We start from the raw sequence: 135372 nt of genomic DNA on the forward strand, positions 1-135372 counted from the left end.
ATCTGGGGAGGAACGTGATAGAAGAGGGTTACCATGACTACTGGTCCAAACATATCTCACGACACTGCAATCCACTCAAGCTGGGTACAAGTGTAGGTCTTCATTAATATTCTGGGCATGCATCTTTGAGTTGTGTCTTTGCCGGCAGCAAGTTAATCACTCCCCTCCTTGTGGTGTCATGTCCCCTATGGATGATGACTGCAGATGATGCTGTGGTATTTCTGGCTCTAGTCCACTGGAGGATTTCTCTTTCTTTTGTTTTACAATTTTGCTCATGTTGATTTACAAGATTCAGAGAACATTTATTTATCTATTTATTTATTGACTAATTAATCAATTCATTTATTCAATCACTAATGCATGCATCCATCCATGCATCCATCCATCCATCCATCTAGTCAATCAATCAATCAATCAATCAATCAATCAATCAATCAATCAATCAATCATCACTCACTCATTCATTCATTCATTCATTCACTCATTCATTCATTCATTCATTCATTCATTCATTCATTCATTCATTCATTCATTCATTCATTCATTCATTCATTCATTCATTCATTCATTCATTCTTTGGTGTGTGTCTTCTTTGAGTCCCATTTACTCAAAGTCAGATTGACTCACTCGACTTGTATCTTATCACTAATCTGAATCAATGACTGGTTAAATGAGCATCTTTCCAAAGTTGTCTCGTTGAATTATGCATTAATTCTGAAGTACATTAGGCTTAATAATATCCAATACAGGCCTCTGCTCATGGCTAGCAGGTACATATAATTTTGTGGTAGCTATAACAGTACAGTTTCACTGTTGCTACGGAATCTTCCCTTTCATCTTCTGTCACGTTTCGTAATCACCATGTATGGACAATAATACAAAGAAAGCATACAGAGAATTCAACATGATTTCATATTTTTAGCATGATGAAAAAAACTTGACTCACCGCTTTCAAAAAACAGGGGGAATGATATGACCCTAACATATGTCAGTAGCATGAGGGAACGCTTACTTTCCATTCAAAACTGAAATTTGTGCGATTCTCTTTATATTCTCTTTGTGTCGTTTTTCATGCTTGACGTTATGACCTGTTGTAGTCTTCTCAGCCAGCCACGATGGCATCAAAACTTTACAAAAGCATATCTTTTGAACAGATTGTCCGACTTTCCTCAAACTTCAGACATGCTCTACCATAATACTACTGCATTCTCTCAATCCACAAAATAAGTTTGGGTTTCATTCTCCTGTAAACGGTTGTCTCACCTTTGGTCAGGTCTGAATCTAGAGTCTGTGGGAGGTAGCGAGTCCTGTGTGTATGGGTCAAGCTCGTTGAGCTCAATGGCGAATCGTGAGAAGCCATAGTACAGCTGGTGGTTGGCTGGCATGGATGCTGTCAGGATGGGCAAAGGGAGAGAGAAAAAAAAATACACACACTGTATGGCTGCACTAGAAAGGTCTTGCTATAAAATAATATAATATAAACAAGAACAGAAAGCTAATTACATGCATGTACACACACACACACACACACATACACACACACACACTACAAGTATATGGCTGCTCCGGAAAGGGCTTGCTATGAATAATGCAAACAGGGACAGTAACAATTTACATATACACCCACACGCACGCAAACACACACGCAAAGAACTGTGGGCCGCACTCTATGGTCGGTGTTTAAGAAGGAACTCTATGTTTACATCTTGTTCATGGATCCTGCATGTTTCAATTGAACAAATGCACATGACACATCCCCTATGGCATTGGACGTCCAACAATGAACGCACATTGACACGCGCATGGGCAAGGTACACTGTACGTCCATTTCTCACTTGCTTTAGTCCATGGATGGTTTGCACCTAAGCCATGGGCTGGACCTAAAGTACCATTTGAGAATTGAGGTACACTTATAAAGCAATTTAGTTTTTTTTTTTTTAATAATAAATAACACTTCAAACATCCAACAATCTTTGCATGCTATTTACTTTCACGGAAGTTCTGTTGAGCAAAAAATTGTAAAAGATTATCACTTCACAAAAAACATTCCTCATGTATACTGAAACATTAAAGTACGCCATCATTTACTAAGTACCTGCCCTCCAGACGCACTTGGCCGACGCCGATCTGCCACAGTAGAGGCCCTCGTTCCACTTGCCAAAGAGCTCGTGCACGACCCTCCCCTCCTGGTTGAACACAAGGCCAGTCACTTCATGTAGCCGGCTACTCCAGAAACTGGCCTGGATGATGAGGTAGTAGAACTATGTATGACTTTCTTGCACTTTGTTTCCTAATCTTTAATGGCTATTAAAGCCAGATTGTATGTCATGTTACAGGCAGATCTGCTCCAATATGAACTTGACCAAATTCATTTATTCAATCATACAAGCACATTTACTTTGATCTATCGATCCATTCACTATCAGTCAATTAATCAATGGACTGTGAAAGACTCACGGTAATAAAATTTTTGTGAACTGAAGCTGAAGGCCTTTTTTGCACCATAACACCTTGGCAAATTGAATACCGACCATGACAGTGTACAGCAGCTCAACTGGCATTCAATGCATTGTGTAGACAAAATCTTTCAGGCGCACTTCACTTCCGCAAATCTTGGCTGCTTGCAAAATTTTGCAAAAGTTTCATGACATGCAAATGTATAGTGTTAGAGTAGATGCATACATAATCCTCCAGCCTACCTTTGTGAAAGTAAGTTTGCATGAGATGTCCCCGCTTCGTATGGTGGTCTCCCCATAGTGGTCAACCCATCTCTCCCCACTCAGGATGTTGTGCACACAGCTTGTCACCTTGCTTAGCGTGTAGTGGTCGTCATACCTAGTGTAAACACATGCCAAGCAATACAGACAGAGTTTAGGGCAGGGTAAGGTGTTGAGGCACCTGGTGTTAAACACTGAATGTGACACAAGTGAAATGTTGATGCCACTGCATCTGGTGTTGAAAGACAAGTGCTACATGTCTTGCAAAAGCGCAATGGGGGATACACCTAGTGTAAGAAACTGATTGTGATACTGGCAAGGTTAGAGGCCCTACAAAGTGAAGTGGTCATTACATCTTGTGTATCAAAATCAAGTGCAGTACCTGGGCCCTGTTTCATAAAAGATGTTAGGATATCAACTCTTGCTGGAATGACAACTTCCCATAGCAACAGCCAATCAGGAAGCTGCATTCTTGTCGTTACCACGACATTTGCCATTCCAGCAAGAGTTGTTATCATATCAACTTTTTAAGAAATGGGGCCCTGGTGTTCAACACCAAGTGGTATACAGGAAGAGTTAAAGCTTCAGCATGGTGTAACAACAGAATGCAAATCAAACTCGAAAAAGAGCCTGTTACAATGATGGGTTTGAAAATAATGGGACCTTTGCTTTAAGGGTACATCAGGAAATTAAATTCATAATGCAACTTTTGTTTATTGTTTCACCTTCATGCAACAGATTATGCTTATTTTACACATAATTGCTGCATAGATGGACAAATTTTGACACTGATTTCCGCACAGAAATGACACTGCTACCGTCAGACTCACTTTGGTATGTGTATATGGATTGTGCCGGCCGGAATAACCTCCATGGACTTGCCCCAGAACTTGGTCTTGATGCGAACATCCTGAGTGTACACGAAGTTCTTGCTCTCACAGTGGCAGGCGATGATGGGCGGATGATGGGACACCTGTTGTCATAGCGATGCAGAGACATAACAACAATATGCAGCAAATGTTAAGGGTACTTTTCAACAATAAAAGTCATTAACTCTTTCTGTGTCAGGGACTTTAGACAGTAAATACCACACTACAGTTTTTTTTGTGTCAATTAATACTCAAAGCACCCAATGTATTATGACAGCAGTTCAGGAACGACCAAATATATGAGAGCAATTTGACTGGTGCTGTGGTCACTGAAATGTTGACAACTTTAGAATCAATGCAGATTTCTTTCTGAAAGAGGGCGGGAAACAACACAAGCTCAATCTTTACACAGGGGGTAATGATAATAATAATGATGATATAGAGTATTTGTAATGCCCCTTACCACTCTGTCTGAGTGATCAAAGGGGAGAAACAGATGACTATGAAATTTGTTTTTATATTGAGTTTCTCCTTTGTAGATCAAGGAAACTGTGTTTGGCCAAATATCATCAAAGTGACCATCAGGCATTACACCTCTCACACTGCAATGGGTACTGGATGAACTTGTTTTGGGGGGGTTTTGGTTTTTGGTTGTTGTTGTTGTTGTTGTTTTTTTTTTTGGGGGGGGGGTTTCTTTTAAAACAGGGGCAAGTGTGTAAACAAGTAACAAAAATACATGTAGACATGAAATGGATGTAGAATTTAAAATGTATGAAGACTAGAAACAGTCACTACATGATCAAGCACACTGTAGTATTGACTAATGAGTGGTTGCACCTGTGATTGTACTACAAAATTGATATGGCCACAACAGGAAAAAGGCTTTCAAATTGTTGGAAATTGTTTAATATTCTTTTCGACAAATTTTTCAAATAGGCCTAGAATATCTGACAGCATTCTGTAATCTACATGTATGCACCAGAAACTAAAACTTTTCATCATTCATACAGAATTATCATCAAAACACTATCACTCACGAGATGAAATAAGTGCCCCCTACTCCTGCCCCCCCCCCCCCAAAAAAAAAGAAGACGAGCTCTTGGCAACCCACCTTTTCTGCAATGAAGCGGAAACCCTTGTCATCCCGCACACACTCGTAGGTCTCCCCTAGCAGTGGGTTGAAGGGCTTCGTCCCTGCCCTGGTGAAGGTGGAGCTGTAGCTGGACACGGCAAAGGCTGCGATGAAGACTATCCTCTTAAAGGGGTCATCGACCTCAGCAGCCTTGTCCAAGAGTTCACTGTACTCTAGCTCCTCACACAGCACCTGCAAAGATACAAACACACACACATGCATCACATTTATAAGCTTAAATTTTCGCAGTGTGGAAATTTTCATGCGTTTTGCACAACCAGAAGCTAGCATGAAAATAAAAGCACATGAATATTTTTGCATGCCATATGTTCCAGTGGGAAATGTCCCAATTCCGCGGAATTAAAAACATGTGAAATTCATCTTACCCGGAGTGTGAAAAATTACTTACATGAAAATATTCACTTTTACAGTAATGATGATGACCATAATAATGATAATAATAATGATGATGATGATGATGATGATGATGATGATGATGATAATCATAATAACAATAACCATCATCATCATCATCATCATAATTAGTACATGTATAACAATAATAACAATTTTTTATACAGTGCATTTCAGACATACACACACATACACAGAGGCAGGAGGAGAGAGAGAAAAAAAAAACAGGGAGAAATGAGAGAAGGGGAGAGAGAAAGAAGAGAGAGAGAGAGGTATAAGGATATAACCCTCTTCAGAGAAATATACCTCAACTCCAGATATTACAGTAAACCTTCTGTGACATTTTATAATGTCAAGCATTCTCTTTAACCTCAAATGAAGTACTGCGTCAACTTTTAATCAAGGAGTCTGCATTCAGACAGTAAGCTCATTTATCTGCTGTAGATAAATTCTGAGAACAATGACTGAAAACAAATAAAAACTCTCTAAGTGCTGACTGCCAAGCTTATGAGAAAATTTGATTATTGCAATGTTGATAAAATCTTTATTGGCATGCAGCTTTTTAAAAACACAGGACTTGTAAGCCAAGAAGCTGATCGACTGCTTCTGACCTACATTTCTGTAGGTTTTTCTTGACTCTGTGAAACCCGAGAATGGGCAAATTGTAGCATGGTGTACGCGTTTACTTTGGTATGGTTCAGGTTTCCCTGCATCTGTGAATTTTGTCATATTGTTCAGGCTGCATAATGGCATTTAGTGTAGGCATGAATTATGCCACTTTCCATACTTGCTGTGTGACTTAATATGTGTGTGTGTGCACTGTATGTGTGTGTGTGAGTTGTGTTCGTATGTGTGAGCGTGTATTTTAGTATTTCATACAAGTGTATGTGTGTGTTATAATAATACAGGCTACTTTTGTTGTGGAGGTACAGAGAAAAATACAGCACAATTAATTGGCTTTATTCTATCAAACTTGCAGGACACACAAGACAACAGAAGCAAATGAATGTGCAATCTCAGATCAATGTGTACGTGTATGAGGTTGTGTGTGTGTGTGTGTGTGTGTGTGTGTGTGTGTGTGTGTGTGTGTTTGTGTGTGTGTTTGTGTGTGTGTGCATATGCATGCCATTTTATTGTGTATTTACGTAGTTACAACATATACTGTATATAGCCGTGCATCACAAAATTGACTTAACGTCGCAATCCTTGATCTTACGTGAGGACTCAAAAAAGGTAAAATGGGTCAACCAAGTCAATCTTCAGTTTCTTACATTTTCTGAAAGAGCAATTCTTCTACGTGTTTCTAAATCTTAGCTTGTCATTCTTTTTTCTCAGTAAACATTTTTCCAGAATGTGACTGTACTTTCTTTCCATTATCAAGATACACTTGCAAATCAACTTGCATTGAGTTATACATCATTATTCTTATCAAAGCATCGAGTCGATTTTCTTATTCTAATTAAAGCATAGAGTCCGTTTACTTCAGAATCTGCCCTGAACGAAAAATCCATGTCTGGCACCTTTTTGGTTGGTTTTGTGATGCAGGGTCACATATTGCCAGAGAGAACACTAAGAAGTCCTGCAACATTCTGCAAACTGGAAATGAAGAGAGCTGACTTCTCATCTTATCACAATCTCAAATGACTTTGAGCACCAGAAAATTCTCTGCATCAAGCAATCTCAGCAAAAGCAACTGAGGACTTATGCTTTCTGTTTTGGTTCCTCAAATACCACTGATGACGGCCCAAACAAGACGAATTGAGCTGTGCAGATTTGAACCATCGAGTTGCAATTCACTTCATATACATGCGAAACTGAAGGAGTTTGGCCAGACTCGTGTGTTCTGACTGGGTTAAATACAGTGCATTCGTGCAGGCTTACTCATTATCGCCAGCACTAAAAACTGACGGACGCTACATGTACAATGTAACTCCATAATTCTGTGCACTGTCTGTAGGCATAGTATACCGGTCAAGGCCAATTTAAGACAAAATCAAAGCAATACCTCGAGCTTCATTATAGGTGTGGCCTACATACTGTATATTGTGGATAATCAAATTTTTTGCTTTAACATCTATACATATCCACAAAATCAATACTTGTGGTTGATCAACACAGCTTGTTGGGAAGAAGTCCCACAGGCATTTAACATACATTGTACATGTATACAAAAGTGCTTATGAAGGCAGTTTGTTTGAGCACGCCTGGCAATGCTGGGTACGTAAACATTGAGTGCAGGAAAACTCTTCAGAAATGCACGGACAGAATGGTTATTACTTCTGAGTGTGCAGAGATTTTAAGAATTGATGTTTGATAGGATTTACTACACTGTACCACAGCATACATCAATCATTGCTATCCCACCCACCCCCACCCCCTTGTAGCACAATGTGATGCTGGTTATCTGACCAGGAAACAAAAACATCTACATCTACATGTACAGTACATACAGGTGTATTTTGTGAAGTTCTGGTCAATGTATATTCATTTGGTTTTTACCCCATGCTGCTGAACAACTTTCAATAATACACTAGTTCATTCACATAGCACATATTTTTGTGGCTGTTACTTCAATCCGGGCTAAAACTTCCTTATTGCTTGAAGGTGTCTGTATTACTTTAAAAAGGTGAACTAAAATACTGCCTTATCCTGTCAAGGACAAACTGATTTTGCTATAACAAACTTTCCCATAGACACCTACCCAAGTATAATCGGGACTAGTCTCAAACAGGTTAAACATGAAAAAAATTGACAGCAGGGGGTATGACAAATATACAAATATGAATTTGATGCAATTCACTGTAAATTTAATAGAATCAAATCATTTGACTGTTCAGTAGAACAAATTACAAACATGTAAATATTGTACACTGGATACTGTATACATTCATTCATAAAATGAAAGGATGCAAATTCCTTAAAGAAGAAAAGCTCGGAATTGAAGCTCATTAAAAAAATGCAAAGCGAGACCAAATTAACATCAAGCGATGAAGACCTACATGTACATTTTGTGGCTGGGTCACTGTGGTCTGCAAGTGTTGGTGATGAAGTTATCCTGAAGCATATCAACTCACCTAATACACTAATACTTTAGTTTTCAAGGCTTTTTTTTTTGTTTCTGCAGATGTTCATACTTGCAAAAAAACTAAAAAATAGATCTTATCTCCTACATCCTATTAACATATTTCGGCAAAATATTTGTGAGTCATTTCAACCATGATCTACATTGTATTAGCTTTTTTTATTGAAGTCACATTTCACACACTGACATCAACTCATTTAATAATGCGAACTACACCTCATTTTCTCCTCACTTGACCATAAATGTGTATCTCAATAATAAACAGCAATTACTGACTTCATAGCAAAACCATAACATTTCTCCGAAACATCCAGTAAACATATCTTGGCAAAATATTTGTGAGTCACTTTGACCATGATCTACATTGTATTAGCTTATTTTTTTGAAGTCGCATTTCACACACTGACATCAACTAATTTGATAACACGAACGACACCTTATTTTTCTTCAATTTACTCTACACGTGTATATCTCTATAATAAACAGCAATTACTGACTTCATAGCAAAACCATAATATTCCTCCCAAACATCCAGTTGACTTATCTTGGCAAAATATTTGTAAGTCATTTTGACTGTGATCTACATTGTATTAGCCTTTTTTTTTTTGAAGTCGTATAACACACACTAACATCAACTAATTTCATAACATGAACTATACCTCAATTTTCCTCACTTTGCTCTCGATGTATATAATGTGTATCTCCATAATAAACAGTAATTACTGATGTAATATAGCAAATCCATAATATTTCTCCCAAACATCCAGTTAACATATCTTGGCAAAATATTTGTAAGTAATTTTGACCATGATTTACATTGTATTAGTCTATTTTTTGAAAGTCACATTTCACACACTAACATCTACTAATTTGATTTATACACAAACTACATTCTATTTTCTCCTTATTTTACTGTATCTTTCTTTGCTTGATGTCATCTTTCATTACAGACATGTCTTCTCTCAAACCTCTCCCCCCCCCAAAAAAAAAAAAAAAAAACAACTCACTTCTCGCAAAGATTATGCTGCAGGAGAGACTCCTGTATAGATTCTTGGAAACAAGAGCAAGAAAAACAACAATCTTGCCCCAATTCCTTCTGAATTGCATCATAAAGAAATTTTGCCTAAATAAATGCAAGCCACACCCCTTTGTTTTTCTTCTCCTGCATCATTATATTCATCATCTCATAACATCAGCGCAAATTTTTGATAAATGAGCCCATTTCAGATTCTACAAATAAGACCCTCAACTCATTTCACATTGCGTCCCCTTGGTTGATTACTGTTCTTTTGACACGAGTCTGAATGGACTGACGTACTTCTCTTCTTTCATTCATGGACGCTCTCTCTCAATGACGAGTGTATCGTCCTTCACGATTCCCCCTCTTTCTGCCTTGCTCATCTCTCGGCTGGCCTTGATGCCGGCTGGCTTTTTGCTTCTTCCATTCCTCGTTTCCAAGGAGGCCTGCTACTGCATTTTGCATTTTATGCATCCATGTGCTTGTGAAAGTGTGTGTGTGTGTGTGTGTGTGTGTGTGTGTGTGTGTGTGTGTGTGTGTGTGTGTGTGTGTATGTGTGTGTGGTTGCGTGTGTTTGTGTGTATGTGGCTGGGCATGTCTGTATGTATGTATGTATGTATGTATTGTATGTGTGTATTGCTGCCCACATCTCCCGTTTGTCTTTCCCTCCTGTTTCTATTGACTGTTTTCACAAATCTATACCTGGTAGATACATGTAGCTTCTCTCTCCCCTCTCTCTCTCTCTCCCTGTCTACGTCTATCTATGCATCACTAAATCTATCTATCTATTTATCTATCTACATTATCAATATGTCACCTACCATCCCTCAATGCACCCCTTCTATCATGTTAATGTCAAGGGAATACACATGTATTGTACATATTGTTATCCTCCTATTATGTGAGGCACTGTGAGTACTGTACAGTACATTGCTACATTAATCAATGCATATTCACAATAGCTAAAAAGCAGCCTCAAATCACAGCACCATCAAACACTACTAAAGATTTGCAGTCTTTTCAAGCCATTTTTTTTCTTTGTGTGTGTATATATGTTTCTGGGTAAACAAGGGGATAAGCAAGCCATATACTGTAAGAGTGGATATTTTTGTGCTCTATCAAGTAAGATGAATTTCACATGTTTTTAATTCAGCGGACTGAAGACATCACAAAGTGGTACACTGTACATACAGCAGGCAAACAATATTTGTGCATATGTTCTTATTTTTTGTGCTAGTGTTTGGTCTCACGAAATGTGCAAAAATTTCTATGCAGCAAAACTATTCACTTTTACAGTAGGCGATACGCCATAATTTTGTCTTAACAAATGCATACACGCTGTATAGTAGTGAGTTGCACCCCATTCATACACCTCATTTGCATTACTTGAAAGAGACTAAGCTTATGGTTAGCCCTCAGGCAAAAGACTGACCTGTAGCATGCTCAGAGGTTCATTAAGCGCAACTGGCATGGAAATCTTTGAGAGGTCCTTGCCAATATTCTTCTTGAGGATGTTCCACAGGCTCAGCTGGCTTGTGTCCGGCTGAGGGGCGGGCAGCTGTGACCTTCGACCCGTCTGCGACCTCTGCTGAGCCTCCTCCGTGCCGTTCTCCACTGCAAGGGGGGCGGGGTCAGGATGCAGGTTGGCAAGCAGGGAGAGAAAGTAGAAGAAAGAGAGAGAGAGAACAGGTGGAAGGAGATGAAGAAAGGGATGCGAGATCAGAGAGGGATGTGTGTGATGAGAGGAAGTGGGTGGGGAAAGGGGCAGGATGAGAGAGGGCAGGGCAAGATGAGACAGGGCGGGGCAAGATGGGAGAGGGCGGAGCAAGATGAGAGAGGGTGGGGCAAGATGAGGGAAGGTGAGGCAAGACGAGAAAGGGCGGCACAAGATAGGAAGGATAGGATGAGAGATAAAGGATACCATGAGAGGGAGGGCGTGATAAAAAGAAGAAATATGGGAGGGAGGGCAAAAATGAGAAAAGATCATGAAGAAACAGGATGAAGGAAAGAGGGTTGAAATGGCGGAGGGAGGGATAAGATGAGCGGGTAGGCCAGAATGATACAAAGACAAAGAAAGAGAGAGAGAACATAATATAATCAATATTGTAACTCAAGACATTTAGAAAGCAACCATGGCTGACAATGCATAAATACAGCAGTCCTGGACATATCAGAAAGTATTCAACTTAACACCTGTCCACAAGCTTCTCCTCATAGTCACTTCAAGCTATTATGTTTTATCTCCTCCACACCCATGTACCCACTACACAAACAGACTTTACTGTTTTACAGCCTACCATGTCAGTTTGCATTGGGGGGGGGTGGGGTACAGGCATAGAGCTGATAGATCAATATTCTGGCCTACTACAGTGTACATGCACATCCTTGAAACTCCTTTAGTCAGTACACTGAGGATGCAGTTACATGCAAAACCCCCTCTTGGCCCTATGGCCTATTCCACACTCAGCTACTATATTAACATCTTCATAAGACAGCAGAAGGCACATCACACTTTATGGGGGGGGGGGGGGGGGTAGTATTGACACTCAACACATTCCTGCACTGACATTACCCACACATAATCACCCTGCACATGTCCAAGATCAAACCGGGCAACTGATATGTTATACATAATACAATGGTGTAGAGAGAGATAGGGAAAGATATAGAGAGTGATTTTTTTTTTTTTTTTGGGGGGGGGGGGGGGAGGGTGATGGGATATCACAGATTTCAAGTCAATAGTTATCACTGCTTTCTCTTTTGCAGCAGCACACACACATGCTTCTCTGATTTAAGTTTGATCCACGATGGCTTATTCTGCACTTTAGGTTTGGTTTACATATTCCTGTATCCAATTTGAAGGCAATATATTGTACATGTATATATTGTATGTACACATGTATGCCTGGTGATTAAAAGAATATTGACTCCTCTAGGGGTGTAAGACTATGTACCAGGTACATTGTATCTGCAATAGGGTGTGTTTAATAGGGAATGTACAACAGCAAAGTCATATCAGCATGTACTTTATTCACACACTAAAAAATAGAAATTAAAAAGGTAATTTCTCTGTGCATCTTAAAAGAAGTCTCATGCACATACTAAAATGACTGCTCGCACATACAATCAAACATGTACATGAGTGCATGTGTAGGTATACAGTGTACATACGTGTTTGTGTGTATTGTATGCTTGTATTTTCATTCCTGTGTGTCTGTATAGTGTGACTCTGAGCCTGTGTTTAAGCTCAGATTATTGCATTTGCATTTACTGTGATACAACACCTGATTAGAAAAAAAAAGAAGAAAAAAGGCATTGGTGCAGAAACTGTTCACGATCATGGCATGTGACGTGTCGATGAAGACAGAATATTAAGCATGGTCCATTGTGTGTAGGGAATTTGGATCAACACTTCAGGCACTCACCACTCACTTCATACCAAGGGCAGGAAAACACCTTGGCACATATAATATCACTTTTTTCATCTTTTCATTCACTGTCAAAGCATGCCAGATAATCACATAAATCCCCCGGAGTGAAATGCGAAAATTCTCAAACACAACGTCCCCCCCCCCCCCCATCACGTCATGGCTTAGTCATTCACAGTGTATACACCTTGTGTACTTAGCCACATGTTGTCATGCCAACGGAGGGAGATTGTGTTTGAAGTGCAAGAATAGATTTGCTGTTGTTACAGTTTCTCCTACTTATATGCTTTGCAGGAGTAAGGAGTACAGGCAGGAGTTCCTTTACACATTTTAATTTTTTTTTAATGCCTAAAAGCATCTTACCAATGAAACAGTACAGATCAAGCTTCCTTTAAGAACAGTGACACTCAACTCTTTTTACTCTAATCTGATTTGTGCAGTTTTCAGGAGTGAAAATGATTGATTTCTTAAATGTGATCATAAATACTGATGCTTGTCAGTCATGTGTTGTTGGAAGTGTAGAAGTCATTTACATTTGAAGTCAGAGTCATTTATATTTGCTTTGAATCCCTGTTCATAAATGAGATATCTGTACGACTATCATGTGAATGAGGGTTACATTGTTTTCCTTTTCCTAAGTTACTAGTAGCCCAACCCTTGTCATCAAAAAATATTCTGGAAAATCACAAGAAGGAATGTTACAGCCTTACAAATGTTGTCATGCATGAGGACATTTTGCAAACCATCGGTGCAACAGTCATTTAATGGACAACACACTCTCACAATGAATTTTTCTGGAGAAAAAATTTCCCTTCACAAAGATTTTCTTTTGGCAACAACTAAATGCATGCGTGAAATTCTGGCCATAGAATACCATTGGAAGTACCGGAGGAAGTAAAATGCACACAGCCATGTTTTAAACATATCAATACAATGTCGAAGCAGTTGCATATAATTCAACCAATCCACTCATGCACCACACCACAACATTGATAAATAATATCATTTTTCCTTAAAAGTACTAACTAAGGATCAAATCCATTCTTGTGTAAAGAATACAAATATATGTCATAATACTTGGAATCCTGTTTGCAGGCACTATGTGTTAATATGTCAGGCGGGTCTCCTGCGTAACATATTAATTTGGCTGAAACTATTTCTACTGTACATATAGGGGTAATCACAAGATGTAAATACAAAGTCTGTATATTATACCCACGAAGTCTACAATGTATTTGAGAGACATTGCTTACAAGAATGTTACTACCTCCTGTGGCACCACATAAATGTAGGCCTTGTGCAGCCGCAGATTAATTTTCATGGTGACTCCAGCGAAAAACGCAATGGGTACATCCAACAAGGGGACATGTTAGACATGAGGGACAAGGCACTTTCCTCTTGATTTAATCAACAGGTGGATCCGATGGGAGCCAATAAAGAAGCGAGAGGGAATTCCACCAAAGTGGCGCGGAGAAATGCCCGGGGGCGAAGCGGCGACCGGTGAAACTTAAACTTCGTGGAACACTTGTGCAAACAGGTGCGTGGGGCTGCACATTTTGATTCAGCATCAAAAGACCGCATTCTTGCTGCTTTTTTTCCAAGCTCCCCATTATTTCAGACCAAAGAGATTTGCGACTGTAAGCAGCCACAGGCAAAAAGAAAAAAGTACTGACTGAATGACAGACATGCTTGTAGTCACACATACACACACACACACACACACACACACACACACACACACAAACACATACACACACACACACACACGGACACAGATGTACATTGCTCAACAATCATTGTCGGAAAGATAGGCCTACAGAAATGATGGACAGGAAAATACAATAACCACTACTGCTGCTAATTCAAGGGCATAATTAGCTTCAGCCTATGCCATCTCGGGTTCCATAAACAAAGTCTATCTGAGCATGGCTGTCCTCAGTTCATTAATGCTATCAAGGCCTGTGTTCTTCAGTACAGGAAGGCATGTGGCCCTACGTCTTCCTCATTTTGCAGTTCCCTGTTTTGGTTCCCAGAGTACGAGGGAATTTGCAGATAGCATCAGGGTGCTGTGCACCGTGTTCCACTAATCTCATCCTTCTCTCACACACTTTGTCAGACACTTTTGGTAATCTATCATAAGTCGATATACCTAATGAAGTCACTCCATGACACATGAGAAGCTATTCTGAGCATGCATGTGTACACTGTTTTTCATTTCTTTTCTTTAAAGGAACAGGAAAATTCTCCTTACATTCCACATTTGTGAAAAGGGCGGGTCTTGAGAACTGTCTTGAATAATGTGAATAAAGGTTTGTATTTTTCTTTTTTCTGTTGGTAGGGAGTTTCAGAGAACAGAGGCAGATGGTGAGATGGCTCAATTTCAATAAATACTCTTTTTTTGGAGGAGGAGGAGCATATAACTAGGAGATGTGCGTATTGGTGAATAAGTTATGAGATGTACATGTAGGATGGAGCGAGATTATCAGTAGATTAGAAACACATTATAAGTGTTTTATTATGTATTTCTCAATTGATAACCAGTGAAATTTGTACTAGATGAATGCAAAGGCAGATTGTGTGACAGACAGACAGACAGACAGACAGAGACAAATGCTCAAACAGACTCATCATAATGGATGCACTGTGGTTTAGTGGTTAATTCTATGGATTCTTTTTACAGAAGGTCAAGGGTTCAAAATCCCAACTGGCAAGTTACATGCATATACATCCGTGGGAAAGATGCTTTACCCGCTGTGTCTCCTACTAACCCGCTATTCAGTGGCATAGCAATACTTCTTGATGTTGGGATTAATGATAATGGGAGAGCCCAGAGTGAGAACAGAGCTCAATTACACTGCAGAGGATAGCCCCAGTTGATAAGCCTCATCATATCCTATCATCATCATAAAGCTAACAAAAAACCCCACAGAAATACAGCAGAAAACATCAGCAGCCATACAGAAGCCAGACGAAGCAGCTGTGTACTTGCAAGTTGGCATCACAACACAGACAAGACCGCTGGCGAACTTAATTGGGGGCATGGCCGCCGAAACCAGCTGGCTCATTGAACTCTAAGTGGCGACGAACTCTGACATTTCGATTCCGACATCATGAAAAAAAAAAGTGGGCATCCCGTTCACATGGCCCTTAAAGAAGAGAGAAATCCTGTCCTTCCTCCAGCCCCACTTCCCCCATTCCCCATCATCATCATCATAATTCCATTACTCCACTTCGCTGGTTCACATCATGTCCCCCTGCCCACACTCTAACCACTGTGTCCTCCTGACCCATTCCATCTCCAGGCACGTCCCGGGTGCTACACACAGAGTGGAGCGACTTTTCAGCCCATTACCCCTTCCGTTCGTTGTTGTGGGGGGAAATCACTTTTTTTTTTTTTTTGGAGCAGTTCTTGCTTATCTAAATAGGTCATACAGTTAGTAAATCACTCGGGATATGAGTGTAAAAATTCATAAACTTGATTTGCATCATCCGTAACCAAGATGATACCGATAAACCGATGGTTGCTATGCACAAAAATTTCATTCATCTTATATCAGAATAATGCATCCTAGAAAATCAATGCATTTTACAATGTCAAGTTTGGTCCTCATGCCTAATCTGCCATGTTACACTTTGGAGATTTAATTCATTTTGGAAAGTGGAGTAAGTGAATTCAATACCATTATCATAAGCCTGCCCACATAGGCACATCTTGGTACAGAATTGTAATTGAAAGACTGGACATTTATGCTAATAGAACAGGCACCAGTCTGTATTAAATGATATCATTTAACATGACCTTGGATATTGCAATTATGGCAGCGGAAGTTGCGCTGGTGATTAGCATTGATCCCGAGACTGCAGCGAACCAGCAACGAATGAACGAAAAATGTAACAACAATCTATATCAAAAAATTAATCAGTCGAAATTCCAATTTCTCATAATTTACAGCACACTGAAACAAAAAGACAAAGAAAAAAATACACAAACAGAGAAACAACTATTTGACCTTGTGTGATATTCATCACTTTGAAAATAGCTTCCTCGCGAGAGCATGTCTTGACCAGGTTAAAGTTAAAGTTCAAAACCAATGGATCCAACTTTCATACATTGAAAATAATGCAAATGAATAGTACTGCAACTGTTATCTTGTTGACAATATACCTATATCTTTCATGTGAAGAGATGAATATATCATGACATTAGTCCATGAAAAGGTTAACAACAAAACCTGCCATAAGACCAAATTTTGATCATCGAATGACTTACATAAATATCTGTAAAAAAGCAACAGACAGAAAAAACCCACAAAACCTCTACATACCCATATCAGACTTGCTTGCTTTAACATAAATTTCTTCAGATTAACTCATTGTTATTTTTTTTTCCCTGTTTGACTACAATGTAGGAATCTGCTATTTGCACATTTCATTCATGATTTACACAGTCATTATACTACTGTATGAAGGTCTCTTCTTACAAGAAAGTCATAGTAGTTTAACCTTCCTTTAATAGTGCCCACACAAAGAAACAGGTTGCCAAATTGGCAACCTGCACTGAATGGTAACAATTGTGTTAACCTGTTGTAGGACAAGCTGATTTTCCTCTAACACGCATTTCCCATAGACACCTGCAAGAGTATACTCAGGACTAGTCTCCAATGGGTTAATACAACTGGAATTTATCATTTTTTACCTATATACAATGTATAGGGAGGTCAAAAATGAATTTTCTTTCTTTTTCTTTTTCATGTGTCTTTATGACACACTTGTTCACTAGATTCCTCATATTGATTTCCCAGGTGCGCAACTGAACTGACCAATAGCATGACGGTAGGAGACAATACTCGTGCAGCACAGAAACACGTACGCACTGGAATAACTCCCCTCTGCTGAAGTACATACAGTGTACACATGATACTTTGCAGGGTATTTACACTGTGCATAATGTATGCTCTACTCCTTCAAACTGGTCTAATTGCAACTTAAGCCTACCCCCCATCCCATCCCAACCCCCGCCCCCGGCCATCCATGTTACTTCGCATAGTGACGTCTGTCTTACAACAATTGCGCAATCAAATTTTACAAGCCATTGCCAACACTTTGCAAGAAGACCAAAAAAAAAAAAATCGCAGCACGCTACTTAGCAACCCGCGGCACGATTAATTATGCCCCTCTGGCTGTCCCCGCCTCATCAAATGGGGTAATTATCCCGGGTTGGTCAGCACCATCGCCGATGACACACGGGAGGAGAGGAGACAAAAAATGGAGACGAGAGATTACCGCCAAACAAACGAGGGGAGACGAAGACAATCAGAGGTGAGAAGAGATCAATTCAAGTGACGGGAATTGCTTCAATTTGCTGCATCGGTGCTGCCGCACTAGAATAAAATATTGCCTGCATTGGTGGTGCCGCACTAGAATAAAATATTGCCTGCATTGGTGGTGCCGCACTAGAATAAAATATTGCCTGCATTGGTGGTGCTGCCCTAAAATAAAATATTGCCTGTATCTATTAGTTCCCCTGAGTTTTCATTAAGACACCCATGCCCTACTCAAGCTCTTAACCCATTGAAGACTAGTCCCGAGTATACTCGAACAGGTGTCTATGGGAGATGCATATTATGCAAGATTAGCTTGTCTTCCATGGGTTAAAAACATGCATGCCTTCAAATCAAATGCATTCAATCAAACGGTACCTGGACCTTGTTTCATTAAAAGATATAATCAATTGTAAATTCCCTTAAATACCACACAGGCTACCATAGACTTACGTATGATAAAAATCAACTATATTTATGAATTATAACTCTTCATAAAACAGGGCCCAGATCATGTGGGTTTTTTTTTCTCCTCTGCATTATCCCATCAAAAGAGTAACTGTATATAACAGTACAAGGCACTGGGTTCGTACACTTTCTCTGCTCCTCTTCAAAGAGTTTCATGGTGAAGGAACCAGTAAGTGGATATTGCAACAGAGATGTTGTCATACAGTGTGACGGTGACACTCAGCCTCAAACATACACTTTATATGGTCTCTCAGCTGAAATAAACGTTCAATCAGAATTGATTTTCCTTTCCTCGAATGCGATCACTTGCAACCATCTCAACAGAGGAAGAGAACTGTTGCCACTGAAATTGCAATGTTCACCGTTCAGCCTGGTTGGGTTGACATTAAAGCCAACGACGTTGATGTCCACATTTACTCATGTGGCCGCCATCCAGCTGTGATTGGCGATGACTTCGCAGTCAAGCGAATGGGGCAGAGATGGGTGATTTCCCACGTGACACAGAAAAGGGGGATTTGGAAAGTACTATCAGTTGCTTGGCAAACTTTGCTCCTCTCGTTATTTTCCTTTCGAAGACTTCATCAGGAAGGGTAGAAGTGGACAATTTGATGTGATGGAAGTGATGATGGTCTCCCTGGCATCCTCTCTTGTCTTCTGTTTTTTTCCTTTAATCGCTCTACTTCAAGATGGTTTTACTCGCTACCAGCTCTTCAGGATGATCATGGCCTCCCTCTCTTCATTTTAGCTTTAGTAAATCAGTTCTCACAAGCCAATCTTCCATTACTGATCCCTCCTGGGCGTTCGAAAATGAAATGAGTGCGAGCAAGTCTTCCATTTTTGTAGGCTCTTCCCCCCCCCCCCCATCACCAATACCCTGTACTTTTAAGATAAAAGTAATATGGTTTGAGGAGAGATTATCTATATTATCATATCTGTTGCACTGCTCCAGGAAAAGAAGAGTATTAAAATGGCTAGTCCAACAGCCAAAACAATGCAGTTCAGTTGCCATTGTCTCTAAACCTTTACACATACATTAAACTGGGTGGAAACATGTCATATTAATGCAGTGACATTTAGTTAACCCAACAATGGACCATTGCAACACTGCAACATTGGAAAACCCATTCTAGTATAACAATACCACAGTCTCACACACAGACAAAACACAGACCAAAATGACGCATCAGGAATTAAGACTGATCGCGAAATCCCTGTTCGTTGATAGATGGTCTCAAGACAACGAGGCTGGAAGGCAAAGAAAGCAGGTCAGTGGATGTGCAATTTGGTGAACAAGCAGATATCAGGGTAGAGTGAAGAATGTCTTGGAGTATGTGGTACGGTAGCCAAAGACAACATGATATAAACCTAATACTGCAATCACAAGTTCAAAAAGCACTGGGCTTTAAAAAAAACCACACATGCAAGGAGAAAAGAATCTGGATTTAGACATACACTGTACCAGTAAACGTTAAAGTGCATGGAAACCCCAAAGGATGATTACAGTCGCTAAATCTTGGGCAACTCCAGCTTGGGACAGCTGCTGGGAATGGAACGATCTCCAGCCCACAAATGAACCGCCTCGCAGCCAAAGGGGACGGACATGATAGTTCACTTCAACACCTTCACATGGGTGGGGTGGGGTGGGGGGGGGGGGCAGAAAAGGGGGAGACAGTTTCAAGTAGCTGGCATAAATGTATAAAGAAGAGCACAATAATCTTGCCTCGTAGGTATTAAAGGCAGGTGCACATTTATTCTTAAATGGGGTGAATGTATCTCTGTCACCACCTGCACAGCAATGGAACATGATGGAATGTTTATGATTGTGGTACTTTCGCATGCTCAGAGTTGTCCAAATGTGAACATGCCCCTTTTATCTACCCACCTCGTGAACAAATTGCTTGTGTTTACAATTCATATAAAATCTAAGTGGTGGCAGGATGGCTCTTCCATTACATGTGTTTACATTGGGTCTTTTAGCCTAATATGATCATTCAAACAAAGGACAGATTGTCAAGGAAAAAGCAAAACACATTTAGGTTTTCAACCATTCTTCCAAGAGGTCTTCCATCAACAGAATTTGACAATTTGATCAACCACAGAATGAAACTAACACATTAAAAAAAAAAATAGGGCTGTGCTATTTTGAGAGTGAAATAGAATTCAAGAGCTATCGTATTACATTGCACACATTTGCAAAGTGTCTCCATAAAACACTGGATCTCTACCCCTCATACATGTACCTTGTCTGACATTCTATGAACTCAGTCCTCTGAAGTATTAAGCCACAAAGGTATTCCATTCTAAAGTAATGAGTGGATGATGATCACTGCTAGAGATACAACAAAACCAGTCATGATACCACAGCAGGGAGAACTTATTTTAATTGAGAAAATGCCTAATTCCATCAATTTCACTCGTATTTGAGAGAATAATTGGCTTCTTTGAATTCTAAAGATTAGAATCCAACTTGATAAGGAGAAAAATTTAGCGCATTTACATTCTGACAGTTCTTCAGACATTTCAAGTGTGATGATGTGATCTAGTATGTCAATTTACAGGATTTCCAGTTTGTATTTCTTAAGCCAGAATCCCAATCTATGACTGGGGGTAAGGAGAAAAAATATCAACTGAATTTCTGCAATGATTACTTGCTCTCCTAGCCTAGATGCTTTACTGGATTTAATCTAAGCAAAAGAAAATATATGCAGTGGCACTCCTTTACATCAAGGACTACAGAGTCAGCCCCCAAAGTTAGCAATTTATGGAACGAGGCAACAATCTTGTTACATTCACGCAGCACCGGCTCAGCATCGCTCTTAGAAATTTCATCAAAACCGCATCAGATTCTTCTTATGCTCCTGCAGCGTTACGGGTCTTTGACCTTGAAGTGAAGGAAAAAAAAAACACTACTGATTTTCAATCTCCACTAAAACATAACAGGAGCACACACCACGTCGTGTACATTGATGTGCGCCAGCACGCCTTCAGTTTCATAAGTCGGCCCATCCTCGCCATGACGATGCAGAGAACGTTGACATTAAGAATCGTGCCCACGAAACGAGAGGTGAGCATCCTTGTGTAAAGGTGATGCCATCTGGCAGGAAATTCATCCGCATTAGGCATGCGACCCATCATCTCCTCCATTACCTCATCTGTTGCCATGGTAACAGGCCTCTTTTTTTTTCCAAGTGCAAATAGAACATACACACACACTCAGTGAGGATATTGTAGGTGCACGCCAGTGCACACACAATATCCTTATCAATGGGGCTCTTGATGTACACCAAGAAGTAGCTCACAGTGAAATACATAAATCATCAACTACACCATAGGAGGAAAATCTTAAATCCACTGGAGCTAAAAAGTCTCCTTAAAGCTCTGCATTCATTCTTTCTCTCCCACTCTCTTGTTCAAGGAGACCTCTGTATGATTTTCAGACTTTTACATTATTTTGAACAACTATAAATTAATTATACTGAGTACAGAGTTTCAGAATTTATAGAGATTGGGATGCGGAATAAGAATGTTTTCAAAATTTATAACAAATTACAATGAACAAGGATGATGACATGGCAGCCTCACCATAAGAATGCATGAGGTGGGGATAAAGGAAGCAGAACAAAAGAAGAAGGCATGCATCAGATTCTACACAGGTGACCTTGTTAAGCAAGCAGTATTGTGATGGAATTACACTGCTACATTTCTGAAATATGTGAACACTGTTCAGTGTTATTTGTTTCAGATTTTCAGAGTATCGGTTTCTCTGCTCAAGGACCACAATAAATTCCACAAATTTATGCATGGAGCAATCGATTTATGTACTACATGATGTGAAATTATGAAAATTTTCTGGAATGCCCCTTTAATCCTCAAACATCATAAAGATATCCTTTATCCCTTGCCACATAAAAAGAAGAAGCAAATGTTTGGTATCAGAAGTGAATGGGGGAGTGCATTTCCTTCTCTGCTCGTTGATTTCAGTATCAGGATTTGGGCAGAGGGTGAAGTTCGGGGAATGAGAAATGACGATTTGATGATCGCGCATCCTGCCTGCCTTCCGGATTGGAGTGGTCTCGGGAACACAGGAATGACGACGGCATTAACTCGCATCAAGATTTTCCATATGGGTACAAGGACCAAACGAGGCAGGAACACCACAGATGATTAAATTAATTGTGATTGAGAGACGCACAATGAGAAGCACATGATGAGAAGACGCCTTGGCGACCGAAGCCGACATACAAATTTTATGCATGGGGAGAGATCCGATGTTGAACAGTGATGTTCGGTAAATTTAACGCATCTGACAGCCTAATGATAATTAAGGCGATAGTGTAGGCAGGTGGGGAGAAAGCCTGATAAAGGGAGAGAGAGAGAGAGTGAGGGAGAGAGAAAGAAAGCTATGCATGCATGTGCATGTGTTTTGGGGCACATGTACAGGATATCAAGTTGTAGCTGATAAGCTTGGAGGCATATCATTAGTTGAAAAGTTGAAAAGTCTTTGTAACAAATGCAGGCAATGAATCTAATACACTTCTTTGCCTTCTTTGCTATCAACCCACTGCTTGCCACATCAATTTCATGTACACAGGTATGTGTGTGAAATTTGTGTACATTTTAGTCATTGGCTCAGAAAGGGTTCAAAAAATGGTGTTGTTTCTCCACGGTGTAAATTCTCTATACCTATGCAAGAAGCTTGTGGGTTTCCTCAGATTCCAGCACCATCCTTGAATTATTTTAGATCCTCCTTTCTTTCTTTTCTCTTTGTCTCCTCTCTTTCCTTATCTCTCATTGAATCCCTTTCATCAGGTTTCCATGCCGCCTCCATAAACTAGCGTGGCAGACACATTAACTCTTTATGTGCTATGTTCGCACGCACAAAGCCGTCCACACCATTCGATAAATCGCCAAATGCCACTGAACAATGAAAGCTTTTCTTGTGTTACCGTTCCTCTCATATTTAGCTTGCATTTTATGTGCTGATTGACTAGCAATCGGTGTTCGCTACTGGATTTGAGTGTAAATTCTTAGTTTCTGTCGCTGTTTTGTGTGCAAAAGTCAGCTACTGGTAATTTGAAAGAAAAACAATCATAGATTTGACGTACAATTTAAATCAAGGCAAAGCTTGGTATTTTCTCTACAACTTTGCTCACTACATGTCCAGCTCAACAGATATCTATAAAAGTTACATAGATTTGAAAAACAGAATGTTTCCTCAAAGTATGACTACGTTGGTGTCTCAGAATAATGTGGCACACAGGGGGTTTCCACCATGGCACATAAAGAGTTAATATCGTGAGAAGATAGATTACAAGAAATGTAATGTCATCATTTGGGGTATTGCCTTGCCGGCTTGACCAGGTTCGTTTTAATAGAAGAGTGAGAAAAATGACACATATCCATTGGAACTTTCAAGATACATTTGTTGAGACAGCCCCCCTCCCTACCCCCTTCACCCCCCCCCCCCCAAAAAAAAAAGACCCAATAACATAAGAATACTAAAAAGCAAATGCCATCCACAGTTTCTTCATCAGATCTGACCCTGTTTAGCACGCGTTGCCCAAGCAGACCAATGCATGGGTATGTCATTATGTGTCATGTTTGTTAGCGGTGGCACACTACTTGTGGAAGGAAGGTCACAGGGTGAATCTCACTTGGGGGGCCCCCAAATGGGAATGGCAAAGTTTTAAGGCATAATTTACCATTTTGCAGATGAAACAAAAACCCAGCATTAGTGCTTTAAAATAGTTCTAAAATGTGAGGTAGGGATAGAAACAACCACTGTAAAAATTTGAATAAGTAAAATTGATGTTAAGTATTGTTAAATATACAAAATGTGAACAATAGTTATAATAAAAATGTTTCCAGACTAAACCGTGTACAGTTACGGTTTATTGAGAAAAAGACAGAGATCTCCTTATATTTTAGGCATTATCGTGAAAATTTTATATGATAGGTTGTTTTGTGGTACAACAGACCTACACATATGCATTAAATGTCATATCTTGAAAATTTTTTAAATCATTGTTCCCAAAGATAAACAAGGACTTTAACCCTTTGTCTGCTACAATCACAAGCCACAATTAAAGAAATGATCCCAAAAGCTCTCCCTCTTCACTGTACACCACCAATTTATCAGCAGCACTCCCATGGAAAATGCTGTTAGCTCTTAACAAATCCTCAATTTATCCCAAATGTTACAAGTTATGACGGTGATACTTTGACTACTTCTTATTTCTCATTTTCCCAGTTTTTTCTGCACCATTCATAAGGTAGAGCTGCCACATAAAAATTCTCATTACTTTTATCGGTTCTATTAGATATTAAATTGTGACCATTACACTAATATTACTGTTATGATCATCATTTGATTACCAATATCATCATCATTATTGCCATTACTCATTATTCCTTCTTCTACTATCACTACCACTATAGATATGATGAAATTGACAATGGTAATTGCTGCACATCAAAATGAGAAAAAAATGAATATCAACACACTGAAGATGCAAGTGACAAAAGCCAGAGGTGTGAAACAAAATGAGAGGATCACAGAGTGCAGTCAATATACATACGTGACCCGCTACAACATAAGGATCCTAAAGTCGCTGACGGGTGAGCCGAGAAAATTGAGTTTGAGGTCAGATCATCAAAATCCGTCAAAATGTTCGGATTTCTGTTTTTGACATAATTTTGTTGTCTAATGTATCTTCCATCATCTGCCGAAATTTCAAAGTTAAATGATCAAGGGAAAGGCAAGAAAATAGCGTTTTTCTGGGACATGATTTTCCAACTTTCAACGGAACAGAAACGTGTCCGAAGATTTGGATTTAGCGCTGCAGCTAGACTCTGCCCCTAGGAACGAGGGAGTGATCTCATTGGTCAGTGCGTGGCATCCTGGTTACTGATTGGTTGTGCGTAGACCGCTGGCGCTAAGCTTGAATGAACATCGTGGAAGTTGCTAGGAGCATACCTTCTATTGTCAAACGGTGACACTGCTTTGCTTCGCCTTAATCCTGATAGTGTCGGAAGAACAACTATGAAGGCGGTTTTCTCGAAACGCCGATTTTCTAAACCACTCGACATGCGCTAATAAAATCATCGATATCTCCGCAACCGAGTACTTTTATGAGTCATGTTACATAATATGACATTAAAGTGGAAGAGTCAGGGAATAATGGCATGTCATTTTCAGAAAATTGTCCTCCCCCGACTTTTGGATCCTTTAGTTGCAGTGGATCACATATCATCTAAAACAAACTTCACCCCACACTGAGGCAGACTTACATAAGAAGAGAGTAAAAGTCAAACAAAAGGTGTGATGAGATCTTCATACATATGAAATGAGCAAAAATACGAAAGTTCTCAAATCTTAAAGCTTGGTTGCATGTTTGTATAAAATGTTGACATCAAACAAAATCAAGGGGGAAAATCAGATAAGGTAATACCATCAAGACACCGAGACTGTATAAATTTCCTTCAACTACTGTAAAAGTGGAAATTTTCGCGGTGTTGAAATTTTCGCGCATTTCGCGCAACCAGAAACTAGCGCGAAAATAAAAGCACGCGAATATTTTTGCATGCCACATGTTCCAATGGTTGATGTCTTGATTCTGCAGAATTAAAAACACGCGAAACTCTTCTCACCCGGCCAAGCGCGAAAAATTAGTCGCGCGAAAATATCCACTTTTACAGTACTGCACTGTTTCATGTCAGTGTTCAGAATTATTGCTTGTGAAAAGTAAAATACAAAGAAGTTGGATGTTTTCTCACAAATCATTTACAAAGAAAAAGGAAATAAGTTCAAATGTCAGTCATCATGTGAAATCTACAGAAGATGGTAAACTATCACCAAAAAGGCTTTTTATGTTTATAAAGGATTTATCCACATCTATATCCTATAAAGATTACTCAATGATACAAAATGATACTTAACAACATTGGCAAAGGAATATTCTATACAGCAATTAAATTCTGACTCCCCTTATGTAAGAAATGACAATCCTATATTATGTAACACAAACAGTAGTCTTATTCACACATACCCAAAATTGATGAGACTCAAGAGCGCTTCATTTAAAGCCTAGTGATCTTTTTTTTTTTTCTCTCTCTCTGTGAACGCTGACATAGAGTGTTTAAAAGCAGCTTTTGCATTGAGATGCAAAACGTGATAATTCCTGTGTGTGAATGCGGCTATGTAACTCCACTACAGAGCATCAAATTTTCACAGCTTGTGATCTGCATGCAGTCCACATCTAAAAAAAAAAAAAAAAAATCTATCATAAAGATTGAAAACTTGCAGCTCATGAAGTATATGTGATGTTATCACCTTTCCCATAAAAGAATCACTTACTGGCACCGAAACAGAAAGAATAACTTATAATAACAACATCACATGAAATCTCTAGTGGATTGTTCTAACCAATGCTAATTTTAGATAATTCAAGAGTTTTTACTTCCTTGATTTGAATAGCCAAGATGGGGCAGAACTGTAATAAATACTTCTGAGAGCTTCTACTCTATCACAGGTCACAAAAAAAAATCATTATATACTATGTACACTTACATCATATTCCTCTTTGTCTTCTTCTTTATTTGAAATACCACTGTGAAATTACATTCTCCATTCTCTCTTACTACTCAGTACTCCATCTCTTTAAGTCTCTCTCTCTTTCTGTCTCCCCTCATCCTCTTCCACTCTCCCCTTTCAGCGGTGCCATGGCAACACATCCTTGTTATTTCCATCTCAAAAAATTTGTATCAATTGATCCCCGCCCAGCCATGCTCACTAGTCAATTCCAAACATCCCATCCATCAAATCATGCGGGGAGAAACAGTCGTGATATCAAATAAAGAGAAGACACCACGCCATCGGGCAACTAATGTTCTTCCCTATCTCAAATGTGATATATACTTGGAGATATACAAATAAGATATATTATTCTTGTAAGTCTTTCTCTCCACTCTCTCTCTCTTTCTCTGTCTGTCTGTCTGTCTATCTATCTATCTATCTATCTATTTATCTATCTATTTATCTATCTATCTACCTATCAATCTATCAATCTATCAATCTATCAATCTATCAATCTATCAATCTATCAATCTATCAATCTATCAATCGATCAATCTATCAATCTAGCGAATTATCGATCTATCAATCTTTAAATCTGTCTATCGGTCTATCTATCTATCTATCTCCATCATCAATCTATCTATCCATCTGTTTTCATCTATAAGAAGAATTTACTATGAAACATTATTAGGATACCCCTGTCAATCTAATTTTGCAAATTGTAATATATAATATACAATAGTAACAGCATCACTGCATTCGCTCTAAATAAGATACAGAATTATGCATATCATCTTTCTCTGTCTCTGTTTATTTACCTATCTATCTGCCTATCTATCTCTCTACATCCACTATTTAACTATACCTTCCTATCTATCTACATAAATACATACTATGCAACATTAATAGGATACCCCTGTCAATCATAATTTTGCAAATTGTAATTTATATAGCATCACTGCAGTTGCTTTAAACACATAAGATACACACACATATGTCTTTCTCTCCTTCTCTCTATCTACTTTTCTATCTACCTAACATCCATCCATTTGACTATATCTTTCTATCAACATAAATATATATGATGCAACGTTAAGAGGATACCCCCTGCCAATCAGATAATTCTGCAAATTGTATTGAACAGCATCACTGTAGTTGCTTGACTGAAAAGAGGAATTATTCAACAATCATTTTTGCCTGTGATGCCAGCTATCAACAGTCTTTAATTTGCCTACATGCAGGCATCTACCCTCAGCCAATTACGCTGTCATCTACGATCCACACAGCTTTCCTGCATGGAGAATACAATCTCACAATCACTGCTATTAGCTTGCAATTTGCAACAGAGAGCTTCTGTTGTGCTCTACCATTCAGTCTGTCTGTCTGTATGTCTGTCTGTCTGTCTGTCTGTCTGTTCATTAATGCTCACCATATCACTGAGATATTCATCATTCATCAATCCATCAGCACAGCAGGTATACACTTGACATATATCACCATGATAAGAGCCCAGACAAATGATTCTATTATATCATGATCAGTATATGATTTGAAAGGAGTCTTATAAAACTAATGATGGAGCATTCTATACTCCATCTTACCTCCAGCTATCAATTAAGTATAATATTCAGCATCAGGGTATGAAAATAAAGCTATGTGTTTCTATGCAAAAAAAAAAAAAATGCTTGTAAATACATACATACGTATGTGAGCGAGAGTATTATACTCATAAATATCTTTTAAATATATATGCATACAAACATATACTGCCTTATAATAAAAACATTTGTCTATGGGCATATACAACATTTACATGAATTATACACATTGTAAATATACAAAGTACATGTACAGTATATCAGTGTGACTACAATTCCTCGAATTTTGTACTCCCTATTAAATTCTTTTTCTATACAATTTGTATATAATTATACACACACATGTACACAGAAGACATAGACACAGACACACACACGCATACACACACACACACACACACACACACACACACACACACACACATATATATATATATATATATATATATATATATATATATATGTACATTTTTGCTACAAGGATTGTATGCACATCAGGATTTGCTTTATCTGTAGCCCTTACTATTGTTAGTTGTAATGTCTTGCATCAGCTTACAAAGCATCATTACAGGACACAAAATAATTGTACATGTTGTATCTTCTGCTAACACCTGATAATTTTGTATTTTCTGCAATATATTTGTTATGGTGATACAGAAATCAATAGACCAAATTATGTCAAAGCAAATCATATCCATAATATTGTCAATTGAACCATACTCACACTAAGATTATAATGTATGCTGCGGAAGGTATGTCACATATATGCATAAATGATAAGTAGATAACTAATAACAATATTGCAATGTATTTGACTGATTTGAATGTGATATTTGAACTTGGTGAGTACACACGCTACAGCTTTAAACGTAAATTCTCCTTGTGGTTAATGTTTTTTTCTTTTCCAGAAAACAAAACAAACAAAAATATATCATGTGAAGAAACAGGTGTTCAAAGACCCACATGTGTGGGCGTTTAAATTTTGTATGCTTGATTGATTGATATTTCTTGCTACCATCCCCCCCCCCCCCTCCTCCACTCAGTAAATAAAGATCTATGTATCACAGTGGTAGATATTTTGTAAGCCTTTTTTTTATAACAAAAATCTCTTTTACCTTTTGTTTCTGTACAATAGTGTTACTGGCATGATTGGGCATGAATTTTAGTTACTAACTACAAAGGCGTCATAGACCCACGATCAAACAATGTTACATACACAAAAGTGAAGCAATCCACTATGATGATATAACGTCAGATCATTCCCGCAACCACATACATACACTGTGTAAGTGCACTACACACCAAACGCAGATCACACAAATGCGGCACTCAGCACCTCTTCTTGCCCGCAAAAGCAGGCGGTGCGAGTGATCGAATGCTCGTGTTATCAATAACCTGCCCACCTACCGGAACACGGCTGGTCCATATAAGTAACTGTCATGCTCTCGCCGCTGCCATCTCAGAGAAACGGCAGAGAAGAAAAATCGCAACGAAGCCGAAAATTCCAGAGGAAGTTTCGTGCGGGGGGGTTGCCTCTCTTCCTCAAGAGGTAGTATAATTCTCCAGCCTCAAATTAAAGCTCATGCTGACTAAAATGCACAGAAACAAACTAGCACCAGTCATGGAAAACACCGGAGGAAGGTGGAGGAAGGACGGCAAATGAAGGAAATTCCTCTTCCACTGAATCTAGATTTTGCTCCTTAGCAACGGCACTCCTCGGGAAGATATGAAATCCTTTTATGGCAAGAGGTGATATATCTATAGCTATCTTTTTTTCTTCTTCTTCCTCTTAATGAGAGGGTGAGAGCAGAACACAGTTTAATTAATCCAACATCACTGCAAGGTCGGCGACAGACACGAGTTAGAGCGGCCGGGAGAAATATTGTGCACATGCATCTGCCTCCAGTGTCCGCTTTCGAGTGAGCAAGCATAAAGAGGAGAGGGAGACGAACTGAATGAGAGAGACAGAACGTGTGATGGAGAGAGAAAGAGAGAGAGAGAGAGTGAGGCAGAGAGAGACAGAAGGGGAGGTGGAGAGAGGGCGAAACAGTCGGTGGTTGCTTGCTTGCTTGCTTTCGTAAAGAGTGAAAAGCGGGTAAGAGGTAAAGAGCAGTGTATGTCACAAAATGCTGTGTGGGCATGCCAAGTGCTCCATGCAGAATCCCACACATGTCTGTGTGTGTCTGTGTCTCTCTATCTGTGTGTGTGTGTGTGTGTGTGTGTGTGTGTGTGTGTGTGTGTGTGTGCATCTTGTATTCCAAGATAACATGCTCTTTCTTTTTTCTATCTCTCTCTGGCCCGACTTTGCCAAATGCGGAGACACTTTAATGGCCATTTTTCATTCATTCATGCCTCGCATTCAATGTTTTTTGCACTGTGTATGTACTCAGTGTATTCATTCTGCACAGCGCCAATTTACAGATGCATGCACAAGTACAAAGTTAATTTTTCTAAGATGGTCTTAACCAATGAGTTTCATTTTACACTTCAAATTTACTATTCATGCATAAATATTTGCATGTGATTGAACAAGCATATGCTCATCAGCATTTGGTTGAAATGATATCAAAATATCCCACGATGTAGTATTTACAAACACTTGATTTCCTAATGTTAAATATGACATGAACGGCTTTTTGGCAAATGTTGGAGGTGTGCATATAATGTGTGTTCATGAGTACATGTTTCTAAGATAGTGAAATATTCATACATGCAAGTCATAAATAACTCAAATCGTGTCATTACCTTGCCTTACATTCACAAGAATTTTACCATAAAGATCATCAATTATTTTCATAATACATGTAACCTACCCATAGAACCCACCCACAAACACACACTCACAGACACATGCCCACACATATCAGAATATGAACAAGGAAAGTCATGTACTACATGTACGCATTTTTCAAAAGGGGGGGGGGGGCTGGTATTGTCTCACACAGTCAATATTTTTCTGTGAACACGAGAAGCAATACAATGGCTTATTTTTTTTATATAATAATAGATCCTTGGGGGAAAAAAATCAACTCTGGTGAAATGAAAAAAAAATACAGTAAATGTACATGGCTGAAAATGCATTAGTGATAAAAGCATATCACAGCCAATTTGGGTTGTGTAAGGTGCATATATGTGTGTGTGTGGGTTGTTGTTGTTTTTTTTTCTGTTACAGTCAATCTATATTCTATCTAACGCTTGTACTTTCTATATTCTATACATTCACTGCATGACATAAGGCCCTCACTCCAATATGTCCACAATTTGGATGCTTCTTTTCGTTTACCATGCCTGCTAGCTCCACAAATATTTGCAGTAGCCAGCCGCAGTGATGTTTACAAAAGCTCAGGCATCATATGTTGTGAGCGCCTGCTGACTTTGCTTATACTGCAGGGCAAGTTAGCTTTAGTCCCACATGTACAATTTGATGGGGAACTTAAAAATCAATCGATCAATCAACAACAAGATGTTTCTAATTTTGAAACATGTTTTAATCTAAATGTCCATGTATACAAACATGGACATTTCAAATTCCTCACTCTTGCTCTCTCTTTCTCATCAAAAAAAGTGTCCTTGCAGACACATCTTGGTAGAGTGAATTTAAATTAAATTTGACCTTCAGAAAATGTCCTCCTTTTGTCTATTACTATTGGGGAATATGGTGGAGAGTAACATTTTCTATGGGCATGGATTTAAACCTTGAAAATAAATCTCAATCTGCAACCTAGACATTTTAATAGATTCTTCTGAATGATTCTTCTATTCGAAATGATATTTCATCAAATTTAACAAACCAAATGAAGAAAAGGATACACCCTTTCCAGGAATATAATGCTAATTTTCTCTATCATGCCTACCGATTGCATGCCATGTTGTTTCCTAATAAAAAAAGCCATAGGTAACACTCTTTGCAATCAGTAAATCAAATCATACAGGGTTGCAAAGGGGAAAAGGAATGGGTGAAAGGACCACAAGTCTCAAAGCAAACATTATGCAACACTGCTGTTATTGGGATGTACTGTAGTACTGTCCCTGTAAAGCATGAATTTAAACACAGATGCTTGAGATTGTACATCTTGTAGTTCAAAATATCACGCAACATACTTGTCTATTCTTCTCCTTCTGTGTTACACCATTTCTTCCTTCACCCAATTGTGACTCCATTTTTGGCAACAATTACAGTATGCATCTAATATTTTGCTTTTTACACTGCAAATGTTGTGTTTTGATACTTTCTTGGACTTGTGCAATTCTCGTACACTGCTGACAAGGTACACGTATATTTATTCCTGCGATCAAAAATCTTCCTAATCACTTCCATGGATTCATTATTGACTTCAGTGACTTGCAGGCAGATTTTGCAAGTTTGTTTGATAAGCATTTGCACAATCATTTTTTCTAAAAAGAGGGAACATTATCAATTTCAGCACCTGATGTAGCACCTGGGCCCTGTTCTATGAAGAGTTAGAATTGATTATAAAGTTGATTTCTATGATAAGTCTATGGCAGCCTGTGTGTTAAGCAAATTTAAAATCGATTTTATCCTTTGATAAAACAGGGCTCTGATCCCAAAACTCTGTAGAAAAATATCACTGCCAACATCTCTCTCATATCCCTTTATTTGGATTAAATGTCTTTTTTATGCCTCCGCCACGAAGTGGTGCCGGAGGCATTATGTTTTCGGGTTGTCCGTCCGTCCGTACGTCCGTACGTCTGTACGTCCGTACGTCCGTACGTCCGTACGTCCGTACGTCCGTACGTCCGTCCGCTTTCGTTTACGCGATAACTTGAGTAATATTGACTTGAATTCTACCAAACTTGGTCCAAGTATGAAGTATGATGGGGCAATTAGTTGATTAGATTTTGGGTGAAATCCGCCAAAGGTCAAAGGTCAAAGGTCAAGGTCAAATCATGAAATTGTATCTGTTTACGCGATAACTCAAGACTGGATCGAGCAAATTTCACCAAACTTTGTCGGAGGATGATGTATGATGGGACAATTACTTGATTAGTTTTTTAGTGAAATCGGACTGAGGTCAAAGGTCAAAGATCAAGGTCAAATCCTGAAATTTATCTGTTTACGTGATAACTCAAAACTGGATGAAGCAGCTTTCACCAAACTTGGTCCAAGGATGATGTATGATGGGACAATTAGTTGAGTAGATTTTAGTGACATTGGCAAGAGGTCAAAGGTCAAAAGGTCAAGGTCAAATGCAAAAAATGTTGCTATTTCCCCAATATCTATGCAATGCCCTAAGGTATTTTCTTGAAACTTGGTGCAGACATGTACTACTGCATATAGATTCTCCAGAGAGAGTTTCATGTCATAAGGTCAAAGGTCAAAAGGTCAAAGGTTAGGTGAAAATGCTGTAATATCACTTTTCTCACAAATGGTTCAATGTATCTTCATAGAACTTGGTACATACGCATGTACTGACTGGCAGAGATTATCTAGGGAATTTAGGGGTCGTAGGTCAATAGTCATGGGGTCAAAGGTCAAGGTCAACTCCTCAATATTTTACTGTTTCCCTCATACACTAATATATGAAATGCTTGCATTATTAGTTTTCAAACTTAATATATACATGCATTACCTAATGGAGATTCTCCAGGAAATTTCCAGCCAGAATGTCAAAGGTCAGAGGTTAAGGGTCAAAGGCCAGGTTTCCATGCGTCCCCCCCCCAAAAAAAAAAAAAAAAATCTATTTTGTACTGTAATTAACTCTTTCTTCATACCTTGGAAATTACTCAATGCATAAACTTATAAAAGGGTCTGTCAGAATTCAAGTAAAAATTCTCAATTCCCCAAATATGTGCACCTGCACTCTTCGACAATTATAGCAAACCCAGTTCAAGGAAAGTGAATATTCAAGTCATTTCTGACAAACCTGTCATATCAATATTTTGCCAGTTATGTGAAACTGTCATGGATCACACATGTGAAGACATTGTACTATACGCCTATTGGGAGAATCATGCATTATGGCGGAGGCATCAGTCGCCATAGCGACATTTCTAGTTTCTTAAATTATTTTTACCCCAAACTATGAATGCATGTATCAGTTTGAATGACAATGACTAAAATTAGCAATGCATGTTTTGATATTTCACATACACATCACCATCTAGTTTGTGAGATTTCCATTTGGCATTGATTATTTCTGTCTGTTTTGTACATGGCCAGGAGTGATTTGCATGGTTTGCTAAAAACATGTTGTCTATTAAAGACTGCTTGTAATTGGTGTTTCCCACTACCCATTTGCTTAAAATAGAAATTTGATGTACATGCGTGCAAGGACACACAGATATACATAGCAAAAACTATATCAAAAATACATACTTGTAAATATAATTTGATAACATATTTGTCTTTCTGTTTTGTTGTCATTTCAACTGACTTCATCTTTAAATGAGTGCAAGTGTGTGTATATTTATATATTACTGCTATTTTTGTAAGTTGGGAATACATTAAGTTTTCTGTATTAAATTTAGAATGGTCATATGAGTAGAGCTTCATCTTTGTGGTAAACAATATCCCACTATCAATGTAAAACTACTATGTAGAGAGAGAGAGAGAGAGAGAGAGAGAGAAGAAACACAGCATGAAGCCCTCCCTTATACAATTCATAAATAGTTTCTTTGTTTGTAACAAGCAGAAGATTATTCCTGATACATATCTAACTTGGGAATATACAGTGTAGTGTATTTAGTTTTCTGTGTTAAATTTAGAATGGTCATACAGAGCTTCCTCTCTGTAGCAAAGAAAATCTTACTATAATAGTAAACTACTATGTAGAGAAAGAGAAGGGTGAAGCCCTTCACAATTTGAAAAAAAGTTTGCAACAAACAGAAGATTATTCCCGATATTATACTATTCTAAATATAAATGTCAAGTCATTGCATCTCAGTTGTTATCTAAAGACAAAAAATTGTGAGTTGATGCTTCATTTAAAAGTCTATGGAGGTACATTTGTAGCACCATATTTCTATTAAAACAAAAGATACATTAGAGAGGCATCACAAACGAACCAAACATCTTTAAAAGTATCTCTCTCTCTTGCGCCCCTCTTTCACCATGGCTAAATTTTGAACTCATTCATCTCTCTCTCCTCCTCCTCCTTCTTCTCCTCCTTCTCTTTCCTTCCCAAACTTTAACCCTTTTGAGGACGAGTCCTGAGGATACTCGGGCAGGTGTCTATGGGAAATGCATGTTGTAGCAAAATCAGTCCATTATCAATGGGTTGATTAGCATGTAGTTCTGCTTGGAAGAGGTCAGCATGAAATTCAAACAGTATGGGACAAGTATGCTGTAAGATGTGATCATCTGGAAGTTTTCATTTGGACTAACAACCATTCCTGGCGGCACATAATAGCGTCTATGGTGATATGACTGGGACAACACTGGCTGGTAACTTTGCATCTGAGGGCTGGTCCGTGAAATGTAACATGTTACTACTGTTGCATTATTAAACAAATCTCTATCAATATGCCACCACTTACAAGAGTATACTGTCCCCATGGCATTTTCCATACAGATCTATTATTTATAATCAAAATTTAGGAAAATGTTAGCAAAATTTTTGGTTCAAAGACAATTTTTTTTTGTTTTCAATAAAAAAGTATAATTTAGTCTGAGCCTGGAAAAGTTTCTTCAAAAATCAAAGCTTTTCTGTGTATATTGTGATGCATACTTTGTGCACTTTACCTCACACAATGAAGAAAAATATAATAATCTGTGGAAGAAGTACCATAAAATATATGAAGTCTCTTGTGATATTTTTCAACGATTTCAAAAACAGCCCATCACAAGTTTTTTGACTGTAATTTACTCATGCAACATTAGCATTTTGTACGACAGTTTGAAACTTGCTTTTCTGAAAACAACAGAACACTCACAACATATGCATTACACTCACAACATATGCATTACACATTCACAGCACAATAACAACCAAGTCACACATCCTCAGACCTGGCATTTCACACAGTATCAAATTCAATTCAATTCAATTAAAATCAAATTCCATCTCCAATATCAAATTGCTATGATCAGGATATAAGTGTATGAACATGCCACATCATATACATATGTATGCAGAGCTGCCAACCACAGCTGATCAAAACACATACTAATGGACAGTCAAAGTAAAACAAAAAACAAACAAACATATTTTCACATACACACAAACAACAAGGAAAAGTAGAAATTACGCGGTGCGTAAAATATGTCCCCGCCGGAAGTAGCATTTAGTAGCAAAATGTACAATATAGGTAAAAAGATCAAGGTCAAAGGTGAAAGAAGTCAAGGGTCAAAATTCTATGTAGAAGTTTTGAAGCCCTCACCTAGTGCCATCACATAAAGCAAACGGAATCGAAATCGGGTTAGAAATGGCGAAGGAGTAGCATTTTGTAGCCAATGTACAATATAGGTAAAAAAATCAAGGTCAAAGAAGTCAAAGGTCAAAAGTCTGTGTAGAAGTTTTGAAGCCCTCACCTAGTGCCATCACATAAAGCAAACGGAATCGAAATCGGGTTAGAAATGGCGAAGGAGTAGCATTTGTTAGGAAAATGTACAATACAGGTCAAAAATCAAGGTCAAAGGTCAAAGAAGTCAAAGGTCAAAATTCTGTGTAGAAGTTTTGAAGCCCTCACCTAGTGCCATCACTTAAAGCAAACGGAATCAAAATCGGGTTACAAATGGCGAAGGAGTAGCATTTTGTAGCAAAATGTACAATATAGGTCAAAAATCAAGGTCAAAGGTCAAAGAAGTCAAAGGTCAAAATTCTGTGTAGAAGTTTTGAAGCCCTCACCTAGTGCCATCACTTAAAGCAAACAGAATCAAAATCGGGTTACAAATGGCGAAGGAGTAGCATTTTGTAGCAAAATGTACAATATAGGTCAAAAATCAAGGTCAAAGGTCAAAGAAGTCAAAGGTCAAAATTCTGTGTAGAAGTTTTGAAGCCCTCACCTAGTGCCATCACATAAAGCAAACGGAATCAAAATCGGGTTAGAAATGGCGAAGGAGTAGCATTTTGTAGGCAATGTACAATATAGGTCAAAAATCAAGGTCAAAGGTCAAAGTCAAAGGTCAAAATTCTGTGTAGAAGTTTTGAAGCCCTCACCTAGTGCCATCATATAAAGCAAACGGAATCAAAATCGGGTTAGAAATGGCGAAGGAGCAGCATTTTGAAGCAAAATGTACAATATAGGTCAAAGGTCAAGGTCAAAGGTCACAACTGAAATTCTGTATTGAAGTTTCAAAGCTCCCATGTAGTGCTATCATATAAAGCAAACAGAATCAAAATCGGGTTAGAAATGGCGAAGGAGTAGCATTTTGAACATTTTGATCACACACGGACGCACGGACAGACGGACACACGGACACACAGACACACACACGTACGGAGCCCGTTTCATAGTTCCCTGCTCGAACTCGTTCGGCGGAGACAAAAATAATATGGTACGAAAGCAAATATATGCACACAGTATCAGAGAATATAAAATCAAATACTTCAGAATACATACACTTCATTTCAGAAACACCTTTTCGTATTTTTGATGAAGATATACTTCGGAATGTTACAAAAAGAGTACTGGTTGGCAGCTCTGTGCATGATTTGTATTTGCTCTGAGTAAGAATTTGATTTATTTTGATAGATATTAGCAATTGCACCCAACAGTCGGGTGCATGAAGTAATTAAAACTGAGATATAAAATCAAATTAATTGTTACTCACAGTCCCTGAAGTCTTCTTCCTCAAACTCCGCCCCCTCGTCATCTTCACTAGCCAATGAGGAGCTCTCAACTTCTTCCTCCTATGACATCACAAGCGAGAGGGCAGAATATCCAAATGAATGAATGAACAAATACATAACTGAAAACATGAATAAGCAGATGAATGAAATAATGAATATTCAAAAAACATGTACAAGTATGATATGCAGGCAATATTAACAAAGGCAGTGAATGATATGAGTGTGAATAAACCTTGGTCCATGTGTTCACTTATATGTATCTATCAGTAAGCCAAGTAAGATTTAGATGGTGTTGTATGGGCAATGCAAACAAATAGCTGACAAAATTATCAATCTCTGTTTCAAAAATAGTGGAGGAAGGCAAAATAGAAACAGCTTCAATAGAAACTATGTAGGTATACAAGTACCAATGAAAACTTTAATATCTGACAGTTTACTGCCACATCTAATTCAACCTGAGTCTGATTTCAAAATATATCTGATAAAGTGAACCCGAACTGATCCTAAACTCTACAGTTGATCCAAATGTGAATAATAAACTACAACTCTAGTCCTAATCTCAAACATTTAATCTTAAATCCCCAGAACACTCCTCAAAGCCTTCATTTCGGTAGTGTGATATCATACAGCCGTACTAACAATGGCATATACTGTAGACTGATTGATACCACATCTAATAGTTTGGCAAGTTATGACCAAGTTCATGGGTACAATGTCAGGTCTTAACAACGGGCATCATTTACAATTACTCTTAGGCCATTATTCCACTTTGTTATTGTAAGTCTTGGCCTTTGTTTTTGTTTTGTTTTTTCTCAACCTGCATCTTGCTGGCTGATTCTCTCCACCTAACTGCATAATCTATGACTGGCTGTTGTGCTAAAAAACAAACAAACAAACCAAACAAACATATGCATAAGGTCTCCAAGATACAATGCAAGCTTGTCTCTCCATCGGAATACTGCCCTCTGTTGTTCAAAGTGATACAGCATGTCAGGTTCAGACCCTCGGGTGAGAATTGCATTCTTCTCTCTCTTCCTCTCTCTCTATTTCTTAGCCCATTGTAATGTAATTGTACAGAGAATTGACTATTACTTTTTGCTCTCAAATGTGGCATATGATACAATCAAACTCATGGGGCTAATCTGGGGTAATTTCACTCTATCAAATCAAAAATCCGGGGAACAGTAATCAGAAACAACTTTTCAAACTTGTACTCAATATTTTCACCTTCAACCTTTTTTTTTTTTTTTTTTTTACATTGGAAGGGAGGAGAACACTGATTTTCCATATTGGTCTTTTGTTGTGTGCATCATTTTCTTTTCTTTTTGTCTTTATTTCTATGGTAGATCCTATGTGGAGTTCCAGGAATTGGGGGGGGGGGGGGGATTGGTTGAATGAGGGGAAAACTCTGAAGGAATTTTTCTTACCTCATCTGATGAAGAAGCACTTGAGGCGAGGTATTCCTGAGCATCAAAGAATTCCACGATGGACTCTGACCGTGAGATCCTATCCTCGGAGTGCTGCGGGGTCAGAGGTGAGTGCTAAGTCCCAGGAAAAAAATGAGAAAAAAAAAGTGAAACTCAATGTCAAAACGCTCCACTCTGTTTCACACTAATATAGCAGGACACAAGATGGTATGGAGACATTAAAGGGATGGTATATTTTTGGTAGAGATGGGGATTGAGGTTATAACTTTTTGCAAGCTAATTAGAAACCACCTATATGGAATATTGAAGAGCATACAATTCGAAGAGAAATGTAACATTTATTTGATGAAAATCAGTTTTGAAATGGCCGAGATATCCAAAAACAAAGTGAAGCTAATAAAAAGTGGGACCTATCTTTTATTAGGACCACTTTGTTTTACTTTGCTTTTTGATATCTCAGGCATTTCAAAACTAATTTTCATCAAAAAACTTTGAATTTCTCTCAGAATCGTATGCTCTTTTATATCTCATAAGTGGTTTCTAATTATCTTTTTTGCAATCCCCATCTCAACCAAAAGTATGCCATCTCTTTAAAATGCATTTTCAGTTGTACTGGTACTCTACTTCTATTGCAGGGTAGAAAAAAAAAATATATATATAAAGGGTCCAGTATTACCAAGACTAACACACACTGAAGAGTTGTTCTGTACAAGGTCAGTGAGCCATTTATAATCAGTTACATACCAACATTAATATTCATTGCAAGTCATTACAGAATAAACAAGGAAAAGTAGAAATTACGCGGTGCGTAAAATATGTCCCCGCCGGAAGTAGCATTTAGTAGCAAAATGTACAATATAGGTAAAAAGATCAAGGTCAAAGGTGAAAGAAGTCAAGGGTCAAAATTCTATGTAGAAGTTTTGAAGCCCTCACCTAGTGCCATCACATAAAGCAAATGGAATTGAAATCGGGTTAGAAATGGCGAAGGAGTAGCATTTTGTAGCCAATGTACAATATAGGTAAAAAAAATCAAGGTCAAAGGTCAAAGAAGTCAAAGGTCAAAATTCTGTGTAGAAGTTTTGAAGCCCTCACCTAGTGCCATCACATAAAGCAAACGGAATCGAAATCGGGTTAGAAATGGCAAAGGAGTAGCATTTTGTAGCCAATGTACAATATAGGTCAAAAATCAAGGTCAAAGGTCAAAGAAGTCAAAGGTCAAAATTCTGTGTAGAAGTTTTGAAGCCCTCACCTAGTGCCATCACATAAAGCAAACGGAATCGAAATCGGGTTAGAAATGGCGAAGGAGTAGCATTTTGTAGCCAATGTACAATATAGGTAAAAAAAATCAAGGTCAAAGGTCAAAGAAGTCAAAGGTCAAAATTCTGTGTAGAAGTTTGAAGCCCTCACCTAGTGCCATCACATAAAGCAAACAGAATCGAAATCAGGTTAGAAATGGCGAAGGAGTAGCATTTGGTAGCAAAATGTACAATACATGTCAAAAATCAAGGTCAAAGGTCAAAGAAGTCAAAGGTCAAAATTCTGTGTAGAAATTTTGAAGCCCTCACTTAGTGCCATCACTTAAAGCAAACGGAATTGAAATCGGGTACCAAATGGCGAAGGAGTAGCATTTTGTAGCAAAATGTACAATATAGGTCAAAATCAAGGTCAAAGGTCAAAGAAGTCAAAGGTCAAATTCTGTGTAGAAGTTTTGAAGCCCTCACCTAGTGCCATCACATAAAGCAAACGGAATCGAAATCGGGTTAGAAATGGCGAAGGAGTAGCATTTTGTAGGCAATGTACAATATAGGTCAAAAATCAAGGTCAAAGGTCAAAGAAGTCAAAGGTCAAAATTCTGTGTAGAAGTTTTGAAGCCCTCACCTAGTGCCATCATATAAAGCAAACGGAATCGAAATCGGGTTAGAAATGGCGAAGGAGTAGCATTTTGAAGCAAATGTACAATATAGGTCAAAGGTCAAGGTCAAAGGTCACAACTTAAATTCTGTATAGAAGTTTCAAAGCTCCCATGTAGTGCTATCATATAAAGCAAACAGAATCAAAATCGGGTTAGAAATGGCGAAGGAGTAGCATTTTGAACATTTTGATCACACACGGACGCACGGACAGACGGACACACGGACACACGGACACACAGACACACACACGTACGGAGCCCGTTTCATAGTCCCCTGCTCGAACTCGTTCGGCGGGGACAATGACCCTACCCTGATAGCCTTTTCTAATAAACACTTGTTATCTGTGCAGTTGCACAACAACACCGACTTCAAACTTTTGTTTCTGTTTCCAAGGTACAGGAAAATTAGGACAGGCAACACCCTTCACCCTAAGATTCTCTAAATTTAATCTAAATCCTCCAAAATGAAGAAAAAAAAAAAAAAAAAAATAGGAAAAGAAATATTCATATGTGAATGCAGGGTTTCAACACAGAATTCGTTAACACATACACTGTCATTTTTTCACAGTCTTGAAATTTCTACGTCATTTTAATCACATCCAAGGAAACTGTTGATACAAACACATGTCTGGAAGATGTATGTCTTCAGCCTTGGTTTAAGAAAGAACACTTAGCCACAAATTCATCAGTTTCATTGAAATTCAACAAGAAAATAAAACAAAACAAATCAAAATGAATCCTCCCAGCTACTTGAAGACTTTGTTATACAACATAAAGATCTCTCTATGCTCTCTTGTGCCTACCTGGAGGGGTAGCGTCAGATCAAAGTCTGGCTTAGCAGCGATGGGGGTGTATGTGACGGAAGCCTCCTCTACAATCCGGAAGACGACTGCGCATGTCTTCATTCTGTGCCTTCAACTGCAGCAAATGGACAAAAATCATATTCAAACATGCTGTTTGTTGTTGTTGTTTTTTTTTTCAAATGAAAAACCATTCACATACAGCCATTATAACTTGCATGCATTGCAAACAGATTATTTAATCTTATCTGTGCAAAACTATGATCATTTCTATTTATCCAATGACAGGCTACATTTTAACCCTAACTAGGCCGGGGGGGCCTCCGAGGCCCCCCCCCCCTCGACGTTTCGCGCGATGTATCGCTAACGCGAAAAGCTAACGCCGCGACGTTTCATGACTTTTGTCTTTCGAGTCTCCCACATCTTTTGACACCAAATTTGCGATGCCCGGGCGCGCGGTTCCGAAGTTGCGCATAATATGTATGTGCATGTCAGACCAAAAATTGCTCAAAAACGTGAATTCGTGTACAATTTCAACGCAAACTGTGCTTACAGGCAAATTTCATAAAAGCATGATTATTTTGGGTTTTATTGATTAAAATCAATTAATAACATATTTTCTGGGTTGGAACAATGTCCCGGACAAGTTTCATCGAAAAAACGATGAAAAGCATAAAGTCTAAAAAACAAAAAAATACATAAGAAATTCAAAAAAACAATAAAATATTTAAGAAATGTTTTCAGATGGCACAATTTTTTTCTTTTATATTTGCTCAGGACACTAAAAAGAATATTAACAAAAAAAAAATGTGTCCATTTTGAGCTTTATTTAGTGATTTATACCAAATTGTCTGATTTCATGCATCATTATGCATAAATTAGCATAATCAAGCATAAATGATGATTTGTTAAAAATTTAACTCCATGGTACTTTAGATTACGTCATAGGCAATGTGTGTGCGAATTTTCATCGCGATCGCGTGGTCGACGGCCGAGATTTGGAGGGGGGGCCTGGGAGCCCCCCCCCCCCCCCCCCCCCCCCCCCCCCCCCCACCCCGGCTCTATGATCTACCTAAATAGCCCGGCCTAGTTAGGGTTAAGCTCTGTCTATTCTTTAGTTCAATTCTATTTCTCTCTATTTCTTGAGTGCCTACTATGCCCTGAAATTATTAGGTATCGGCAAAAACTGTGCATGTTCTTTTTTTTTTCATAATCACAGAGCCTATGCAACAGCTGTTGTTTTCTTTTATGCAATTCCTCTTTTTTCTTTATCTTTTTGGTGGAATTGACCGATTACAAAAAACAAAACAAAACATAACAAACCTCAAATCAATATACGCCTAGATACATTAGCACAAAAAGAAATTCTTGCTTTGCTTTTCATAATTATGATACGTATTGTACCTGCAGCATTTTACATGTGTGCTTTCTGTTTCTGCCTCTTTTGGGTGGTATTTAGCAAAATAGCCACACAAAGATTTGAATGATGATTTTTAACTATAAATGCAGTGTACATCATAAAGCTCAATCATTTACTTGTTCTCATTTGTTTCCTTGAACTTTTTTTGAAGAAGGGAAATCCATACCTTCTGCATAGCATCCTGCATAACAGCCATCTGTCTGGACGGACCCAACGTGCCTCCAAACATGTGGGACTGATACTGTGCGTCGCAGACCTGTTTGCACCTGTCAGACTGCACGGACAGCCAATGGAGGGCGCTCTTCAAATTTCTGTGAACTGCAAGCATGAGTGTGTGAGAGAATGACAATTTTACCACATGTTATGCTATGCAAAGTCTGTAGATTTAAAATATTATTCTATCTTCTTCACTCCTTTTGCAAAAAATATCTCACAGAAAGCTTGATTGGGAGCAGAAAATCTGCCACTGCCATAGTCTTTTCACAGCCGTTCATTTCCAGATTTTTGTTCCTTCTTTTTTATCACTAGTCTGTAAATCTTACATCTGCAATATCTATTTCCAAAGAAAGAAAAAAAAAATCAGATCAATGTACTCTGCTCACATCACTTGTTGAAACTCAGTCCATTTTTTTTTCAAAAAAAAAAGAAGTAAATTTCCATAACATTATTTGTTCAACTCTTATACCACCCCCCAAAAAAAAAATTATCTGTTTCTTTTTCCTCTCTTTAAAGTCTCTATGTGAAACATCAAACCATAGCACCACACATTTGCTGGCAGTTCTAACCCACAATCAATGTACATTGTGGAATGCATACTTGTCAATACAGTTCACATCTATAAGTGTTTATTTTGGTGTGAAGTACATCTGGCGCACCATGGAATGCCTATTGCAGCAATCCACAATCAATGACGGTAAACTGTATCACGCTAACCTCATATCAGACAAAACCTTTGAACTCTTTATGTGCCATGTTCGCACGTCCGACTCGGTCGACGGCGTGCCAACTTTGCATATTCTGCTCAAACGCACAAAGCCGCCAAAACCGATCGATAAATCGCCTAATGCCGCAGTACAATGAAAGCGTTTCTTGCGCTTTTGTTCCTCTCACATACAGCTTGCATTCTATGTGGTGATTGACTATCAAGTGGTGTTCCCAACTAGATTTGCGTGTAAATTCTAAGTTTCTGTCACGGTTTTATGTGCAAAAGTTATGCCTTTACAGTAATGTAGCAACTGGTCATTCAAAAGAAAAATTGAAAATAGGTTTGTCATACAATTTATATCAAAGCAAAGCTTGGCATTTATCTTCAACTTTGCTCACTGTATGTCCAGCTTTACAGAAATATGTAGAAGTTATACAGATTGGAAAAACAATTCTTTCTCAAAGCATGGATGCGTTCGAGCGCTCTAAAGCGAACTGAACCAAAGTGTACTGTACCGAACTGTGTCAGTTTTGGAGCGTTCGAGCGCTATGTGGAGAAAGCATACCTCAACAGTTATTTTTAGAAAAGGTCATGCATTTTTGTAGCAAGAATGTCAACCACCTGCCGCTTGAACTACTTACAGCTGTCCCGAACAAAGAGAATGACGTTTTTGCATTGTGACGTATGCGCATGATACGCACATGCTTTACAACGAACTTTTGGTACGCTTTGGTACGCTTTTGGAGCACATCGGGAAGTGGTCCACTTTTGGCTCGGTACAGTACGGTACGGTACACTTTTGGAGCGTTCGAGCGCTCCTCTTGCGTGGGTACGATAGGGTACAGTTCGCTTTAGGAGAGCGCTCGAACGCACCCCATGACTACCTTCGTGTCTCAGAATAACATGGCACTCAGGGGGTTTCCACCATGGCAAATAAAGAGTTAATTAAAACGTGCAGTACTTGATTTATACATGTAAGACACACCAACCATATTAATACTGGTATATGTTTTTCTAACTTCACTTTAACACTTTATATAACAGTTGCATCATGTGTTTTTACCAAACTTACTAGGAGTCAAAGACTAGTACCAATACCTATTGACTTCAGGTACAAATAATACTCATTTACATGGGTCATAGCATTCATACACTTGTAAAAACATATGGTGTGTGTACAGGTTATCATCTTAAATACTGATGCATGGACAAGTGTCGTGATTTACATGTACACTGCATATCTCATACTGGAGACTGAAAGATTACTAGTAGATGAAACTGGTTGCATTCTTTCTAATTTACACAACATGAATAAATAAAGTGAGAAACACAAACTTGATGCTGTTAAAATATGTTGCCAATTGAAGATTCAATCATAAATTTAGCATGTAAATTTTGCACCTGAAACAAATAACAACACTGCGATCATGTTAAAAAGTTTTTTTGTTTGATTTTAAATTGTTTGTACTCTTTCTCATGATAAAAGAGTAATGATCTCATGATGGAAAAAAAAAAGAAGTTATATAACAGATAGAGCATAACACCACAGAAATGCAGTTCCTGGAACTTGATGGTTTTTAACATGCTGATAAATCATATCGCTGTGTGCTACGTACCTTGATTGGCACACTCCAGGAAGTCCTCGCGATTCTTGAGATCGACGTCCCGCGTACTGGAGATGGAGGAGGTGTGGGAGCGGATGCTGGCTGCATCCTCCTCCACCACCAGACCGGTCCCTGGGATGATGGCTGAAGGGTGGCTGTTTGGTCTCTGTCGGTCAGTGGGTAAAATTGGTAGAGATGAGTGAGATGTTAAAAGACTGATGATCTCAATAGTGCCACTTTTTGGTTAATTTCTCAACAGTGTATGGGGCTGCACTGGATACCTTAGCATGGTGCACCTCTAAGAATGGACCACCATAAAAAGGCCATAGAAAGAGACCTACATTGTACGTGTCGATACAAAACATGAGGATTTTGATCTGTTTTTGTGTTTGCTTTTATTCCACATTCTTAGTAGACCTGTGTCAGATATACCGAATCCTGGTTCAATCTGCAAGATTGGGATGTGCTCGCAGTGTATTTATTTTAGGTGTGCAAATCGCATGTGTGTGTTTGTGTATGTATGCATGTCTTCACATAGGCCCAGCCTGGGAACAATACAGTACAATGGATGGCTTTGTTCCCATGAAGCTTGTGGGTTACAGAAACACAACTTGTGAGAAATACATGTACTAAAAAAAAAATACAGCAAAGGTATACCTAACAGATCAACATGTGTTGAGTTGTGTGTATGACTGTGTTTGTACTGGTGTACATATTTGTATGTGTGCTTGTGGTCACACTTCAACCTACTCAATGAGACAAATTTACACACAACAATTAATTTGTTAAACCCAAATGGAGCTCCTTTGTGTGTGAGAGAGAGAGATCACTAAACAACACATGATACAGAACCCCACTCCATTTCTAACATACCCCGGGTGAAAGCCAACACCAAGGAGAAAAAAGGTGTGTAAATGCAGCTCACCCCTGAAAACTGGTGAAAGTTGGTAAATGGAAATCATAATCACCTCATGTTTAGCAGAGAAGATGGGCAGTCTTCGGATAACATTACCTACATCTGACCAATGGTTTGTTTGTAAATGACTGTATCAAGCAACCTATCCAAAAGTTTCCATGTTTACAAACTTTGCATCCTCCACGATATACTGATTTTTCTGCAGACACGACATCCAAATTCATACCATGAAATGCACCCACAGTAGTCATAATAATAAGCCAGTTCGGAGTTCCACTTTGCGCATGAGCAGAAACAAGGTCATTCGGACCAACAGGCATGTTGGTTTTTAAATTTACTGGGATAAGCATCTGTCATGTAATGATTATTCATGTAATCCTTATAAATGCCGCTTGCCAGCACAACCACCTGACAGCAAAAGTGTATTGTCAATACATCCAATGCAAAATAATGAAATGGATGCTTTCTCAAGTGTGAATTGACAGATCATTCTGCTCATCTGGTCTACGCAAGTTTATTCTTTGTTTAAACGGGATTGATGAATCCCATAAATTGTTACGTAAATGCATTATGTCGCTCTGAAAACGAGTGAAGTGCCCCTAACCAACTGAGAAAAAAGAAAGGTCATTCGTACCAATGTGCCCATGAGCTAACTCCGAACTGGCTTATTGGCCCATTTGCAAATCATGGATGATACTGCTTAGAATAATGCCATGAAATTATCTATTAAGGAGCAGTATCAACTCTAATCTTGCACTTGATTCTCTCAACCAGCTGACATTAAAGCCCAACTAAAATGGTTCTTACATAATTTTGATAGCAAACTAATGGTCTCTACTTTGTGCAAACTTCATAGCTTTTTGAAATTTGTAATAAATTTGATGTCATTTCTTCAATTTGGGAAGTGTCAACACTTTCTTCACTTGTGGCACATTTTCATAAATAATACATTACGACATAGAAATGTGGAGTCAAGATCATGCTCAGTGGCCACTTTGTATCCCTGTAATTATTTGTCCCTTGGATTGATCCTCCTGACATATTTTTTAGAGTGCACATAAACAGCCAATGTTAGATCAAAGTACTACACAACTATCCATATGTGGGACTACACCGAGATGTTCAAATAATTCTTCCCTTATCCTTCTTCCTTTCTGATGTTGCTTCAGTTTTGTTTTCGTTTTTGCTTTTTTCACTGTCACACGGCAAAGGTTAGAAAATGCTTTCCACGCACTTTGCATTCCACTGTGCTATCTCACATAATCAAATTAAAACCACACAATTATCAAAATAACATATATCATACTGTATAAACTCCACACACACTTGTCCATGTCTACCACATACAGAGACACATGGATTGTGCAACTACATCACTGCTGGCCAGAAAATAGAAGAAGACAAAAACAAAACTTTTACCTCTCCCAGCTCATTGCTCGAGGCTCGCAAAATGCTGTGAATCAATCAAATTGCACATTCTTTGAATTTGTTTGCAACTTTTTCAATGGTATATGACACTGGATCTTAAGTCCATTGATGTCTTGTCATTGGTATTTGCTCTATGAATAATAAACAGTATATTTTCTGATATTTGAATCCTTGAAATGCATATTATTATTGTCTCTTTGTCAGTGAAAGTGTCCAGCAAGCTTTAAAGCAAGCTTGAGGATTTAAACATGATACATATTGATTTCTGGATGCAGGCCTTGATAGCATTAATGACCTACGGACAGTCATGTTAGATAGAGAGGTTTGGAGGCGCAACTTTGTTTATGGAACCCGAGTTGGCATCGGCTGAAGCAAGTACATGCCCTTGAATAAGTAGTAGTAGGATACACCCATATACTGTGGTAATTACACTGCACAAAGTCATCATTTTGTTGTCATTAAATCAGTACCTCTGACTTTCAATGCATATCTTCTGTTGGAGAGAGAGATACAATGGAGCTGGATAAATTCATTACATCTGCACAAAGTTAGATGGAAATTTACAAAGATTTGCCAGTTTGAGGAAGAAAAAGGATCTTGTAATTTTCCATGATGTGTTGCACATTTAGGACTAAGTTTACACTAATTTCAGTAAATGAAGAAACTCTTGAAAATTCCGCAAGTCTATCAGACAAATTTGTATGAACAACAGATGGCACGAATAACAGAAAATATTAGACTAAATCTAAAGAACTGCTAACAATGAAAAGTGAAAACTTATAATAACAGGGTGTAATACCAAATGACAGAAATGTTTGTTGGACTTGATCAATAACAGGCAAGTCACTGATTCTGTAAATAAAGGGAAAAAACTTACCGTCTTGATGTCATGAACCTGAGGGTCGCTGGGTGTCTTTCTTGTTCTCATCTTCTTCAAGGACTTACGCCCTTTAGACTTTTTCTGCCCAGACAGTCCTTCATCAAACTAAGGAAGAAGAATAAGATTATGTTTATAATGTAAAAACTGCCAAAAAGGTCTATCAAAACTCGTATCAAACTCCCTATCAAAATATCCAATTTCATATCACACACTTTTTATTCTGTGGCTACTCAGAAATACAGAACTAAAATCAGCTTTGAATGGCACATGATACAATGTACATCAAAAACATAACTACTGTATACGCTATAATTTTCGCGTACATAAATTTTCGCGAATGGCCGCTGTCACACATTTTCACGAGTGGTTAAATTCGCGATTGGGGGACCAGAGAAAATATGAAGTGGCAAAGAAAGTGTGAATTTTCAACTTACTAGCAAATAAGAATGATACTAGTTACTGTATACACTGCATGAAAAAAACTTACCAAACTCTGTGAACTAGTAAGTTAGAATTCAACATTTTTGAAGTGGTTAAGTCCATCGCGCTAGATTTCTGACGAGTGGTCCCCTTGCAATAATGGATTGGCTCTCTACAGTATTCGTAAGTAGACGTGGACGTGCGTAAACAAGCTTAGCCAGTATGGTCTGTTCGGTAAGCCGTGACATGGTATATACTAGTACTGAAATGTTCGTATCATCAAGGCAAGGGATTCATTTTGGAAGGTAATATTTTCGCGTGTTGTTAATTTCGCAAATAGCTCCCGACTCGCGAAATTCGCGAAAATAAAACCCCCGCGAAATATATAGCGTATACAGTACATTGTACCTAGAAGTAAAAGAGTGAATATGCACAGCACCCACTCCTTGCTTGCGAGAATATTGGAATTTATCAATAGATATATATTCATATCGATCAATTTCTTACATGTACTCATTTATTCACTATTCATCTACCTATGCCTTAAATATACTTTATTTCCTCAACCAATAATTCATTCACTCACTCTCTCATTCAATCATTCATTCTTCATTTAAACATGCATATTTTCTCAATCCTTCTTTCTCTTTTGTTTAATCCACAGCCATCCCTTGACCACACTCTGACCACAACTTACAGCAAAGATTCCCCCTGGACATACACGTACCTCAAAGTTGCCGTCGGCGTACGGAGGCAGCTCAATGTTGAGGAGCTCCTGGAGGATGTTGGACAAACTGACGATGCTCTCCTCCGCATCACTCAGCTCTGAGGGGATATGGAGATGGAAGAGAATAGCAGAGATGGGAAGAAGATTAAGGGATCATCTTGATAAAATCATCTTGATAAATTGTCTACGGGTTAACACATACAACTCGTAAAATGATTAGAAGTGGAAATGAGCATGTTATTCATTACATGTGATGCCCACACAAACCTGCTTTCCTTTTGTTTGATCTGGAAGAGATTTAAGAAATTTATATACATGTATGATTATAATCTACTCCATACAAGATATTTTTCACAAAAAAAACCCAACAACAACATCAAAAGGAAATGTAGGATCTAAAAGAAATTCGTACTGGGTGAGGAATATATGAATAACATGAAGAAAGAGATAGGGGCATCAAGAGTATTTCTAAACAAAAACTCTAGTAAGTAATGAAGACTTTGAAAGAGAGGGATCAAACATCAGTGTCAAGGCATGGAGTAAAGCTGTCTTGTAAAGTCTATTTCTAACTGACCACAGTGAAGGTATGGATTAGGAATCAGGGATCATCTAAGCTTAAAGAAATCATTTACTGGTAAACAAAGATCACAATTGTTTGTTTGTTTGTTTTTAATTTGTTATATATTACACATACAATTTACTGTTCTATGCTTTCAAGTTATAGTTGCTAATCCTTCTGTCATATTGTTTCTATTGCATACTTTTGAAAGCTGTCAATGCAAGAAATCCCATGTTCCACAACAGATACTATCCAGAGGCACAAGACACTTTTCAAGAACACTGTATCTCCACTCAAGGTAACGCATTCCTTATCCAATGTGTCATAAAAGCATCCACGCACCTAGTCACTCAACTGGGCTTTCTTGACCTTCTTTGATTTTGGGAGAAAATTGCATATAAGATAAGCAAGCAAACAACAAAACATAAGGGTTAAAGACATCAAAGGTATTAAATCAGGATCTAACGTCACACTGTAAAAGTGGATATTTTTGCAATTTTGTGTGACATGACACTAGCGTGAAAATTATAGCACACAAATTTTTTGCTTGTTATTGATGTACACTGTAATACTGTATTATACTTTGAGTCTGCAGAATTGAAAGCACTCAAAATCATATCATACTTGGCTGAGCACAAAAAATTACTCCATCTAATATTTCCACTTTTACAGTAACTTATGAGCATCAACTTCACATTCTATCAAAAGAGAACCTTCTACCACCATGAAAAATATATCATGACTCCAAAGCTAAGTCACCTTTATAGCATTTGTCTAACTCCAGGCTGTCGCTCTTCCACCCGAATGATGCCCCGAGGAGGGAAGCGTTGGGCCCACCCAGCCGCGCCTTGGAGTACTGCTTGCGCAGGCTCTGCCGCCGCCGCTCCAGCGTAATGGCCCGCAGGGTCAGCTCGCTGGTGGGCGTGGCATGGGGCGGAGCCTCAGGGCTGAGGGGCTGGGCCAGCGTGCCCGTCGTCGGGGAGTGCATGCTCTGCTGCTTCTTGTAGAGCTGGTGGTGCTGTAGGTGCTTGCGCCAGTCACAGAACTCATCGTAAGAACTCGCCTAGGGCAGAGGGAGACAAACAGTATAAAAGTTTTAGCAGATTGAATGGATAGAGAGACCAATGATGAATTAATCAATATTTAGATAAGAGATTGATAGATGAATATTTACATATACAAATATATAGATTTAATAAAAATGAAAATATAGACATGAGAAGTAGATACATATAGACATATAGATTAAGAGACAAAAAGAAAGAAATACAGTAGCAAGAGCAATGTACAAAGATTGAGAGATGGAGATGAGAATCCTCTGGAGAAAGAATGTTCAGACAGTGAGAGTTAGAGAGAGAAATACTACCAGGAGTGATGAACAAATGACAAATACAGTTCAAGGTTTCATAAGGAAATAGCAAAATGAAAATACACAAAGGATCAGCAGGGAGAGAGAGAGAGAGAGAGAGTGAGAGAGAAAGAGAAAGAAAGAGACGTCTTTATACATCTTCCAAAGGAAAGATGTGAGGGCAGACCACAGATTTAAAAGCAAGCGAGAGATTTAGTAACACAGTTCAGTTTTGATTGATGTGGTTGAAGGGACCCAAACATAAAGAAGTATATCATTTTTTAAACTGAGAATATAATATCCATCCTTCAGCAACTCTATTGATACCAAATATAAATTTCCAGGGTTGAATACTGACATTTTTCTCTGGTGGCCCTTTTTGGGAGACTAAAATCTTTAATTATGAAATCTTGGTGGCTTGAAACAAAAGCAAAAGTAGCAATCCATTTTGAATCTTATTTGCCTTAATATTCGGCCACCAAAAGATACAATTTTTTAATTTGGTGGCGTGACATCAATTTTTGGTGACCCCGGGCTACCGCTAATGTTGAGCCCTTATTTCGATATGCAGGTCACTCATTTGCACCCCTCCACATGAATAAAGTTATAAGTGCGACAATGTCTCAGAGCTTGCTTGCACTTTGAATGATTTTTTTTTAAAGCCAAAGAAATCTCTTTAAATATCTTTAGAGGCAATATATCGGTATAATAAAACACTCCACATATAAACACAGTATTCAATTTTTGCTCTATCATGCTTCCTTTTTCTTTCCATGGATTTCCGACTGCTTGAGATTCCGGATCAAATTCTGGATGGAAAAAGCAGCGCTGTCTTTTTGTATGAACTCTTTGGATGTGCCACACTAACCTTGAGGTGATAGACAAAGTCTTCCGTATCAATGTCGATCCTCCTTGCACTCCTGTGCTCTTCTTTCTCTGTTGCTATGACAGCAGTGGCGATGTCAATCGTTCCATTGATCTTCCCCTTCTGGAGCTGCAATGTGTATGAGTGCAGACTTAGAAAAATGTAATCTGTCTTTTGAACTGTTGATACACAATGTGCCCCCTCCCCCCCCCCCCCCCCCATACTGCATTTCTAGAACACATCAGGTACAGAGTCATGACTTAATGATCACATAAGAAATATATCCTTGTAACTATCAAGAACCAGATTCTACATTTCTGTGGATGGGAGATGCTAGGCAAGGTGCAATATTCTCATTGCCTACTGGTAATCCTTTGGAGGGATCTCAAAGCCGTTGATCCTATCGTTGCTTGCTTCTAAGCATTCAATGCTTTCTATTCAAATCAATTCTAATCTAGTTTGTGCATCCCTCTTTCGTATAAATCATTCTTGTCCGTCCAAGAGAATCACAAAGAAGCTCTATTTTTTTGAATCTTTGTTTGTTTAGTTTAGATGCCAAATACATTTTCTAAAACAATTGATTGCAATCATCGATATCACCTACCTCTGATGGACTCTTGCCATATGTAAGCATTGCCTTCTCCAGAACAAAGTACCTCTGCAAAGAAATTTCAACAGAAATGTAGAAACACATAACAATATGATTCTCTCTCTGTTATAGAACATGATATTCCCAAATTATATGATTTGATGATATGACCTTCACTGACTTTCATGTATCAGCACAGATGTCCTGGTATTATACTGGTATGTCAGTGAAGAGGGATCATATAATTTTATCACTCCCTAGTTTCAGCATAGTACCTTCATATGGAACTGTCATATTGTTTCAGTAGAATGGGTTTGTCTAAGGGTGCGTGCGAGCGCTCTCCTAAAGCGAACTGTACCATACCGTACCGGTGTACCGTACCATACTGTACCGAGCCAAAAGTGGACCGCTTCCCGATGTGCTCCAAAAGCGTACCAAAGCGTACCAAAAGTTCGTTGTAAAGCATGCACGTATCATGCGCATACGTCACAATGCAAAGACATCATTCTATTTGTTCGGGACAGCTGTAAGTACATGTAGGTCAAGCGCAAGGTGAATGACATTCTTGCTGTAAACAAGCGTGACCTTTTCTAAAAATAGCTCGTGAGGTACACTTTCTCAACAGAGCGCTCGAACGCTCCAAAACTGGCACAGTTCGGTACGGTACACTTTAGTTCAGTTCGCTTTGGTTCGCTTTAGAGCGTTCGAACGCACCCTAACATGTGCTCAACTGTTTCATGGGGGAGTTTTTGAGTTTTTGATCCTACTACACTATAATATAATTATTACCATATCTGCAGCAAATCATCTATAGGGCTAAGTCAACAAACAATGCATTATTAACGCTCTACCCTACCTTTGAAAATGTAAGGGTTTTTTAATTTTCTTATTGTGTCAACCCAGGAAAAGTTTACATTTTGTGACACTAGTATAACTGAAATAAGATGTTGGACATATCTATGATTGGTTTTAGAAACACATTTACTGTGTTACATCACTACTTGATTTAGCGCACAATGATGTACTAAAGAAGATTTTGGAAAATTATATTTCCTCTTGTTGCAAGTTATCATAACACAATACATTATTTATCATAAAACAATACATTAAAAGAATGACATTAAATCATTATTACAAATGTAGCCTTCCATGTCTGGCTACCATCATTTTTCCATAATTGTTTCACTTCACCGTTCAGGCATACATAACTTTCAAATGGTGCATATTAACAGACAATATGCTGACACCCATTGTTCCTCTGGATCTATGAGTTGCGTCCTTCAAAACTGTCAAACCTATCACAGGTGGGATGGTGACTGTCGCCATAATGAACGACATTCAATATTCATGCAAATTTGCCTGCCCCTGAGGGGGAAAAAAAAACAACAGTTTTGAATTGCCACATGTCCTGCTGGAAAAGGGGGGGGGGGTGGCTAAAACTTCATTGTTTTGTTTTATCACAATAGGGAAAAAATGCAAAATGCAGTCCTTGGAGAAAAGTGATTGTTTCTCTTAAACGTCCCTGTGATGTAGGTATCAACAAATTCATGATTTGTCAATTCTGTTACAATGTATATATGTTGCTTGAAATGAAAAAGGCAGTATCTTAATCTCCTGCCTTTTCGATCACAAATTTTCCATGTTGTAGCAAACCTACGCTTTACCTGCTATGAACAATGATGAAATTGTATAGATACCGACATTGCAATTTCAATTACTGCATCCAAAAGCTTGATAGAATATATGTGAAAATATCTGAGTAATCACTCAACAAGAGAGATATACACTACAGCTTATCCTGATTATAAGTTTTCTTGACAACACTCATAAATGCTGTTGAGTAAAGACAAAGGAGATAGAAAATTCCTTCACATGCTTTACATTCCAGATGTTATGTATTGCAGAACAACAACATTCCATGCACGGGGATCTCATGACAAAAATATCTCATATCTGACCCTGAACTTTGTCATATAATCCCCCCTGCCATTATGGCATTACAGAGATTTGTGTCTGATAACATTTGAATGTTTTCCTTATGTGAACCGGCATGTTATGCTGCCCCAAGTGCAATTACATTGTACATCCCACCCTGGTTAGCCTCTGCCAAACGTTAGAAATAAATCCATGATATAGAAATCTTTCAGTGCAGATCCACTCATTACCATTTCTCAAGAGGACGGTAACCCGAGGCCTGTATTGACTCTCACGCTCCGCCCTTGACAACTTTAATCACAAGAATCAATTGACGCATGACTTCCATGCTAATTTTTTTTCCTACCATGTTTTGGATGAATATCGCTGCTGCTGCCCTGTCTTTTGTTTTCTCTTGTTTTTTTGTTGAAGTAAAGGGATTGTTCTTTGCTTTGTTTTATCTTGAAGATTTTTCCTCCACTTTCTCCAAATTCTACTCTGAACCACACATTAATTACTTCACTTGCCAAGATTCAACTTCAGAAATTTAGAAGGTGCAATTTGCTTCATACTCCACCAGAATCAAATGCAGACAATTTTTTCGAAAGTCTCTCCTACCATAACCATTCTACAAAAATATTCTAAATTTTTGTTAAAGGGAAGCAGTCCTGAGATTTTCACTGTACTGATAATTAAGAAGAGTAAAAAATATAAACTTTCACCAATTTATACGCTTGGACATCAAAAATTGTCTCCGTACGCAATTTTTGAAAAATAATTCCTGCAAGCGATCGTGAAAGAGCCGGCAAAAAGATGCTACGTAGTGCATGCCCTACTCACCAAGTTGACAGCCGTGCCTCTAAAAACCAATTTAAGTGTTCAAATGATTAGTTGCAATTTTATCACATAATGTGAAAGTTTGTGGTTTTATAATTTCAAACAAAATATTTCAAGCTTAGATATATATAATTTACGAAAAATTAATATTGTAAACATAAATTTATATGTATTTTTAAACCAAATATACCATGAACTTGACATCAAATAGGCACGGTCGTTTTCTAGCTTCCGTCCGTGTTGCATACTTCTTAGCGTAGAAACCACTCTCGCGCGCAAATCCTTACCATACCATGTATACATACACAGTACACTCGACTCCGTCCAGTCGATTTTGGCATTCAAACCGAAGATAACCTGTGCATGAGAGAGTCGAATTCTTCAAAGAAAATATTGTTTGTATCTCAATATTTCTGTAAGTAGTCAGATAATCGCCTTTCCTCGAAAAAAAAAAATATATATGACGTGAGCCGGGAAGGGTAAACACAGGGGGTCGTAGGGATATGATTTCGCTCCACTTTGCCGTGCATGTCCAGTCGGCACTGGCAGCAGCTAGCTCAGTGGCACTGTACTGCAGTCCAACCCCGGCTGCAGGCCCACGGTAAATTAAACATAGCTAGCCACTTTCCTTACCTCTCTACGCTTTTTTCCCTCGGTTCTCTTCGAAGTCGATGCTCGAGGTGTTTCTGTTTTATAACTCATGTGAGCAAATGGTCAGGATTGCATCTGGTTTCAGGAGTTTTCTCGGTTTATAACCGAGGGCCACAGCCTGCCGGTCCACGTAAAAACATCGCTTCACAAATTGTCCACGCACAGGTAGGTCACAACACGATTTCGAGATTTTGTAGGCCCTAAGTTTCTTATGTTCGGCATCGTTGTACCGATATTTCCCAGCCATACAGCTCACCTTTCACGATACTTTTGTTGGTCTGGGACGGAAAAAAGGATTTTCTTGGGAAATTTTCTGCACGATTCGAGCAAAACTACTGATGTAAGATAGCCTGACCAGACGACGCTGAATGCGGTCGCCCCTGTAGTGTACTAGCGCTAGCAGGCCTGTGTAGAATCGTTTCTACCTACAAATATGTACACTCTGTACGTACTATAGAACATGCATGAGCGGTGACAGGTAGGGCTGCAGCTGCGCTTGAGACTGGAAAAGTGCGAAGGGCAAACCGCGGGCGTACGGGGTGCGTACGTGTATCTACCGTAGATCTATCATCTAGTTGCGAATATAATACACAATACATACACACACACACAAACACCCACACACACACACACACACAACGTAGAAACAATGTCAAATACGAGTCGGAGTAGCCACCGACGTCTTCATGCATACGGGTAAACTAGGGAGTGTACGGATAACGAGCAGAACACGGCTGGGAAGAGTTGTGCATCGACGACGTATGACTCTCCGCCAAGACTTGCTCATTAGCATATTCACCGTGCAGAGTCACACTTTTTCAACCAAAATGTACGAGCTTATTTGGTGATTTTAAAGTTTGTTTTTGGTGAAAGTAGTTCATTGGAGGTACCAACAACAACATATTTTTTTAAATTTCGTGAGGACTGTGTCCCTTTAAAGAATGCAGACTAAACATTTTGAAAAGAAACCTATTGATATGTGGCATACTATATCAGGGCTTTCATGTGTGAAGTTTTGTTCTGTTACCTTTATACCTACAAGTAAACAATAAAAGAGCACACACACAATACACACACACACACACACTGTAATTATGAATATATTGCATGTAAGAACTCAGTGTATAGATGTCTGTGTGTACCTGTGAGAGCTCAATTTACACCAACATCAAACACAAACACACATGTTTGTGCTTCGTTTGGTTCTCCCCCGAGGGACGAGGTCAATCAAACAATTAACAAGCACGGCTCATTAATTACTGATGGATAAATATCACTCCTAACATCGCTGTGTATTTTGCATTTCAAATGCACAAGATCTCTTCCTCCACCTGTCTGTCTATTTCTCTGTCTTTCCTTTCCCATGTTACACACATTCTTATCTACCTTCCGTGTCTCTATTCCACTACTAAACTCAGAGGCCCGAATTCACGAAGGTGGTACAAATGAAACCATGGTTTAAACCATGGACAAAAAACATGGAGCGCCAAGTGTCGCATGGAATATTTTCGTTGCGAAATCAGTCACTTCGTCGATGAAATGATTATTTTGTAACGAAATGACATTTTGTTATAAACTAAATGAACATTTCGTCCACGAAATGATAATTTCATAACGAAACGGTCATTTTGTTGACGAAATGACCAATTTTGTAACGAAATATTCCGTGCCACACTTGGCGCTTCATGGTTTTTGTCCATGGTTTAATCCATGGTTTCATTTGTACCACCTTCGTGAATTCGGGCCAGAGGGTGTGTGTTACTTGCAGAAAAAAAAAATCTGAAACTCATGTAAAAAAAAAGAAGTCTGAAGTGCATACCATAAACTGAATATTTCAATGCATTTAAATTGCTAAAATGTCTGTAAGGTGGGTTTTGGGCACAGTCATGCAGAATCATCCCTGACTAAAATCTACAAGATTACAATTTTTTTTTTCTCTCTCTGTTTCTATTGGATTAACAATGCAGAACACATACAACATACGCATTTACATGCTTCTCTGACACGCAAACACAAACACACTTTTTTTCCTCTCATTATCCCCCCCCCCCCACACACAAACATATACACACAGACACATACATTTGAACAAATGCATACCTTCTCACACACAGGAATACAAACATTTATTCTCTGTCTTCTTCTCCAGCTTTCCCTCTCATCTCCTCACTCCTTCTCTCTCACAAAATATATTTCCTCTTTGCCGTCTCTCTTGTACAATGTATCTCTAAAGCCCACACAAATTGTATTTTTTTTTCTCTCAATGATATTTCCTCTGCCCTTCCCAGTTTCTCTATCTCCTTCATTTTACTATCTCTCTTTCTACTCCTTCCATTTCTCACTTGGCATACATTTTCTTTTCCACTTGAAAATACCACAAAACACTTTTGTATTTCTCTACATTTCATTTGTCTCTACATTTCATTTTTCTCTTTCTGTCGACTGTCAAACGTTCATGGAAATGGATGAGCTTTGGGCATCAGACTCACAAATATAATCTATTCCATCAATTTGTGGTATCAAGATTCTATCCCCGTGGATAAAAAAAGGTACTTCAATTGACAAGACACTCACATCTTCATTCCTCCATCACGAAAAACTACAAATTATCTTCAGAATTTAGCATTATATGATGTACTGCCATGTGCTTTTCCAGCTCAATTTGCATCTTTTCTTCTTCATATATGTACATATAATTGCATGCTAGATTTAAAATGTCAGTCAGCACAAATCAATTAATTTGCTTGCTTCTCTCTCAGGCATTCTAACCATGCTTCAAGCAATTTTACAGAATTTTGTATACTAGACTCTTAGATGTTTACATACAAAGATCTACATATGATTGGGAAAAGTTACAAATGACACTCACAGTAATTAAATGTAAACATAATTCATTATATCTAGAGGTATTTGTTTATTCCCATGACCAATTACCACAATGCAAACAGCACAATAAACAAATTCAACACCTGCTGGTTGTTAAATACAGGCACATAAATTCTTCTCCCTCCCTGAAAAAAGTGGGTAATCTCTTTCCATTTCTCCCTCTCCCTATCTCTCTCTCTCTCGCTCCCTGGAGCCCTGTGGTATAGTTCAAAGTGTCCATTCAAATTGCCTCCACGAAGTGACAATATCAATCAATGCTAACAAGGCGGGGGTTGGGGGCGCTATTTCGGCAGGCATCCCATATTGAACTCTCAATCCATAACCATGTGCATCTTGACAAGCACTTTATTAAGGTTAGGAGGGGTGCAGGAGGGGGACGAAGAGAAGGAAGCTGCCTCCGCGCATGATAGGGAAAGGTTAATTTGGATTTAAATGGAGGAGGAGCAACCAGTGTGTTCAGCTGCCCAACACAGCCCCACTTCACATGCAAAAGAAAGGTAGTAGGTTAAACGTAAACATCCCTTCCTGCGATGGATGCGTATATTCATGTACAGGAAAACAATGCACAAGGAGGGCAAGTTAACACATCAGAAAAATTGTGTCTTTCCAACGGGATCTGATTTTCACAATCCATAGTAGATTCTGCCATTTATTTTTAGCTTGTTATAGCATATTCTGTGCAAGCTGGCCCTGTTGACAGTCCTGATCAGTTTAGACTTGTGGCTTATACATGGACTGAAACAGAAAATATGCTCACTCGCAATTAATCTACTTTTGTTTAATCATTTGTCTGTTCATTAATGTAATAAAAAAAGAAATCATAAAGTGTGAATCATAACTCTTGGAAGTGTTGCTGAATTGCACATGTGAATGGTTCTACAAATATATAAAGCTGTCTTTTGGTTTATATAGCCCTATTAATATGCTGGTTTTGATATTACAATGCTGCCCACATTTATATGTCAAAATCAGGGAGGGTCCAAAGAGCAATCGGGGAGATATTTGAGTGTTAAATGCAGCTCAATGAGTGAAAATAATTGTTAACTCAGGGGGGGGGGGGGGGGATCCTATACAGTCAAACCTGTCTATAGCTATAGACAGGTTGCCGCTACAGACAGGTTCTTAACATGCTTTTTCTCTCAGAGGGAATTGCTTTTTAGCAGTGGTTATATATGGCAGGTGGCCACTATAGACAGGTGGTCACTAATACAGGTTTGAATGTATACCATTTGAAGATTTTAACGTAAATGAAAATGAAACAATTAGACTTTATGAAATAAAAAGTTTATCTCATCAAAAGTGGGTAGATATGTATGGCATGGTTCCAAATATTTCTAGAATAAAATACCACCCTTGTGGTTGTAATATTAATGAGGTCACAATACCTCTAGACAACATGTATTAGGCACATGTGTGCTGTCACACTCGATAATTTCATGAGGTACATTACCATGGACATATATTACATCTGTAACTAATTATCAATGGTAAGTCTGTCTGCTGGAATTTCTCATGGCTCTGTCTGTGTGTGTCTTTGTGTGTGTGTGTTTCTTTTCATTCCTGGCACATTTTTTCTGTGGGGTAAACACTCCACGGAGGAGAGAATTTGAATTTAAGGAGTTTATGCACGATGAGAATGCAAGAGTTGGTGCTAGTTAAACAGAGTTACCGTAACGGAGAAGAATGATCTCCTCAGATAACAATGATGTGAAAGAGGTCCAGGAGAGCAGCGATGAAGAGATTCTCCGCCGGAAAGCGGCTTGACTACCCGGGGCCTCGTCTTCATTATGCTCGCATTCCGCGGGAATGATCGCCGATCGATCAGCGAGATTGCTGGAGATTGGAACAGGGCCTGCGGGTATTGTTTAACCCCCTGTGAGTGTGCATCCCTGTTTTGTTTTGTTTTTTTCTTCTTGTTATTGTTTTTGTGGACAGCCTGGTGGTCAGGTTATAGAGATGTTAATACTGGAAAGGGGGGGGGGGTGAATGCAGAATTCATGACAGTATGTTCTTTGATGTGTTTTTCCCAAAAGGGTTGCAATACATTACTAGTACATCTGTCTGTCTGTCTGTCTAGAATTTGTCCAGAGGTTCAGTGTCCTCATTTATCACCACTCAACAAACAATCTCTCCTCCCTAACAAAAAGAAAAAAAAATAAGAAAAAGAAATCTTGTATAAGGCATCTCAATTGTCTTGAAATGAATCATAGATGCACTGGTGTTTTATTTTTGTTTTTTGTTTTTTTCATTAGATGGCTGGGGTCCTCATTCATCAGGAACCATAGCGAGATATACTTGTTGATAAATTGTTAAACTTTGGTAGTATTTTGTTGTACATGATAAGCATTAGTATTAACTTCAAGAAAAAAATCTCACTGTGTACCCCATTTTACAAGATGGGCACAAGAGCACTCCTAAATGCCCAGTATGAATAGGATGTTAGCTTGAATTGGGTATGAATGACATTATGTTAGAGTAATCTCAATGTACCTGGGTAAAAGTATACATTTAGGGTTCCTTTACTTCTCTGGTCATGGGATGAAACTCCATCACGTTACTGTCCAGCAGTACATATCAAAGACGCTTTTTTTCCCCTAGCAGAAATCATTTAAAAGAAATCTTTCTTGACCTTTCACCCCTGCTAGTTTGGTGACTTATAGTGTTATTTCTATCCTTCTTACCAGATGATATCCCCAGTGGATATACCTTGCTGTAGTTAAAGTACACCTGAAATGAGCATACCTTGCTAAGTTGCAGCTGAAATGGACCCTTTTCAGGTAAAGTTCAGTACCGTTTAACCTTTCACCTTGAGGAATTTTGCCCCAAATCTAATCCGTGCATCTACATGGTACATCTCACTGATGTGGCATACTTTGGCCATGTGGTACCATTATAAAGAAAATCCACTGAGCTATATTTCTCAATCACACAACAAGATGTGGGAAGAGCAGATAGAGAGCCTGAAAACATACAGTGTACATAATGCTTCTGGCATCCTTTGGGGCTGAGGCATAAAACTGATAATGGTTGTACTGTATTTACCCAGGGTACCCCATTCAGTATTAGTGTTGCTCTTTAGAGAGAGCACTCCGATGATCATTAACCCTGCTAATGTTGAGTACCCATGAGGTGTATACTCCCCTATGAAAGTCAAGAGGGACATTGTGGGTGAAATAGTTTGCCAAGGAATATTTGCAAAGGGCTGTATTTACAGGAAGAACTTCAGACCGCTCACACTTGTTCGGTTTAAAGACCCGGTAGCATGGGGATTCATGGGTGGCCCGATTCATTCGCTGCCCACCAGGGTATACATTCGAAAACCACTTATACACCTATAGCACTGGTCAGCGAATATGTGCATTAAAGCGTACGCTCATGGGGAATTGTTGACTCCAGTCGAGATTCTTCGGCTGTGTGTGTACTTATACAGAGGTCAGTGATAAAGCTACACACAATTTGTTACCGGAATCTAGAATATATCCGAGCTACAAAATTGTAGACCAGTATTCTTCTCCATGGTATCCCTACACTACCAGGTCTTTAAGAGTTCCAGACTCAATTCTAAGACTTCCTAATCTGGACCAAGTACCACCATCAAAACCATCATCATCACCACCACCACCACCACACCCACCCACTCACTTACCCTGTGCCAGCCCTTAAGAGGCCTCTTGCGCCTCTTGAGGAGGTAGCCCTCAATCTTGCCTGGTTCCTGGACCAGGTCTGAGCCCGTCTCCACGGAGAGGGGTTCCAGCTTCAGTGTCTTGCTTCCGTCCATCTCGGACATGCCGCTCTCTGCCGTGTCCATGTTAGAGGCTGTACCTGGGTCCTCCTGTGAATTGACCAATAGTAATACATTGTACATCATATTTATAAATAACATTTTACATATAACACACATGCACATATAAAATATAATACATATATTCAGACAGACAGATGTATGCAAATTGGGAATATTCACATATATGTAAAGATTATCATATGTAGGTTTGTGTGATTGATGTATTGAAATATAGGCCCATATTCATGAGGACGGTTTGAATAAACAAAAGCAAATGGTTTACATTTCAATAGCCTATGAACTAAAACATGAGTGGGAAAGGTGTACCTTACACACACAAGTATCCATGCATGGTTATTACTGGATGTCTGTTGGTGTACAAAAGTCAATGCAATCTGTCAAGCACATTTACGCAGAAAAAAATTTGTATAGGCCATGGACTGAATTTATAGCATCTTCATGAATACTGGCCAAAGTGTTCAAGTCCAACATAGAGAAGTTGGGAGGAAAGTGTCAGAGAAATCTGAGGAACATATAATGCTAGCATTTATTTGATGTCAATAAAAATGATTGCATTTGCCAAATGTTTCTCAGTCAAAGAGGCAAATGAGCAATTTCACTACTGATAACAAACCAAAAAAGAATGAAGCAAAAAGGGAGTTTAATGCATTATGTTTTCCCACCCATGACTATCATAATAAGAAGAATATTATTATGAATACAAAGGTATAATCCATACAGAGGATATTCACTGAAAATAAAAGAAAAGCTTTCCTTCTTTCCTTTTACTTCCGGTCAAATTTTGATGGACATGAAAACTACAAACACGAAAATATTAAGAATCCTTTTAAATTTCAAACTTTGATGGAAATCATACATGTGCATACAAAATGTATGTGTACATACAATATGCAATTATATGAATATCTGTATGATATGATATCATATATGTATGTAGTACATTGTACATGATCTTATGCATTTGGAATATTTGCCAGAAATGTGCATGAAAGAGCATGTTCCATATAGTAAACCATGTAAGAAAAGATATAGCATTCATGTTTCACAGAATTCCCCTTGCAAGAATCAAAAAGTATACTTTACAACCATGATCAATATTAACAAAATCAATGAATGTCACACGGCACCAATTCAACCAGTCGCAAATCCTGATTCACTATTCAGTGTATACACACAGACAAACACATGTCATGACATGAACTCTGCAACATGCTTTGGGAAAGTCGGCAAGATGTGTGAAAGGTGTAAAAAGCAATGACACAACGTCTGAATCTAGCAAAATGATACATAGGAAAGTACATGTGCATTCACAAGCGTGATATTTGAATGATCAACATGCTGTTTTTCATACATGTACTGACAGCACACAGCAAGCAAGGACATAACATGTGTATACACACTATCTTACAGTACACACATAAAATCTGGAAAGCATGAAGTGATTAAATGAAACTTTTGATGAAAACACGAACTGCAAGCAAAATCAAGCAAAAGCATGATATCAACACAAGCAAATTTTCATCTCACATGATCTGGCACGAAAATTGCTAGTCTTGTTGCAATAACAACATACAAAAGTTTGTAGACATCTTGTAGGAAGTTCGGTTCAATCACTTCACATCTTCTGTAGATGTATATGACATGGGGGGGGGGGGGATTCATAGCATGTAAAAGAGCATGAAACCCATGTAAGTTCAGATATAATTGTGGATTAAGGAAATGCAGCAATATTAGTAGAACATATCAGCATAGTTTGAAGAAAACCTGGTGATTCTTTCAAAAGATGAGTGTTGAATGTTTTGTTACAGCCATCGCTGGATGAGAAGACTACAACAGTACTGTTTGTGACATTCTACAAAACTTCAGTTTTTATGAAAAGTACACATTCCCTTGACTTGCTACTGACATGTGTTACAACATATGCCCTTGCTTTCTGAAAGAGGACAATCATGTGATCTTCCATTACGCTAGAAAAGTGAAAACATGTTGAATCGTTTTCATATTTTCTTTATATATTTCTCAATACATAACGTCACCAACTGTAGTAGTCTTCTCAAACTTTACAAATTCATAACTTTTGAACAGACTGTCCTGTTTTCCTCAAACTTCATGGATATGTTCCGCTAATATTGCTGCATTAATTAAACCCACCTATACGTTTGAGTTTCATTTCTCTTTAAAGGAGAAGTGCATTCTGAGAAAGAGCTCTTCAAGTACACATGTCCACACCAGGTCCCTGTACATAAAGTACAGCCAGATGGACAGGATGGTAATGTTTTTGTGTTAATCGACTCAATTTATTACGGTAAAGAGCACATAGCATTTTAAAGTTTGATATGTTTTCATGAATCGTTGGTATAACTTGCATCTATGCAAATTAGTGTAGGTGATGGTATCTGCATCTTATGAGTCTACACTATAACCAGTACATAAATTTTCTAGAATCTTCTTTTTTCTCCCTTCTTTTTATGATCAAAGTCAAGAAGAATCAGTTGTATCTATAGTATTCACAATAAATTATCATAGAGCTCTTTGTAATAACCTGACAATAATAATGTTCATTTGACTAGTAGTAGTCTATTTATTGACTAAAAATATGACTTTCATATTTTTTCTTGCAAATCAATATTGCAAGGCTGCGACCAATACTCTCTGAAGAAAGGTGAAACTTTGTAACGTTTCTTATTTCATGTCCGATTTTGATTTCACCTTCTAACTTCTGATAGTGATTGTGGCAATCACCTCATCAGCCATTCTCACACTCGAGCAAGCAATATACAGCCATCGGATTGCAGTAAAGTTTGTGACGGATGTGTTGACGGACACCTTTCATCTGATCACAAGCTGACATTTCAGCCGGCACGAGCCGCTGCTGACCTACCGCCACGTTCATCAGCGAGGAAATAAACACGTATCAGCATCAGATGTGTTCAGAGATTAGACACAAGCGTGAGGCAGAAGGCACTAGACTACCAACATCCTTTTCCTCTTGGTATGTTGGACCATTTTTTTTTTTTTTAGTTTGGCATTCACGTCACTTGAGACTTATCACCATCCGCATTCCACATGCCTGTAACATTAATCCTTATTCTATCTCTCTCCCTCTCTCTCTCTCTCTTTCTATCTCTTTCTATCTCTTTTTATCTCTTCTTCTTCTTCTTCTTCTTCTTCTTCTTCTGTTTCTTTTAATTCTGTTTGATGGGAAGATAGCATGCCTACGGAGGCTGGTGCCTCGGTCAAACTCATTCGTCTCTCGTGTCGCGAATTTCCCCGGCAGCTGACTCCGATTTTTTTCCAATAACGCCACATGTAACTCTAGGCTGCGGCTGTTCTGGGAGATTGTTTGACTCTTTCGCGAGACTCCTGCAGGGTCTTGTATGAGGAAGAAGCTTTGATCTGTGAGAAGGGTGTCCCAATTTTCATCTTCCCACGTCAATGTGATGTATCTATTTGCCAAGAGTGGAAGAAACTGAATCTGTACGGCACATGAGAACTGCTATAGGTGTACAGCAGACACACAGACAAAAGAAAAAAAACAAATATCTGAAAGTTCCTCCTGTACTCCGCTCAATTCCAAATTAAAGGTGCATGGTCCCGGTGTTTTAGTCAAATGCGTACGCGGGCGCACGGCGCAAGTTTCCTATAGAGACCTACGCTATCGACTCCTCTCTAGCGCTTACGCTTTGGCCCATTTCCCTGAGTCCGAAGATGTCCGATTCACTGTAGTCAGTGGTCGGATCACAGTTAGGCTCATGATTCGGGTGAGGGGGTAGACAGCTTTAGCAAAGTTCTTTTGTGATGTCATAATGTCAAGCACATATCGTCGATTGAGAATGATAAGGGCGTTAAGTTCTCACAAAACCCATAGTGTTCGAGACAACTTAACGCCCTTCTCATTCTCAACAGACGATATGCACGCACCCTGGCATTACTACAGACTGCGCGATGCACAGAGAAGACAACGCAGGCAACGTTACTTAGCAACAACTACGCACTTTACTCTTGATGACAGCTCAACTTCGGTAATCTTCGTATCAATGCTAACGGTGATCGGCAGTATCATCAACAGTGCCCTCTACACCACCAGGACTATGCCCCTTTAAAACTTAGTCTGCATGGTTCATCTTTGTGGCTGCAAGTCCTCACTCCTGTAAAAGTGGAAATTTTCTTGGTGTTAAAAAATGTTCATGCATTTTGCGCAGCCAAAAGTTAGCGTGAAAATAAAAGCATGTGAATATTTTTGCTTGCCATGTGCACCAGTAGTTGATGTCTTGATCCCCCCAAATTAAAAACATGCAAAACTGATCTACAATGTATCTGGCCGAGCGCAAAAAAAAAAATTACTCACACGAAAATATCCACTTTACAGGAAACAAAGCTTGAACCACAGAATTTCATTTCATTGTGGTTATGTTACTATGCTACATTTGGGTCACTACAAGCTCTTGGCATCTCAGTACATCTGCTTCTTCTTTTTTTTTCTTTTTTCTTGGGGGGGGGGGGGTGTTTCCTTTCATCAAAAATTTATTAAACTACCCATGGCCTGTTCAAAGACACTTCACAAAGCCATAAAGTGCTGCAATTGTCTCTGGTGTCCATTTGTGTGTGTGTGTGTGTGCGTGCGTGCGTGTGTGTGTGTGTGTGTGTGTGTGTGTGTGCCACTGACAACAGGTGTATTGGTTGTACTATAAGCATGGATGTCGGGAGGGGGGTGGTATTGGACAGTGAAAAAATGGGAGCACTTTTTGTCTCACTGTCCACAAAGCCTGTTGTATTTCAGCTATCCAACACTGCCCTGAGTGACTACATAACGGCAAAATGCATTTACAAGACAGCCCTAGAAGACGAGAATGCTTAGAGCTTTATAGTTGTTGCTTTCTTGTCAGTGAATACATCTATAAATGAACCTTGAGATATAACACAGCTGACACAGATGGTCAAAAAGAATACTTTCGAATTAAGAATCTACAAATGTATCAACATATTCTTTAAAAAAAAAAAATCCAGCAACATGATTATATGCAAAACAAGTATGCCATTTAAATAACTGCAGGGTAGCTGGACATGCATTTATTTTCTTAATAAAGTTACTAAACTGTGTCTATAAGCTACCAGACAAAGAAAAGTAGTAATCCTCACTCTGACAGTCACACCTTTCAAAATTAAGAGCACAAGTATTTTTTGCTGAGATTCTCCTTCATCACAATCTGTTAAATCGAATAGTCAAATCATCATGACGCCAGTGAATGGCTTTGACTTTGGGTGTTGCCTTGTAAAACAGAAAAATGTCACATGTGCTAAACCAAACATCAATGCATACTATGTTGATAATCATGAAGAGGTCAATGTACTATTATGACAAAGCTACTCCTGTCGAGCTGTCACTGCAAGCCATGTCCAGTGGACGCTATAGTGCATTACTTGTACACCTGTGGTACGAAAGCATTTGGACCGAGTCGACTGATGCTTGCTTGTATGTAACACCCACATACCAAGAATGCATCAGATGCCTTCGAGGCACAGGAGAACAGCCGAAAATCGGGCAATTACCGTTACGAGGATAACGTGTGCCCTAGCACAGACAGTCTGGACAAATGCTGAGGCACTGCTCTTTAATAGAGCACAAAGCAACCTGAGGCTTTTACCACCAACTAAAAGCACTCCACAATTAGCGTATTGATGTCAGCTGCAAAACAGATACGATGTAAATCGCTGCCATTAGGCCAATACAGCAAGGTTGGGCAAATCCTAGCCTGGTGCTCACCTTCACAGCAATCACAAATGAGACGAAAATGAGTCAGTTCTGACTAATTTGTGCGGAAACTCAGATGTTTCGGCATCAATTATTCACCCACAGCATTGTGTTACATATTAACTCTCAAGACGCCTCTCTATCATCTAAACATTCTTCATCCCCATACAGAATGTTACTGAGGTCAAGATGTGATTAAGCAGTAATGGTATATATGGCATAATTGGTATACTTCGGATAACGAAGTAAAACATTTTGCAAATTAGGACTCCTAAGACAATTTCGCAAATGGTTGAATACAGGATTGAGAACTGCAGGTAATGGAATGAGAAATGAGTACATGTATTATTCCTTTTCAGGAGAAAAATGATAATTTTCCATCTTGGAATCAATACACAGCACAGTTGAATTATATGTCAGGGGAGGCAATGTTTTTGCCACTTGTGAATTTTGCAAAAATCAGCAGATTTCCAAAAAGTAAAAAAAAAAAAATTGTGCATCACATGCAGCATAACATTTAATGGTTTAATACTTCTAGGTACTCCCAAATACATTGCAATTCATAATATATACTGCAGGCTTGAGTTTTGACTGTCTGGGGCTAAGATCCAGTTGCAAAAGACTTGTGAAATGTCTCATTTCCATACAGAAACTTTCTCAAAGTTTACAAATTAAGGCTGAACATAAAAAAAGAACTAAAATACAACTTGCTCTTATACACAAAGAGAAAAGGGATTTTCTTGTGTGGTGTACCAGGAAAGCTTCCAGATGACGCAAGAAGTCTACATTTCATTATTAATACAACCTAAAGGCAACCTCTCTACCTATTAAACTTAATGGCCAGCTCATTATTAAATGGAGAGAAAAAAAAAAACATGAGGACTTTTCTACTTGTTCTACACTCATTCACGTCAGCAGAATGCAATCTTGCAATATTAAAGGATTCACACTTCAAATTGCTTCAATCCACTGCTCTCAATTCAGAGTCTCAATGAAAGTGGTTTTGATGGGGGAATGGAATTTTTAGAGAAGCAGTGCGTATGCTTGCTGATTGTATCTAAGTGGTTATTGGAGTGGATCCCTTCCAATTTTTAGAAAAGAAATGTAGTGCATGATGGAGAAAAATAAGTTAAAAAACAATATGTCCTCCGAGATATTTAAATATTAAAGTACTCAAAATGTGACTTTTGTTGAAAGCGATAAAATAGTATGTGTTGAACATACAGATTAATGAGATCAACATTTAATGGGAGGAAAAATTGTATTCTTCTTGTGTTTAAAAAAAGCAAGCAAACAAATAGCCAATGACAATTCCTGAGTGAATGGGTGCATGAATGCAGTAACATACAAAGAAAGCAACTTTCCCATTAGGTATTATCGAGTGCATTTGAAACTAAAATACATAAATACACACAGGCAAACAGTGCATAATGTACACAGGAATACATCTTTTGTATGGGCCATATCAATATACATATTAAACACTGAATAAACAACAAGACAAATACATGTAGCCTGAACAATATGCATCATGTCCATGGTATTCTGCCTAATTAGCACCTTGAAATCAATTTTAACAAGAGTTCCTCCATGGATGCTGCCAAGACTAATACCATTGGGACGGAAAATGGAAATGTACGACCGCGCAACCAAATACCAGGTCTATGAACTTAAAGGGACTGTACGGTACTGGTTGAGGTGGGGATTCAGGTTTATAACATTAATAAGTGAGATACGGAGAAACCTCTTATGAAATATAAAAGAGCATGTAATTCTAAGAAGGATTCAACGTTTATTTGATGAAAATTGGTTTTCAACTGGCTGAGATATCCAAAACAGTGATAATGATAAAAGGCGACAGGCCATGCCTTTTATTAGGATCTCTTTGTTTCACTTTGTTTTTGGATATCTCAGCCATTTGAAAACCGATTTTCATCAAATAAACTTTCGATACCCCTTAGAATTGCTCTTTGACATCTCATAGAGTGGTTTCTGAATTTCTCGCAAAGCATTGAAAACTAAATCCTCACCTCAACCAGAACTGTACACACCCTTTAACACCATGTGAGGAAGGAAGGATTGATCTGTCAGTACAACCTGACACATTGGCTACGTGGTAATTGTAGACGTTGGGAGACATCAAGATCACGAACATTTCTAGTCTTGTGGCGTCCATCTCGCAGCTTTGATTAAGTTGAGCATATTCAATCAGGTACACTGTATAATCAAACTATGTGAATTATCACATATTGCTAAATCCATACAACACAAACTAACAAGAGTGTAGTAACCTGATTTTGCATTGTTCTACCTCTAATCACATTTTAAATCCTCAAACCCCTCCCTAAAAAAATAAACAAATAAAGAATAAAAATAAAACAGGGGGTAAAAAATGATACACTTCCCTCTGCTATCAAAAAGACAGATCAAACTCGGTCTTTTAATCCTAGCATTCTGATCTGTAATGTGACTGCAAAACAAGACTAACCAAAGACCTTGAATGGTGGATGGCAACACATTCGTCAAATAGACGCATGAAGGGTATAGATACAACATTTAACAGTCCACATACAGTAGCTACCATGTACAATGTATAAGGCCATCTTCTCCTGACTGCTATGGATTTTCTTGGGTCACCTAAGGAGCTTATGGCCAAAACATAGATTTCATATGCCTGCAGAACTATCAATCATTGCTCTAAAATGTACAGTATGCATTAAAGAAATGTGTTAAATAATGCTGTAATAATACAATTTCAGTAGGGTAGGCCTAATGACTAAAATATGGAATAGTAGCCACAAAGGTTCACCTGACGTCCACAATCTCAGAGCTTGCCCCATTGCAGTTGCTACATAGTTTTTCATAACTGACTATCGATAATCGACAAATCAGACCACGGTGATATCCATCGATCTTAAGTGCTAGATTAAATCCCATGCAGCTTGTTGGAAAGATACAATTGCACGAGCACGATTGATCATCATGTTACTTTCTATACATTGTACCTTTCCACAATGCTGAATGTGGGCTTAAAGGGTGTGTACAGTTCTGGTCGAGGTGAGGATTTAGCTTTTATCGTTTTGCGAGATATTCAGAAACCACTCTATGAGATGTCAAAGAGCATGCAGTTCTAAGGGGTATCAAAAGTTTATTTGATGAAAATCGGTTTTGAAATGGCTGAGATATCTAAAAACAAGGTGAAACAAAGAGATCCTAATAAAAGGCGTGGCCTGTCGCCTTTTATTATTGTCACTTTTTTGGATATCTCAGCCTTTTTAAAACCAATTTTCATCAAGTAAACGTTGAATCCTTCTTAAAATTACATGCTCTTTCATATTTCATAATAGGTTTCTCATTATCTCACTTAGGAATGTTCAAAACATGAATGCCCACCTCAACCAGTACTGTACAGTCCCTTTAACAAGGAGGGCTCTTCTGGAATAAAAGTTGTGTAATATTAAGATTGAAATTATAAATTCTATACTTTTGATCTCATTACTCTAAAACAGCACATCAAATCGCAGTCAGCCAGCCAAGGTTCTTGGGATACCCTTTTGATGTACTGGATGCACATATTCCAAATGATGGAAGATGAATTTTAAACCCTTTGGAGAACTATATTTTGGCTTTAAAGGACAAGTTCACTCAAATGAGTGGATTGAGCGAATTAGAAAAAAAACATCAGTGAAAGCTTAATGAAAATGGGATAATCCATTCAAGCGTTATGATTTTTTTTTTTTTTTTTTTACATTTTCAGTGCTGCCATCTCTGGATGAGAAGACTACAATGGTTGGTGATGTCACTGCTGTACATCGATGTAAGGGAAATATAAACAGAATTTAACATATTCTTATTTTTCCAGCAAAGTCAAAGAGCACCTGACTTACCCCTTTCAGAGAGTAGGGAGAACAATTTTACCCTTAATAATGTGTCAGTGACAAGTCAAGGGAATGTGAATTTGTTATAAAAAAATGAAAGTTTGTGGAATTCTTTTTTTCTTTATTTCATTGTCCTGCAGTAACATCACAAATCTGTCGTAGCTTTCTCATCCAGCAATGGCAGCACTGAAACTTCTACTAATATTACTGCATTCACTCAATCCACACATATATTTAGGTGAACTTTTCCTTTAATCACATCCTCATCCGAGTTTCAGTTTCCCTCTCTTCTATCTTTAATCTTAACATCTCTGAATTCTCAAAATATAATAACGGTCTCCAAACAAGCCAAACAGTAATGGCCACATGCCCGAAACTGCAACCATCATATAAAGTGGATTGATCACTCCCATGCTGGCTGTCTATAGATACAGGTATGGTAAGTATCTGATAACGCTCCAATTTATGGCACAAGCAGTATGTGAGTCTGTGAAAACAATTCCCTGTTGCAGAATACATTTTGAAGCAAAGATCGTGTTTTTACTCTACAAAGACATGGCAATCTTGCTGCTTGGTAATCTGCACTGTACACTGGAAATGGAAAAAAAAAAGAGTTAAATTTATAGGTCTAGCGCACATTTTTCGAAATGAAATTTGGTGCCAAGAGCGCCGTTGGGTATTGCTCTGACATGACCATCTCACAAATTTCCCTATGATGAAAACTAGTGAGACAAAGTGTGTGTGTGTGTGTGTGTGTGTGTGTGTGTGTGTGTGTGTGGTTTTTTTTAAGTCATGCTGAAAAGAACGCTGAAAGAATTCACACATATTGGGAGACATGATTTCTGATTTTCGTTTGCTTGAAAATTTGTGCAAACAGAAAACTACACACTCTGGGAGTTCCATGATATCAATGTAGTTTATACGCAAAGGTATACACTGTACGATGAACACCAAAGCCTTGAGAGTTTAGACCATCTCTTGTCCAAACTAATATCACTTTGGTTACATAACCTCATTTTTATCCCAGTAACAGGGCCATAGATTGGTTTGGCCTAATGGCCTGCCACTTAATATAAATTACATGATGGATATTTGGAAGAGTGATTACAGAATCTTCAAGGCAGGTATCACTTGTCATCTACATAACTTGCATTCTCTTCCGAGTCCCCATCTTCTTGGCTTTCCATACAAGCCTTCAATACTGCTCACCCTGACAAATCAAATGACACATTGTATGATATCAACACAATGCTATACAGTTTTGAACATCATTTGAGCAATATATAGGCAAATATGTATGTACATTGTATAGTCCTTGAGACATTTACATGAGGTGCAGTATCTTTTTAAGTCCCGGCTTTGAATACTGTGCTCACCATAAAAGTAATCATATAATGCAATGAAATCGAATCTACAAGCAATTTCAACTCCATTCGAGCAATACAGTTTTCCCATGGGACGTCAATACAATGTACATTTTCCAATACATTTCTCCCTCCCCGTTTTGCTTGTTGTTGTTTTTCTTGACTGTCAAATATTCTCTTATATCAGTCTGTCACGTGTACAAAATATGCCCAGTTGCAAAAAGGTTACACACGTTCAATCTTTATTTGGAGTTTCAATATTGTTACAAGCTGTTCCTAGTCAATGGATCTGTAATGAAAGGAGACATGTCTTCAATTATTATGTATATTTCAACTCTCATTTTCTCCCCCTGATAACACAACTCTCTGCAGATTCCATGAATCCTCTTTTTTTCTTCGTAGAATCAAGAGCAATGGCTAATCAAGTTAACTGTGCTATTATACAATGTATGCTGCCTTTTCCTGAATTTTCCTTTCATTTTCTAAAGAAAATACAATCAAATTATCTTGAGGAACTTGAGATTAACAATTTAATTATTAGTAGTTTGTTTCTATGGGCATTTCCCCCTTTATTTGTGGTTGCACTAGTATTGGTTGTGGTTGCTAATATAGGACGAAACAGAAATATTGATCAAATCATGATCTTCATATAACAGTACTGAATATCAGTAAACTGCTGAACATTTATACAACTGTGCATCACTGCAATGGGCAGTCTTACTAAATGTATCAGGTTGTCCCTGTTCACATGTCAAAGACAATTAGGTTTTCACCTGTCTTTGGATGCTACAAAACTCCTCGTCGTAAATAATTTTCTTAAAAATTGATTCAGTAAATAAATCAAATATGATCAGAAAAAAAATACTTTGTGTTTTCCTCATTCAATTTTCAACTGTAAAATTTACTTCTCACAATGTCTAATGCAAGATTGACGAGAGAGAGAGAGAGAAAAGAGATAAATCAAGATTATACATGATTCAGGCACTACTCTTTGTATAGAAGGACGATCATTGCACAATCATGTTTTTATAAATGGACTCATGAATGCTTAGTTGTGACTTTGTTGAAAGCGTGACTCAACGTGAGGAATAATAGTTGACTACTACTCACTAAAAGTGAAAAAGAATAATGACAACTATGAAATCATTCTCAGAAAAAAATGTGTGGTTTCGTTCTATTCTGAAAAGATGTATAATCTAAGAATTCACATTTCCTCAGTCAGTGCATTTCTGATCTACTGACTCATAATGTCCACAGCTTTACATGCACACACAAAATACACTTGTCTGAATCTTGTAACTGTGCCTTAATAGCTGTCAAATACTATGGGAAATATACCGTCTGCCATTTCATGAGTTTCTGTCAAAATGATGAAATGGTACAGAACATGTATACATACTGTATGTAAGGGCGGACGTCCACTTGGGCGCGGACAAGCCCCGGAAGGGTTGCGGAAGCAAATTTTGTTATTTCGGCATCCTGTCCGCGACAGACGCGGAATAACTTTGTGAATCGGCTTGTCCTGGGACATTCCTAGGACTGTCCGCGGACTGTCCGCGGACTGTCCGCGGACTGACTGCGGACATTCCTAGCAATCACTCCGGAAGAGCGCGAAATACCTCGGAATATGCTAATCGTAGCCGGGCAGCGCGGAAACATCTAGGATTACACCAGGAATGAACGCGGACAGTCAGGATGCCTTCCGGACAACACAAGTTAGGCATGCGGACAAACTGCGGACAATACCAGGAAAATGGAAAGGTATAGATTTGGCGCTGACTTTGACTTTTCCTCATTTGACTGCTAGCCGTCATTGATGCTCCTTGTTGTGCTTCGATCCGCAGTAGCGGCTGATATTATATTAATATGATTGGTCAATATTATTTGATAAATGTGACCACCAAAAGTCGAAGAATAGGATTGTCTGCATGTCGGCTGATGACTCATTTTTTTTTGTTGATTTGTCTCATCTGGGAGAACAATTTTTTCTCTGCCTACAGTCACATTGATGATATTCGCAAACTTTTTGAACCATATATATATATATATATATATATATATATATATATATATATATATAATATACATAAAAATGTAAATGTATATACATATATTTATATATATATATATATATATATATATATATATATATATATATATATATATATATATATATATATATATATATATATATTTATATATGTATGTATAATCATGTTAATAAGGTAGTCCACGTGTGGGCAAGATAAAAAGATAAGTAACAAAACTGCAACAAAGTTCATGCTGTATTCACCAACGGTTTATTTCTTCACAAGAAGCATGAACTTTGTTGCAGTTTTGTTTCTTATAAATATGTATTTTTTTAGACCTGTGCTTTATCCATCGTGTAGTATATACATGTTTTGTCTGATACTTCTGTAGAGCATGCCAAAATGATCCCAATCATTAAATTTGTTTTTCTTTCTCTGATTTTTACCCTTGTGCATCTCTAACCCTCTCTTATTTTGATCACTTTTGAACATTTTCAAGTCCGAGAATTTTTTTTTTCATGCTTAGAGCTTACTCGCCTATTGTCAATGAAGTGTAAAAATGGGGAAATATTTGTAACCTACTTTAATTTACTTTTTTTTTGGAGGGGGGGTTCAGCTGGGCTGTCAAATTGGACAATCGAGTTTATTTGCAACTAAAACAAAAAGAGAAGAAAAAAATATTAGGTAATAACAACTTCGAAAATCATTCAGGTAAAGAATATTTCTGAAATGATTTGTGATGCTTATAATGTGTACTTAAAGATATACACTCAGCAAAAAACAAAACAAAAGAAAGACAGAAATTCAACACTTTTTCGAGTTCATGATTTATTGCTTTTTCTCTCATTTCACTTGAATTTTGAAGTGACAGAAAATTGTTCATTTTCCTCTATCATCTTTAGCTTTCATTGTTATTTTGGGCTTTAAAGATATTACATTGTAATGAGACCACAGGTATATCTTTGCAATTGAATTCATGCTTTTTAGTGTGATGAATTTGTCTTTTGTTCTAGTATGTTGTACCATTAGAAATCATTTACGTATGAATGACAACTTTTTCATGTTTATATAATACATTAACATTTAGCCAAAAATTCTATGTTTTTTTTTTTTTTCTGAGTGTACTTCCACCTACTTTTGTGATTTTTCAGCTATGCTGTCACATGGGACAACCTAGTTTGTTTGCAAATGAAATACGAAAACAACATAAAGGAAAATGTACTATAGTAAGTGATAGGAACCAGGAAAGTCACTCAGATGAAAAATAATTTCTGAAAAGATCAAATCAAAACAAACTTACTAGGAAGTTAGGGGGCTGATTTCACTTCTTTCTGGTTGCTTTTGGCACAGTCTCTACTACCTTCTTCTTTGCCTTCTGGGACCTGAAATTCCTTAGATTTACCTGTTCTTCATCACTAGACGAAAGGTGTGCCTGTGATGGGGATATTTGCATGGGGGCCTCGCCTCCCTTCTTGCTCATTTTGGGTTTTATTGGCATGACGCTCGCGGAAAGTGACGACATTTTCGTGTCTGGATCACAAAATTTCCGCATCGGTTCCGGACACTTGCATATATAGATCCGCATCGGCTCCGCGCTGTCCTAAAACATTCCTGGTGTCTTCCGCTTTCATTCGGGAAGCTTCCCCACACCGCGGGATTCTTTCCGGAGCGTGTGCGGAAGAAGCGGAAGGGTTCCGGACAAGCGGGACATCCTCAGGACATCGTCAGGACAAGTCGCTGAAGGTGTCAGGAAGTTCATTTCCGCGTCCAAATTTTGGTCTCGATCAAAATTTGGACGCGGAAATTTTTCTCTCTGCCGAAGGTGCGGAAACGCCCGGACATGTTTAGGACAGTGAGCGGACACGTTCAGCAACGTGCGGACAGGTTCCCGAAGGAGTGCGGAATACCAAATTGCATTCCGGGGCTTGTCCGCGTCTTGTCCGCGCCCTAGTGGACGCCTGGTCTTAGTGTGAAGGGCAGAATATGCACACAATGAAGAATAAAATTGTACGGTATCACTTTGCCCTACAAGTATACTAGCAATTATAGTGTGCTGGTGGGGGGGGGGGGGGGGGGGGATAGGAATTTTCCATGAGGCAAAATGTGTATTTAAACTGTATCTACTGTTTCTAAATGTACTATCCACCCCCACCCCCGCAATCTATGTTATATCTCTTTTCTCCACGTCACATGTACTGTCTACATTCACTATAACAGTCCCTTCGTATCTATTGCACATTTTCTTTCTCTTTTATCTTTTATCCATAGGCTTCCCTCTCTGTCTCCCTACATTGTATCTCCCTTTAAGCCACAATGTACTTACCCGATAATGATAACTGAAACAGTGTAGAAATATGAATGACTTCATACACCTGCATTTCAGACCATTTATTATTAAAAACACGGTATAATGGAGGTGGGGGATCGTCGATCCAAAGGCACATTGCTTTAAATTCAGTGACCCATATTTTGTACAGTGGGTTACTATCTAGCCCAGATCACTCGCCTCGGTTTGGGGTACCACCAAAATGCATAATAATGCATGGCGGCTACAAGCATTGTATGGTCTACCGAACAAATGTCAAATCCATCCATGTCCAGCTGCATGAAATCTCAAATTGTCACTCAGATCATGGAGACACAGGTAAAGTCGTAGCTCCATATTCAGGTAATTGTAGTTACGATTGTACATGTAAAATTTGTACACCACAAATTCAGGTAAGAATTTTGATCTCTGCAATGTTACATCGTATTTGTACTAAAACATACCAATCAACCCATGTGCATGTATAACAAATAAAAGATGAAGTGTTATAATCTCGACATATGGAAATTAGCCAGATGATTTTGAAAACTGCTATGCATCAGGGGCTACATGTAAACAAGGCAGGGAGAAATACACTGTGAGTTCTAAGTTAGTCCAGGCTGATCATCATCTCAATCAACTTGCACATGTGATTACAAATATTATCACACTTTGGTCTAGAGGAACACGTGACGAATAATAACAACAACAACAACAACAAAATACTTTCTAGAATCTGCATCTGATTTTGATGAAATTTGTATTAATAGTCTGTTCATCTGATTTTACTTTGTGTCTGAAGGTCAACTTGATCATGGCCAAGGATTACATTTTAAACCAACTCTGGGGGAAATTTGTAGCAAAAAATCACTATAATGTTTGCATAGAACTCTACATTTCACAGCACATGAGATTTTTTTAAATTGTAGAAGGATCTGCATGGAATTGGTAGAATCTGTTCGATGTGAATTGAGGTTATTGAAAGAATGAAAAATTGCCAATATGAGACAGAAAACTAAACTTCAACTTCTGTAATATGTTGCCAATCTAAAGTAGATTTAAATATCTGGTAATTTAGAGACTTTTGATGATAATATTACAAAAATAGATACTGATTCAAGGGCAAAGCAGGAGGGATACAATGAAAGAGAATATTTCATTTTACCTCATGAAGTACTGTAAAAGTGGAAATTTTCGCGGTGTTGAAATTTTCGCGCATTTCGCGCAACCAGAAACTAGCGCGAAAATAAAAGCCCGCGAATATTTTTCCTTGCCATATGTTCCTGTGCGTGACGTCTTGATTCCGCGGAATTAAAAACACGCGAAACTCTTCTGACCCGGCCAAGCGCGAAAAATTAGTCGCGCGAAAATATCCACTTTTACAGTACTAGCAATAAATTATGAAAGTTATGACAAAGATATACAGCATCAAGCCATTAAAAAAAAGAGAGATTCATTTCAGAACAGAGTAGTAATATAGCCCTTGACATCTAAAGGGCGTGTTAAAAGATCCAAGTGGCGGAGCCACATAGACATATTGTATGCAATTGTAACATAAACTTCATCACAAACTACAGTGCATGTGATATCAGCATCATTGGTGCTTTCTTCATTTGGCTTTTCCTGCCTACATTGTAGCTTACCATTTTGCATGAATACAAAGGAATGCGGTAAACTGTATCATGGTCTCTGTTTGAATGTCTAAAACTTTGCTGGATGAATACCAGTAATCCACAATACAATGATACAGCTATTTTGTCTATCTGCCAAAAAGAAGAAGCAGAAGAAAGTCTCTTCCACAGATTACTGCTATAAGAGTACATGTCACAGCATTGTGCAGAAGGACACATCTTTTACTGAGAGAAAGATTAAACTCAATGAATTTCTGACTTTCAAGACAGAAGCCTAAGTGCAACTTTTTTGTTGTTGCTGCTGTTCAATTTAGTATACCCCAGCGAAGTACTAATTAAATTACACCTCAAGAGACCCCATTAAGGGCATTACTAACAGGTGACATGTCGTCCTAGGGTAAGCTGTAAAAAGGGAGAAAAAGAAAACGGTAACCAAATTACTTATCCAAGTCCTGGAGTACAATGTGACAACTGCATTACCTTGCCTGACATTGGCCAGAAGCCAGCGTCTGGCATTAACTGCCAGCGTAGACTGTGCAAGTCTTCGGACAACAGTTTCAACATACAGTAGAATCTGAGCATTCAACGAATGGAAGGTTGCCTGATTCAAGGTTGAGTGAAAAAAATTTCCTAATGCGATTATATGCAGGGGATAATGTAATCCTATACAAATACAATGCTGTGTCATTTTCACTAACTGTCACTTAGTTGTATAGAGGTCATACTGATATATCAAAGCTGCATGCTTTCTATAAACACAATGATCCCGGTAGTTTTGTCTAGTTTTCCATTAATAAGACAACTGTCAAAACCAAGAATAGATCCTTCGCCAAGAGCTATTTAAAATGAAATGTAAGAAACAAGAGGGATATATGGTTATCAAAAAAAAAAGAAAAAAATGCACAAAAAATAAATGGGGGGGGGGGAATAATTCATTAAACAAAAATACTGTGACACTTTTTTTTTCAAGGTGGGAAATGAAACTACAGACATCTCATAATACAAATGTACATGTACATTGCATACTACACTGTATGCGAAGTAGGTCACAATAATACATGTGCAAGCCTGTGACTTGCCTTTAAATTAGTAGATTACCAAATGCAAAAAGTGAAAAGCTACAAAGCTGCAGGAGGATATGAATACCCCAAAAAATATGCTATCCTATTTTCATACGGCCATTAGGTCATTGTTTGTTGTGTCATACACTAAAACTGTGTTCGAGATAAATCAACCATACATCTCAAGGAATAACCGATCAATGACTGATCTGTTCAATATCTTTCTGACGTGTCCTTTAAGTCACTTTTCACCCCCATTATCATGAACGAATGGATGATCATCATCGTCTGATTGATTTGCGGGGCTTTTCATTTTATGGGGCTGCTTGAAGGTCACTCCTGATGGGAAGAGTTGACTGCTGAGCCAACATCCCAGAGAGGTGATGATGAGGTATCTGTGGACTTTGTCGCCATGGCGACAATGATCCTTTGTGTAAACAGTAATGTTGGCAGCACAGTGGAACCAGGGAGGTGAGACCGCCCTCCATGATGGAAGTCACTGGTCTTTGCCAGGCACTGCCACAGCATGGGATAGGCAGGATGCCTGCCTCTTGTTGTTGTGGCAAAAAGAGGGGCACCAAAATGCCAACCTTTCTTGGAGTCCTTTCATAATACCAGGAGCATCAAACATCCTCAATGAACATCTACAGCAATACTAAAATATATCCAACAGGAAACAAAACAAAAAAGTAACAACCAAAACAAAACAAAATCAAACATAAAAATTAAGACATACCTACAACCTGAGCTTAATGCACAACCTATGTCTAAAAGATATCACTGGTAGACCCTAATGCTATAGATACATCATAACAATGGGTATTTCCTGACCATCATTTACATTGTATGATCATATCTTGCAATCCTCATACTGACTATTCTCAGGAAATACCACCTCAAAATACATTCGAAATTATATACAAAGTGATTGCCAATGGTAATGAAAGGGATAATCATACATACCACTGTTTATACAGCAATCAATCCATGGCTTTTAATCCGTTGAGGACGGTTTGATTTTGCTACAACACGCATTTCCCATAGACACCTGCCTGAGTATACTCCGGACTCATCCTCACATGATAAGGACTACCATCTCTTCCCCAACCAATCCCCCCTCCTAAATTTCTCTATATATATGAAGGAGGCTGTACCAAGGTAAATAGACCAAGTGTATACCAGGGTTTGGGTTTTTTTTTAACTTTTAGGACAAGCACTAAATGAAGGCTATTTCTAATAATTAGTGTGAACGTAGAACTGGTCATCTTTTCCATTCCAGCTTAAATCTGTTTGATGCTGTCCATATTAGCATAAGTGACAACACTCTCATATGCAAACACAAAACATCCAAAATCAATAGATCCCACCAGGGGATGGCATCAGTGGATCCTGGTTACCATGCCGACAATACTAATCCCTTGTGTCAATGCATCCTCATTCTCTCCCCCCTCCCTCCCATCATTTGTGAGCAGAGAGCTGGGGAAGGCTTGCTTGCTTCCTGACAGATGCTGTTTGCCGATTGAACAAGAATGCCTGCCTGTGTGGATATAGCATAAAGCATTCACATTTGTCATAGTGCATGAGGAGGGTCAGACATACCTTTATGACATTGATATTTACGGTTATACAAACAGATCAAGGAGCAAACAAAATGATATGTGGATTTACGAACAGATCCCTCCTACAGCTTTATTCACAGACTATCATCATGGGATCTACAAATACATAGTTTGTAGTACCATTGAATAAGTCCTTGTTACCTTTGGCTGATCTATATTGCATCACTATCTGACCAAAGATGATGTGACAGAAATGTTGATATGATAATCCTCCGAAATCTGGGGGGCATTTCATGAAGCATTTTGTCAGATATTTCGTCTGACCAAATACTGAAATCCATGCATCTGATTAGCTGAGAGCAAATTTGTCCGACAAGATGTCAGACAAAATGCTTCATGAAATGCCCCCCAGATCTATTGATTTGACTTTTACTGAAGATTTTTTTTTTTCTTCTGGAAATGAAATATAGAATGGTTGTGTGCTGCTATTTCTCACTGCTCTTTGACAGTTTGTTATCATTCTGTTAAAGGAAATTTTCTACTGCTTGCTATCAAAGGACATCAATGATTACCATCGTTTACTGCCTGTTTCCTCAAGCTAAGATTCACAGTAATTTTTGAATCTTCGGCACATCTATAGCCTTCTTGATATGACTTACCAAGTTATCAAGTAATACAATAACTGTTACCATCTGATCTCCTGTACAATCCACTGCCATAAATACAGCTATGTGTTCTTGTGTATTCGTACTTCCATTACGTTAATTTCTGTAAATGGTTGCATACACATCACCAAACATAATATCTTGTTATGTGCAGGTATTCAGCTTTATAGATGGACTGCACATATCAACTCAGTACTCAGAGTCAATGTACATCCTTCTTTATATTCAGAATGCCTCATCTGTCGAATCATTTAAAATTCTTCTTAAAACTCACCTGTCTAATCAGCTGTAATTTTTTTTTTTTTTTCTGGAGGCGCACACAGTTATCAATTGTTGTACCATTGTATCACATGTATTTTTCTTTTCTTTTCTTTTCTTTCTTCTTCTTTTGTTACTGTTAACGTTAATTTTGTTAATGTTGTTGTGTTTTCTAGTCTATTTGTATGAGTAGCAAAGTGCGCTTAGAAACGTCAGTATGAAGCGCCATATAAATGCAATTATTATTATTATTATTATTATTATTATTCTTTCTGTATCGAGTCAACGAATGAACAGTATCAATACACAACCTACACTTACAGAAACACACCATCTGTACCAGCAACATTTATCTCTGGATCTCCATATGAGGGCCACATCCCGAATATCTCCCAAAGCGCTGCGGAATGAACAGCTGAAGGATATTCTATCTCACAAATCCGCGGCACTTTGCTGATCTTTTTCTCCTTCAGCCACGCTGTTCTCAGATTGATGCCAGTGCAATGTGGCCAATCAAAACCAGGAACTTTCCAGGACACAGCTGTTTAGCCTGATTGATGACTCAAGGAGATTTGCACTCATGTGATCAATTCAACAGCGACACACACACATCTTCAATAATAGCCCTGTTCAGACGAAACCGCACTTTCACACGAAACCTCACTTTCAAACTTAACATGTTGTAATAACCTCAGACTCTTGAATTTCAAGTCCCCAATTCAAAACAGAACCTGTATACTCACGAAACTGTGTAGCCACAACTGATCTATGTTTAGAATGAGACAATAATGTGAATCACACTATCACTTCCCTGAAGGATCAGAAGTATTATTCTGAATACCAACCCAACAGTGCAAATTTGTATTTTAAGTTTCATATAGATCTAGATCTTAAAATAATAACGAAATTGCATACGGTATCGGATAAAGCGGTCACTCATCATATCCCAAAACGCAAATCATTAAATGCCTACGTCATATTCCACGTTCACACGAATGCAGTCCACTACTGTAAAAGCCCATCCCATGTTCAAAATGACTTGAATTCAAGTAAAATTAATCAAACAATCCAAACGGTGAACTTTGTTTCAATATAGAAGAAATCCACTCCAAAATTTGATCAATTTTGTACGAAAGATAAAAACATTTCCTGTACAACAGTGCAAAAATGATCAAAATTGGATAGGAAATAAGGAAATTTCAACATTTTTCGGACAACACTTCTCGACCAGTCACTGTATATTCAAATCAGCGAATTGATGCCATGCTTTCACAATCTATTTACATGTAGTATACAAATACATTGTATGACAAAAATCTTATATTTCAGCTGTATATATAAAACTGTTTCAAAGGTACCAAGCCAGTTATTATACTACAACAGGTTACAGTTGTATACCAAAACAAAATCATATGTATGATTTAAAAAAAGATATAAAAAGCAGATCCTTGTTGTCAAAAGAATGTCAAACATTGGGCATTTTGAATTCTCCAGCAGCCATTTTTGCAATGAAGTCTCCCTTGTGGTCACTATCACAGTATGATAGTGCTAGTGACCAGTCATTACACTTTACGTATGACCGCTCCTTAAAGCAAAATTATGTGTTGCCATGATCTGTTTGGGTTCACTCTTCCAATTGAAGCCAACTTGAATACCGAGTGATGTTTCCCTTTAACTCTATTTTGATCTCACGCCTTCATATCCTGCGCTTAGTTTCCAGTGTGGTTCGAGTACTTTAAAGTGCTGTCTCTGGTGCTATTCCTTATGTACAACTGCATTGCATTGGGCTCCAACAACGACAGTCAGATTAACGCAAGTGATACAAACATATCACTGATCCCACACCTACATGTAGTGTACAGATTTGTATGTCATCTTCACATCACCACCAAGTCTGTGGAGTTCTGCTGGAATTGCACAACAAGAGTGAATACACCAGGCTTCAAAGTGTCAAATACGACAAGATTCGACCACAAATCCTTGTTTTTGGATACATGATGAAGGCGAGGGATCAAAATAACATTAAATCCTAAAGCTCTCCAAAATAAAATCTTGCATTTGCTTTAAAAAACAGATTTACATGACCATCTCTATTAGTGTTTGAGTATGGTTCATGGGCAGAGATTTCAAAGGCATCATAATGTTTGTGGGTCTCAACCCTTACGCATAGTAACAAAACACCAATATCAAACTGTACATTACTGTTTTGATTTTTATGGGCTGGTGTTTCCAATTGGGAAAAAGCAAATTCCCACCATGAATAGTTTTGAAGCTTATTCTGTGCTTTAAGGTCCCCAAGGAAGAACAGAGTTATTCTGAAAATATCACTGGATTTGGGCTATCCTCCGTATTACTTTGATGTACATGATTTTGATATTTTATATATTTTGTATATGCTTTTTTAATACATAATTAGGAAATAATACATAATTAGGAAATAAATACAAACAAACAAACAAACAAACAAACAAACAGTGAATCTGAGTTTAGCAGCGGACATTCAACACAGGGCCCAACACAAGCTACCCGAACTACAGTAATAAATGTGGAGGTATTAGACCTGTTAACATCAACTGATTTCAGGTTGGGGATTATTGCTGATGCCACTCTTATTTAAAGATAGCACTCACACCAGCACTAGCACCAAACTTAAAATCACTCATTAACCTGCTGCTCTTTCTTCATATCAGCACCAAATTTTCTGAAATTTTGAATGCTAATGAATAGGGATCTACATGTAGCACAAGACAGTGCTAGTATTCTACACTGTACCTTCTCTTTGGTATACGGTGTGTAGTAGAAAGTCAAGTGGGATATTCAACCCGAGTGGGTACAATTTGTATGTCCAGCCTGAGTTTGGGGAGACTGAATTGAATGCCATGTAGATGGCTAGGCAAGTAATTGCAACCAATATCTGGGTGGAAGTCGCCAAGGTCATGTACACGTGCAACTTGTTTGCTTGTCCGCATCTACATTGTACATGTATAGTAGGACACGGGAGTTCCTATCTGCACAAAGCTCATTGGGAACAATGAATACATTACTGTCAGTTTACGATTGCCCTAACCTGGTGTGAAGGTTAAATGCTAGACTGGACCCTGAGCATTGTAGGTAGGCCTACATCTTGATCATGTATGACTGCGTTTGGCTCATAAACCCAGCATAAATGCATCAAACACACAGCCAAAGAGTCACGCTCAACTGCAGTTGACCATTACCGTTGGGCGTACACTCCAGCTCACATATTCGTTGGCGCGCAATTCTTATTCTAGCAGACCTACCCAGGGCATGGTTTTCAAATGTTCCGCGATGGGCTGCGAACTAAGATCAAATCAATAGAAGAATGACCACGACTGATTCCCTTTTAAAAACAAGTCTTGTCTCTAGAAGTCCTTCCTTCCTGGGTTATCATGCTTTGGTATGTAAGTCTATCTACTCACATGGCATGTTTCTTGTCAAATCGCATGCTTGTCATGTATTTAAAGAAAAACAAGTATCTAAACACACACTCTAACAAGGTTGTACTCCAAAAGCAAAAACACATCTAGAGGTTTATTTTCTGAAAAAAAGAGTTCAGTTGCATTGAATGAGAGCAGTGGCATCAAAGCATGGCTGCAAAAAATGAATTTAAAGCAGATTTGACTTTAAGTAAAACATAATAGCATTATCAAAAGTGCAATGTTCCAACATTTTTTTTTTTTCTCCAACAGCTGGGAATGAGTTCTAAATCACTAAAAATACTCTACTAAAAAAAAAAAAAAAAAAAAAAAAAAAAAAAAAAAAAAAAAAAATCAGTTCAAGGAGACATTAAATGCAACATGTCAGAGTACACATACAGTCCTTGTGTGTAATATCATGCTGTGTTGAATACTGCATCTCAACTTTTGCAGAATGTGTAATCTTGTTTCATTGCATGAAGAAAGACCATTCACTATGTCTTGTAATACACATAGATGTACAACACCATGCACTGAAGTGGACACGGTCAAAGCCAATGGCCTCTGGCAAACAAAAATCCTTTAAAAAACTGTCACACTTTTAAAGCACCATATTGAGTTAAGAGTGAAGATGACATCATTAATGAACTGTCCCAAACTGCTCATGGCACTTGTAAATGATATTGCATGCTAATTTTATGGACTTACAGCAAATGTCAAATAATCACCAATAACTTTGACAAATGAGGTAGCGAGAATTTTCATTTGGTGTTGTGTAATTGCATGTATACATCCCAAAACTTACATACTCTATACACAACTTTGAGCTCAGGGAATCTATTAAAAAGTAATTGCCAAAGACTAGTGCTAAATTGACATTTACATTACTAGTATGAGTACTGTATACATGTGAGCTGTTTCATACCCTCTGAAGGTCTTTTACGGGTGTATCACACAATGAGGACAGTTGTTTGGAGCTACAATGTAAGCTCAGTGAAAACACAGACTGTGCAACAGACATACTCAGTACTTGACAGTTATACGTACACAAAATTTGAATCTACGTACATTTGAAGCACATACATGCACATGGACAGGAATGAATGCTGGTGAATAAATGGTGGTTTTGCAGCTCATCAAAGTGGTGGACAATGGTGATGAGGTGGAACAACATGCAGTGAAATATGAGAAAGGAAAGTGCGAACTATTGGTATATTTTTATACATAAAGCTCCTTTGTATTCTGTCCATCAGAAAATGTTTTCTTTGTAAAAGAAATTGCTGTTAAAAAACATACTAGAGCTCAGCAGCTGAAACTTTTTTTTTTTCACGGAATTAGAAAGTGCTTTAATTTGTTTTTCCTGGATACCTATATCTTCCAAGTGGTCAGTAATTAAACAAGAGCATTGCACATTCTGACAATCATTTGAATGTTACAAGCAAGCAAAGAAGAAAAGTGACATAATCAGAATCACATTTATTTCACTCACTGTGTTTGTAATTGGGATCTTTATACTGCATCAATAATAAAAGAAAGGTCTGTAATTATCTCAGGAGACTGATTTGTGTCAGATTTAAAATATCAATGGTCCACATGCAAATAAAAGTTTCTATATAATGGTTGACCTGTGAAGTATACAATTTGTACACTCAAAAAGTACATGCAGAATAAATGTGGGATACATCCAGTCTCTGAACTACAGTAATTCCTGTACCCTGTTGACTGTTAATTAATACTTGTGATATGAAGGAAAGGGAATAGGGATACAAGCGATGACGTAATAATGCTTTTGATAACTGCTTCAATAGCAGCATGGACGAGTAGAAATATAATGTACAATGTAATCTATAATTCAAAAGCTAAATATTCACACATCACATGCTATATAATGGGAGGAGAATGCATTCACACATACACAGAACAAAAATAACTTAATAAAGTAAAATTATCAAGCATTGCTGACTGTAGGGCATTACTGATACAAACCTCTGCAGGTTTGCATCAAGTGGCTTTTACAAACACCACACTAATTTAACAAAGTATGTCACAGACATACTTTACAATACAAAACACACAAATACAAAACACACAAATACAAAACACACAAATACAAATACAAATACAATACAAAACACACAGTCATCACTTTTAAAAAACTGGTTTGAACACATGGAGCAGAAAGTTTTTCGATGAATACTATGACACACATACTCAATTATAAAAAAAAAATCTAGAATTACAGACGGATTTTGGTATTTTAATGGCAGTGTAATGGCCTTGGCATAAATACAGGTTTCATTTTTAAGCCGAGGAGTGATAAAACTTGGCAGGAAAGCAAGAAAATAGTGATTTTCTCATGTTCCATTTTGCAATTATCTTGCTTCGAAAGCATCTTTTGTTTAATAGTAGTCTTCTAATGGTGGATGAGAGAGGAAGAAAGCTCTCTTCCCACAATGCTTTGCAAGAAGAGGCAATCACTGGTAACAGGCCGCCCTGTCCGAGCAGCTTTGGATATAACTACAGGTAATCTTTATCAAGCTGAAAATTCCCTACCCATGATGCTTTGCAAGGAGGGATTCCATCAATGGTAAAAGGTCGCCCTCAGTGCACAGCTGGAAATATTTGCTGGTAGTTATTTTAGATGCTTCAGTATCATAATCTGTCATATGATGCACTGAATCTAATAATAGACCTTGCATCATTTTGAAAATGGTGTCACTGATGGTTTACTGAGAAAACTTCGCTTGGTCAGGGAGTCATCATCCATGGAAAAAAAACAATGTAACAGCAACAGCCTCTCCCCATAATGAGAATGCACAACATGAACCGTGGTCTGTGACTATTCCAACCATGAAATGAGACATGAAAAATTGACTACTGGTTACAAGTTTGTTTTTATTTTGTTTTTATAGTGAGATGATTGCATTTTTGCATCGTATTCAAATTTTTCTATGTTAGGTACAATATGTACGTGTAGCGCAATATGAGGTGCTGTGCCTCTATTATAATACCTACAGTATACAATTGTACAATAAAGTAGTTTTACAGTGCATAGCTGAGAGTCAGTCTTCAAGCCATTAATGTGAGGGCTAACAAAATGCAGCAGAGCATTCTACACAGGTGAACCGAATTGTCATGTGATGATGGGGATGTTTATGGCAAGAAGTATACATCTTTTTTTCCCCCAACCCTTTCTGGTGATATACATTTTGTAGGAGGTGTGAACACAAACAGACATGCAAAGTTCAGATGCGACTGGACGGTGGAACGAGGTATGATGAGTGGGGTGCTTCACATTGGCGATCCATGCACAAAGAAGGATGACTTCAAAACTTACCCTTTCCACCTACGAAAGTTCTCTATGGTAATCTCCCACTTCAACCTATGATTCCTTTGGTCAAAGAGAGACAATACAGAGATCGACGGAGGCAATGGGTTAGCAGCAGGTTTGCTTTGCTGGGGTCATGAACACTGTGCAATATCTGAGAGGGAGGACTGATTTGAATGCATAATGGTGACTGGCAGAGTTATGCATGAAATCCACACTGCTTGGGACAACAAAATCCACAAACAATGATGATAAGCAAAGCCTTTGAATAATTAGTATAAAAAACATTCAATCATTCAATCATTTTCACGACAAACATCTATTGTACTTTTATAACCAACATTCAACACCATCACTTCAATAATGATAAATGAAATACAGTGTCTACTGTACATTTATTTTGTTCAACAATCAACAATCACAGACATCGAACTACAGGTATACAGTACATTGTACAGTATGTACCTGGTACATGTACATTGTACAATGTACATTATGCACACTTTCACTACTGGGGAACAAGAATTTCACACCACTTTTAAATTCTTTTTATATCTAATTCTTATCTATATCCTTCTTGAATGAGAGGATCTAGTTTCCTTCAAATAATTTTGAAAACGGCAACATCACAAGGTGTCGTACTGTACACATAAGAAGTAAAGAGGGTGGCACATGGAATAAAAACAACAGATTGTCCTATTAACTCCTGAACAGATTGTCCAATTATCATCAAACATTCACATAATGTTTTTCCTACCAGTAATCTTTCTGCATTTGCTGAATACAACCATACAATGTACATACAGCGGTAGGAAAATTATCCTTCGTAGTTCAAAGGCTTTGGTGACAGGGAAATAGGTACACTGTACAAGGTGCACAACCATCCCCAACTATCATTATAAATGAATTGCCAATATTACAATCTGAACACTTGCCTACATTTATGCAATGCTTGTTTCAAATAAAAGACAAAACATTCCAGAGGCTAACTGTACAACAACAAATCTAATCAATACTACAGTCTATCTTTTCCCTTTTCTACACTCGACAAGTAAACCTCATTGTTTGCATTTCCGAGGTTCACTACTCTGGGCCATAAACAGGCCGCATGGAACTTGTGTTAACACACTTCAATCTCTTTTGTTAAACACAATTTGAAGTATGCTATCTATGTCTGTGTAGTATAATCACTCTGGGTTCTGCCAACACCCTATACAAGTCCCTATGTAGCGTGTCCACCCCCAATCACCAACCTCCACCTACATGTAGGCCCTACACCCTATAATTTACAACATAACAAGGTTCTGTATCTTCACATTGTATCTGCCCACACAGAGACAAATACATGGTGTCGAGGGGTGCATAACATCTATGGACATAATCTACAAATATCAAGTGCACATTCTACAAAAATACGTGTGCATTAAACCACAAAATAGCTTTAGACAATCACCAGAATGAATTTAAAAAGAAATCTATATCTCCTTGAGTGCACAAAAGAAGTCTAGATGGACAAAAGTTATTTTAAAGTCACAATCAATATTCAATCAGTCATTAATTCATAAGATTTTACTGTGTTTTGTAGACTATCAATAACACTATTAGAAGCAGTGGCAGCATTTTAAATCTTGCTGAATGCTCTGTCCTGTTTCTAGAAATGATTCAAAATGGCATTGCTAAATGTGAGCTTCCACTGGAATTTGAGGCAGTGATTGCAAAACTATGATAATATATTTCCCCCCCCCCCCTTCATATTACATGTAGGTAGGGTTCTGGCAAAATGAAAAAAAAAAACAAAAAAAAAAAACTAAGATGTGAGCATTATTTCCTAATGATGTACTGTGTAATTTACTCACAGAGTATGAACAATTTGTAGAATTATTTTCTTGTAAATAATCATGAAAAAAAAACACACCACAACAGATCTACATTGTTCCTTTAAGGTGGATGACCTGAGGGGAGAAAGAAGTAAAAGACAAGTGCAGTAGGGCCTTTAATTTCCAAGGTCATTGCACTTGCAGCCATCAGGTAATGACGTTCGCAGCCTACACTGACACCTCTGGTTGAAATCAACACTTGCCTCCCATCAGTTAGATTCATGCACCAGCCTTTATCTTCCTACAGACAGGAACTTGTGCGATGTACTTTTACAGTGTACAATGTATGTGTACAATGTACACAAGGAGGTCCTTGCTGGTACGCCTTTAATGACAGACCACATTATATATACCGGTAATCTACAGTTTACAGTCTACAGCATGCGGTGTGAAATGGGGCCTTGGAGATACAAGAATACCACCCCGGTGTTAATCATTTGATACCAACTGACAACTGTATGGCAAGGCCTTACCCTTATTACACAATCATGTGCCCAAAAAGAATGTATTGTGCACATCAAGAGTACAAGCTCATACATTGAACACAAAAACAACAAAAGGACTTGCTTTTAAAGAGTAAATTGAAAGTAAGAGCTCTTATACAGGATGTTAATGAGTGAAAATATCTTTAGCTATTAAATTGGATATATTGCTGTATCCACCATTCTCATCATCACATTCCTCATCATCCTTGTAATTGTCATTAATTACTTGTATCATATTCATAGTCACCTGTCAGATCAATTCATCATTTATATGTATACATTAAAAAACACAAATCACCCCAATAATCATGATCATTGCTTTACTGTGAAAATGTAAAACTTTACTCTTTATTGCCATCATGTTTGCCAACATATGACAATGTTACCATTCTGCTCCCAAGACCAAACCACATTAAAGGTTGGAGTGCCATTTTGCATGATTTAATCCCAGAGCTACTTTTTGTACACTTGTACACGTACACTGTACGAACAGTCAAACTACACATGAACCATGATATGTTTAATACATTTTGTATGTAGTTTGACATTGTGAAATGGTGCCATAGTTCAAGTACTACAAATGTACGTCAATCTGAGGTACATGTACATTGTACATGTACCAGCATTGTACAGATATCACACAGTCATGCATAAAGTCAGATTCGGTGGGCATTTACAATTGATCTTCTCTTTACTATTAATACATTACAGTGTATATCATTCCTTGCTACGGTCTATTAATGCTTTAAAAAAATGCCAACTGACAATGTGGAGGCTCATTTTCCACTAAACCAATTACACACCCCACACCCTTCATTGTCACTTCTCTCAGAGGTCAAGCCCACTGCCTGCAACATGAATTGCAAAATCCTAATACTGGAGAAATGTTACCAGTCTATTTCTGACTGACAAGCACACTGCAATGGATTACGATCCCTGCTATTTATTAGATGTCAACGATGAGATCATTAGTCCTGCATACAATAGTTCCATGTGCAGCTATTGAAAGCGATCATTTATCAAATTTAAGTAGAATTAGCATATTTTGCTAAGATGAAAAATATTGTGGTTTGCTGAACCAACTTGTAAATTCATATCCCAAGTGCACTTTAGCAAGCACTTTCCAAGTATTTTCATCCATGCACTACAAAAGCCAGCAAATATTTGCATGCCTAATTTTACTACAGAATGTTCAATTCTCATTTTATGCAGTGAGTTAGTACAACTATGCATGGATATATACTACTAACAGAAAAACCTAGGTACAGAAACAACAAGAAACAATAAAAAAAAGAAAAATATATCGATGTATTTGCTCTGCTGCAATCTGAGGATTTTCACACTCTTGACACACCTGTCTTCTTTTTTTTTAATCACTTTGTAGTGATTTCCATTTTAGTATCGATGTCTTCCTACTATAGACATACTTTTAAGCATAGATTTAAAGGTTGTAATTGATGATGAATTTTAAAACATGCAGCATCATCACCATTTTTATCACCACCATCATCTATCAAATATCATTATCAACTAAAGTGTACCATCCAAACTATAATCAATTTCCTCACAATCTTTGTTTCCATTAATATCACAGCTCTTCCTTATCTCATCCTTAAATTCATTTCAACTGATACCACCATCTTTAAATACCACCTAAACCATCATCACCATCATCATCTCAATCAACATCTTCCCCATTCTCATTCACATTATCTTTATCAGTTTTGCTACCTACAATATCATGATTCATCAACATCATCCAAGCAACTTCGTTATAATTGCATAAATTTTATTTTTTTAATACCATATCTTCATCATAATTATCATCGCTGTCATCAAGTTCCTAAAACATCCCCATTATCATAATCATCATCATTGTTATCATCATCATCAACATCATCATCATCATCTTCATCATCATCACTATAATCTTCTTCATTGTTACATTCATCATCTTCATCACCCTAATCATCATCAAATCATTATCTTCATCATTATCATCATCACCACTATCACCACTTTCATCATCATCACCTCCACAAGTTCATCCTGATCACCATCATCTTCATCACTGGCCCAAAGAAGATAAAATTTCAATACCTGGATGGGTGCCGTGCTCGGTGTTTGCCTCTGGAAACGCTGTCTCTTCTCTCTGATGTCAACTTCTTCCATCGCTATGGAAATGGGACGCACATCAAGATGTCATTAAAGAAAGATAATTCCTATCTGCATGGCGAAATGAGAAGGAGAAGAGACAGTGAATATGAAAGGCCTTTAAACTCTACATTATATTCATTGCAACATTATTTTAAATTGACATGCAATGAAAAAAAAAAAAAAATCCCCAACTTTTAAGACTGACACAGAACCTGTGCCCTGTAAAAGACAACGAACAAATGGATAATCACACCAACAATAATTCTTTTTTTTTTTAATTCTCTGAATCACATTTGTAATGCACATGTCTGCTTTCAGCTTCTACAGTGCTGTGCCAGCAAACTCCTATTAAAAGTCTTCACTACCTGGTACACATACATACCACCTTCTTGGTAGGGTACATTGTTCACTAGCTTTCTGATCTGTACAGGGGCCTATAAGTACCTGCAAAACTGAATGCACTTTATAGTAATCAATTTGGCTTTCAACCTCTAAACTCAATACAGCTGTTTACATTATCCCATGCCCAGGACAGAGTCAATGAAAATAAACACACACACACACACACACACACACACACACACACACACACACACACACGCACACAAAAACCCACTTCATTTTGCAATTGGCAAGCTACTAACATCAAACACACATTGTTGACAAAACTACAAATAATCAAACAATGAAAATCCTTCTGGAACACCTTTCAAGAGAACAGAGAGAGCAGTACAATGTACAGTAGATAATAACACATTATCACACAATGTGGAACGTGCTGCAAAATACAATGTACTGTTGTACTACAGTAGATACCATGTCATTTTTATCATTTTGCTTGTTTGTTTGGTTGTTGTTGGTTTTTGTTTGTTTGTTTTTTTTTTTTGGGGGGGGGGGGGGAGGGGGAACCATTTCAATGTGAACAAAGTGCAGAAGTGTGATTTTATAAAATCAGGCAGTCACTCATCTGCCAATGCTGGTGATTGTAGTTCATCACACTGGTACAGATGCACTTGAAAAACTGTGGACTAATTACATTGTAACCCTCCCAGCCATTCAGAATATGGCATGTTGTGTCGACACTCCGAATTTTAATTAGGACTTCAGCGGGAGGTCTGGTAAGAAGCCAAATCTCTAGATAGTACACATTTGCATCTTGATGACAACAGTGGTGTATAATTGATTCTGATACAAAATCTACTCCAAACGTGATACGTTGTATAGTTGGTTGTTGTCAAGTACACTGTACTTACATAGAGGTAAAATCTTTCAATATGATATTGCAAAATAGAGCCGAAGACAATTTAAAGTGATCTACAATAAACAGTGTGATGTAAAGACTATCCTTGATGACAAGATTAAACATCTATCCAGCTGCTTACAATTGTATAATCAAATCTTACACTGTATGTGTAAGGTGGAGTCAAAACAAAATTTGTGGGACTCCATCTTTGTACACAATAATGAAGTTCTCTTTGCAAAAATTTCAAAATTTGGGTCGCCACTAGGGTTGCATCTTTTTGATTCAGCTTTCTCACTGTCCAAACAAAAGTAAACTTTTTGGGTTGCAATTATTTGCAAAGAGCTGACCTGCACAATTATGAATATTATGCTTATAAAGTAGTCTACATCTCAAGGCAAATTCAAAATACAATGTATTGCAGAGTGCCATAGCACGGTAAAAATATCAAGGAGCGACACGTGCAGTGCAACGTGGGTTAGCTTGAAATTTTGTGCAGTCACCGTTCTCACTGCACAACTTTGTGTCTTTTTGCAAAAAATCACAGAAAACTGTGCAATTTCGATCAAAACCCAAATCACACAAAAATCATGATACTTCTGTTCTCACAGTAAAAAATTCAAAATTTAGGCGATCAGGATTGTGACCTGCAAAAATGTGATATTCTGAGTGCAATGAAACAGCACTGGTGTGACATTAAGATCAAAATTTTTACAACAATCAAAATCTCCTTTTCCTTGTCTAGCTTAAGACGCAATACTCGATGAACACACAGCAAACTCTACTGGAGTAGGCACCCTAGGATCTTCTCCTACTCTGTTTACTTCCTTAAGCAGCCAGCACTGACGATGATAATTTGTTCTTTCAACAAGGCCCTGTTGACCGTAGGACGGTGGCAAAATGCACGACGAAACATTCGAGAGGGAGAGGCGCCAACGAAGCAGGCGTCCCGACACAGAAGCAAACCCGTTATCTGGGACAGCCCCCTCCCTGATGCATTTGGAAGGCATGCCCTGAAATTGTAATGCACTCATAAAAGACCATCCATTTTAATTCCCCATACAGTTAACCCTGTATTCTCCTCCACCCGACCACCATGAATAAAGTTAATAATGGCATGATGCCAAGGAGGAGGGTGCCTCTTGGGGTAATGCCTGTTCCTCATAATTCCATTCACCATGCACTTCATGGAATTTGAAACCTGTTAAGATGCACATTTTTAATGTACCTACTGTACAATCAGGAATGCATTGAAGGCTCACATGGGATGGTTGTTGTTGCTGCTTTTTTCTTATCATTTTAATACTGTGGTTGCAAATGGGATACAGAAAAATCATTTGTTGACAAAAATGTATGGGGGGAGGGGCAATGATTAATTTGAAGAGGGTAAAGTACTTACAAACACATACAACATACAATTATGGTTTGGACAAAAACTAAGTTCAATAATACAGGCAATTTTTAAAAATCACTTATCTTTATAGAAATGTGTATATACTTCTCTCCTATCTGATCAAGTTAGAACTAGAAAATGTTGCCATCATCATTAATACTACATGCAGTTTTGTTAAACTTTGTACATATTACTGTAGTAGTACAATGTACATAGTAGTAGTAGTAGTAGTAGTAGTAGTAGTTAGTATAGTGGAAGGTGCTCTCGTAAATTAAAATATCATCATTTATTAGTTATGAATGCTACCTCATTGGGTTGATCACTGAATTTTATGTATAGGCCTTACACACGAGATAAAGGATTTAATTGAAGAACGCTCTATATTATATGTACATTAACAACACACACAAAAGAAGAGTACTGTAAAACGAGAAATGTTCGCGTGCATTTTAATTTCGCGAATTTCGCGAGCGCCAAGATTCGCGAAATTAAGATGCACTCAAAATTTCTTATCTACACTATATGCATTGAACGCAAGAGGCAATTCCTGAAAATTTCTTGCCACGAAAAAGGCCGTCGGTTCCAATTCGCAAAAATTTCGTGCCGCAAATATATCATGTTTTACAGTAATACCAACAACGGTAATTCGTCAATGTTGCTGGGTATTGAAATTCACAAAGTTCCTAGTTTCTGGGTATTGAAATTCACGACTAGTTTCTGGAGACCTCAATAATGAGCATTTACTGCTGAATCTTTGATTAGCAATTATACCTTTATTTAAATAAATTGCATTAGCTGCATCATCTAATTCTGCATCAAAAATTAACTCCTGAATGTTTATTATCAACAACATGCAGAGTGAAATGTCAAAATTGAAATTCCAGACAGACAGTGTACTGCTGCAACTATAAAACGTTTGGTGTCCAACCTCAAGGCTGTATGCAATACAATGTATTACCAAGAAATATAGACATACGAAATTATCCTCAAATCTTAAAATAATAATAATATTTCTAGAAAGAATATGGATACACTTGACTTAATCAAGCACTAACACTTAAAAAAAAAACCCTTATGACCTTTGTAGAAACACAATTTACTTAAACTGCCATTGGAATGTATGATAAATGAAAATTCACATTATTTGAGGAATTCTTCAAAACTTAATATGTTATGTCTCCCTGTCAAACAGAGCTTTAAAAAAAAACCCTAGGAAACATTTGAAGGGCCTTTTGATTGTTTCCACAGGAAACTGATACATGTACAACGAACCATGCCACACTTCCATTTACCGGTATTGTAAAAGTTCACAGCGTATACATGTGACTCTGCATCTCATAACTAACAAAAAGTCGTAAGACATGAATTTTGGTTAAGAGCAGACTTTAAGCTTTAAAATGATGTAGAACTCAATTCAATCTAAATCTAATTTCAAATTTAAATATTGGAAAGCAAGCACACACTCTGGAAAAGTGTGTACTGAGAAAAGAGGGTCTGAAGATCAAGCACTAATCTTACCAAGCCTTGGTCTGTGCAATAAATGGGACGAAAAAAACAGGATGTCAAACTCCGTGGCAACAATGAAGGGATAATCAGATTAAGCTGAAAGTGAGCATGCTCTATCAGTACATTGTATCCATGACCATGGTAGCTCCATGCCATGACTAACACCAACTTTCAAAACAGTAGCATCATCCTTTCAAAAGTTGAAGAGTGTGGGTTTAAGAAATGAAGGGGGGGGGGGGGCTCTGAGACAAACTGAATGCACTATTCTTTTTTTAAAAGTGTCCTAAAAAAACTGCTAAAAGAACACAATTTCAGATCTGTTTTATGATCCCAAAATATAGAAAAATGGAAAAGAAGAATTGCTCTTTCAGAAACATAAAAAATATGAGATTTACCATGAAAAATAAAATAAGAAAAGCTTACAACTGTCTAGGTTGTGACCTCTCTCACCTATTTTGAGTATTTACATGAAATCAGGGCATGCAATAATTTTTTGTGATGCACAGTCACATAATACTCATTCAACTGTTTTCTCAAATAGGAAGACTAAGCTCAGAGGTCACATTTTAAAATAGAGCTCATGATCTTTACTAAATTTTGACTTGGCAGTTAGTCTTTCATTGATGAAGATTTTCTGGCAAACCCATATAGAAGAAGCCCTTTACCTGTCCTATCTCCATTCCTGATGTTCAGGAAGGGTACTATTAAATACACTGTATGTGCTGAGATTCACAAAGCACTTGCAATACGATTAGGATTGTGGTGTAAGAAAATACAGTTGTATGAGGAGCCAAGTGTTACAAATCAGTCATTAAAAACCCGGTAAAGATGAGTCCCGAGTTTACTTGCAGAGACTCCAACCCCAAGCACCTTCTGATCTGGAGATTCTCCCGCCTGAAACCCCTAGCAAACAGGAGACTCCCAACTTGATGTGCTCAAAGCGCTAAGTTCCTTATTGCCGGGGTCCAGCTCTAGGGTTCTAGATGTTATTTCATGCTATCTATAAAGGCTTATTTTTCAACATACGATGACACAAAGTCAGAAATCATTTCAAGCGGGAGAAATTAAATCTCAAGCGGGAGAACAGGAGATTTTGCAAAAATGGGCTTTCGGCAGGAGATCTTCCGTCGAAAGCGGGAGAGTTGGAGTCTCTGTACTTGTGAAGGTGTCTATGGGAAATGCATGTTATAGCAAAATCAGCCCGTCCACAGCGGGTTATCAAGCTTGCAGCAAATTCAGCAATTGTTCGAGTATTCATAACCTGTCTTCTTTCAGCACAACATTTGAATTCCTAACATTGGATCAAATGGGTAATTTGCATTCGTATGCAGATCAGTTGCGTGGGCTGTTTGCAATACGCACCATGAAGAGTTCTCCTGTATACCATCCTTACTGTGAAACACACTATAAATACAAAGTGTTACTTTTCAAAGTTACTACTTCTAGAGCCATCTAGTAAAATAGTACCCATGCTTACATGTGACTAATAAAAAGGCCTGCAATAAAGGCAACTGTAGGTACAGAGTACATACCATATCAACAGAGAAACATGTGGAAATCCTAGAGCTTGGTGTTCTATATTTTTCTTCAACTGACCGGTTGATTAATCTTTATCAAAGTGTACATAGCACACTTCACTGTTTACATTGACTGTAATTGAGTAAATTAAAAGGGGAAGTCTACCCTAAAAATTAATTTACCGAAGTGTGATTAGATGCAGAAAAAAATAGAGGAACAGGACAGTGAAAGTTTGAGCAAATACTGATCAAACCTGAGAAAGTAATTGTTTTTTGAAGCTGTAATCAGTCAAATAAATTGGCAATTTTGTGATGCTGCAAGCAAGCTCTAGCTCTGGTCAAACGAACTTTTATTTATTTTTTTTGAAGGGCAGATTACCCATGAAAATAAAATTAATGCATGGTAGCAGCTCAACTGGATGCTAACCGGACATACACTAGGATGTTTTGAAGTTTCAATTCTCACACCTTTTACAGTATTAATGGCACAGTGATATTGCATATGTACAAAATGTACATGGCATATTTTGGGTGCATTTTCATTTTTGCAAAAAAAGAACAACTTGCAAAGATATTGTCTCCCCTAATCCAAATGCTCTGTGTTGTCCAAGGTGGGAAATCACAAACTTTTAAGTCCTGAAAAGGGAAATAACAGAGCTGATTTCTCATTACATCATTGTGGTCGTCATTCACAAAATAAACAGTCAGAATTTGTAACATCCACATATGAATAACAAATAAATACGGCGATGTTTCATCTGATACTTCACAAGTCTCCAACTAAGGAGCTAGAAGTTGCGTCATTTCATCGGTGGTTTTTCGAATAATAATGATATGGCAAATTCTGCAGGATGACCCTCCCCAAGTAGTAGGTAATGTAATGCACCACAAGCGATGTTGTCATTTCTACGCATCAGCTATTGATCCAATTTGGCCAGTTGGCGACCTCAAGCATGACGTTTATGAAGGCTTCGTTGTGCAAGGAAAAACAAACTCCGGATTTCCCCATGATAGCTAGTCTCCACTCAAGATGCCGCGAGTTTGTGAGACAGAACTGTGCAACCAGGCAGGTGGGAAGTCTCTTCCCACCTCCCCGGTGCAACATTTATCAGGGCTGAACCAAGTGAGTGCGGTTCTAGACAATTAGGAAAACTCATTAGGTGGGACATGGAGACTGATATTTTTATGTTCCTTCCCCTGACAATGAACCTATTCATCGCTTAACATGTCTGGCACGGTCTTCATGACTTCTTGTTTTCCATCAGGATAATGAATTTACAAAACAATGGCAACAGGGGAAAGATAGCACTTTCACATACAATGTACCTACAATTTGTACAAACTGTTGTATAATGTACATGTAGCTCACGTTAAAAACGAATGCATTTAATTTTCACACAAGCATTCACCATCAAAGTCTTCATTTTCTCACAGAACATTCATTAATGTCCCGAAGGAAGCATTGACTTGGAAAGTTTCATCACAAATATAATGCACTGCTGGGACAGCATTTTTAAGTTTCTCTCAAGTTCAAGTTACAAAGAAAGAGGGAAAAAATGCTCTGTATATGCTGAAATGGTAGAACATTGCCAATCTTCGTAGCAGGGAGGTGGGGCCCAGTTTGTACAAAATGTAGCTATCGGGTTAATATTGTTGAGTGCATGGAAGTACAGCTTGTACAAATGCCCAGCTTCTTGCACACAGTGGAAAGTGGAAATCTCCAACACCCCAAACAGGGACTGGTCATTATCGCAAAATAACCAGTTATTGAGTTATGTAAACCCTCATGCTTGCACGCATGCTTGCATACATGTACCAAATTTGGCTCGGTGTCACGCACCAACACCTGGACAAAAGATTTTTCACACATGATGGCGAGCACACACTTTAAAAAAGCATGGACTGGTTCAAGACCAATAGTTTTTTTAATACACAATTACATTTCAGAGTAAGGATTTCATTTTGGAGAATTTCCTCCAAAGTTCTGAGGTTTTGTGTAGCTACCTAGCAATTTCTGGTAAAAGTCAACAATATGAGAAATGCATGGGCCTCTGTGAATCTAATTCACCATATACAATACATGTAGTTTCACAGAAACAATGGCTAGCTCCCTATGGAGTGGATATTAACACAAGATATCTATTCAGCCCCACCTGATTACAATGTATACACTTTGAGTATACACTTTCAATATATCATCAAACCATTTATCATTTTTACAACCTTTCTCACCCACAGTACAGTGTACTTTGAATCTCTGGATGAAATGAAATACAAGATTGAAGGTTCACCTTATTTATCTACATACAAAAGTGTATGTCCGGTGAAAGACATCTTGATATTTCCCAAATTTTCATTCATTATATACCAGGTCTGGTCGACTGAAGACTACACAGTGATCATAGCTGCGGAAATATCGTCATTCTATCTGGTTTCCTGTTGATTATCAGGACCTGGGTCTGCTGACATGATGCTCATGATTATAACTGTCAAGTACCGCAAATGTCACAGAATCATGCAACAATCTTCCTTTAATTTCTTGTGGTTGCCATGGTAATTCATAAGGCATCAAAATGGGTGCACTTGTGAAGAAAGGACATGCATTTTGAAACTGTCCACATACACATTCTGTATCTAAACAGTGAATTAGTATTGAAGGCAATGCCTTGTACAAATTGACTTGATTAAACTATCAAAGTAGAGTTCAAGAAAGAAAAAAAAAAGATTTAATCAAATATGAAAGTTATGGAATTCTATGCTAAATGTTTCCACAGAACAGTGACACTGCTTGTAGCCATGCTTCAAATGGAAATTTTACAAAGTGATTTCTGTAAATAACAAAGGATTTGCAAGCAGACCAATGGGAGACGTATGGATTGATGGCAATATACACATGCATCATCATCTCATCTTTTAATGTAGTATGTTTACCACAAATATCACTGTTTTGTGAGTGTTACAGTATGAAACTGTAAGTCCTGATTTCTACATGTATCTAAAAGAAAAGTACAAAACTTACCATTCTATGTGACTGGTTTGGTTAAAAATCAATGCGCACACAGCAAATGGCATTGCACTTTAAATTAGTCACCACTTGGTAGCCATGGCAACAAATGAGCACAGTGCCATGAAAAATCACAGATGTCACATTTTGGTTACCCACAGGGGAAACCACAGTTTTAGCCTAGCAGCTAGGCAGAATACAACATGAGCAGATGAATGCACTAACATGTATCACCACGAGCTGTAGACAGAACACATTTGTCTCATTGACATTCTGAAAGCCTTGTTTAACCTGTTGAGGACGGGCTGATTTTGCTACAGCATGCATTTCCCTAGACGCTTGCCCGAGTATACTTGGGACTCATCTTTAAAGGGTTAAGTTTTGCCCAAGTATTTTGTGTGATTCCTCCAACTGTAGGAATTTCTTACACCGATCCCTTCTGATTCGTAAGACACACTTTTGAGGTTTTGTTTAGGAGTTGAGTATTGGAACTTGGGACAACCAATGCACACGAATAGAATAAAAAGTAAACATTTGGAATTTCACAATTTAATCTTCTTCTTTTTTTCAACACTTTTCTCTTTGACCCGTTACTGAGATATAGGTACATGATTGATTACTTCTGAAGCCAAGGGATTCTTCTGATTTTCTTTAAACTTTCACCTTGTAGAGTGTCTCAGTAATCTTTCTGCATGATCACTGAATTCATGCACTTTCGGGGAAACTTCCTATTTCCAAAGCCTACGCAAATCAAAAACTGTCTTGCTACCCTCATTTTTTTCCAAGCCTGATGGTTTCCTGTTTACATGAAAAATGAAACCAAAATTGGAACATATCACCAACAATACAGTGTTGCCAACAATACAGTGTTGCCAAAAGAGAATTGCAAAGGGAAAAATATGTGTAAACGATACTTGCATAAAAAAATCATTTGACACCTTTATACTTTACATAATGTATAATATAAAACCAACAAAAGACAGCATACGAGAAGGCAAAAAATTAACAAACAATTATCACTCTTCCTGCCAGCTAAACCAACCACCTACATTGGGCCGGATGCATTTACGCTACCAATTGCTTGTGCTAGCCTTTTACTCGAATCCGTGTGCATTAAAACAAGCAATTGCTTGCGAGCAGAAGCTTTTGCTAGCAAGCACAAGCAATTGCTTGCTGCCCGCAAGCAATTGCTTTGGAATAGAGACAAAGCGTTTGCTTAAAAACGTATGCATAAAACATACCTTTTGCTTGTTCTTGCTAGCAATTGCTTGAGATTTTCCAAGCTCTGTAAAATGAGCTTCAGCTTTTGCTTAACTGGGACGTTCCCTTTAAGTATCATTGGACCGAATGCATAAAACAAGTAATTGCTTGTAAGCAATTGCTTTAAGCAAAAGCACAAGCTCGTCTAGCAAAAGGTCTAGCTCTAGCAATAGCTTAAATCCATTATATGCATAACCTTTTGCTTGTGCTTTATACGGGTACCTTTTGCTTGTCCCGCACAAGCAATTGCTTGCGTTTTCAACAAAAGGGATGTCACGCCTGTGCGAGCACAGGAACAAAGGAGTGTGGCTGCATGTATTTGAAGGGGCATGTGTGTGCGGAAACATTTCCTGACATAGCAGAAGACCTATGAAATGACACTCATAAATGCACACACGGACGCATACACACAACTATACACACACATGTATTACTGGCTGATTCCCATCACTGCTTACAGTAGCCCGGATCTTCCAGATCGCACATCATTTGCACGTGGTGAGAGGTCTCTTTGCTCTCCACCGAAGTCAGACGTCCTACCTGCTTTTGATCACATTTTGCATGCTAACCACTGGACATTCCCGTTGTTGAAATGAAAAAGTTTCTTATTCTACTTATGAGTAATTTCTTGTAGATTTGTACCACTCCTTCACAAGTGCGGTCTTTCTTTCATGAATATGAAAATAATACTTAAAAGGGAACGTCCCAGTTAAGCAAAAGCTCAAGCTCATCTTACAGAGCTTGGAAAATCGTAAGCAATTGCTAGCAAGAACTAGCAAAAGGTATGTTTTATGCATACATTTTTAAGCAAATGCTTGGCCTCTTGTTAAAGCAATTGCTTGCGGGCAGCAAGCAATTGCTTGTGCTTGCTAGCAAAAGCTTCTGCTTGCAAGCAATTGCTTGTTTTTATGCATACGGATTCGAGTAAAAGGCTAGCACAAGCAATTGCTAGCGTTTATGCATCTGGCCCATTTTCACAGTCATACAAGAAAGACCACACTTGTTCAGAAGTTGTATAAATCTACAAGAAATTACTCTTTAGCAGTGTAAGAAACTTTTTGATTTCAACAACGGGAATGTCCAGTGGTCAGCATGCAAAATGTGATGAAAAACAGGTAGGATGTCTGACTTCGGTGGAGAGCAAGGAGACCCGTCTCCACGTGAGATCTGGCAGATCCGGGCTATTAGCCAGTACGTGTGTGTGTGTGTGTGTGTATCGATGTGCGTGTACGTCTGTGTGCGCATTTATGAGTGCCATTTCCTAGCTCTATTGCTATGTCAGGAAATGTTTCGCACACACACGCCCTTTCAAATACATGCTGTCACACTCACCTTTGTTCTTGTGTTCGCACAGGCGTGACGTCCCTCTTGTTGAAAACGCAAGCAATTGCTTGCGCGGGACGAGTAAAAGGTATGGGCAGAAGCAAAAGGTTATGAATATGGATCCAAGCAATTGCTTGAGCTAGACCTTTTGCTAGACGAGCTTGTGCTTTTGCTTGAGGCAATTGCTTACAAGCAATTGCTTGTTTTATGCATTCGGCCCATTGTCACATGGCATGAAATATTGCATCATCTTCCATGTGTAAAGTTCCTGGGCTCTCTTGCACATTCATTTGGGCATCATCAAAATAATCTGCACAAATGAGTATCAATGACACTGTGCACATAGTGCATCACCCTCCTTCTTTCTGTCTTTACCTTCTTCAATACTATGTGTACCATGTCAAAAACTTAGTGGGGTAGTTTCCCAACAGATGATTTGAATTCAACAATAATGCAGAAAATTTAAGAAATACACACTACACAACAAAATGAAAGATCTAGATTCAAAAGTTATGAACGTGGAAGTTTTGGATATAATTCCATAGATGTGCCATCTTTTCCAGAAGAAACCTCTTACAGTTTTTGATGTTACAGCTATAATAGAAGACATGAAGGCAAAATAAGAATAAAAATTTCACCAAAAAAAGAAAGAAATAATAATAATAAATAAATAATACTTTGCTTGGACACTGAAGAGTGCTTGCCCTACAATGTAGCTCCTCCAGAAGGCATGGAGACTTGACATTCGTTGTGAATATTTTAGTAGCAGGCCAGGGGATGTGGACTCTTCATTTAATAAAAAATGGAGATTTGGGAAATTCCATATTATTTCTAATGTTGTTCTACTATGTACAGTAACGTCACAAGCTGTTGTGAACATTTTATCTCCAGAGGCCAGCACACAGACTCCACAAAACTTAAATTGTAAGAAATTAGGTACAAAACTTTAGCACAAATTTTATTCATTTTCCTCAGCTTTCACTGAGTATTTCATCAATCTTTCTGCATTCACTTAAATCCACTTCTAAGTTTGGGTAAAATTCCCAATTACGGTAATTCCAGCAATTTTCTTGTCAGGCTTTGCCCTAATTTGAAAGATGCGTATACTAGTACTACCATTGTAGGTGCAGAATTCATCACTGGTAATTGAACTGGTTATACTAATAAAATCTACACAGAAAGTAAAAAAAAACACCCACAAAAACTTGCAAACTTGAGAGAGAAAAAAAAATGCATTGTATTCTTCTGAGTTTTAATATGCGTCAACAATTCAAGCATCAGTTGAAAATCTAGCAATTAAGAGATGCCTTGTTACTTAATATAATTCTGCAAACTGTCAGAACAAATGACGAAAAGAGGTTTTGTTTCTGCACCTTTACAAGTATGGAGACCAGCGGAGACCAGCAATGAACAGCAAAATGTAGTCTGAAATCAGATACAGTGCTCAACAAACTGCATAAAAGTGGCATTTGGGACTTGATGGGATTATCAAGAAGGACGGAAAAGGATAACAGACTACAATGAGGTGACACTGCACACAGTACCACTAAGATAGATCTGCCACAGCTGGACTCTGGACTCTGTACTCTTTGGAAGAATGTTTGGCAAGCATTCCTTGCTGTCTTCTTTGCAGATCTTTTATGATTTTTACGATGTGTGTGTGCCTATCCAGAACCTTCCACAGAAGTGCTCATTATCCCCTGAGCCATCGTGGCTATTAACTCTTTATGTGCCATGGTGGAAACCCCCTGTGTGCCACGTTATTCTGAGACACGAAGGTAGTCATGCTTTGAGAAAGAATTCCAATTTTTATAACTCCTACAAATTTCTGTTAAGCTGGACATAATAGTGAGCAAAGTTAAAGAGGAATACCAAACTTTGCTTCCATATAATTTGTACAACGTATAACAATTCTATTTTCAATTTTTTCTTTTAAACTAGTTAAACCAGTTACCAGTTGCTACATTACTGTAAATGCATGACTTTTGCACATAAAATAGTGACAGAAACTTGGAATGTACACGCAAATCTAGTTGGGAACACCGCTTGATAGTCAATCACCACATAGAATGCAAGCCGTATGTGAGAGGAACAAAAGCGCGAGAAACGCTTTGATTGTACCGCGGGATTAGCGATTTATTGATCGGTTTTGGCGGCTTGTTTGTTGAGCAGAATATGCGAAGTTGGCACGCCGTCGACTGAGCCGGACGAGCGAATGTGGCACATTAAGAGTTAAAGTGGATTTTAAAGGGACTGTACAGTACTGGTTGAGGTGGGGATTCATGTTTTGAACATTCCTAAGTGAGATAATGAGAAACCTCTTTGATATGAAATATGAAAGAGCATGTAATTTTAAGAAGGATTCAATGTTTATTGATGAAAATTGGTTTTCAAATGGCTGAGATAAGTGATAATAATAAGTGATAATAATAAAAGGCGACAGGCCACGCCCTTTATTAGGATCTCTTTGGTTCACCAGGTTTTTGGCTATCTCAGCCACTCGGTGCATCGGGATCATTCATCTGTGCATCGAACATCGTATTTGGACATTTCCAGGGGATTACATGGACCTTGTGATTTAAGATTTGGCTGTAATGCATGTAGGGCCTAAGTGATTCCATTACTGATTTATAATTGTTTCTATTGATCATTATTGTACTGACGTGAAAACCGATTACGAGTCTGTACCCACAATATCACTGAACTACCGCCTGAACATTAGTTGCTTGTTTCTTTTGTGCGATCATTCTCAGAGTGATTTTGGTCGTAACAAGTGGAGTTCTTCTTAAGGGTCAACATAATTGTAGGCCTGGCAGGGATTTTTCATGACTCCAAAGAGCAGACTATTATTCCAAATTGACACAGAGAAATGTACCAGGTAGTGAACATCATCTTCCATGCACTCATACCATATGCATACCATATACCCTAGTGTATGTCTGTCATTCAGTCTGCACTACTAGTACAGCTGTACCTCACTGTTGTGTTTCTGCATAACGTTTGTGCGTGTGTTTGGGTAAAGTGTGTTCTCATTATTCTTTTGTTCTTTCAGTGATTTTCACAACTGTGTCAATGGCAACACATTCTCTCATTTTGCCCCGAAAAATTTGAGATTTTTGCAAATCGTGTGTGGGTAACATCTGCTGCATAATGTGTAATGCCTGCTAAATGCCGGTACTAGATCTAGATGATGTATTCTTGTGGGGAAAAAAAAAAAAAATCTGAAATCTCATGATGCTCTGAGTCTTATTCTTACTGCTATTTTTCATCCTGCTGATTTGTTCTGAGCTCTTCTTTTTTTTTTTTTTTTTTTGGGGGGGGGGGGGGGAGGGGTGAGTGGGTGCATATCAAAAGTGGCTTTTTCAATTTGATTTAGTTGTCATATCTGCAGAAACTACAGTAGGCCCTACCTGGTAATCGATTTGGAAAATTAAAAAGCACTTTCCACTTTCTGATTCAACCTGGACTCCATAGATCTAACATCAATTACCGTATAGTCGCCTCTTGCGTGTATTTCCTACGCACTCCCGGGTTGGCGAACTAACAATAGGCACTGAATTAGTTCGCCGCCCACAGCGCGCCACGTACACACGTGTTATACACACACTTCAATGTAGGATGCACTGTGCATCATTGCGTTTGAAAAACTTTGTTAATCTGCCACCTATAATCCATTCAAAATCAAAAACATTCTTGCATTAAAAATGGTTTTGTCACATATTACATAAGGGGAAATACATTTGGATTCCAATTATTTGTGTTTTTATGGAGGTAAAAGGTGAATTAGGAATGTCTTTTGAGAGCAATGAAAATCCGTTGCCCCAGCTCATCTCCGATCATGGTGTGCGTTTATACATGCCTTGTGAATGTCTGGCGACTTTAGGTAGAGGCGACTTAATGGTAATTGCTGCTAGTCAAGATCTGATTTGGGTGAGTATAAAACACAAACTTATTACAAAATTTCTGCAATTACAAAGTATTTAAGCATGTACTGAATAAAAAGCAACAAAATAGATACATTGTCAATATGCAGTAATCAATATCATCTTCAATATGAAAATTACATGTCCTTGCAAACCCAAAACAGCACTCCGAGATCTCAATTTTATAGGCACGAGTCAGGTCCATAAAGTTAAAAGTGTCCTTGTGTCAAATCCTTGTTGTGCCTTTCGACTGTCGTGTCACTGTCAGACTGTTTCCTTTGTTTTGAATTTGCTCAACTTCAAATATCATAAATCTTGATTCCCATAATACCCCCCCCCCCCCTGGTAGTCATAATTTATAGAGAACCATACATTATTATCAGTACCAGTCATCTATAGTCGATAGACTCTACTACTAACGTTAGTTAACAGTAGACATCTTTTTATGCATGACTGCACACGAGCCACAACCCACGGGCCACAAGCCACACATCACAAGCGGCATGGGCAGGTCCCGCGCCCCTGTGCATGTGCCGTGCCGTGGGTGGGCAGGTGTCATTTCTGTGAAGAACCAGAGTGAGTTTCACTGGAAACGCCCACCACGTAAATTGTACCGATACAGAGGAAATCAGTCTTTAACATAATTCCCATCACTGCATTCCATAATTCTAATAACGAACACACACAGGCCTACAACTAACATCAGATCCCTCATTGCTCATATCATCGTGCATTGCTTATTTGGCAAGCCATTGGCATTGCATATCGATCGTACGGTGGGCTAGTAAAATACGAGGCCAAGACGGCTGGCCTGGCGAGTGGCACCATGGGGCTGTGGTGGGAGGGTAAGTAGGCGTAGCCAGGCGTACAGGTCCTTACCGCAAGTGCAGACTTTAAAATACGGAATATTTCATAAATAGCCACCTCTCAACAGAAAAATAATACCATTGCTATTTCTCACCTCGTTATCTAAAGGATTCCCACAGTCTATTTGCAGAGCTACAGCAGTATCCAAAATATCGCCGATTTACTGAAGTCACCAGAGAGAAATCGCGATCACAACCGCCTGGCCACTGGACGTACGTTCCACGAGCGGAAGTGCAAATCTAAATGAACCGCCACGTAATGTGCTTTCACGTAAACACCTACCTCACCTACGAGTATCACGCTTCTCGCAGAATCGAAACAAGCCACAGACAGCGCACGCGATGAGTAATAATACTATGGAAGGCCATTGCAGCCATTAAACTCGTATTATACAACGTCCAAGTAGATCCTTGTAATTTGATTGGAGGATTGTTGGTGACGTGTGATATTCAATAAGTACTCCATTCAACGCGCCGTGCAATTTTGATTCTATTTTTTGCGTGCAACTTGGTTCGATTTTTTTCGTTCTATTCCACAGTTCGAGAAATTGTACGGTACTGCGCGTACTGTGTGTTGCATATTGAGGATCGCATGCAGCTAGCGCAGTGTACGTGTGCGGTACATGCATGCGCGTACGTAGGCCTACATAATGCTAGTGTACGTGTATTGTATCTACACTGATTGCACGAGCCAGAAAGAGAATCGCAGTGGATCCACATGTAAGTATGGCTATATTTTTCATACATAATAGACTTCTAGGCCTACTTAGACAAAAAGGATCTACTTGGACGTTGTATAAATCAAATAGTGTATGGTCTTTACTCGTGCAATGGAACGAGATTTCGCACTCGGTGAAAGTTGAGGTGCACTATTCAACTCGGCTTCGCCTCGTTGAATAGAGCGCCTCTATCTTTCACCTCGTGCGAAATCTCGTACCATTGCACTCGTGACCATTCACTATTTGTATACTACTTGACGTATGCTCCAAAAAGCATACAGCAGCTAATACTGTATAAGCTATTATTTTCGCGAGGGTTTAATTTTCGCGAATTTCGCGAATCACAGTTGGATCGCGAATTCAACAACACGCGAAAATGTCTCCATGCGCTTGGGTAATAGCACGTTAACGTTAAGCGTCGGCGTCAATTCGCAAAAACGTATACGTATACGTGTGCTATTTTTGCATAGCCTACGTATGCTTATTGACCAATCAGAGCTCTTGGTTAACAATGTGTACAAGCACGTGTAAGCTATTAGCATACATCACCTCAGAGCATACATATGCTACTACAAAGTTGCATATACATGCGCAGTTATTAGTTGATGCATGCGGAATCGTTAAATCAGATATCCTGTAACATTACAATCTCGAAATCTCGTAAGTCAATGGCGTGCACGGTCAGTCGGTGATGTCCTGGTCAACTCGTGCACCAAAATAGCTCGTCCCCACGGTCACTATAGAGACAACTCGTGATTGCACCCAAGGTAACTTGTCTCGCTGTTGTCTTCTCGCTTTTGTTTTGTTCTTGTTTTTGTTTTCTAATCTTTCACTGGAGTTTTGATATCTCTTGTATATAGGCTATTGATATCAAATATTGTTAGAAGCGAATAGTGTTAATTTTTGTTAAGTTTGTTTGTGCTTTGTTAGTCTTTTCTTTTCCTTCGTCCTAACATTGCCAGAACAATATCTATGCATATATCTGTGTCTTTATGTAGCTTGCGAGAGTGTTACCTTACAAGCTGTGATATACACCAGTATGACCCTGGTACTCTACTGTTGAATACTGTAATATACTCTGTAAAGGGCCTTTTTTTTAAATACTAATTTAATACCATAAAACCCATCTTTAAAAAAAATCTCGTGCTATTTTTTTCCTCTCTTTTCTTTTCCTTCGTCCTAATATTACCAGAACAATATCTATACATATTACAGTTATACATAATGCAGGTCAATCTGTACATTTATGTAGCTTAATTGCCAGTGGGTTGCAAGCTGTGATACACCGGTGTGACCCTGATACTATATACTCTGTAAAGGGCCTTCTTTTTAATACTAATAACAAAACCCAATTTATCTATACACACACACAAAAAAATCATGCTAGTTTCTTCAAGTTTCTTCAAGTTGTTGTTGTTGGTTTTTTTCTTTTATTGAATTACATGTTTATAGGTGTGTCACTTGGTGAACCCGAAGTGTATTGCATTGACCCCCCTCCCCCTCTATTTGAGGTTGCTGATTTATCTTTCGATTCTATGGGTTTATCCTGTCTTTTGACTAAAGCAATTGTTGTCTTCCATGTATAGAGGCAGACAAGAGAACCTTTAAAAGTTCTATACAACTTTTGAATGGTGTATTAATTGTTCCTACAGAAGAAAAACAGATGATATCAAATTGTTCAATAACAATAAAAAATGAGTCCCTTCCCATAGGCCCTACTTGACAAAATCGTTTCCAAAATGATAATAATTTGATCTTCTTTATTGCGCCAAATCCACTCTGTGAGTGCTCAAAGCGCACAAATACAGAGAGAAATTAAGACAAATGTAGTACAGTTTTAAATACTTTTTTAAAATAAATACTTTGATGTCGTCAGGAAGGCTATTCTAGAGTTTGGGGCAGGCGTATATAAATGATATCTCGCATATGATTTCATGACTTTACGGAAAACAACTGAGAACCAGAAGTCCTAGATGATCGCAACAATCTTGAGGGGTGTAACTTTGAATTAGAAAGGTATTGTAACCTGGGGCAGAACCATGGACATAATGAAAAGCGAGCAACATTATCTAGAAACAATGCAATCGTTAAGGGGCAAATCCAGTCCTTGTATAAGTTACTCTAAAAGAGTAAAATCTTACCAGTACAACGGTAAAGATGATATAAGGAAGTTATGACATTTTGTAGCTTCCCTAATTTTGCAGACTCGATTTTCCATTGATTGTGTACCCCCCCCCCAAAAAAAAATGACAAAAATTAAATGTTTCTATATTATTGAAGTCTGCGACATGATGATATTCCTAGTTGAATAACTTCAGAATAGTGATCAGTTAGATATACATGTATCAGGATTTGAGACTGGGGCATTATTGCATTTACATGAAAAACTGGAAATTTCACAATTTCATGTACAATTCAACTCTATATAGCAAGTTGTGAGGGGATGTCATCATCGCTTTGCTGTTTGCATATTCATATTGACCGTTCAAGAACTATTTCCTGCAATTTTAGCGAACTACAAAATGTCATGACACCCTTATTTGTTTTGTTTTGTTTTTTGGTCCGATTTCAATTAATTTTTTACTGTCGTACTCGTAAGATTTACTCTTTCTTATCAGACTATATTTGGACTGGATATCCCCTTTAACAGGGAGCCAATGAAGCAACTGCAAGACAGGTGCGTAATATGTGGGTGTGTTTGGTAGACCCGTTTTTCTATGATGCGCACATTTTCTTGTTCTGTAACATCCGGCGGCCCTGCTGATTGTATAGTTTGCCGTATCTGGGGGCGTTTCTCGAAGATTTGAAGTCGATCTTAAATTCTAATATCAACTATAAAATTATGGTATGCTGTGTTTCTTCAATGATATTCTAACTTTCACACGAAAATTAAGATTTAGAGACTTTTTCATAGATAAATTTTTCTGTAAAATTGTTATCTCAATTTGATGTGAATTTTATAAGAAAAATCACATTAAACTAGATCGGGAAATCAATGGCATACCATAATTTCTCAAGTTGATCTTATAATTTAAGATCGACTTAAAGGGACTGTACAGTGCTGGTTGAGGTGGGGATTCATGTTTTGAACATTCCTAAGTGAGATAATGAGAAACCTCTTATGAAATATGAAAGAGCATGTAATTTTAAAAAGGATTCAACGTTTATTTAATGAAAATTGGTTTTCAAATGGCTGAGATATCAAAAAAGTGCTGATAATAATAAAAGGCGACATGCCACAACTTTATTAGGATCTCTTTGTTTTACCTTGTTTTTGGATATCTCAGCCATTTCAAAACCGATTTTCATCAAATAAACTTTTGATACCCCTTAGAATTGCATGCTCTTTGGCATTTCATAGAGTGGTTTCTGAATATCTCGCAAAACGTTAAAAGCTAAATCCTCACCTCGACCAGAACTGTACACACCCTTTAAATTCTTTGTGAAACAGCCTCCAGGAAACAGAGAGGGTGAGTTACCTCCAATGCAAGGGCGAGTTGTGTATCAGGTTCTCTGCTTGGGATGATATGTCTCTGATACGACTTGTCTAGTCTATCTAGACTTCACTAGACTTCACTGGTGCGAGTTCCGAGACGATGAAAGACGCCATGTGATTGGTCAAGCTACAAGAACGATTTTCAGATAGTACTGAGCATATGTATGCTAAAGGATGATGTATGCAAGTTCAATACACGTGCTTAACTAGCAAAATTCCATACGTATGCTTAACTGAGCATACGTATACTTAACTGAGGGCTCTGATTGGTCAATTAGTTGACGTATGTTAAAAAGATAGTTGACGTATGCTTTCTGGAGCATACGTCAAGTAGTACGCGTTAATGGCATCGATGGCCTTCCATATAATACCGGTACATTACACGAGTCGCGTGCTGCAGAGCTGCTGTCTGGCCGAGCGATCGCGTGCGAACGTATAGGTGTTAAACTGCCCAAGTCGGGTACAATCCACGGTAATAAACTTACCGGTACTATTTGATTTTATAGATGAATCAGTTATTCATAGTGCATGTATACAGGGTTTTTAAAACAGTTTATTAGTCAAAGATATCACAAGAAAAGATTACTCTACTTATGAAACACAGAGACAGGTATCATACTTGTTTTATGCTTTGCAAAACATTACTACATGTACATGTACTCTTAATAATATTTTATAGTGCATCACTGATCGAGCTGTCACCACACAAGCATTCAAAGGTCAACAGACATCAGACATCTACTTCATGATTTCTCCAGACTCTAAATCTTCGAATCAGGGGCGTACCGTGGGTCAAGACGTTGGGGGGGGGGGGGGGCACCTCATGGCAGCAACATCAGAATTGCATAACGGTATACAATTAAATGCGAGCGAGCGGAGCGAGCGAGCTTGAAAATTTTGACATTTTACAGTCCCCAAACTGCCGTTTGTAGCTATCAATACTTGCTTTGGAAATTAAGGGGGTTGCACCGGGCGCAACTGCTGGCAGTTGCTGGCAGTAACATCAGGAGAATGGCATAACGATTAAATGCGAGCGAGAGGAAGCGAGCGAGCTTGAAAATTTTGACATTTTACAGTCCCCAAACTGCCGTTTGTAGCTATATTTTTTCGTTTTGGAAATTAAGGGGAGGGGCGCACCGGGCGCAACTGCTGGCAATTAGACAGCAACATCAGGAGAATTGCATAACGATTAAATGCGAGCGAGCTTGAAAATTTTGACATTTTACAGTCTCAAAACTGCCGTTTGTATAGCTATATTTTTTCGCTTTGGAAATTCAGGGGGGGGGGGGGGCACCGGGCGCAACTGCTGGCAATTACTGGCATTAACATCAGGAGAATGGCATATAATGGTTAAATGCGAGCGAGCGAAGCGAGCGAGCTTGAAAATTTTGACATTTCATAGTCCAAAAACTGCCGTTTGTAGCTTTATTTTTTCGCTTTGGAAATTAAGGGGAGGGGCGCACCGGGCGCAACTGCTGGCCATTACTGACAGCAACATCAGGAGAATTGCATAACGATCAAATGCGAGCGAGCGAAGCGAGCGAGCTTGAAAATTTTTGACATTTTACAGTCCCCAAACTGCCGTTTGTAGCTATATTTTTTCGCTTTTGAAATTCAGGGGGGTGGGGGCGCATCGGGCGCAACTGTTGGCAATTACTGGCAATAACATCAGGAGAATGGCATATTACGGTTAAATGCGAGCGAGCGAAGCGAGCGAGCTTGAAAATTTTGACATTTTATAGTCCCCAAACTGCCGTTTGTAGCTATATTTTTTCGCTTTGGAAATTAAGTGAGAGGGGGCGCACCGGGCGCAACTGCTGGCAATTACTGACAGCAACATCAGGAGAATGGCATAACGATTAAATGCAAGCGAGCGAAGCGAGCGAGCTTGAAAATTTTGACATTACAGTTCCAAAACTGCCGTTTGTAGCTATATTTTTTTCGCTTTGGAAATTAAGGAGAGGGGGCGCACCGGGCGCAACTGCTGGCAATTACTGGCAGTAATATCAGGAGAATGGCCTAACGATTAAATGCGAGCGAGCTTGAAAATTTTGACATTTTACAGTCCCAAAACTGCCGTTTGTAGCTATATTTTTTCGCTTTGGAAATTCAGGGGGGAGGGGGCGCCCGGTGCGCCCCCTGGATCCGCCACTGTTAGTCAAGGGTGTCTGTTTATGTTCATGATTGGGGGAGGTATGACCAGCGAGGGGGCGTCGAAGTGACCAAGCGGGAGAAGGATGTCCAAAATCTGCACTTTATATAGAGCATCCCCTAATTTGTTTGTGTTTGTGAGTGTGTGTGTTTCATATACATGGAAAAGTTAGGAAATAGCCAAGGTCAAGTCTTATTATTGGCAATGCAAGGCATTTTAATATAGACTAGTATGTAAAGCAACACTGCAAAATCAATGATCAAGCTTTGATAGCAAATGTGTACAACCTATCAAACATCACATTGCGCAACATTGCAGCGACTCTTTTTGCCATTCCGATGTTTTGAGTACACTGCGCACATCCTGCTTGTATTCAAAATGCCAACCAGGAATCACGCTGAATCACAATCTTTTGTCGTCTCCGGGCTTTTTGAACAATGTTTCACTATATATACCTCTTTAATTATATGGTTAAAAGAAATCTTAGAAAAATATCTTTTTTCTTGATCATCCTTTTCATTTCGATTTCAAAAGCAGTTTACTAACCCTTGAATTACCATTTTGGTAGGTTTTTTTTTTCTTTTTTTTTTTTAAACCAGCGGATTGGGGGGGGGGGGGGGGGGCACGTGCCCCCCATGCCGCCCCCCCCCCCGTAGTTACGCCACTGCTTCGAATGACACATAATCTGTCACACATTTCAATACACACGACGGTAAAGGCAAGCATACAGTTGAACAAAATGAATCTATGATGAAATATTGTAAAAAAGAATTACAACTGTATTGGATTGCGCCTGTTGCAAACGGAAATAATGCAAAGTATCCCACCGACAGGATCAATTATAGGATTTGTCATTAACAGGAAAAAGTTCCAACCTTTGAACTCTTTACCTGAGAAATCCAGATATGATAAATATTCCCAAATATTAATGATTCAGAAAAAAAAAATGTCTAGATTAATATCACATTTTTTTCTGTATATACATTGTACATATTTTGTGAAATCATTGGTAGGCCTATTTCAGCCTCGGGCTGCGATGAATGACTCGACATGATGAAGCTGCCCTACCATTAATATTTTTCTTACTTTCAACTTTTCCTGACTTTATTGGGTCTAGGGCAATCACCCCCTGGGAAATTACCCCAGACCCGCCTCTGACCCTAACCCTAATCCTAATCCTGAAACTAATCCTAACCCTAACCCAAACTCTAACCCTACATCTAACCCTATCTAGCCCTAACCCAAACTCTAACCCTATCCTACACCTAACCCTAGCCCTAATCTTTACCTCTAACTTTATCACTAACCAGTATTAATAATTATTAATTGCCCTAATACGCTTTATTTTTATCATGATGACAAAGTGACTAACCATTAGGCAGGACTTTGTTGAGAACATGAGTTTTTGAATGCAAAAACAGAATGATAAGTCCTATTTTTATTTTTTGTATATGAATTATCGTATATATTCTAATTGTTGTATTAGCTTGTTTTCCACCACATACAGACTCAATCTCAAATACCTCAAATAGATAAAAATGGATAGACTGTTGTTTTTTTTTATTCAACTCTCCATAATACCCTTTGCCACTTATTTCATCTCATTCACCTTTCACCCCTTCGTCCATAAGGGCCTGGCTTCCTCACTGTCTTAACCCTAACTTACCTGGGCTATTTTGTGAGCTTAAAGTCCTGGGGGTGGGGGGCATGATGGCCCCCCCCCCCCCCCTTATGATCTCGGCCGCGGATCTCGCGTTCGTTACGAAAATTTGCACGCGAGTCACTCATGATGCAATCTATTGGGCTGTGTGGATAAATTTCAGTAAATCGCTCTATTTCAATCTATATGAATTAATTATGTTAATTTATGCATGAAATTACAATTTGGCTGTAAATCATTAAATAAAGCCCCCAAACTTCAATTTTTTTTTTGTTTGAAGACTCTTTTGTGAATTCTGATTAAATTCAGGTTGAAAAAAATTGGTATCAATTTTCATTTCTCATGTATTTTATTGTTTTTATAATTTCTTATGTATTTCCTTGTTTTTTCACTTTGTGCTTTTTTATTGTTTTTTCAATGGGAATCTTTGGCGACACCATTTCAATCATAAGAAACATAAAATTAATTACTTTTAATCACTAAAAGTAAAAATAATGATACAATTATGATTTTGAGATAGAAACTTTGCATTGGTTTTATACACAAAATCACGTTTTTGAGCAATTTTTGGTCTGACATGCACTTACATAATGTTGCGTAACTTCGGAACCGCGTAACCGGACGTCGCAAATTGGGTCTTAAAAGTTGCGCAAGGCTTCAAGGTAAATTGTCACGAATCGCCGTGTGGATGGGTTTTCGCGTTGCGGAGATATCGCGCGAAGTGTCAAGGGGTTAGGGTTAAAGAAACGAAACTGATGGAGAAAAAGTTTTCTGAACATAATAAGTGAATAAGTAAGGAAAGTCAGAGCAAGTGCGGAGGGAAGGCATTTCAATAAAAAAAAAAACTATGTATAGGCCTATTCATAAAAAAGGACTGCATGGTGTTCCATGGCAAACACATGTTGTAATTACATAGGGCCCAGTAGTGTTGTTGTAAATGACAATATCAAGTCATAATAATTATTCCCTGAATGTTCTGCATGAAAAAAATATCAGCAAGGTGTTTCAATTATTTCTTTGAATCACCCTATGGAGATTATGACTTTGTTGGTCTTGTGGGAAAATAAAACCATTGGTGTATCTTTCATCTTCAGCAAAATTCTGGAAGAATAGTCCCCCCCCCCCTCCTTTGAGAATCAGATATAATATATATATGTATATATATATATATATATATATATATATATATATATATATATATATATTCACAACAGCAGGTCAATATAAGAACTCCGTTAGAGACGTAAATTTGACGAATTCGTCAAATTTACGTCTCTAACGGAGTTTTTATATTGACCTACTGTTGTGAATCTATACTTTCTTAGGACTCCGAGCAGAAACTAATTATTAATGTTATATATATATATATACATATATATGTATATATCTATACTTTCTTAGGACTCCGAGCAGAAACTAATTATTGCTGTTACATATATATATATATATATATATATATATATCTATATATACATATATATATATATATATATATATATACACACATATATATATATATACATATATATATATACATATATATATATATATATATATGTATATATATATATATGTATAAATAAAATACTGTGTGAGTTTATGTCTAGGTATTTGCGCAAAATGTTGTTTCATTTCTCTTTTTCAAAGATGCATGCTCAGCCTGTGTGTTTCATAAACGATAAAGATGTGTAGATTATCTGGGTCCCATTTCATAAAGGCTGTTAGGATAGCAACTATTGCTGATGTGGCACTTTCCCATGGCAACAGCCAATCAGAAAGCTGGACTCTTGTCATTACCATGACAATTGCCATTCCAGCAAGAGTTGCTATGCTATCATATCAACGTTTTATGAAATGTGAACCTGGAGGCCCAGTCTGGAGGACAGGATGTGGGGTTGATTCTCCGAGACTGGGATGATAATTGTGGTGTTTGGAGAGGAGAGAAAAAACAAAAGATACATTTATTCAACCACAATTCACTGGTAGAAGGCATCATAGAGGCATTGTAACCTGCGGCAGAACTATGAACACAATTAAAAGTGACCAACAAGATTGTAAAAAAAAAAAAAAAATTAATGTGATCATTAACAGGGAGCCAATGAAGTGACTCCAAAACAAGTGTTGTGTGGGTGCCATTTGGTGGACAGTCCGACAGTCCGACTATGTTATTGCCACCTACATTTCCCAACCTTTTATAGTAATAAAGCTTGAGGTAGTGGACCATGTGCTGTTCCTGGAACATGATGGAAAATAAAAGTTTTCTAACTGTCTACGATGAGATACTTTACTGCCACTGCCTTTCTTTCTTTTTCGTTTTAAGATACATTATAAATACCCTTATGGTGAGGTCCATTCAGGTGGGCAATGCTTGTTACTGCTAGTGTTTGTTACTCCAAAAATGAAAAAAAAAAGGAATAATTTCTTATTCAGCAATGTAATATTATGAATTTTGTATAGGTCCTACCTCAATGGTTGGTCCTTTAATCCAAAAAAGAAAGATTCATTATTTTGAAGGTCCATCAATCCGAAATGAAAACAAAAAGTTTGCTATTCCAGTGGTTCATTGATTTAAAAATGAAAGGTTTGTTAATCCAAAAAAGAACAGAAGGTGGGTACTGTAATGAACCTTCAGAATTACAAAGCTTCTTTCTTGTTTGGAATAATGAAAGTTTGGAATAACACTTTTTTTTCACATTTGGATTAACGAACCTTTGAAATAACAAACCTTGTACATTTTCGGAATGACAAACCTTTGGAAAAATTAACCCTCAGAATGATGAACCTTAATTTATTTTTAGATTAATAAACATTTGGAACAATGAACTGCAACCCATTCAAGCATATCCTACAACATACATGTATAGCTGTATGTGAAACATTACCCTGCAGCACACGAATGCACACACAGACAAAACAATATGAATGCTCAGGAACATATTTTGTTATCATTGTATTTAAAGAATGAGGTTATACCTTTATTTTCTTGCTGCAGGCATTTCAAAGTGATTATAGATTTGACAAATTTGATAAAATGTGAGAGAAACCTTTAGATGATATATCTAAGAATTTGAACATATGCAGAGTTAATGTGAATGTATACAATATAAGACACTCTTAGCTTGTCATGTATAAATGTATATACATGTATATATCTATATATATATATATATATATATATATATATATATATATATATATATATTTCTTTATATTTCTATTTCTTTATATAAATTATGTATTGCAAAATCAGGCACTTGATGTCAAATGATTAGTCAACACAAGGCATTTATTAGATATTACACTTCAGTATTTTGCATAGTACAAGTACTTGTATGGGAAATTAGATATCGCCATCAATACCAAAGCACTGACATATATTTGTTTATTGTCGTAGCATTGACTAACTGGTTGCAGCTGTAAAAGATTACACAAAAGGACTCTAGAACAAAATTGTTGCAGGAAATGTGAAGAACTTTACAACTTTATGCTAGGGATCTTGGACTATGTGTACAGAGCTATGGGATTCCCGAACCAATCATACAGTTAATACATAAATCATATTAAAACAAAAAAGAAATGTAAATGTGGCAGTAGTCTTTTTCTTCTTTTTTTTTTCCTTGAGGAGGGATATTGAGCAGTTTCAATATCTTTTTCATCCAGTCAATGTGATAATTGCCATTACATATGCCTGTAAATACAAACATACTTTCAAAGATGAAAAGGGGAACTGTAAACTTTATATTGGACAAAGTCATTTGTGCAAAGACATAAATGACTTAACCATTATAAAAGTAGCTGGGTGTGTGGTGCATAAATTCTATGAGGAAAAACAATCACTCTGAGCTAAAAGGTTAAAAACCACAAAATAAATGAGATGAATTATGTGGCTTGTGTTTTACTCACACCAGTCTAATACTCGTGCCAGCACTTCAAGTATTTCTGTATACTCCAAAATATTTTATGAACATGTAAATTTTGTTAATTGTACACTGTAGTGTAACTTATGCACTAAATTTCTGAAAAAAGAGAAACCATATACAAGTATTTCTGTTGGAAATGGAAAAATGACTGAATGACTGAATGACTGAATGACTGAATGACTGAATGAATGAATCCTCGTTGCAGCTCCTACATTAACCTGTTGAAGACTTGTCTCGAGTATATTCGGCCAGGTGTCTATGGGATGTGCGTGTTGCAGCAAAATCAGCCGTCCTCAACAAGTTAAGTTAGACTGTAATGACTGGTTTGGGGAAGTCAGTGATCAACAGTGAGTGTGGTTGCGCAAATAGGAGGGGACAAAATGTTCTTTCTACAATTCAAACAGTAGAAATGCAAGTAAAATTTGGACCCTTCTGGAGTTACAGCATTCTGGACACTAGTAGGGGCCACCACATCATACACTGTAATTGCTGGTACAGTAGCCCCCTGAATCTTGCCGGTTGCAGTCAGCACAGTGGCAGAAACAAAGGGTAGATGGCTTATTGCAACTGATTGATGAACTGCCTTTAATTGACATAAATAAGCACTGATCATTCAGTGTTTGAGTACTGCAAAAGCGGGCGTAAAAGTGGATATTTTTGCAAAAGTAATTTTTTGTGCTTGGCTGGGTAAGATGAATTTCATGTGTTCATAATTCCTTGGATTCAAGACACCCATTAGTGGAATATATAACTTGCAAGAATATCCACGTGTCTTCCATTTTGCACTGGTTTCCTGGTGGTGCAAAATGTGTGAAAACTTCCACATTGCAAAAATTTCCACTATTACTGTCATAGCTACGATTAAAAAAAAAAATCATGGACATACACATACATTACTTGTACTTGGATTCATGAATTGACACAAGAATTTATCAGTTTGGATCCATATTGTTTCTGGTAAAAAGATGCTTGATATGTGAAACAGCAATTTAGCCAAATAAAGCTGAGCTGTAGTGTTGACCATAATATCAGTCAAAATCTCTAGAATATGTTTGGATGTTTGCATTCCTTGCTGGAAAAATACAGAATGAACTTCTTTTCTGTGGCATGATCTTGATTTAATAGCATATTTCATTAGAAGTTCCAGAAGCTGGACAAAAGCTCTTGCTAATATCTTTGCCAGATTACAATCTCCAGATTTGTTCCTTCTGATCAACTACTCCACATGAAAGAAGAATAAATTCAAATCATTGCAGATATTTCATCTAATTGCATGATGCTCTCTGTGGGCACAGCACAATCCCTTCACCACATTTCTATTAAAATTGCTTGTAGTCCTGATTCTTAATGTATCTGTATTATGCGGGTCTAATTAACATTGAATAGATAGCACCTGCATCCATTCAATCACACACACACACACACACACACACACACACACACACACACACACACACACACACACACACACACACACACACACACACACACACACACACACACACACACACACACACACACAGAGACAAACACACATACACACATTACTCATGGTATATTCATGTACTGCTGGCCTTGCAACCACATCTTGCCCTGCTCAAATTGACTGAAATGAATTGGACAAAACTTTGAGGCAAGGCACAGTCGGCATAAATATTTATAAGTTGAGCATTCTTCCGTATTTCAAGCTAGAAATATTGTTCATAAAGGTAGTAGAACATGATTTCAGTATCTAAGAGATATGTCCTTCATAAGTACATATTTAGGTCACATCATTTCCTCTATTTTTAGGAGGGGGAAGATGCATTTACAAATTAAACCTTCACCTTCCGAGTATGCCTAGTGTCTTTGGTATAAATTATAATAAATCTTTACTATCTAAGGTGTAGTATATGAGATGCAATGAGGAATATGACTTTTGAGAAAAACTAAACACTTTGGTAAAAATAAGTCCAAACTATAGCACTCTGATTGTCAAGAGATAACGGTACATTTCACATAAGAATGCAATCTCTCACAGATTGTACATAAATGAATGGTTTGACTGACTTGGGGAAAACAATTGACTAAAAGCGATAAGGCAGAACACTGAATGTTATTCACAGTTCAAGATTGATAAACAGAGGTACATGCTGTACACATCTCGGTAGGCATTTGGAATATGACTGAAACATGTGACTGTGTCATTGTAATTGTCACTGCACAAGAGTTAAAGGCTGTCAAGTAAAGCAGTATCAGGGGATGATGATTGGTTGAATAGAATTTCCCTCTAAAGAGCAGGGCGCCCTCAGCGCAGAGAGATGAAGGTCTTGCATCCGTCTTTTGGCTTCATGGTGAGCTCTTCCTGGAAGTCAAGGTCCTGGCCAGGAACGAGGCAAAAGTCATACCTGCTGAGGAGCTTTGCGATGATCACCTTCATCTCGATCTGAGGAGGATAAGGAATAAATGGAGACCTCTCAACCTTTCTGACTGGGAACTGTGTAGTAGAATTATCACAAAAAATAGGAAACTCCTACTGAAAGAAGAGCTGGGAATGATCAAAATTCAGATTCTTTCCTCCAAATTCAGAATGGTTTGGAGGTTGGGGAGGGGGAGTTTGATAGTAAAATAGGGGCATGAATGGGATGGGGTTAAGGGGGAACAAGATGGGAAGGGTAGAGAGGGACAGGGAAAGGGAATGGGGTTGGTAAGGAGGAATAGGGATGGGGGTGGGGGGTTAAGGGAGAAGATGGGGCAAAGAAGGATAGGGTGGTGTTAAAGAGGAAGATAGGGGTAAAAAGAGACAGAGATGGGTAAGGGTTAAAGGGGGCAAGGAAAGGGAAGGAGATTGGTACGGAGGAATTTGAATGGAGGAGGGGTTGAGGAAGAGGATAGGGGCAAGGAGGGATAGGATTGAGGGGGATCAAAAGGATGAAGATAGTGGGTAAGAAGGGACACAGATGGGGGAGGGTAAAGAGTGACAAGGAAAGGGAAGGAGGTGTATAGAAAGGAGGGATAGGAACAGGGGTGAGGTTATGGAGGAAGATGTGGTAAGGAGGAACAGAGATGGGGAAGGGGAGAAAGAGAATCGGGGAAAGAGGTTGGTATACAAAAGAAGGAACAAGGATGGGGGGGGGGGTTAAGGAGGAAGAGAAGTGTTAAGGAGGAACAGGGAAAGGAATGAGGTTGGGTAAGGAGAAAAGGGAATGGAAGGGAGGTTACAGAGGAATAGGAGATAGGAGGAATGGAATAGAGGGGTTAGAGTAACAAGGACGGGTGAAGGAACAAGAACAGAAGACAAAGAAGAGCATGCAAATATGGGTTTTTAAAAGGCAAATACCAGTCAGTGATCGTGCCATGGTAGTCTATTATTATCTAATGTCCTTCCATGGATAGAACATTCTGGGATTTTTCCCATGGGAAAACATCGTCAAGAAAATAATTTCAGAGCAAACAGTGTTAAATGATATCAACTATACAGAGAGGGCAAACTCACCATGGCAAAGGCCTGGCCGATACATGATCTTGGTCCAATAGAGAAAGGGAAGTATGCAAAGAGAGGTCTAAAATAAAACCACAAATTGAATCCAAAATCAATGAGTCATACATACAATATGAGTTTCTATACTCTTCTGAACAAGGAAATATATTCAGTACCAGGTAGGGCCTACATCTCACAACTCAACACTTGTCTATTTCCTGTGCTCATAGCATAATTACACAAGGAAAATTATTTTTTCTGGAAACAACTCCAGTTTCATCTCTCTAACTGCAAAACTCTCACACTGGCTGATGGTAGTATAAAAATATGTTAATTAAGTAATTCTGAGACAGAGAGTACATGTACTTCATTTGGCTTATCTGAACAGGCTGACTTAAAACCTTTCAAAATAATAGTGGAAAGAGGCAAGGAGGAACAATACCTTTTACTTTAGGAAATTTAGACCTCTGACTTGAGAAAGAAGGAAAGCTAAGAATATTAATTGCTCATTCTTACTTGTCGTCATCTCTGGTAAAGCGTTCTGGGTCAAAGGTCAGAGGGTTTTTGAAGTGGTCCTCATGACGCCCCATGGTGAACATCGGCAGCTGATACACACAGTAACACATATGCAAAAGAAAAATGACAATTTGGTTAACCCTTACTCTACTTCCTTTGCCACTTGGCAATGACGTCTGAGGTCAACTGTCAAATGAATAAAGTTGGCATGATTTCTCTAATATAATCCGTACGGCCTTCCTGTTGGACTGAGCATTGTTACACCATTGTGGGCTTGCTGAAATTATTGCAAGGTTCAACTTTGGGAAATAAAGGAAAGCCAATGAAAAGGCTTGGCTAGTTTTAGCCAAGGGAGGGTTAAAAATAACATTGTGGGATCCATATACTTGCAATACAAGAAAGGAATATGATGTAATATATCGGGGGGGGGGGGGGGTGGGGGGGGGCTGGTGATGACATTGGCAAAAGGTACCAAGGATCAGTTTCTGTTCAATAATGCAATCAAATCAGGAGAATGAGTGACCTTGATTTAATGTACACAAACAGAGAGGCAGCGGAATAATGCCAACCCATCGTGGTTCATCCAGACAATAGTTATGCTCAATAAATTTGACATTTCACTTGTGAATTGAAATAAGTTGTCTCCATTGAATAAGCTCATTTATACTTTGGATTTCACCAATCAAAGCCAGTTAATAGAAAATGGGAAAAGAGATGGCTTTAACTGACGTAATGCAGAGAAATTTTTCAGCTAAATTTTAAAACAAGACTCTTTACAATGGTACAATGGTAAACTGGCACCTCGTCTACAACCACACTGTCCACTGTTCACCAAGTCTAATGCCATCTCGTCTAAACTCGCTTCGTCTTTTACCAACTCGTCTACCAATCATTTTGTCTAAATGCCAATTAGTCTAATTGCCATTTCGTCTACTAACCATTTAATCTAATCTCTAATTTGTCACATTTCGTCTAATACCCATTATGTCTTTTGACCATTTCGTCTATTAATCATTAGGTCTATGAATGAAATAGTCCACAGCCCATTTTGTCTAATAGCCAATTGGTCTACATCCACCTTGTCTAATACTCAATTAGTCTAATAACCAGTTAGTCTACTCCCAACTGGTCTACTCCCAACTCGTCTACTCCCAACTGGTCTACTCCCAACTGGTCTACACCCAACTCGTCTACTCCCAACTGGTCTACTCCCAACTGGTCTACTCCCAACTGGTCTACACCCAACTGGTCTACTCCCAACTGGTCTACTTGTTATATAGTTGTTTTTTTTGTCTACTCCAAACTCCTTACTAAAGTCTACTTCATCTAGTTTCCTTTCCCATTGAAATAGGTTGAACACTCTTGGTGCCCCATTCGGTTTAAATTTTTTGTACTAATATATGACTTTGTATAAAAAGAATAATGTCACAGTGTGAAAAACTTGCTGTGTTGTGGTGCTGGATGTGTAATTATACGCGTGCCTCCGGTGTCAATCCAACTACACGCACACATCACTTGGATCGTTGTACCTTTACTTGTGTACCAAACGCGATGAAATATTACTCGATAATTCCTCATTCGGGATCCCGTCAAGATCGCTGCATGCATGGACGGGGGTGGACGGGGTGGGTGGTCGAAATGTAATTCTGTTTCGTATGACTGACAATTCGTTTGTGATGGAGGATTGTAACTGAGCTAGTTTATTATTCAAATTTATGAAGTTCTTCCGTCGAGATGTTTTCATTGCAACTGATTGACAAATTGCCCTACATCGTCGTAAATAGTTTATTATTATTTAGTTATTTTACGGACAGGATGTTGACTGGATAGTCGTGTCTCACCATTAATATGTCTTTATATTCAGCACGTGCGGAATAATTAACAACTTTAAAGAATAGACTATTATTGATTTTTGTACCACGGCAGGGTTACGAATAGTTCGTGACAGTGAGACGGACTGCACACTAGGCAAAGTGGTATATTCATTATTAGCATGACCAGATGGGAATGATCAGTTTGGGTAAATTGTTGAGAGTATACCAGTTGGGAGTAGACCAATATTGGGTGTAGACAAGTTGGGAGTAGACGAGTTGGGAGTAGACCAGATGGGAGTAGACAAGTTGGGAGTAGACGAGTTGGGAGTAGACCAGATGGGAGTAGACCAATTGGGTATAGACCAGTTGGGTGTAGACCAGTTGGGAGTAGACGAGTTGGGTGTAGACGAGTTGGGTGTAGACCAGATGGGTATAGACCATGTTGGGTATAGACGAACTAAGGGTTGGACGATATGATAACTAGACAAAGTGAATGTAGACGAGATGACTTGTAGACGAGGTGGGAGTAGACAAAGTGGCAGTAGGCGAAATGGATATTAGACGACATGACAAGTAGACATTGTGAGTATAGACGACTTGGCTATTAGATCAATTGCTCAGTAGACGAAATGCTCCTTGGACGAGTCGGGTATTAGACAGTACGGGTAGTGGGCAAAGTGACTATTAGACAATATGTGTACTGGACAAAACAAGTTGGGCAATTCCGCGGTTAGTAACGTTACATTTGAACAAATTTAGATATTTGTTTTTACTACTAAATTACCATTTATTCATTTCAAGTCAAAATTATGTCAAAAACATGTTCATTCTTCCCAGGTTTATGATACAGAAAAGAATGAATACAATCCAAGAAATATTAGAATTGCTATGGCAACTTAAAGGGCTGGTTAGTAACGTTACGAAAAAAGGACATGACAAAAAAATCAATGTCTTGTAACAAAAAGTGTGCAAAAATTCAAGTTACTTCAAACAAAGTGTTGCATTAACTTCAATTATTGCATCATGACAAATGTTCACACAATTTTTTTTAGCAGTTCGACCAACATTTTTTTAGCTAGACCCCCAAATGCATGGTTAGTAACGTTACAGTTAGTAACGTTACATTTGTCCGGAGTAATTCCGCAGGTCATTTCACCCTTTTGTAATTGACAAAATGTCACATGACTTCTGGAGTATTTAAATGTATTCATCTTTTACTCTTTAGCAAAACTTTGAGGAAAAAATTTCAAAGGAACCAACTGTAATTTGAATTTAAGTGAATTTCAGTGTCCCCAGTCCCACATGTACATTTTAAATGATGGTTTTAGATCTCGCAAAATCAATAAATACGAAAAATAAAATCTACTGAATTTGAAAGACCTTAATGATTGGTGAACATCCATGGCATTAGTTGATACCTAGATTAAAGAGTAAGATAAAGAGGCACATTTCTTTTATCCATGTCATGTCCACCTAACTGCGGAATTGCCCAGTTGTAGACCAAATGGGTATTAGACGAATCGGTAATAGACGATTTGCCAGTAGACCAATTGGAAAATAGACAGAGTGGCTGTAGACGAGGTCACTATAAACCACTACAATTTGTTGAACTGCTACTATAATGTGCATATCTTTGCATTTAAGTTATAATATCACGCATGCCATACCGATAGTACCATTCTCTCTCTTTTAATCTATCTTTAATTTTTCTTCAACTCTCCTCGTCAAAACAAAACAAAACATTACAAAACAAAACAATACAATAAAAAAAAAAACCACACACACAAAAAAACAAAAACAAAAACAAAACAAACAAAAAAACCCCAAAATGTTCAGGGGTACACAACATAGGCCTACCACTACAGTGGATCCTTTGGGGACTGTGTAGCCGCACAGCTCAGTGTCTTCTAGGACTCTCCTGTTGGACCCTCCAATAGGACCGTTCAGCCTCAGGGACTCCTTCAAGACCTATTAGTAAGGGTTGGAGTTTATAATGGGTGTGGTCACTAGTCAACCAGCAAATCTTTCATTGGGTGCTTCTTCGTACTTTGGGGAGGACTGACATGGGCAGTGAGGTGGCTCAGTCAATAGTGTACTGTAAAAGTGGATATTTTCGCGCGACTAATTTTTCGCGCTTGGCCGGGTAAGAAGAGTTTCACTTGTTTTTAATTCTGTGGAATCAAGACATCAACTACTGGAACATATTGCACGCAAATATATTCGCGCGCTTTTATTTTCGCACTAGCTTCTGGTTGCGCGAATTGCGAGAAAATTTCAACATCACGAACATTTCCACTTTTACAGTATCTGTCTTGAACTCGCATAGTTCTGATTCAAACCCAAGTGAGTCTTACTGAGCAATGTTGTGTATTCAAGTCATCCCCTCTAGCGAAGGCAAAACACTCTATCCCTCGGATAGGACATAAAATAGAGTTCCCTGTGTGACAGAGTCACAACCTACCCACGTAAAATATACCTCTTCCTTCATTCCTCGCCAAGAGTAGGATGCATACCCCGGTGAAGAGGTCTGCCCTAAATACTCACAAGTCGATCCCGCCACTTGCGAGGTAATATCCAAAGCGATGCGAGAGACTGTAGTGTAAACTAGAGTGTTAAAATTTAACTTTTCTTGTCAAACACTGTTTCTGGTTGTCTGCCAATCTTACTGAAAACATTAGCCTGGAACTGCACAGCATTTGGTAGTTGATTCCTAGCATGTGAAACAAAGCTAAAAGCACAGAGCCAGTAAACACACATTTAAGTGACAAGTATTATGGACACTGTATGACAAGGGTAACAAATTGACAAAAATGTGGACCTTATTTTTTTATCTACAAAATTTTGAACAGTGCCAAAATTTGATCTAACAGTCTGTTGCTAGGTGTGGTCTGGCGACAATGCTCAAGAATCAACACAGGTGCATTTAGAAATACTTACGAGAGTCAAATACTGTAGCTTGCCAACATCACTGAAGTCAATGAATTCCTTCCCCTCAACAACAGAGTCAATCTCCTTCTTAAGTCTGAAAAAAGAAGAGAAATAGTGAAGAATGCTGGTAAACATCTCTATAGGATTTGTACATGTATTTGCATTTGTGCATATTTTGGGTATAAAATTAATGTAATAGCAATACACAAACAATAATCAAACAGTGATAACTGGAATATGGCTCAATCGCCCTGCTCACCTGTACCTACAAGATGCTGCTGTTCTATTGAGGTGTCCAGGAAAATGTAAATAGCAGCATTGGACATAAATAGACCACTGAATTTCAGAAAACAATATGCAATTCACAGCATTAATAAAATTAAAAGCAGAAAGTCCATAAAAAAAAAGAAAGAATACAAACACCACCCTCCTCCCCATATACAGGAGATGAGGTTGAACACAAATGTTATGGATTGATGATCCATTGACGAAAACGCACACATTACCACCTCACACAAAAAAGAAGAAGAGAAAATAAGAAGAGCAAAAGATGGAGAGATGGAGAGACAATGAAGAATGCTTACAGATATATCAACATGATAATTATGAATACCCCTCCCCACCCCCACCTCTCTCCCCCCCCCCCCCCAAAAAAAAAGGAGAAGAGAAAAAAGAAGAGAAAAGATCTTGAACATCAATCATGAGCCCGAGCATAAGGCAGTAATCTATCAAAGTTCAATGTAACAAAGTTCAATAGACACTACATTGTATGTTGACTGCTAGTACACAAAAGTGGATTCATATCATGACTTCGCGAGTAAAGTATTAAATCCATAGGTACATGTATTACAGCCTTACGGTGTTATAACACCTTCCTAGTTCTCAGCTGACTGTCTGCGGGTCAAAACTGACCTTGAGAGGACATCTGGATTGTGGCCAAGGTGGAGAAGACAGAATGACAGGAGATTGGCCGTAGTCTCTTGTCCTGCAAACACAAGAATGATTTGGACCGTCAAATGGATCCATCCAGAATAAACATAATAAGACAAGGTTTGTGTATTCTGCATGTGAACTCTACTGATTATCATTACTGCCTGTCTTCAGAAGCAACATTCAAGCTGTCATGTAACAGAGACGACACTACTGTGGTTTGGTGCTGTAACATACAAATAGAGATTTATTGCTGCTAATTAGTATGTTATATACTTCAAAGGACTTTGTTTTCTCTCATTTCATTTTCCTACATATGTCATCAACTGTAGCGACTGGACAGTAGCTTGTTACTGTATACACCATATATTTCGCAAGGTTTTTATTTTTCACAATTTTGTGAATCGGGAGCTATTCTCAAATACAAAAACATGCTAAATTATTAACTCTGATCTTGACATCAAAAGGGCGTGCATGCATGCATTTCTCTGTTTATGTAACCGTACTTCACGATCGTGAATTTAACCGCTCTCAAAAGTGTTGGAAAGTCCTGACTGGAGAAAAATTAGACTCACTAAATATACGGTGTGTACAGTACTTCACAGATATGCTCCTCTCTTATGCTCACATGTAAGCATCATCAAAATCATTGGTATATCTGTTCCATTCAGCCACTAATATATCATAAACAATAACTCAGATGGATCTGCCAAACACAAACATCTTGTAGTGTGAATGCTTCTCAGTACCTGCAGCAAAGAAGGTGCAGAATTCATTGATCATGTCCTCCATCCCAAAGGACGCCTCCTGGAGGTTGTTGGATGCATCCAGGATGTAAGTGAGGATGTCGCTAGGCACCTCCTCCCCCGCCTCAATGGCTCTCATCCGCGCCTCGATGCACTCCTGGCCGAGGGCCCGCATCCGATTAGCAGTCTCGCGCATCTCGCGCTTGTACCGGAGGTGACTTGGCAGTGGGCTCAGCTTGGGAAGAGGTTATGTATAATATAGGCGGTTATTTCATGTTGCCATGGAAACAACATCTTAGTATTAGTATGGACTGTAGGTGCATTTCCAAGTGAAGGCTGTTGAAGCATTATCACAGTTTGTGATAAGAGTTTAATCTCCCTTGCGAATTTTAAAATCAACATTTCACGATATTTTACTTAGACTGAGGAATGCATGGATCTTGGAAAGAAATCCCAGTCTTTTATATGGAGAGAACCAATATAATGGGCATGCTTTACATTGGGGCATTCACATTGCAACTCAGCAGGGGCAAAATAGCTACACATTATGTAAACTTCTGAAAGTCAGTGGTACATTGTATGATCACTGATCAGGCATCATCAAGGTTAAATGAGGTCATAATGCTGATAACTGCTGATGGCTGCCAGTCTCAAAGGTCATCATCTTGAACTGAGGTCAATTGCTATAGGGGGCACTGAAACTGCTCTGAGGAAATATTCATACCAAGAAAATATAGTCAGCATTCTATACTGATAAGAAATACTCATGCTTAACCCATTGAGGACGAGTCTCAAGTATACATGTACTCGGACAAGTGTCTAAGGGAAATGCATGTTGTTGCAAAATCAAACAGTCCTCAATAGGTTAAGGAGCAATCAATATCTTCTCATAGCAGCAGTGAAACACTAAATCTCCTCTATATGC

The 135372-nt window shown here is 38.2% G+C and overlaps 3 protein-coding genes across 3 annotated transcripts in view; all 3 read right to left on the reverse strand.

Annotated features, from left to right (window-relative positions):
• Positions 1 to 7149, reverse strand: part of LOC139718504 (oxysterol-binding protein-related protein 6-like) — a 9363-nt gene extending 2214 nt beyond the window's left edge. The window contains exons 1-7 of the mRNA XM_071629978.1: positions 7138 to 7149; positions 4698 to 4910; positions 3548 to 3690; positions 2700 to 2835; positions 2096 to 2240; positions 1264 to 1390; positions 1 to 2 (exon numbers count right to left, since the gene is read on the reverse strand). The exon at positions 1 to 2 is cut by the window's left edge and continues 121 nt beyond it. Of these exons, the coding sequence (XP_071486079.1) occupies positions 1 to 2; positions 1264 to 1390; positions 2096 to 2240; positions 2700 to 2835; positions 3548 to 3690; positions 4698 to 4910; positions 7138 to 7149 (778 nt within the window). The remainder of the gene's footprint in view (positions 3 to 1263; positions 1391 to 2095; positions 2241 to 2699; positions 2836 to 3547; positions 3691 to 4697; positions 4911 to 7137) is intronic.
• Positions 7150 to 44045: 36896 nt separating this feature from the next.
• LOC139718505 (oxysterol-binding protein-related protein 6-like) lies at positions 44046 to 112335 on the reverse strand. Its single transcript, XM_071629979.1, has 11 exons — positions 112202 to 112335; positions 96018 to 96143; positions 91565 to 91618; positions 64129 to 64314; positions 54210 to 54263; positions 53609 to 53734; positions 52152 to 52455; positions 50834 to 50931; positions 49684 to 49791; positions 46475 to 46628; positions 44046 to 44251 (listed from the first exon to the last, which is right to left on the reverse strand). The coding sequence occupies exons 4-11, from the start codon at positions 64288 to 64290 to the stop codon at positions 44046 to 44048; spliced, it is 1212 nt and encodes a 403-aa protein (XP_071486080.1). The 5' UTR covers positions 64291 to 64314; positions 91565 to 91618; positions 96018 to 96143; positions 112202 to 112335.
• Positions 112336 to 126340: 14005 nt separating this feature from the next.
• Positions 126341 to 135372, reverse strand: part of LOC139718473 (cholesterol 24-hydroxylase-like) — a 16581-nt gene continuing 7549 nt past the window's right edge. Inside the window, exons 7-13 of the mRNA XM_071629945.1 lie at positions 134451 to 134682; positions 133684 to 133756; positions 132781 to 132865; positions 131701 to 131811; positions 128030 to 128118; positions 127529 to 127595; positions 126341 to 126478 (exon numbers count right to left, since the gene is read on the reverse strand). Coding sequence (XP_071486046.1) covers positions 126341 to 126478; positions 127529 to 127595; positions 128030 to 128118; positions 131701 to 131811; positions 132781 to 132865; positions 133684 to 133756; positions 134451 to 134682 — 795 coding nt within the window. The remainder of the gene's footprint in view (positions 126479 to 127528; positions 127596 to 128029; positions 128119 to 131700; positions 131812 to 132780; positions 132866 to 133683; positions 133757 to 134450; positions 134683 to 135372) is intronic.

The sequence above is a fragment of the Diadema antillarum genome, unplaced genomic scaffold (assembly GCF_040938485.1).
Source record: "Diadema antillarum isolate AM-2024a unplaced genomic scaffold, OU_Dant_1.0 scf00000095, whole genome shotgun sequence".
Taxonomy (NCBI): domain Eukaryota; kingdom Metazoa; phylum Echinodermata; class Echinoidea; order Diadematoida; family Diadematidae; genus Diadema; species Diadema antillarum.

Coding starts and splice junctions, on each gene's coding strand:
- LOC139718505 (XM_071629979.1), bottom strand. CDS start 64,290: ATGGACACGGCAGAGAGCGGCATGTCCGAGATGGACGGAAGCAAGACA. Junction 49,792..50,833: donor ACGCCGACGGCAACTTTGAG/GTACGTGTATGT, acceptor CTTCTTCCTTAG/TTTGATGAAGGACTGTCTGG. Junction 46,629..49,683: donor AGGTTCATGACATCAAGACG/GTAAGTTTTTTC, acceptor ACTGACCGACAG/AGACCAAACAGCCACCCTTC.